The sequence below is a fragment of the Neofelis nebulosa genome, chromosome 3, assembly GCF_028018385.1.
Source record: "Neofelis nebulosa isolate mNeoNeb1 chromosome 3, mNeoNeb1.pri, whole genome shotgun sequence".
NCBI lineage: Eukaryota > Metazoa > Chordata > Mammalia > Carnivora > Felidae > Neofelis > Neofelis nebulosa.
This window is the reverse complement of record NC_080784.1, coordinates 58496887-58641065: the sequence shown is the minus strand read 5'-3', so window position 1 is coordinate 58641065 and position 144179 is coordinate 58496887. Positions and strand designations below refer to the sequence as shown.

General features: G+C 35.5%; 1 long non-coding RNA gene and 1 pseudogene across 1 annotated transcript; both read right to left on the bottom strand.

Annotated features, from left to right (window-relative positions):
* Positions 1-42881: 42881 nt before the first annotated feature.
* LOC131506103 (uncharacterized) lies at positions 42882-100550 on the bottom strand. The gene is made up of 3 exons (XR_009258732.1): positions 100445-100550; positions 55976-56087; positions 42882-43019 (listed from the first exon to the last, which is right to left on the bottom strand). It is a non-coding gene; the product is annotated as an uncharacterized LOC131506103 (long non-coding RNA).
* A 128-nt stretch (positions 100551-100678) lies between these two features.
* LOC131506102 (glucose-6-phosphate 1-dehydrogenase-like) lies at positions 100679-101314 on the bottom strand (annotated as a pseudogene).
* Positions 101315-144179: the final 42865 nt, after the last annotated feature.

Sequence of the window (144179 nt, the reverse complement as noted above, 5' to 3'; positions counted from 1 at the left end):
GGGAAATTATATGGGAAATAATAACCAGATTGACTTGGTTGAATAGTAGAAGTGCCTTTTAAATTTTTTTTAATGTTTATTTTTGAGAGACAGAGAGAGATGGAGCACAAGTAGGGGAAGGACAGAGTGGGAGACACAGAATTGGAAGTGGGCCCCAGGCTCTGAGCTGTCAGCACAGAGCCCGACACGGGGCTTGAACCCATGAACTGTGAGATCATGACCTGAGCTGAAGGTGGAGGCTTAACTGGCTGAGCCACCCAGGCACCCCTGTAGAAGTGCCTTTTAAAGAAAGGGATAAAAAATGGAGAATTGGTGGGATATTCATTAAGTAATTGCTACTGCATTATCAATATTTGGAAATTGGGAAACAATTCCAACCCCATCCATACTAAGCTGTTAAAGTAGCAGGTCAAATATTTTATATCTACCCTAGTTTTGGGGAATTCAAATCCAAGTATTAGGACTTGATTTAAGAACTCTTGAAGAGGGGGCTGAATTTATACCCTCAGTTAAAGCCACAGACTGTAAAGTATTGGGTTTGATGTTGAGATCTGCTCACTTAACTCTGGTGGTGATCCGAGGCTAAATGAAAAATTTGGTTGAAACGTCTTTGATGAGGGTATATAAAATTCCTTTACTGTTACATATGGTAATTCAATATACAGTAATCTTTAGAAGGGATAGGAAATGCACTTTAAAGGATAAAATTAGAATTAATATAGATACGCTACTGTGTAAAAACACTCATATAGGGATGAAGTTATTCACAAAGTTTAACTGGAGACACCATTTGATGGTTAAGTCACCTTCACCTGCATGCTGATGCATACATGGGCTAGATAGGTCAATAGGGATGCTGCCTTTACCCTTCTTATAGGGCATATTATTAAGATCACACTTCACACCTCATTTTTAATTGATCATGTTAAATGGAAATCTATAGAACTGCCTGAATTTTTCTCAGTAGTAAACATAAAGTCATATAGAATTCTAGGGATAACAAGATCTTTGCTCTGATTAGGGAAAAAATTGGGTGAGAGTTTTGATACTTACTAACTCATATTTTAATATTTTTACTTAGCCAGTGTATATACAGAAGATGTTTCTGTAAAAGTAAACTGTAAGTTATGAAACATTAGCCAAAGTATTTCCTCCTAATAGTCCATTGTAGCTATGTAGATAGACTATATAGGAAGTTCACTAGGTGAAGGAGAGCTTGTTTTACATTACAGACCTGGCTACTACTTCTTTGTCATCACAGTTTTGAAAGCCAGTCAGGCAAAATTTGTACTCTCATAAAATGGAAATCTCAGTATACATTTGCTAAATGACAAAGGCATATGTAAATGCCACAATATGTTGGCACAATTTAGTGTGGCAGGATTTGACTTGAGTTGGAGATGAACACTTTGAGGGCAAGTCAGTATACAACATATATTACATCATGGTAAATGACTGCTCAGGAAGAGTTTTAGGAGGAGGAAAGAACTATAGTCATCCTTGTGACAAACGGTGTCTAGCTTATAAACCCTCCTGAAATTCAAGTGAATCTGTAAAATTCTGGGGAATTAGAAGGGCCAGATCAACTAAATATAACAATCAAATTATGATAAGTTAATTATTATTTCTCAAGATCCTGCTAATAAAGAAATTAAGAGAGTGGCTAATCTAGTTGCTTTTGGCAAAATTATCCCCATCACCTAGGAATCTTATTGTCCTCTCTTTCTAAAATCAACATAAAGACATCTGAATTTATACATCATCCTGAGCAGAAACAATATTTTACAGAGGAAAAAGGTACAGGCAGTCCAACTAGGTACTTATGCTCTAACTGCTAAGATGATAAGAGACAATATATGCATATGGGAGCCTTTGGCTTAAATTGAAAAACGCTACCAAGTAGAGACTCTAAGCTACATCAGAAAGCTATTCAATATACCTCATTTGAAAGGAAATTGTTGGCATATCACTTGGCCTTAGTCAAGATTCTTTTCATTCTGAAAGGGCATCAGATAATTCTGGCTTGGAAAATGCCATCATGTCTTAGATGATGCCAGAAAATCATTAAAATATGGAAGGGGCATTGTGACAGAGTTTAATTGTGAATTGGAAGTAGTATGTTAAAGAAAGCTGTACGGCATAAGCTGTGGGGAGCATTTTCATCTTATCTATAAAGGTGGTTGCTTCATTGCACATTGGACCAACACTAGAGCACTCTGAAGACTTTCTTCTCCACTCACATTGATGTATAGGCCATCAGAACCCTATAAATCTCTTCCAGCTGTGCCAAAATAAGTTGCCTGTTCACAGATAGAATCCAAGGATTGAGGTCTATGTCATTTAGAAATCAGCAACAGATGATGCAAGTGCTAAAATCTTGACTTACAAGACAAGGGAAAATATGAAGAGTGAGTGGAGTATGGGTTGCTTGAATTGATGATGAGTTAGGTATCAACCCTCAGGAAAGTGTTCAGACATTCAGAGGTCCCTGGAGCTGAAGCCAATGATTTTGCTGTGTGGTCATGCACATGGGCCTCAGATAAACTAGATAATTAAAAACACTCCTGTTTGATGTTGGAGAGGATGCAATTACACAGTTTCTATTTTTCCTAACAGAGGTAACAATTAAATGAGTACATTGCAAGTGCTCTTACCACACACACACACACACACAAAAGGTACCTAAGAAATGGAAATGTTAGTTAACTGAACTGCATTAATTATTTTACTATGTACGTATCAAAACATCATATTGTACACTTTAAATATGTGCAATTATATAATTTTTGTAAATATAGGAAATTTTTAAAAATCAGATTGCCAAATCAGACTCACAAAAATTAGCAATTTGCCTAATATAACATGTTACAATGTTACAAGTGTTACTAATAATTTCAAGGATATAGGCAGTCAAGTAAATGAAACCAAGCAAAGTGGTCTAAGACATCTTGTAGTTGTTTTCCTTGTCACATCAGACCTGTGTGTAGATAAGATCTCTTTGACCTGAGACTACCACTAGTCTACATACCTGGAAGACCAGGTGATCTTCCAGGTCAGTGATCAGCTGCAACACTTTTTCTCTTTTCTTTTTACCAGAGGCATATCCTTTAATAAACTAAGTTAATAGATCACAGGCCAGTGGCTTTAAATCCTTCCTTCATCATCTCATACAATTCTTCTGTCTGTTGTACTAGACCAAGGTTCAAATTTACATGTATGCAAGAGATGTGATACAAATGCTCAATAAACGACATTTAAACAATTGAAATAGTGTATTTGTAAGGGTTCCTCAGGGGCAATTCTAATTTCTTCCTTTCTAGCTAAATTTAGTTAGCTCAGGATGTGGCTCCATTACTCAGTGCAAAGGAAAACCCTAATTCCTTTCATGTCAAAACTTATGATACTGCCTTTAAGTTGGTCTGGGAAAAAGTATGAGCTGGTCTGCTGTTATTGTAATTTTTGTGCATAAATAGTATTTCTGCTGAGCTAGAAAGCCCAACTATCATAAGGGTGAAGGTTAAAAGAGGTAATAAATGGAAAAAGTACGAGATCATAGCATAGGGAAAAGAGGCTGTTACAAGTCTATTACAATCACAGGGGGAGGCAATCATTCCATTTTCACCAAGTGCATGAAGCACTATAATAATACTCCTACCTGTCTCAGATCTGGTACTGACTAATGACCAATGGTGGGTAAAACTTCTGGAACTGTCCTTTCTGGAGTGGGGAAAATAGACTACTGCTGAATTTCAAGTTCTGCCTAAAGGAGTTCATCCTAAGAAGTTTTAGTAAAGGAATGACAAAGCACCCTCGAATGATGCAACTTCCAGGAGTCAAAAATAGCCATCAACTGATTCATTCAGCTTATAAGCCATACTCATTAGTCTGGTTAATTATCAGATGATTTGAAGGAATATTGCCAATAAATTGAACAGAGAATAAGAGACAGAATAACAGAGATTCTGCACTCTGGGTGGCCATAAATAAAGATGAAACATTACTGAGACAGTAATATCAATAGGATGGAAAGTAGAATGAAGCTACCTGACCAATGTGTCACCACTATTCTGCTAAAGAAGTGAAAAAAATGTATTTAAAGACAGTGGAAATGAAATGTAGACAGTTTTAAAAGAGATCTCTTTGGGTATGATTTGGTGGCTCAAAGTTACAGATAACTACACTCCATAAGGATGCAAAAAGCATTTATGGAAAGATTTATGACCCTCCCCACCAGAGCTGTTATAGGAGTTAAAGTACACCCAAACGATATTCATATGGGACATAAAATATTTTTACATGTACACTATTATTTCAAGTAGTTTGAAATCCATTAGTGTGCAATATGTGCATGTGTGATGGCTTTGTCACCACTGGTCCCACTTTGACACAAGTGTAATAGAAGCTGGTCTTAGGATACTAATCAGTTATTTCAGGCTTTTCATCATGATGAAAAGTATTTTCAAATTCTCATAATGACACAAGAGGGAAGTCTCTTTTAGGAGACAGACCACAGCTAGAAATTGATCTGGAAGTACAACACAGATCTAATTGAATGGATAAATAGGATAGTGATTCTAATGAAACATCCCATCCCTCAACCATGCTGAAAGCAGGCTTGTAATCTCACCTTGGAAAGACTACTGGGTATTCTTATCACCATGGCATGGAATGTATTTAAAGTGGCTGGGAGTTTTAGAAAGTCAAGCTAAGGAAGACCAACCATAGGAAGTTAGTGGTAAACCAACATTATGGCAGATTGTCACTAAGACAGTGCATTTATTTTTTGTCCTCTGGATGAAAATATAATTTGCCTTATCTATGTCATAACTGGTTGTGATTGGATAAAAGAAAAAAAACACATCCCTTAGAGATACTAAAGAAGGTAAATGGTTGGTGTTACTACATAATGACAACTGAAGGTTGCTGGTTGTAAAAACTTATTTTATAAAGTATGGTTGTTATATCCACAAACCAGATGGAATATAGAACTGACAAAATAATAACATCTTGTCACCAGTGTAGTCACTAGGAATGTGTGGTATGTGGGAAAAGGTTGCTTCTATTGGAAAGGATTGGAAAATGACACAAATTATACTGATGTATGGTGTAGCAAATGTTATTTTAATATCTCTGATACAGTTATATAGTGTAACAAAAGATTTTCACATTTATCAATAGAAGTAAATAAAAGTAGGATTTATCTTAGCCTTAAGCCAATAAACTACTGCCTTTAGGTCATATTTGATGTGTGGCATATCACACAGACCCATTAGCTAAACACTGTTGTTGTTTTTTTATTATACGAAATTTATTGTCAAATTAGTTTCCATACAACACCCAGTGCTCATCCCAAAAGATGCCCTCTTCAATGCCCATCACCTACACCCCCCTCCCTCCCACCCCCATTAACCCTCAGTTTGTTCTCAGTTTTTAAGAGTCTCTTATGCTTTGGCTCTCTCTCCCACTCTAACCTCTTTTTTTTTTCTTTTTTTTCCTTCCCCTCCCCCATGGTCTTCTGTTAAGTTTCTCAGGATCCAGTGAAAACATATGGTATCTGTCTTTCTCTGTATGGCTTATTTCACTTAGCATCACACTCTCCAGTTCCATCCACGTTGCTACAAAGGACCATATTTCATTTTCTCATTGCCATGTAGTACTCCATTGTGTATATAAACCACAAAAACAAATAATCCAGTTTAGCTAAACACTGTTTTAACATTTTTATTTTTTTTTTAATTTTTAACGTTTATTTTTGAAGGAAAGAGATACAAAGCATGAGCAATAACGTTTATTTATTTTTAAAGGAAAGAAATACAGGGAGGGGCAGAGAGAGAGGGAGACACAGAATCTGAAACGGGCTCCAGGCTCTGAGTTGTCAGCACAGAGCTGATCGAACTCACAAACCGGGAGATCATGACCTGAGCTGAGTCGGTTGCTTAACCGACTGAGTTACCCAGGCGCCCCTGTTTTAACATTTTTAGAGGGTTTTAAACTGTTGGAGTTGGCCATTCAGATGACGTGACCATTGGTTGAATTGCAAGCTGGACCCAGGCCATCATAGGCTCCTCCCTTCCTTGTCCTTGGAATGTACATTCAACACATAATCCCCACACTAGGAGATGCTTCAAGGAAATCGCCTTGAGAGAGTAAGGTGTTGTGACCATTGAGACTGAACCCAGTTAAGGTCTCGATCTAAACTTTTAAGAGTCTGGTGCTACGTGAAATAAGTCAGTCAGAGAAAGGCAAATACCATATGATTTCACTCATATGTGGAATTTAAGAAACAGAACAAATGAGCAAAGGGCAAAAAAAAAAAAAAAAGAGGCAGGCAAAAGAAATAGACTTTTAACTATAGAGAGTAAATTGATGGTTATCGGAGGGGAGGTGAGTGGGGGTATGGGTGAAATAGGTGATGGGAATTAAGGAGTGCACTTGTGGTGAGCATTGGGTGATGTATGGAAGTGTTGAATTACTGTATTTTACACCTGGAACTAATATTAACACTATATGTTAAGTAACTAGAATTTAAATATAAACTTAAAAAAAGGTTCTGGTACTAAACTCTACTAATCTTGCAGCACCTAAGACAAACCCATATGTAGTTCCCTGGTTTATTAAACCTGTCACCTACCAATCTGCAGTGGCCTGCCCCCTTCTTCTCTGCCTGCCCTCTGTGTATCGGAACCAGTTTCATATTTCTTCTGAGAAGCTCCTGGTGTTTTGAACTAATATAAACATATAAATGAAACAAAGAATATGTGATAAAGGCTGTTTGTGGTCTGCAAAACTTCAGTACAAAGCAGAAATAAGACCAATTTTATGGTAAAATCAGTTTTATTTCTGCCAGTAGCATCAGTCCTAATGGTAATATAAGGGTTAACAAATCAATTTAACCTTTCTAAATTAATTTGTTATATTACCTTTCATTGATCTATTCTAATGCAAATGTATAGCTAGCAAAATACATTGGAGATTTGTTTGACCTCTTTATTGTTGTAGGATATGGCAATTAATTTTTTTATTGAAATTCCAATTAGCTTTCTGCTCTTACAATGTTTTACCTAAATCTTCCTTTAAAGTTCCCCTAAGGTTACTAGAAAAAGATCATCTAAGCATGACTGTATTAAAAGGTAGAAGTAAATAAAACATTACTTATGTTGTGTACAAAATTGAGGTTACTCTAGGTTAACTGAATCAGATTCTTTGAAGAGATAAAGATGCTCTAAATCATGAAGAATTAATCAGAAAATTCTAATTGAAAAACAGGACCACAGTAGTCTGTTATGAAAGGGGAAAAAGTGCCAAATTAGCACTACAGAGCAGGGAAATCTGAAAGAAATTTTACAGACCATTGCCATCATGACCCTTGTAAAAATGTTCTTACACAGGAAAAACAAAGAAGAAAGCCCTGAGGAGCAAGACTTCATGATTAGGACCACCCAAGGAGAGTCTCTAACAAAAGAAAATTGAGTTCTGTATTGGAGATGGTCTGCATGTAAAATTTTCACATGTCCCTGCAGACACCAATACAGGGGGTAAAGTTTCAGTAATTACTGAAGGGCAACTTTGAGCAAGGTTATGGGGCAATATTACAGACACAACAATGGAAAGAGAAGAGCTTTAATGTAGGGCTCTGTAACAATCCCAGCTAGAGCCAACCATTCAGGTTAAGAATTTAAAAGTACATTATAATCTATCCTCTTTCCACTGTTGATCTGCCTGGCATTTACTGACCTTGAATAAAAAGATGAAAAAATGGATGAAAAATAAGAAGAAAAAGGTAGGACAGTCTGGAACTGTCCCTGCCATGCACAAATAAAACCACAGGATATTCATTGTGAAAGGAAGCACTACTAAACTCACCTAGGAACTTTAGCTCTATATAGGGACACTCAGTTTTTCAAATATCCAAATCTCTCAGCTCAGGGGGTTTGAAAGAGAGAAAGGAAAGAAGAAGGGGAGGAGTGTGAAAGCCCTACAGTATACCATTCTCGTACCTAAATCTCTACCCCGGGGTCATTTATACTTATACTATACTGAAATTGGATTACATTGTAACTCCAAATCAAGTTTTCATTAACTTGATTTTTTTTTTTTTTAATGTTTATTTATTTTTGAGAGAGAGCAAGCATGGGAGGGGCAGAGAGAGGGGGAAAGAGGATCTGAACCAGGCTCTGCACTGACAGGTTGACAGCAGGGAACCTGAGCCTGGAGCCCTATGTGGGGCTCCAACTAAGGAACTGTGAGATCTTGACCTGAGCCCAAATGGGAAGTTCAACCAACTAAGCCACCCAGGTGCCCCCTGATACTTCTAAATATACAAGTGCTAGACAAATTTTGTTTCTAGTAAACGGCATTAACAGTCTATTATTTAAACATTTATTTTTGAAAAGGAACAAAAATATGATATAATTTAGTATTCATATTGCCAAAATGTCTTTGACTATCTATTTATATCTGTTTTTCTTATACCAGGCATATTGAGGTTATTGGAATATAAAAAGTTGTGTGCTTTGGACCAGACTACATATTAATCTTAGATATGATTGAAACATCAAAATTTATCGTACAAAAGCAGTGATAATTTCACAGCAGTTAGGCATTTGCCATTGTCACTGAGGCATTAAGGTAGCGCTGAATTATTACATTCTATCACTACATTGAGCTGCCTTTTGGAATATTTCTAATTCATGCCAGGTTTTTTTTTTTTTAATCTAATTAGCTATATCCTTGAGAAAATTCTGAAGTCCTCAGATTCTTCCATTTCTAAGTACAAGTCAAAGTTAATTTAGCATAAGACTACCATAATTCATGATAATATTTTTATTTCTTGAACATTGTCAAGCCAATATGAAATATAAAAATATTTACTTTTTTGGGAAAAAGGAATTCAAAGCAATATGATTAGCTTATGTCTCCCTGGGGAAAGAGAGGTTTTAATTTACATATTTTTATTAGACAATATATGAAGAGGGTTTTAAATGGAAAGGGCATGGGGCGCCTGGGTGGCTTGGTCGGTTAAGCGTCCGACTTCGGCTCAGGTCATGATCTCACGGTCCGTGAGTTCGAGCCCCGCGTCGGGCTCTGTGCTGACCGCTCAGAGCCTGGAGCCTGCTTCCGATTCTGTGTCTCCCTCTCTCTCTGACCCTCCCCCATTCATGCTCTGTCTCTCTCTGTCTCAAAAATAAATAAACGTTAAAAAAAAAAAAAAAAAAAAAAAAAAATTTAAATGGAAAGGGCCATGATCTAGCAAATTAACCTAACCCCTCTTTCTTTTCTTCACTCCATTCTAATAATACTTATTTTACTTAGACCAGATAGACTACAGTTTAGTAAAAAAGTTGTCTTACAACTGTTAGTGGTGGATTTACCACTAAATCTTAAGTTTCTTATATTTAGGTTTGTAGCAAGATATCTTTATAAACTCCAGCATGTCAGACAAAAAATGATTTAAAATTTAAGCTCTTTATTTTATTTTTCGAATATGCTGTATAATATTACTGGAACTAGACCTCCAAGATCATCTTCTAGTGCTCACATGGAAATCTTTAGTTTGCTCCAAAGAGAGAAGTAACAAAACTCATCATGGAGTATGAAAAGATGTAAACTTTAACTGAGTAGACAGAAGCATTTTAAGAAAAAAAATAATTGTATGTGGAAAGATAAAAATGTAAATAAAAAGAGATGATCACTCTCTGGTGGGTTAGAATTCAAAAGCTGCCTTAGTATAATTCCAAATATTTAATGAGTAAATTATTTAAGTTGTTAACTATTCTCTAATAAGAAATTAATGTTTGATAAAAAAAAATATTTCTTTCACTGTTCATTCTTACAGAAACTTCTTTATAATGAGATGATACATCTCTCCACTTGAGAACCTTGCTATCTAGAAATAAGCCTACATGCAAACACCAAGTACAGACAAATGAAAGCAAACTTAAATTAGTCTGTAGATTTAAATGTAATACAATTTAGAAGAAAATAATAATTGGGCAGAAATATTTCTGTATCAATCAAAGAAACTATTTTCTGCTGTAACTTATCTGAAATGGTTACATGGCAATATACAGCCATTTCAAAAAGGCAGGGAAATTATTTGAAACCAAATTGTCCACTTGGGAAAAATAATGAAATCATTTATAGTAGAGGACAAAGAGAATTTTTTCAGCTTAAAAGTCAAAAGTAAATTGAACTATTAGGGCAATAAATGTCTTTAAAAAAAGGAAGTTGATTAAGAAGAAATATTGAAGTTATGGATTCAGAATTTTCAGGGGGGCAACTGGTAATCACTCTAGAATTCAAAAAAGAATGACTAGTTGATATAAAAACACTTATGCATGATAATTCTTATCACTCTATGTTGATGCTTTAGGCAAAACTAACAAATATGCCCTTTATGGGTGCATCTATAATTAAAAGTTTTGAGTGAAAAGAGGTATATTGTATCTAAGACTGTGTGAAAAGAGAATAAATACAAAGTCGGCTAACTGATGGCTCAAACTTATGAGGGATAGATTACCACATATATCTCACATGCATATATACCTTATATTTTATATGTATATCTTATATGAAGTTCATAATTAAATATAAAAGAAAAGAAAAACTGGGGCGCCTGGGTGGCTCAGTCGGTTAAGCGTCCGACTTCAGCTCAGGTCACTATCTCGCGGTCTGTGAGTTCGAGCCCTGCGTTGGGCTCTGGGCTGATGGCTCAGAGCCTGGAGCCTGCTTCCAATTCTGTGTCCCTCTCTCTCTGCCCTCCCCCTGTTCATACTCTGTCTCTCTCTGTCTCAAAAATAAATAAACGTTAAAAAAAATTTAAATAAAAAAAAAGAAAAGAAAAACTACATTAAAAGAAAAGAAATTTATAATATTGATTGAGAATTAAAATGTGATTACAATACAAAGAAAACATAAAAATCTGAGGAAGCATTCAGAATATTCTTGGATGATTATTATAAATAATTGCTATGAATGTCAATATCTCAACACACTTTTTGGAGGGAATAGGAAAAACCAAAGGAATGGGATAGCTACTATAGAACAGATGTTGTGGGAATTTCCAAGAGCACTGAATAGTTTTACTCCCTTTTGTATTTAGTTACAAGAATTTTTCTTAAAGATTAAAAATCTCTAATTAGAATACAATATGAAAAGAACTATAACCCAAGAGAAAATCTTTATAGCAGATGGTTGTTGAGAAATTTCACTGTAACAAACATGATAAGACTGTAAAAGAGAAATATTGGAACAAAAAGTAGTTGAATCTGTCTTTATATTTAAATTTGAAAGTTTGCAATCCTTCTGCATTTATCTTAAAGGTATATAATATTGTTTTATAATATTATGAATTAAAGTTAGGGGAAACTAGACACTTTTATATAATGTAACATACTAAATAATGTTTCCTTTTAAATTTAATAATTTGTGTTGTGGGGGGAGCCTGGGTGGCTCAGTTGCTTAATCATAAGACTTTTGATTTTGGCTCAGGTCATGATCTCAGGGTTCATGAGATGAAGCCCTGGGTCAGGCTCTGTGCTTACAGTGTGGAGACTGCTTAGGATTCTCTCTCCCTCTCTCTCTCTGCCCCTCCAGCTTTCTCTCTTTCTCTCACTCAAAATAAGTAAATAAACTTTAAAAAATAAACAAATAAATTTAATAATTTTTTATTACCCAATGCATGTATAAGTAGGCTTGGAGTTTTAACTATATAATAATATACTACTTTCCTCTATAATTTTTAATGAGTTTTAAAATATGTAACTGAATAATATATTAAATAAGATAGTACCAATTATAAACAGAAAATGCACTCTAAGAATGTCATCTGTAATTAAAAGGTATACCAAAGTCTCTCAAATGCATGGTTTTAATATTTATAATGGAAATTAATTTAGATTAGATATTTTTAACTTTAAAATATTTGAGTTACTTTTAAATAACAGTACTTATCTTCTAGAGAAGTTGTATATAAATCACATAACTCACTTTCTTCAATGTATATCCTATTCTTTTCTGGTACTTCTCTGAGTGACTTACCATGGGATTATAATAAAGAAATAAATATATGTTAGTATTAGATGTTTTAAAATTTTGGCTTAGTGATTCAAATAATGCCATTAGCATATTAATTTCATATGCCTTAAATTTGGATAGGCATGTCTGAGGTAAAAAAACTTTATGACATTTATTAAATATTAAAGGGGATAAGAATATGTTGCCCCAAAATATTTGACTTTGGCATAAGGATTGTTTTGAACTGAAAGTAATTATCTCTCTCCCCTCTCCCTTTCTGTCTAAAAGCAGGGCATAAATTTCCCTTTGTAAAGGTAACATAAATTTCCATTTATAAAGTTGTCTCCCTCTACAATACCAGAGAGAGGAGAATGAATCTTGAACACAAGAAACAATGCTCATCAATGGAGAAGGCATAATGTTGAGTGTACATAACAAAGTTTCCTAAATTATCCCTATCTTTAATTCATTTCTCTTCATATATTTACTTTTCACAATTTACTACTAGAAGAACAACCTTCACTTTCTTTATCTACTTACTTCTCCACAATTTACTGCCCTTTGTTAAAATGATATACAAACTCCAGATTTAACCACTACTTTGGAGTTTTCAGTTCTTTTCAGTGAGGCTTCCTGTATTCATGTAATATAAAATTTTCTTTCATTAATCTGTTTTTTATCAGTTTTATTTGCAGGACCCAGTTATGAAATATGTGTGTAGAGGAAAGGTTGTTTTCGTTATTCACTTCCTCTACAAAATTAAAACATGGTGAGATTATTATTATATGAATGGAAAATAAAGTTGGAGAGCCCAAGACAAACCTGATTCATGCTTCCCTCTCTTTTCATATCTTGACATGTATATTGAATCTCTTATTTGAAAAAACACAAATCCTCACTTTTTTTCCATTAACACATAATGGGAGATAACCGTCCCCGGACTATAATGATTCATAGAGAGTCACCTGAGATCTAAAGAATAAGCAGACAACACAAGTCAGGCCAGATAATTCAGATTCAAGCAGAAGTTAATACAAGGAGGCAACAAAATGCAAGTATGATATATAGTACAGAAGAGAAAGAACATACAGTTAAAGTTGCTGACCTAACCAATTAAAATCTATGTGACCTCAGTTCCAGTTCAAGATGGTGAATACGAAGAGTCTGAACTCACCTCCTCTGTGGAACACACAAAATTACACATAATAATAGAACAATTCCTCTTGAAGAAGAACTGAGGGCTGACTGAATGACTACTGAACAACCAAAGACAAAGAAAACATCAAAAGAAATGGAGACATGCCACGGTTTTAAAAGAGTAAACAGCATATACAGGCATATCTCCAGACAGCCAGCAAAAATCACCAAGCACACATAGCCTGCATAGGGGTCACTAAACACAAGACCACTCCTTCAACTTTAAAAGTAGCTATATCACCTAATCCATAGAAACAAACACAAAAATTCAAACAAAATAGGGAGGCAGGGGAATATGCTCCAAAAGAAAGAACAAAACAAAAACAAAAAACAAAACAAGAACAAACAAACAAAAACATCAAAAGAATGAAAAGAAACAGAGGTATGTTATCTGCCTAATAAAGATCTGAAAGTAATGGTTGTAAAGATACTCAGCTGGAGAAAAAATAAAATAACTCGGTGAGATCTGCAATAAAGAGAAGGAAAATATTAAAGAGAACCAATCAGATCTGAAGAATATAATAACTGAAATAAAAAACACAATAGAGGGAATCAACAGTAGATTAGAGGATGCAAAAGAACATATCAGAAATCTGGAAGACAGCAATGGAAAGCACACAAGCTGAACAACAAAAAGATAAAAGAATTTTTAAAAAATGAAAATAGATTAAAAGATCTCTTGGACAACATCAAGTCAACAAATGTTTGTCTTATAGGGGTCCCAGAAGAGAGAGAAAGAGTGTAAAAAAACTTATTTGAAGAAATAATAACTGAAAACTTCCCTAACCTAAGTCCAAGGAATACAAAGAGTTCTAAACAAGATGAAACCAAGGAGGTCCACACTATGCACATAACAATAAAAATGTCAATAGTTAGAGAGAATCCTAAAAACAGCAAGTGAGAAACAAAAAGTTACCTATAAGGGAAAACATGTAAGGTTGATTTGTGAGCAGAAACTTTACAAGTGAGAAAAGAGTGGTATGGTATATTGAGTGTGCTGAAAGGAGACAACCTGCAACTAAGAATGCTCTACCTAGTAAGGTTACCATTCAAATTTGAAGGAGAGATAAGAGTTTCCCAGACAACAAAGGATAAAGGAGTTTATCACCACTAGACCAGCCTTACAAGAAATATTAAAGGGATTTCTTTAAATGAAAAAGAAACAACCAAAATTAGACATAAGAAAAATAGGAATAGAAAGATGTAAAATATGACACATATAAATAAAATATGAAGAAGGGAGTAAAAAGAGAAGGGTAAAAGAGAAATTGAAAAATTATTTTTTATTTTTCTGTTTTTTAAGGATGTGTTTGAATGCAAATGACCATTAAATTAATATGTACTACTATTCACTTAAGATGTTATATATAAACCTTAAGGTAAACACAAACTAAAGAAGTAAAACAAAACCTAAAGATACTCATCGATCACAAAGAAAGAAAGCAAAAAAAGAAATAAAAAAAAACAATAAGAACAATCAGAAAACAAATTTTTAAAATGGAAATAAGTACATACCTATAAACAATTACTTTAAATACAAATGGCTTAAGTGTTCCAATCAAAAGACATAGAGTGATGAAAATAAAAAGACATAGAATGGATAAAAAAAAATAGGACTCATCTATACGCTACCTTCAAAAGATCTCATAGCTAAAGATGCATACAGGCTGAAAGAGAAGTAATGAAAAACATTCACCATTCACATGGAAGAAAAAAAAAGCCAAGGTAACAATACTTAATTCAGGCAAAATAGACTTTAAAAGAAAGACTGTAACAAGAGACAAAGAAAGGCATTACATAATGATAAAGGGATCAATCCAACAAGAGGATATAATAATTACAAGTATCTATGCACCCAACACTGAAGCACCTAAATACATAAAGCAAATATTAGCAGACATAAGGAGAGAAATTGATGGTAATACAATACTAGGAGGGGACTTTAATACTCCACTTACATGAATGGATCATCCAGAGAGAAAATCATTAAGGAAACAATGTCTGAATGACACATTGGACCAGATGGACATAACAGATATATACAGAACATTCCATACAAAAACAATAGAATACACATTCTTTTCAAGTGCACATGGAACATTCTCCAGAATAGATCACACATTAGGTCATAAAACAAGCCTCAGTATATTTAAAGAAAATTAAAATCATACCATGCATCTTTTCTGACCACAATGGTATGAAAATAGAAATAAATTACAAGAAAAAATAACTGGAAAAATCTCAAACTTTGTAGACTAAACAATATAATACTAAACAACCAGTGGGTCAATGAAGCTATCAATGAAGAAATTAAAAAAATACATGGAGACAAGTGAAAATGAAAACACAATAGTCAAACATCTCTGGGATACAGCAAAAGCAGTTGTAAGAGAGAAGTATATAGCAATACAGGACTACCTCAGGAAGTAAGAAAATACTCAAATAAATGATCTAAGCCCATGCCTAAAGGTACTAAAAAAAAAAAAAAAAAAAAAGAACAAAGCCCAAAGTAAGTAGAATAAAGGGAATAATAAAGTTCAGAACAGAAATAAATAATGTAGAGATTAAAATAACAATAGAAAAATGTCATGAAACCCAGATCTGGTTCTTTGAAAAGATAAGGCAAGTTGACAAACCCTTAGCCAGACTCATCAAGAAAAAAGGAGAAAGGACCCAAATAAGTAAAATGAGAAATGAAAGAAGTAACAACTGATACCACAGATACAAAGGATTTCATAAGAGAATACTATGAAAAATTACATGCCAACAAGATGAACAACTTAGAAGAAATGGATACATTCCTAGAAACATATAATCTCCCAAAACTGAACTAGGGGGAAAAAAATCTGAATAGACTGACGACAAGTAATGAAACTAAATCAGTAATCAAAAAAATACCAAAAATACCAGATGGATTCACAACTGAATTCCACCAGACATTTAAAGAAGAGTTAATACCTATTCTACTCAAACTATTCTAAAAAAAAAAAAAGAAGATGAAAGAAAGGCTCCAAATGCATTCTCTGAGGCCAGGATTCCACTGATACCCAAACCAGACAAAGATATCACAAAAAGAAAAAAAAAAAAAAAAGAAAGAAAGAAAGAAAGAAAGAAAGAAAGAAAGAAAGAAAGAAACTACAGACCACAATCCCTGATAAACAGAGTTGCAAAAATCCTCAACAAAATATTAGCAAACAGCATGTAGCAATACACTAAAATGTTCATTCACCACAATTATGTGGGATTTATTCCTGGGATGCAAGGATGCTTCAATAGGCACAAATCAATCAGTGTCATACACCACATAAACAAAACAAAGTATAAAAATTATATGATCATTTAAATAGATGCAGAAAAAGCATTTGACAAGATTGAACATGCATTCATAATAAAAACTTTCAACAAAATGGGGTTAGAGGGAACATACCTCAACATAACAAAATCCATATATGAAAAACCTACATCTAATATCATCCTCAATGGTGCAAAACTGAGAGCTTTCCCTCTAAGGTCAGAAACAAGACAAGAATGTCCACTGTCACTTTTATTCAACAGAGTGTGAATAAAAGTGTCACTGTCACTTTTATTCAACAGAGTACTAGAAGTCCTAGCCAAAGCAGTCAGAATTTAACAAGAAGTTAAATTCTCACTATTCACAGATGACATGATACTATATATAGAAAATCATAAACAAATTCAGTAAAGTGGCATGATAAAAAATCAATACCCAGAAATTGGTAGTGTTTCTATACACTAACGACAAAGGTGCAGAAAGAGAAATTTAAAAACACAGCACCACTTGCAATTGCACCAAAAAGAATAAAATACCTACTAATAAACTTAACCAAAGAGGTGAAAGACCTGTACCCTGAAAACTATAAAACATTGATGAAAGAAATTTAAGATGACACAAACAAAAGGAAAGATATTCTATGCCCATGGATTAGAACAATTAATATTGTCAAAATGCCCATATTACCCAAAGCAGTCATAGATTCAATCCGATCCCTATCAAAATACCAAAAGCATTTTTTTTTTGGCAAAACTAGAGCAAATAATACTAAAATTTGTATAGAACCACACAAGACCCTGAATAGCTAAAGCAACCCTGAGAAAGAAGAACAAAGCTGGAGGTATCACAATTCCAAATTTCAGGATACTATGAAGCTGTAGTAATCAAAATAGTATGGTACTGGCACAAAAAAAGACACATGGATCAACAGAACAAGATAGACTCCAGGAATAAACCCACATATATATGGTCAATTAATTTATGACAAAGGAAGGAAGAATATACAATGGGTAAAAGACAGTCTTTTTCAATAAATGGTTCTAGGAAAACTGGGCAGCTAAATGTAAAAGAATGAGACTAGACTACTTTCTAAACCATACACAAAAAATAAACCCAAAATGAATAAAGACGTGAAACCATAAAAATCCTAGAAGAGAACACAGGCAGTAATTTCTTTGATATCAGCCATAGCAACATTTTTTTGGATGTATCTCTTAAAGCAAGGAAAACAAAAACAAAAATAAACTATTGAGATTCCATCAAAATAAAAAGCTTTTGCACAGCAAAGGAAACCACCAACAAAACAAAAATACAACCTACTAAATATGAGAAGATAATTGCAAATGATATATCCAATAAGGGGTTAATATACATAAAGAACTCATTCAACTCAACACCAAAACAAAAGCAAAAACAAAACAAAACAAATAGAAAAAAAAACTGATATAAACTGGGCAGAGGACCTCAACAGACATTTTTCCAATGAGAACATATGAATGTCCAATAGACAAATGAAAAGATGCTCAATAATAGGGAAATGCAAATCAAAACCACAATGAGCTATCACTTCACACCTGTCAGAATGGCTAAAATTAACAACACAAGGAACAACAGGTGTTGGCAAGGATGTGGAGATACAGGAACTCTCATACACTGCTGGTGGGAATGGAAACTCGTGACGTCACTGTGGAAAACAGCATGGAGTTTCCTCAAAACTTTAAAAATATAAACACCATATGATCCAATAATTTCACAACTGGATATTTACATAGGAGAAACAAAAACACTAATTTTAAAGATACGGGCACCCCTATGTTTACTGCAGCATTATTTACAGTAGCCAAGACATGGAAGTCCGTCAATAGATGAATGAATAAGGAAATGTGGCATATATACACAATGGAATATTACAAAGCAATAGAAAAAGGATGAGATTGTGCCATTTGAGACAACATGGATGAACCTGGAGGGAGTGTTCTGCTAAGTGAAATATGTCAGACTATAGAAGACAAACACCATATGATTCTACTCATAAATGGAATCTGAAAAAATAAACGAAAAGAATCAGAATTATAAATTCAGAGAACAAACTAATGGTTGCCAGAGGGGAAGGGATTGGGAGTTAGGTAAAATGAGCGAAGGGGAGAAGGATATACAGGTCTCCAGTTCTGTAATGAGTAAGTCAAGAGAATAAAATGCAGAGCTGAAGAAATATAGTCAGTGATATTATAATAGCAATGTAATCAGACAGATGGTAGCTATACTTGTGGTCAACATAACATAATGTATAAACTTGTCAAATCACCAAAACTGAAACTAATGTAAAATTGTGGGTCAACTATACTCAACAACTAATCATAATAATAATAACTGAATTACATCTATGTGACCTCATTTCCTTTCCTTGACAAATTTTGCAATTGGTAGACATCTACATGGATATTACATATATATTTGTAACCAATTTCTGTATATCTTAGTGAAGCAAGTGAACTTCCATAAGTTCATGTACGTGATTTCTATATATGTTATAATAGTAAGGAGTTCTTGAGGTTGTTGTGAGGATCAAGAGATCTTGAATGTAAATGTAAAATCTATATGTGAGGCCCACAATAAATAATAAATATTAATATTTTATTATTACCATAAAAAATTGTTAGGATAAAGGTCTATAGTGTTCATAGTATTGGACTGTGCAATTTGAAAGGAAATGGCATATAGTGACCAATACTGAGATAGTGACCTTGTTGCTAGAACTGATTTCTCGAGATTTAAACACAAAGAATAAAACAGTGGGTAACTTACAAATCATTAAGGCCAGACTCTTGAACCTCTAATTTAAACTTCATTGCAGTGATAAAAACATAAATTTGGGAAGTTCCGGAAGATGGCGGCGTAGGAGGACGCTGGGCTCACCGCGCGTCCTGCTGATCACTTAGATTCCACCTACACCTGCCTAAAGAACCCAGAAAACCGCCAGAGGATTAGCAGAACGGAGTCTCCGGAGCCAAGCGCAGACGAGAGGCCCACGGAAGAGGGTAGGAAGGGCGGCGAGGCGGTGCGCGCTCCACGGACTGGCGGGAGGGAGCCGGGGCGGAGGGGCGGCTCGCCGGCCAAGCAGAGCCCCCCAGTTGGGCTGGCAAAAGCGGAGGGGCCGGACGGACTGTGTTCCGACAGCAAGCGCGACTTAGCGTCTGGGAGGTCATAAGTTAACAGCTCTGCTCAGAAAGCGGGAAGGCTGGAGGACAAAGGGAGGGAGAGCTGCTGAGCCCCCGGACGGCAGAGCTCAGCTTGGCGGGGAACAAAGGCGCTCGCCAGTGCCATCTCCCCCGCCCATCCCCCAGCCAAAATCCCAAAGAGAACCAGTTCCTGCCAGGGAACTTGCTCGCTCCGCGCAAACACCCAACTCTGTGCTTCTGCGGAGCCAAACCTCCGGCAGTGGATCTGACTCCCTCCCGCTGCCACAGGGCCCCTCCTGAAGTGGATCACCTAAGGAGAAGCGAGCTAAGCCTGCCCCTCCCGCCCCGTGCACCTTGCCTACCCACCCCAGCTAATACGCCAGCTCCCCAGCACCACAAGCCTGGCAGTGTGCAAGTAGACCAGACGGGCCACACCACCCCACAGTGAATCCCGCCCCTAGGAGAGGGGAAGAGAAGGCACACACCAGTCTGACTGTGGCCCCAGCGGTGGGCTGGGGGCAGACATCAGGTCGGACTGCGGCCCCGCCCACCAACTCCAGTTATACACCACAGCACGGGGGAAGTGCCCTGCAGGTCCTCACCGCTCCAGGGACTATCCAAAATGACCAAACGGAAGAATTCCCCTCAGAAGAATCTCCAGGAAATAACAACAGCTAATGAACTGATCAAAAAGGATTTAAATAATATAACAGAAAGTGAATTTAGAATAATAGTCATAAAATTAATCGCTGGGCTTGAAAACAGTATACAGGACAGCAGAGAATCTCTTGCTACAGAGATCAAGGGACTAAGGAACAGTCACGAGGAGCTGAAAAACGCTTTAAACGAAATGCAAAACAAAATGGAAACCACGACGGCTCGGATTGAAGAGGCAGAGGAGAGAATAGGTGAACTAGAAGATAAAGTTATGGAGAAAGAGGAAGCTGAAAGAAAGAGAGATAAAAAAATCCAGGAGTATGAGGGGAAAATTAGAGAACTAAGTGATACACTAAAAAGAAATAATATACGCATAATTGGTATCCCAGAGGAGGAAGAGAGAGGGAAAGGTGCTGAAGGGGTACTTGAAGAAATTATAGCTGAGAACTTCCCTGAACTGGGGAAGGAAAAAGGCATTGAAATCCAAGAGGCACAGAGAACTCCCTTCAGACGTAACTTGAATCGATCTTCTGCACGACATATCATAGTGAAACTGGCAAAATACAAGGATAAAGAGAAAATTCTGAAAGCAGCAAGGGATAAACGTGCCCTCACATATAAAGGGAGACCTATAAGACTCGTGACTGATCTCTCCTTTGAAACTTGGCAGGCCAGAAAGGCTTGGCACGATATCTTCAGTGTGCTAAACAGAAAAAATATGCAGCCGAGAATCCTTTATCCAGCAAGTCTGTCATTTAGAATAGAAGGAGAGATAAAGGTCTTCCCAAACAAACAAAAACTGAAGGAATTTGTCACCACGAAACCAGCCCTACAAGAGATCCTAAGGGGGATCCTGTGAGACAAAGTACCAGAGTCATCACTACAAGCATAAAACATACAGACATCACAATGACTCTAAACCTGTATCTTTCTATAATAACACTGAATGTAAATGGATTGAATGTGCCAACCAAAAGACATAGGGTATCAGAATGGATAAAAAAACAAGACCCATCTATTTGCTGTCTACAAGAGACTCATTTTAGATCTGAGGACACCTTTAGATTGAGAGTGAGGGGATGGAGAACTATTTATCATGCTACTGGAAGCCAAAAGAAAGCTGGAGTAGCCATACTTATATCAGACAAACTAGACTTTAAATTAAAGGCTGTAACAAGAGATGAAGAAGGGCATTATATAATAATTACAGGGTCTATCCATCAGGAAGAGCTAACAATTATAAATGTCTATGCACCAAATACCGGAGCCCCCAGATATATAAAACAGTTACTCATAAACATAAGCAACCTTATTGATAAGAATGTGGTCATTGCAGGGGACTTTAACACACCACTTACAGAAATGGATAGATCATCTAGACACACAGTCAATAAAGAAACAAGGGCCCTGAATGATACATTGGATCAGATGGACTTGACAGATATATTTAGAACTCTGCATCCCAAAGCAACAGAATATACTTTCTTCTCGAGTGCACATGGAACATTCTCCAAGATAGATCATATACTGGGTCACAAAACAGCCCTTCATAAGTTTACAAGAATTGAAATTATACCATGCATACTTTCAGACCACAATGCTATGAAGCTTGAAATCAACCACAGGAAAAAGTCTGGAAAACCTCCAAAAGCATGGAGGTTAAAGAACACCCTACTAAAGAATGAATGGGTCAACCAGGCAATTAGAGAAGAAATTAAAAAATATATGGAAACAAACGAAAATGAAAATACAACAATCCAAACGCTTTGGGACGCAGCGAAGGCAGTCCTGAGAGGAAAATACATTGCAATCCAGGCCTATCTCAAGAAACAAGAAAAATCCCAAATACAAAATCTAACAGCACACCTAAAGGAAATAGAAGCAGAACAGCAAAGGCAGCCTAAACCCAGCAGAAGAAGAGAAATCATAAAGATCAGAGCAGAAATAAACAATATAGAATCTAAAAAAACTGTAGAGCAGATCAACGAAACCAAGAGTTGGTTTTTTGAAAAAATAAACAAAATTGACAAACCTCTAGCCAGGCTTCTCAAAAAGAAAAGGGAGATGACCCAAATAGATAAAATCATGAATGAAAATGGAATGATTACAACCAATCCCTCAGAGATACAAACAATTATCAGGGAATACTATGAAAAATTATATGCCAACAAATTGGACAACCTTGAAGAAATGGACAAATTCCTAAACACCCACACTCTTCCAAAACTCAATCAGGAGGAAATAGAAAGCTTGAACAGACCCATAACCAGCGAAGAAATTGAATCGGTTATCAAAAATCTCCCAACAAATAAGAGTCCAGGACCAGATGGCTTCCCAGGGGAGTTCTACCAGACGTTTAAAGCAGAGATAATACCTATCCTTCTCAAGCTATTCCAAGAAATAGAAAGGGAAGGAAAACTTCCAGACTCATTCTATGAAGCCAGTATTACTTTGATTCCTAAACCAGACAGAGACCCAGTAAAAAAAGAGAACTACAGACCAATATCTCTGATGAATATGGATGCAAAAATTCTCAATAAGATACTAGCAAATCGAATTCAACAGCATATAAAAAGAATTATTCACCATGATCAAGTGGGATTCATTCCTGGGATGCAGGGCTGGTTCAACATTCGCAAATCGATCAACGTGATACATCACATTAACAAAAAAAAAGAGAAGAACCATATGATCCTGTCAATCGATGCAGAAAAGGCCTTTGACAAAATCCAGCACCCTTTCTTAATAAAAACCCTGGAGAAAGTCGGGATAGAAGGAACATACTTAAAGATCATAAAAGCCATTTATGAAAAGCCCACAGCTAACATCATCCTCAATGGGGAAAAACTGAGAGCTTTTTCCCTGAGATCAGGAACACGACAGGGATGCCCACTCTCACCGCTGTTGTTTAATATAGTGCTGGAAGTTCTAGCATCAGCAATCAGACAACAAAAGGAAATCAAAGGCATCAAAATTGGCAAAGATGAAGTCAAGCTTTCGCTTTTTGCAGATGACATGATATTATACATGGAAAATCCGATAGACTCCACCAAAAGTCTGCTAGAACTGATACATGAATTCAGCAAAGTTGCAGGATACAAAATCAATGTACAGAAATCAGTTGCATTCTTATACACTAACAATGAAGCAACAGAAAGACAAATAAAGAAACTGATCCCATTCACAATTGCACCAAGAAGCATAAAATACCTAGGAATAAATCTAACCAAAGATGTAAAAGATCTGTATGCTGAAAACTATAGAAAGCTTATGCAGGTAATTGAAGAAGATATAAAGAAATGGAAAGACATTCCCTGCTCATGGATTGGAAGAATAAATATTGTCAAAATGTCAATACTACCCAAAGCTATCTACACATTCAATGCAATCCCAATCAAAATTGCACCAGCATTCTTCTCGAAACTAGAACAAGCAATCCTAAAATTCATATGGAACCACAAAAGGCCCCGAATAGCCAAAGTAATTTTGAAGAAGAAGACCAAAGCAGGAGGCATCACAATCCCAGACTTTAGCCTCTACTACAAAGCTGTCATCATCAAGACAGCATGGTATTGGCATAAAAACAGACACATAGACCAATGGAATCGAATAGAAACCCCAGAACTAGACCCACAAACGTATGGCCAACTCATTTTTGACAAAGCAGGAAAGAACATCCAATGGAAAAAAGACAGTCTCTTTAACAAATGGTGCTGGGAGAACTGGACAGCAACATGCAGAAGGTTGAAACTAGACCACTTTCTCACACCATTCACAAAAATAAACTCAAAATGGATAAAGGACCTGAATGTGAGACAGGAAACCATCAAAACCTTAGAGGAGAAAGCAGGAAAAGACCTCTCTGACCTCAGCCGTAGCAATCTCTTACTCGGCACATCCCCAAAGGCAAGGGAATTAAAAGCAAAAGTGAATTACTGGGACCTTATGAAGATAAAAAGCTTCTGCACAGCAAAGGAAACAACCAACAAAACTAAAAGGCAACCAACGGAATGGGAAAAGATATTTGCAAATGACACATCGGACAAAGGGCTAGTATCCAAAATCTATAAAGAGCTCATCAAACTCCACACCCGAAAAACAAATAACCCAGTGAAGAAATGGGCAGAAAACATGAATAGACACTTCTCTAAAGAAGACATCCGGATGGCCAACAGGCACATGAAAAGATGTTCAACGTCGCTCCTCATCAGGGAAATACAAATCAAAACCACACTCAGATACCACCTCACGCCAGTCAGAGTGGCCAAAATGAAGAAATCAGGAGACTATAGATGCTGGAGAGGATGTGGAGAGACGGGAACCCTCTTGCACTGTTGGTGGGAATGCAAATTGGTGCAGCCGCTCTGGAAAGCAGTGTGGAGGTTCCTCAGAAAATTAAAAATAGACATACCCTATGACCCAGCAATAGCACTGCTAGGAATTTATCCAAGGGATACAGGAGTACTGATGCATAGGGGCACTTGTACCCCAATGTTTATAGCAGCACTCTCAACAATAGCCAAATTATGGAAAGAGCCTAAATGTCCATCAACTGATGAATGGATAAAGAAATTGTGGTTTATATACACAATGGAATACTACGTGGCAATGAGAAAAAATGAAATATGGCGTTTTGTAGCAGCATGGATGGAACTGGAGAGTGTGATGCTAAGTGAAATAAGCCATACAGAGAAAGACAGATAGCATATGGTTTCACTCTTATGTGGATCCTGAGAAACGTAACAGAAACCCATGGGGGAGGGGAAGGGAAAAAAAAAAAAAAAGAGGTTAGAGTGGGAGAGAGCCAAAGCATAAGAGACTGTTAAAAACTGAGAACAAACTGAGGGTTGATGGGGGGTGGGAGGGAGGGCAGGGTGGGTGATGGGTATTGAGGAGGGCACCTTTTGGGATGAGCACTGGGTGTTGTATGGAAACCAATTTGACAGTAAATTTCATATATTAAAAAATAAAAAATAAAAAAAAAAAAAAAAAAAAAAAAAAAAAAAAACATAAATTTGGAACCAAACCACCTGAATTAAAAAAAAAAAAACAACTCTGATTCTCATTAGCATTTTAAAGTTTCAGAAAATTTTTAATGTTGTGAGCCTCATATTTCTTATCTATAAAATGAGAATAATAATAGTTCACTTAAGGCATACAAAGCATTTAAAATAGTTCCTTGCACTTAGAGCTCAACAAATGTTTGTGATTATCTTTAGTTCATCACCTTTGAAATTATATGCCATAATTTCCATTTTAGAGTCAATAGTTATAGGGATAATGAAAATCCATGGAATTTGTGAAACAGCAATATTGAGAGAGCATTAGGTGACTCCTAACTTTAATGTGGACAATAGCATCCATAGTTCAAGTTCAGATAATTCCAGGTCACTTCATTAACCATAAACTATCAAACTGGGCTTTTAAAACAATCTCTGAACGAAGACTGACCCCAAAATATGGATGGTACAAAGATAACCAGAATCCATGTGGCACCAACTGTAGAGATTGTTACAAATTTTGGGAATGAATTCATTGGTATCAATGTAAAAATGGAAAATTTCCATTGTATTTTAAGGATACAAGTTGCCAAAAATTCTGCTTTGTTTTATATATGTTTTTCTTGTAGTTATAAAAGTATATGTTATTGGGGCGCCTGGGTGGCTCAGTCGGTTGGGCGGCCGACTTCGGCTCAGGTTATGATCTCGCGGTCCGTGAGTTTGAGCCCCGCGTCGGGCTCTGTGCTGACAGCTCAGAGCCTGGAGCCTGTTTCAGATTCTGTGTCTCCCTCTCTCTGACCCTCCCCCATTCATGCTCTGTCTCTCTGTCTCAAAAATAAATAAACGCTAAAAAAAAAAAAAAGTATATGTTATTTAGTAAAGATACATTAGCATTTTCTTTGTTGGCTGCCTTTCTCATTTGTTAGTTTTTATTTTTTAATTTTTAATTTTACTTCTCATTTTTATAACAAAATAAACTTATATTATCCCACTTTATTAAAATTTTATTTTTTTAATGAATGCAAAAGCAAGCAAACGAATAGAGGTACTGGCTAAATTTACACCTTTAAATATTCAATGGGTTCAGTGTAATTTTCATTGTAAAGGAAACTGGAGAATTTTGTTCTATTTCCATCTTGTCATAATTAACCATATGAACTCTATCCTCATAATAAAGTCTCAGTGTTCTCATTGGATAAACAAGCAGGGTGAAATAAAGGATTTTTGCTACTATTTGCTCAGAAAGGAGGATTGTGAGGGCTGTTCCATCTGAAGACAGTGGGTTCCGGTGCTTTGGCCTAGCAACTTCCCCTACCTCTGTCTCTATCTAGGGTCACCTGACACTCTGGGCTAGATGACTTGTCACATTGCTTCCTGTTTACTAAACTTGCAAATCCCCTAAGATAAAGATTGCCTAAATCCCAATTACTACAGGAGAACAAAAACCACTTGTGTAATTGTAATGCTGCTGCTGCTGCTGCTGATAAAGTTCTAATGGATGTTTTAGAGAACATGACAATGAATCAGAATCTTTCATTGAGCAAATCACATCTCAAACATCAACCCAAACAAAACAAACACAAACGTTGAAAACAAGGAAGTATTTTTAAGCAGTAACTTAGGTAACTTATGAAGTCTCAAAACACTAGACACCATTTGCATTAGTAACAGCTTTAAACAAGAAAAGAGACTTATCAGAGAATGTCTTTAAAAGAATAATTTCCATACCTTCTGGGGGATAATAAATCTGTCCTGGAACTTTCCCTCCAACATTTTATTCTGAATATTTTCAAACATAGAGGAAAGTTTTGAAATTTTTTACAATGAAGACTTTATATTCCCATCAACCAGATTCTACCATTACATTTTATTATGCTTGCTCATCAAATACCTACTTATTATCGAATACTCTATCCATCCATTACTCCATCTTATTTTCTGTTGCATTTCAAATCTCAGATATCAGTATATTTCCCCTGAATATTTTGTCCTGCATGTCATTCATAGTTTAATATTTGTTTATAGTTTTCATATAAAATTTACATACAATAAAATGAACAAATACTGGTTATTTACTAAGCTTTGACAAATGCACACACACGTGTGTTAAAACTTAAAATGGACAAACAAGGAGATTGAGTTTTAGATGGTTAATGCTTAGCAAAAACAGTAATACTAATAATAGAGTTTAAGAAGCAAGATTTCAAGGTTGAAATTTTATCAGGAAAATACCTCTGAGAGATTTTTCTGCATCTCTGAAGTTACGAAAATAACTAAATGTGACCTGAAAGGGAGGCAGCTGGGAAAGTAGAATGACGTACATATTTATATTGACAAGATAACCAAAATGGCAGCAGTACTGAGGATGGCCACTGAAATCTGTAAATTTTACAAATAAAAGAATAATATTTTTCAACTTGCAAAATAACTCTGGGAGAGAAATTCTCCAAATAATAGAACAATAATTCCTGAACCTCAGAAATACAATTCAAAGTAGTTCAACATTTTCAGAAATAGTAACTAACAATGATATGTATCTTAGGAGGGGGAAAAAAAACTCTGGATTCCCTAAACATTATTATATGGCTTGAAGCAACTTAGAGAAATTCTCCCCGGAAATAAAGGTCCATGTGTTTATTAGGTATGTTTTATATCCCCCAGTTATTGCAGGCCACTTTTGAGAATGCTTTTTAAGACTTTAATTTTTAGAGCAGTTTTAGGTTTGGAACAAAATTGAGGGGATGGTAAAGAGATTTCCCATATACTCCCTGCTTGCCCCATTCATAGACCCTCCCATTATTAATATTCCCCATCAGTGTGGTACACTAGTTAACAGTTGAATGACTTACACTGACAAATCATAATTGCCCAGAGTTCATAATTTACCTTAGGGTTAACTCTTGGTGTTATACATTCTATAGATTTAACAAATGTATAATGACATGTATCCATGATTATAGTATCATACAGTGCATTTTCCTTTCACTACTCAAAAATCCTCTGTGCTCTCCCTATCTGCTCCTTCCCCTTGGCAATCACTGAACTTTTTATTGTCCCCATTGGTTTGCCTTTTCCAGAATACCATATAGTTGAAATCATATAACATGTAGCCTTTTCATATTGGCTTCTTTCACTTGGCAAGATGTTTTTAAGATTCCTCCATGTCTTTTCAGGACCTGATAGCTCTTTATTTTTAATGTTGAATAATATTCCATTGTCTGGGTATACCACAGATTTTGTATCCATTCAACTACTCAGGGACATCTTGATTGCTTCCAAGTTTTGGCAATTATGAATAAAGCTGCTATAACCACCTGTGTGCAGGTTTTTGTGTGGACATAAATTTTGAACTCCTTTGGTTAAACACCCTGGAGTGCAATTGCTGATTATATGAGGAAAGTATGTTTAATTTTATAAGAAACCATCAAACTGTACCATTAGCATTCCTACCGTCATGTATGAGAGAGAGTTCCTGATGCCAACATCTGATATTGTGAATGTTCAGATTTTGGCCATTTGAATAGGTATTTAGTGGTATACCATTGTTTCAGTTTACATTTCCCTGATCTTTATGACATATGATGTGAAATTTTTCATCTGGTTATTTGTCATTTGTATGTCTTTATTGATCTGTTAAGGGATTTGGACTATATTTTAACTGGATTGTCTTTCTAACTGTTGAGTTTTAAAAGTTCTTTGCATATTTCAATAAGGGTCCTTTATTTGTCCTCTACAAATTTTTCTTCCCAGTCTATGAATTGTTTTCTCATTCTCTTTTCATTATCTTTTGCAGAGCAGAATTTTTTAATTTAAATGAAGTCTAGTTTATCTATCATTTCCTTAATTGACTGTGTTTGGTGTTGTAACTAAAAGATCATTGCTGTACTCAAGGTCATCAATGTTTTATCTTATGTTTGTCTTCTAGGAATTTTATAGTTTTGCATTTTTATTTAGGTCTATGATATACTTTGAGTAAACTTTTGCAAAGAGTATAAGATTTGTGTCTACAGTCATTTTCGAGCATGTGGATGTCTACTTGTTCTAGCATAATTTGCTGTAAAAACTCTCTTTGGAGGTTCCTGGGTGGCTCAGTTAGTTAAGTGTCTTCGTTTTGGGCTCACGTCATGATCTCATGGTTCGTGGGTTCAAGTCCTGCATAGAGCTCCATGCTGACAATGAGGGGTCTGCCTGAGATTCTCTCTGCTTCTCTTTCTGCCCTTCCCCAACTATCCGTCTGTCTGTCTCTCTCAAAATAAAAAAATAAACTTAAAAAGAAAAAGAAAAAAAAACTCTCTATGCTGTATTGGTTCCATTATGTTGTCAAAGGTCAGTTGACTATATTTATGTGGATTGACAATTATTTTCGAACGACGAGTCATCATTTTCCAGTCTCCAAAAATTGTTTCCCCGCTGTTTATTCAACATAGACTCTTTATTTGACATTTTTTCTGCCTTCATCAACTATTTCCTTGTTCTTCTCCAGCCTCTACCTACCACCCAGTTCCACAGACTCTGCCATATGTTTTGGATGTTTGCTATATTCCTTATTCTAGCCACCAAGTTTTTATTAGTTATATATTTCTCCTTAATAAATTACACTAAACTCAGCGGCCTTAAACAATCTTTTACTTAATTAGAATTCTGAAGGTTTAAACTTTGGACCACGTGCAGCCAAGATGCTTCCTCTTTTCCACATGGTGTTAGCTGGGCTCTTCATGTGTTTGGGCTTCCACTGGAATAGTGAGTCGGTTAGAAGTACTAGTACTTTTATCCATATGCTCTCATTTCTCCCAGGAGCCTGACCTCACTTTCTTACCCGGTCAGAAGATTTTCCAGAAATAAGTGAGCAAGACCTACAGCACAAAGGATGTTCAGGTCTCTGCTTGTCATATATGTAAATATCCCAATGCCCCAAAAAAGAGTCATGATCAGACCCAGAGTCACTGTGGAAAGGAACAACACAAAGGTTTGGATACCGGAGGTGTTATTTACTGGTGGCTATTACCATAACAACACACCACAAAAAGCATTCAGAAATGGCAGAGGCCAAAGACAGCACTTAAAAGAGCCAAGACCATTATGATTACTTTAATAGGCTATAGATGTAAATTTTCACTGGAGTTTCTAGGGTAAGTCAAAATTCGTAATTCTTTATAATTTACTTCCAAAGAAACTTTGCCATCCCACAATCATCATGAGGTTTCACAGTGTTGATGACAGTTTGCTCAGAAGCTTTAGTGACCCAAGAAGTAGCAGGTATTCTACCTTCCTTGGTAAGAAATACGAATACCAGAAAGTGGGAAATTAAGGTCAGAAACATCGAAGAGGTTGCCATCTCAGTGAATTTTCTGGAGGTCCAAGGTCAGGCTATTACTTCAGAAGTGAAAGGTGAGGTTCTGCATCTTGCACTGACTACCACTAAGAAATAGTCACATAAACTGCTGAGCATTTTTAGATTTTGATGCAACGTTTACCATTTTGGTTGTGTTGCTCCTCTTTATCTAATGAAGAACCTGTCAGGCTGTCCGCTCAGGTGTTTCCCAGGAGAAAAGAATGCTGGCTTTCTCATACTGCAGGGGAAGCTGAACTGCCACTTGAACTTCAGTTTCATGTCTCAGTAGATACGATGGAGTTCAGACTATCAGTGGAACATTTGTAAGTATAATAGTGCCTGTGATATGCCCCCATGGAAGAAACATCATTCAGTGTTTTGTTGCAAAGCAATGTTCCTTTCGGCAAAAAATTATTCAAGCTTTGAGAAACAGTCCTTGTTGAGTCCCATAAGCAAGCAAGAAAGACCTGACCATGGGACATCAAGTGATGATTGAGCCGACTATCCCCAAACCATCTCAAGATATTATCTTATGTCTCAAGTCACACAGCTATGTGCATGAAGCAGAATTCTATCATTAAGTGAAAGTGATATATTTAAGAACAGGCTCCACAGCATGTCCTAACAGCAGTGTAACAGTACAAGACAGATTCGTTGGCCACTCATATCTGTTACTGCTTATAGTCTCAAATGGTGTTTTACATGGTTGTTGTCCAAAAAGAAAATGATCATGTCTGATTTATAGATAGTTATGCAGTATATCCTACTACTTGTCAGAAGTGGACTATCATAACATAACATTTCCACCTAGGAGAAGCCCTGAAGAACAGTAGGGAAGGAAAATCACCCTGGCAGGGAGAACCTCAGCTAACCCAGCAAGTTATTTACTTTGCCTAGAATGGTGTATAGACGAGGTATATTTATAGTTTCTCATGAACACTTATAAGTCCGGTTGCAAAATGGTGAGGAGCTTGAAGAAACAAGATTTGCAGTGTGGTCACAAAAGCCCTTAAATGGAGTTAAGAAAAAAGCCTTCTCAGAATGCATCCAGACTCTGGCAATATTTCTAAGTCTTCTGGGTGCACAAAAGGGCTCTCCCTTTAGAGAAAACTCCCCCCAAAATTATAGAATAGGCAACTTATGCCATGGATTTACATCAGCCAGTTTTTTTTTTTAATTTTTTTTTTTAACGTTTATTCATTTTTTGAGACAGAGAGAGACAGCATGAACGGGGGAGAGTCAGAGAGAGGGAGACACAGAATCTGAAACAGGCTCCAGGCTCTGAGCTGTCAGCACAGAGCCCGACGCGGGGCTCGAGCTCACGGACCGCGAGATCATGACCTGGGCCGAAGTCGGCCGCTTAACCGACTGAGCCACCCAGGCGCCCCAACATCAGCCAGTTTTTGAAACCATAGCAGCGTCGGCTCAAAGAGCTCATGAATAGAATGGCCATGGTGGCAGAGATGGAGGTTATGTATGAACTCAACAACATGGATTCCTCTTCATCAAACCTATTCCTGCTTGGTGCTTAATTTTCCACCAAAGCAGACAAATGCTGGGTCCCTTATATGGCACCACACCCTGGAATGTACCAACCTGGCATATCTAGTTGGCATGTTGAACAAATGAATTATTTTAATTACTAAAACAAACATTTTTTCTTGATATAGACACTCTGATATTTTTGACTTGGCATCCTAGCTAAAGAGTTTACTTGTTAACTCAGTAGTGCTAGCAGATACTCCATCATTCTTCTCCAGTTCTTCCAAACATTTCATAATTATGAACTGTCTCACATAAAATCCTTTCCGTTTAAAATACCTAGGGTGGATTGTTCCCATCATTATAGCATAATTGAGATATCTAAATTTTTAATTAAAGAACTTTTACAATATAAATGCACCATTTTCTCATTTTAATTACTCCTTCAAATAAATACTGAATTTTTAGTCGCTTTTTATTCTCTTCACTAAACAGATCCTAAGCGTACTTAAGTTGGGTTAGTCTGTGAAAGTTGTTACCACCAAAACCAATGAAACTACAACCTACTTTGGAAAAGTTGTTTCCAGTCAATGATGACATCTCTTTCCTCAAAATTCTACTACTTTTGGCTTATTAGTTGTCTCGACATGTTATCAAATACATCTTTCCATTTTATATAATATTTAATGGATTTTCCACATTGCTCTAGCACAACAAAATTCAAGGAAATTACAAATTCTTTTTTTTGTTGTTGTTTTGATTTTTTTTCAGACACAAATGGAAGCACAGCAATAAGTCCTTAATATTCAGTGAATACTTATGGAATGTTTTAATTAATTAATTTTGAAAGTGCATTTTGAGCCATCAAACTCATGTTATATATCTTAGGTTATAGCATGAAATCTATCCTACTAGATACGATTAGAGTAAAAATTGTATACGTACAAACACAAACACATATACCCACATATTTTTCATTTAATAAAAGTTAAAACTCCAGGGCACCTGGGTGGCTGAGTCAGTTAAGCATCCGATTTTGCTCAGGTCATGATCTCTCGTTTCGTGGGTTTGAGCCCCGCTTCAGGCTCTGTGCTGACATCTCAGAGCCTGGAGACTGTTTCAGATCTGTGTCTCCCTCTCTCTTTACCCCTCCCTTGCTCACACTCTCTCTCTCTCAAAAATAAGTAAACATTAAAAAAATTCAAAAAATTTAAAATTCCAATATATATGAGTTAAATAATGTAGTTTTCAAACACTTGGGCAAATTATTTGTGGTAGAAATATATAGATTTATGTACATTCACATATGTATATCTATAATTTACATTAACTATAGTAAGAAAGATAAAGATTAAAAATGCATAATAATTCAGATACCCAACAGTAAAAATTACATTTTCGATTCTTGAAAAAATCAGCACATGTACTGGATATTAGTTCATACTAAGTAATTTATTTTTTTAATTTTGAAGTGATAAAAATACACTTTCTTTGGTATGGTTATATTAAAGAAGAATCACATCTTGGTGAGAGACACATATTATATTATTTAAGTGTAAAATAAGTTGTTTTCTTGAACTTGCTTTAACATCCTCAAGCAATAAGGAATCAATACAGTATTAGTTCAATTGCAGCAATTATTGTGGCTCAAGATGGATTCAAAGAAGTACATTACCTGTTTTCTGTAGTTGTGTATATGCTTGAATATTTATGTCATACAAAGTTTTAAAAGTCACTCCTACACAAATTATAACAGTTTAGCATGAGAACATAAGAAACAGTCATAAAACAACAACAAACCTGAGTGTTTTTGATTTTACAAATGCTTATTTGATTTACAATTCAATAATATAGCTTTATTATATAAAAGTTATAAAAATAACAAGTCTATCTGTTTTTAATATATGTTAAGGAGAAGAAAACAAGTGAACACAGGCTGAGAAGACAGGCATTATTCAGTTAACAAGGTCTTCTTTTTTATGTTGGAACAATAAGATATTTGTGCCGAATTGCAATGTTTTTCTTTTTTTTAATTTTTTTAAATGTTTTATTTATTGTTGAGAGAAAGAGAGAGAGAGACAGTGTGAGCAGGGGAGGGGCAGAAAGAGAGGGAGACACAGAATCCAAAGACAGGCTCCAGGCTCTGAGCTGTCAGCACAGAGCCTGACAAGGGGCTTGAACTCACAAACTGTGAGATCATGACCTGAGCCTAAGTTGGATGTTTAACCAGCTGAGCCACCCAGGTGCCCCTGAATTGCAATGTTTTTCTATTTGCTCACTGAAGTTAAACCTTAAAAGCCCAATTCGGTTATTTCCCTTGAACTTGAATTTTCATGTACCAGCATATTAATAAGCACATTTATAAACTGTTACATTTCAATCATTTATTACTAAAAAATGACCTTGTGGCCTTTCAATATCCTTTTATTTCACCAGTTAAAGTAATATTTACATATATAAACACCATATATATGTTGTATATATATATTAAGAATGTGTATTTTTTCTCACATTTATGTTTCCTTCATATTTACCCTGCAAAACAGGTATAAGCGCAATTTGATTATTATGTTTACCTCAGTTTATATGCAAGTCTTATCCTGAAACTTTTGCTTTGTCCTCAAAGATTTAGGTATAATATTTGGCAGATATGCATAAGTTTTCTAGATATGATAAAAGGAACTTAACAGTTTTTCTTGGATTTTTCTAACATTATCTCTAATATATTATGTGTGTGTGTGCTGTATTTTAAAAAAGCTTACAATTGAAGATAGAAAATTTGAAAAATAAAATCAAGCCTTTTGAAATTAAAAACAAAATGCCACACTGGTAGTTCTTTTTGTTAAAATTCCATGTGTGTTACCATAGTTTGGGAATGGGACAAGGTTAGCAATAACTTGCTTTTTCCTAGCAACAAACTTTTAATAAGAACAAATTTTGGTTTTCTTACTTCTTCCTTACATAAACTGTAAATAACTAGGATCATTTCCGTAACAGAGAAAGGAAATAAACATGAATTATATATCACATCAAAAAGATTTACATGCCTTTCAACATTCTGTTAATTTTATAGTCAAGATGCAATCTTTCAATAATTCAGATGTCATTAGAGAAAAAGGAAAACTTTTCCTGGAAAAACATCAAAGTAGTGTAAATTTCAGCCATTGAAAATGTAATACTAGAGGAAAAGTAACAAAGTTTTATTAAGTACTTAAAATTAAACTTGTAAAAATATTAAGACAGAGAATTATGACATATATTGTCATATGTGAATATCTTGTCATATAATGTCTTATGTTTATAGAATGTCTTTAAAACTCAATTCTGCCTTAAGAAAAAATAAAATTGGGGTGCCTGGGTGGCTCAACTGATTGAGCATCCAACTTTGACTCAGGTCATGATCCTCTGGTCTGTGATTTTGAGTGCCATCGGACTCGTTGCTATCAGCACAACGCTCACTTTGGATCCTCTGTCCCCCTCTCTGCCCCTCTCCTGCTCTCTCTCTCTCTCTCTCTCTCTCTCTCTCAAAAATAAATAAACATTAAAAAAAAAAGAAAAAAGAAAATTAATCCAGTTCTGAGAAAATTTTCTTATATTTGGAGAACTTGTATTAATTGGTCAGTTTATTAAGCTTAAAATGATTTAACAGTCATATGCTGATTCATTTTAAAATTCAACCTACTTTTTATTTTTCCTTTGATTGGTTCCATGATGTTCTTTTAAATGAGCTCCTTTTCCATCCTCCTTATTTCTGTTATAGGTAACATCACTGTAATGCCACCCAGGTGGAAAACTAAATCACTGTAATCCCTCCAGCTTCCTTCACTCCCAGCCAGCATTCACTCAGCCACCAGGCTTGTTCTTTCGTCCTTCAACATAATTCTTAAATATTCCTGTTCTTTTAACTTCCATGGCTAGTAATTTTGTTTATTCTCTTAACAAGAGAGGAGCTGGCTGAATATACTCAAATCTAGATTGTTAAAGTCTTTAACAATTCCATTTATATTTTATCCTCCCCTACCAACTCTCAAACCGTTTTGCCTATTGTCTTTGTCAGAATTTTTTTTCAGTGCCTATGCCGGTTTCCAAAGTCTTTCACACCATGACTACTTGACTTGCTCCTCTTTCCAGCCATCTTTGTATACATACGTTTGAATGAACATCCAAACAGCACTGCATACCTGATCTCGAATATCACTCAATAATCAGTGTAGCTGCAGCAACTGAATAATTCCTTTCTCACCAACCGGCAGCAATTTTGTTTTGTTTTTATGTTCTATCTCAAGGGTTGTTGTTATCTGGTTCAAATGCACTCTGTACTTTACTGTGCAACTGGGCATGTCTTTTTTTTTTCTCTTCTACCAATGACTCCTTAAATACATCTAAGACTTCTTCATTCTCTTTCTAGTATAAGTAGCTTTTCTTTAAAGTATGTTATGAAGCCAAACTATATTCAATCAATTTTTGTTTCTGAATATTTAGACAGTCCTTAATCTGAAAAGTTAAGTGAATTAAATAGTCTTTTAATAGTCATTTATAGTCATTTATCTTATTATAAATAGTCATTTAATAGTCATTTATCTTATTATAAAAGGACTATATTATCTTATTATATATTATCTATATCTTATTATATATATCTTATTATAAAAGGACTATATTTTAATAGTCATTTAATAGTCATTTATCTTATTATAAAAGGAAAAACTTGGGTTTACTCCCTGACTAGCATTCAATAGAGTAAAATGTACATGTACACCTGCATAATGCTGGATTTTCATTATCATAGCATATTCCGGGAAATTAATATTTATTTTTCTGGTATCACTGTGATATTTGAGTCAATGCAATTATCATTTCCATAGAAATAGTACATTATCCTGAATTCAGTTTTATATATATTTTTCCTTTAGTACCCTCTAATACACTAACATTCATCAATCATGCTCTCCATAATCTATTTCATTGTATAATGCTCTCACTAGTATAAAATACTTGAAATTAGAAAAAATTATTTTGCTTTTTTTGTTTGTTTTACATTTTAATTCTCATGTAGAATACTGAGCATATGAAAGATGCCTCATATATATTTGTCAGATGAATGAATGCATGTGTGAATAAATACTAATCTAGTAAAATTCTCCTCTGAGAAGAGTAGATATTATTTATGGACCATGTGACTGCATTTTGAGATTGCAAAAACCAGAAAGCCAAGCTATATTACATATTAGTATAAGCAGTGTTTAATAATATCTCTCATCATGCATAATTTTGTTTGCTCATTTTTATTTTCTAGATCAAGGAAATATACATACATAACTTAGAAAATTCTAGATTGAGAAACATTTTATTCCCCAAATCTTTCCACCTTTAATGTATTTTTCCAGAGCCAACTACTTTATGGTTTACTTAGTGTAGTTATTCTATTCTTTATCCCCATATCTGTGAATAACGTACCTTCACTTCTATATGTTAATTTTTGCACTTTTGATCTAATCTATTATCTATTATTTTCTACTTTGATAGGTGAGATTTACCTCATTTACACAACTCTGTATCTCTCTTCTTTTTTCCCCAAATAATTACATTACTCTCAGTTGTTTCATCAACCACCACTAAAATTTCAAGCCACATATTTATATTTCTGTTTCTTATTCCATCTGTTATTGACTAAGATAAAGCATATTCCTATGGTTTTCTAAATCATCAATCTTACTGTTTATTCTCGCAAATCCCCTATCTAACCTTAAAGACTTTTTTTTTTTTTTTTTTTTTTTAATTTACTTTTGGGACAGAGAGAGACAGAGCATGAACGGGGGAGGGGCAGAGAGAGGGAGACACAGAATCGGAAACAGGCTCCAGGCTCCGAGCCATCAGCCCAGAGCCTGACGCGGGGCTCGAACTCACAGACCGCGAGATCGTGACCTGGCTGAAGTCGGACGCTTAACCGACTGCGCCACCCAGGCGCCCCTAACCTTAAAGACTTTTGAAGTTTTGTCCTTATGTTTCAAACTGTGAAGGTTGTTCTTTAGTCCTTTCATCTAGGTGGCATTGAATACTTCTATCTATCCCCTTGTGGATCCACAGTTCTGGACTCTCATGTGTAATCCTTGGTTTACACAATTTTTTTTAAATGCTCTTAAATTACCCCCCAAAAAGTAGTATATAGAAGATAAACTTTGTCTTGTTACACTTCTGAAGATGTTTTTATTCTGTTTTTACACTTGACTATTGAAATGTAATACTAGTCTCGAAATAAATTTCTATATGAACTGTGAATACCTTGCTCTATTTTCTAGTATTAGAGGTTACTGATGAGATATTGATGTCTGTCTTATTCTCATTATTCTGCAGTGTATCCATTTTTTCCTCTGAATACTTTGAGAATGTTCTTTAACTTAGTATGACATTTTACAATAATTTTTACTACAGTTGGAGTTGTTGGAGCCTAAATATAATAATTTAACATAATTAAGGGCTACAAGTATGCTTGGTTTCAAAATACCAAGGTTTGATATACAGTGGATATATTAATTTTAGTGCAAATTGAGACATTTCAGAGAGTACAAAGAACTCTTAATAATTATGCAAGATAACTAGGTCAACCAGGACAGTCCTAAGCAAAGCAAAATATATGTTTACCCTAATTACAAGAACTATGAATGTTATCTATTCATATTTGAAGATGTCTTGTTAAAAAAAATGAATAAATAAGCATAATTTAAGATTAAAGATGCTTTTTATGTGAAAAAAAATTCTCTCTTTTCTCTTTATGCCTGTTCTAGGGTCCTTTAGTTAGGTGCTTGATACCTCAGATTGTTTCTTATCATCTATTTCATTATTTTTTTAAATCTTTGTGGGGTTTTTTGGGGGGTCATAATTTAGTGGGAAACAAGGAACAATTGATAGGTTTGACCAGGGTAGTGATATTATTAGTGGTATATTTAGGAAATATTACTTTTTGTAATAACGATGTAAGATAGATTGGAGGAGGTAACCAGTAGGCAGGGATACCATTATATAATTTAAGCAAACATGGTAAGATTTGAATTCAGGTGGTAGTCATGCGGATGAAGAGAAAATTAGAATGGGAGGTCTTGGGATGCATCAAGAAACAAGTTTCAAGAGGCTGTTTAACATTGTTATGGAAAGTATATTCACCTTGCAATCAGAGTTTAAATGTTTGTAATTTCAAGATCTAGCTTCATATTTTCATAGAAATGGAATGAAAATATTCAGAGAAATTTGCAGTTCTCTGTGTGTTCCTCTCCAGGTTAGTTTCCTTCTTTTTTTCCCCAATGAAAAGTGCTGCCAATCATTTTATTTTGATCATTTTAGTGAATTTATTATTTTCATGACCACTTGACTATATATGAAAAGCACACATAACTAGTCTGTGCATTTTTTATTTAGGTAAATAATACATACATTCATTATTCTGTATGTTATTTTTAGTATTCAATTTTATCTTTTTGGAGAACCATCCATATTAAGATCTGAAGATTTACTTTCACTGTTTTTTTAACCGTTGCATATCATTGTCTATTGCTCTATAATGTTTATATAGTTCCTTATTAATGTGCATTTATGTTGTTTCCAGATATCCAATTTATAAACAATGCTTCACCAAATTTTCCTTTACTCAGAACAGAGGCACTCAGTCCCTGATCTCCCAGGAGTGCAGGTGGTTAACCATTTTCACCCAGAGTCCTTCTCTGAGACTTCCCATGTTGTGAAGAAAGCTTTCTCATTCAAGGATATCTCCCATTCCAATGACTGGTGAATGTGGGACTAAACTCATTTGCAGACAACATTAGAGAGCTACCTCAATTCAAGATTATAGTTCAATTTATCCCTCTGCAGAATCGCATTCATTTTTTCCCTACTGATATTGATCCTGAGATCACTCCCCAATAAGTGTTGCACACAAATCTCCCTCTCAGAGTGCTTCTCAGGAGACATACACTGCAACATTTAGCACCAGAAGTGTTTTAAGAAAGCAGACTATTAAATAGGATTTGGGAGCTGTATTATCCACCAGCTGCCTGGTAATAAAAACCCTATCATTCTTGGTCATTAGAGAAAACATAGTCTGTACCATGTGCATTCAGTGCAGCAATTGTTAAAAAAATTTTTTTGGAAGTGAACCACTGGTAGAAGAGAATGTCCTGATGCAGGCAGTATATCAGACATTTGAGAAATACTGCAGAAACAATAATTATAAAGACTATAGAGTCCAGTGAACTTTACTGGGGTATTAATGATTAACTAGGGAGGAAAAGACCATGACAGGCCATGAAAGGAAGAGAATGATCAATCATTGATTTATTGCAAAAAGTGAAAACCATCCTTGATAGCAAGAAGAGAATAGTATCTCCTGCTCTCAGAGGTCAGAAAAAAGCTTCAGATCAGGGCCAGCACTTTATTGTAAGTGTAATGTTGCTCCAGAGAAAGTTGAACTCTCGAGACTAACAGTTATGCTATACCAAAGTGAGGATCATGAATGGGAAAGGTTGGAATTATTTGGCATGAGATAGGGAAATCTGGGTCATTGCATTAAAAAAAAAAATCTAGGCTTCTTCCCTTTTAAAAGGGATTCCAGCTTCCTTGAAGATAATGCAGATACCTCTGCCTTTCAAGGGAAGAATATTTCCCTACAATCTTTTTATAGCCTTCCTCTTATCTACCAGACCAACAACAAGGGCCAATTTACAACATAAAACAGCCAGGTAAACTCTGGGTTTGCTAAGAGAAAAAAGGATATACACTGACAGATCTGTGTGATGTTGCCAAAATGTCCCAGTAGGAGCCAAGAGAAAACATATGGGACTAAAGAGGCAGAACATAAAATTTGGCAAAGATTTTATCAATATGAAAACCTTCTCCCATGATAGAGAAAGCAACATCCTAGCAAGAAACTCAAGGAAACTGTAACAAACTATAACAAACTGTTAGGGTGGCTCTTAGCAGCTTGGGGAAAAGTTACAGCCCACAGTATATAGGGTAGTAAAGCCAAATCTACCATGAGAGATGTTGAAAGAAGAAATAGAAAGACTCAAAGAAGTAGTTGTGATGAAGTAGGTATACTATATAAGGCCAGAAAATCCACCAGATGAATATAATGATAAGTGGTCTTAGAAGACACTTCACTTTATTAAAGAAATAAAGAATATACTGATGATATGGACACTGAAAAGATCAGAGGTAGATGCTCTCTATAGGCTGCCATTAATAGTATGATATGCTGTTACAGAACTGAGCTTTTGCGGCACCTGGGTAGCTTAGTCAGATGAGTGTCTGACTTTGCCCTAGGTCATGATCTCATTGTTTCTGGGTTTGAGCACCACACTGAGTTCTCTGCTGTCAGCACAAGGCCTGCTTGGGATCCTCTGTACCCCTCATTCTGCTCCTCCCTTGCTGTCTCTCTCTCATTCTCTTTCTCAAAAATAAAAAAAAAAAAACATTAAAAAAATAAAAAAAAAATAACTGAGCTCCCTGGTAACAGTAGGATTGACAAAATCTTGAAAAATAAAGGGAAGGTGCTTCACCATCAGAAATAAAAGGTGGGCAGGATTTTTATAATGAGCGAGGAAGGCTTAGTTTCAATCACAGTATCATTACCTATAAAGACAAAAGGAGATAATAAAACAGCATTCCCAAGGGCAAAATAGATAAATAGTTGGCTAGAATATGATTCAAAATAAATTTTTAAAATGAATAATCAGGATCCCATGGACAACCATTCCAAATAAAAACTTATCTTTTGTCAATTTCTGGATCTGAGCTAGTTTTCAGACCTGGAACCTATTGAGCATAGGAAAATCCTGGTACCAAGATGCAAGGATCATGCAACACCAAGGCAAGAACATTTGATAGTGAGTTCTGAATCCTTTCCAAAGAGATATATTGCCTTTGAAAATTTTTTTAACGTTTATTTATTTTTAAAAGACAGAGAGAGACAGAGTGTGAGCGGGGGAGGGGCAGAGAGAGAGGGAGACGTAGGCTCCAGGGTCTGAGCTGTTAGCACAGAGCTGGACGCAAGGCTCAAACTCACAAACTGCAAGATCATGACTTGAGCCAAAGTCTGACACTTAGCACTTAACCAACTGAGCCACCCAGACACCCTGCCTTTTAATTTAGCACTCATATCCTAGGAAAGAGGAATACCCAGAATCCACATTAACATTGATGCTGGAGGATCCACAGTATCTTATGGATTTCTGTTGAGTGGGTGTACATGAGAACTAGATAATAAATGGAGTCTGTGATCAAGTTTGTTTCACAGTATATTCAATAGGTCTAAAGAGTCCCTGGTGATATTTTCTGATTGTCAAATGCACAATTGAAATGGATATACTCAATAAAAGGGCCAAAACCCTAACTTTTTTTTTTTTTGTCTCTGGGATAGGAGCTATCAGAGGTGAAGTTCAGTGGGAAGTCTCTGAAACTACTTCCCCTCCTATGCACAAAGAAGATAAAACCATGCCATATTCTGAAGGAGTAGCAGAGACTAGTGTCAACCTTAAATACTGATAAACAACATTAAATCTACCAGTGTGGCCCATCAAAAGACAGATTCTGGAGGATAGTTGACAATTGCAAATACAAACCACCAGTGGTCTCTATTATGGGTGGCATGCCAAAAGGTGCTATCTTTGCTTGAACATATCAAAGTTTTAGACACATGATATATGGCCACTAATGTGGTAAATCTATTTATTTTCATTACTACTTGAAAGCAGGATCATAAACAGTTTGCATTTTCTTGAGACAGTCTGTCCTTACACGGTTCCATGGTCTTGCCCCAAGGCTATGTTATCTCCTCTGTCCTCTGTCATAATGCAATCCAAAGGGACCTGGAACATCTGGACATATGCAAGAACAACACAATGACATACTCTAAAAATAAAATCATGTTAAGAGGATTGATAAACAAGAAGTGACAAATCTATTGGAGTCCTTGGTAAGACACATAGACTTCAGAGAGTGCAAGGTAGATCAAGATCAGGATATTAACACATCATTGTAGATTTTAGAGCTCCCAAGGTTTGAGGTATTCCAGACCATCTTCTGAAAATAAGGATCATATTATTGCATCTTGTATTTCCCACCACTAAGAAGGAAGAGGACTCTCCAGATTTTGGAAATTACATAGTCCACATTTAAGAATATTATTCTGACCTATATGCCAAATGGCACAAAATACTACTAGCTTTAAGTGGAACCTAGAGCAGAAAAGGGCTCTAAGGAGGTCTACGTTAAGATAGAAGTGGCTCTGCCACATGGACCACATGACCTAGCAGATTAAGTGGTATTATAGGTACGTGTGAAGTGAAAAGATACCATGTGGAGTTTATGGAAAGCCCCAATAGAAGAATTATAAGATAGACTTGTAAGTTAATAGGTCAAGATCTTGTCATATACAATCAATATTTATACACTAAAAGAAAATTTTTTAACGTTTATTTATTTTTGAGAGACAGAGAGAGACAGAGCACAAGCAGGATTGGGGTAGAGAGAGACAGAGACACAGAATCCAAAACAGGCTCCAGGCTCTAAGCTGTCAGCACAGAGCCTGATGTGGGACTCGAACTCACGAACTGTGAGATTATGACCTGAGCCAAAGTCAGACACTTAATTGACTGAGCCACCCAGGCGCCCCTACACTTTTTGAGAAACATGTCCTGTTTTATAACGGGACCCAGGAACATGAAGTGAACTTGTAGTCAGAATTACCTTTCATAAGCCAAGTTCTATCATATCAACCAAATCATAAGGTCAGATTTGACCAGTAGCAATCCATTATAAAATGGAAGTACTATATTTTGAATCAGATGTGAACAAGGCCAAAAAATAGAAGCTGTATAAGCAGGTGGTCTGGACTCCTATCCTTTCAACTACTATTTTACTGGCGTCTCACCCTCAACTAAGCTCTGTATATGACTGCAAATGTTAGCTCCATTCAGCAGTGGCCCTGAGAAATAGTGCAAAGGAAACTCTCAGAATGGGCACACAGGATATCCATGTCTGGACAAAAAATGGTCATAGGTTATAATATATAGTACTCATGAGGAGTGGCAAATAACTTGACTGGTTGACTACTAACTTACCAGCATCCTGGATAAGAAAAGATTGGAATATTGGAGCAAGGAGATTAAGGAAAATGGCATGTGAATGGATCTTTGGGGAAGGATTTTAAGTATGAAAATCTTCATGTATCTGACTAATGCTCCCCAGAAAGCACTCACTACAGAAAAAGCACTAAACACTTATGTAGATGGAATGATTGAGCCATGATGTCAGAAACTGAAGCTAAGCAGGGGTTTAATGGTCCAGTCTCTCATTCACTAAGGCTGACCTTGTTACTACCATTACTGAGAGCCCAACCTGCCAGCAACAGAGACCAGTGTTCATTTTCCAATAAAAAGCAGCCAGTTCAAAGACCAACCAGCTACTTGATAGAAAACTATTTTACACTCCATCAACCCTGGAAAGGGTGGTGATTAACAGTGGCTGGAAGCTACATGTATTGTAGGAACGAGTTTGCTTTTATGCCTCCAGCATCTTGACCACTGTACTACTATCCAAGAGGTTAAGAGTTCCATTTTGTTGTTTTCTACAAGTATGGGAATCCACATAAGTTACACTAAAGTATGGAACCTACTTTTCAGAAGAGGAGGTATAACAGTGGGCACCTGGTATGTGATCTTCTGGTCTTATATCACATGATCCAGATGTTGCTGACCTCCTACAATAACAGAATGGACCTTTTGCCAAAAGGTAGAAGGATAAGAACAGGAGTAAATCCTTGACCATCAATTCCAGTGAGTCTCTTAGAGAATTTGTCCTCTTCATCACTATAACTCTGAGCCCTGTGGGTTTACAGTTGGTGTTCCTTATAGTTAAGATGTTTCTAACAAGGAGCAGAGCAAGAGTCCCATTAAACCATTAGATAAGCCACCATCTGGTCATGTCAGATTCCTGATGCTAAAAGACAAACAGACGTAAGTCAGAATCCCAGCAAGGATAATCAAAGCTAATAATCAGAAACAGGTAGAGTTCCTTTATACAATGAAGACAGGGAAGAATGCTTTTAGTAACAAGTGCATTTTTTGGTGTGTCCCCTGATATTCACCTGTTCTTTGACCATAAATGCACAAGCCTAACAGGTACAGCTTGAGAAGAGCATGGTGTAAAGGTACCCCCAGCTTCTCAGGGATTAGATTTGTATCACGCAAACAGGTAAGCAACCTAGACCAGCAAAGGTGTTACCAAGGATGATGGGAAGAAAAAAATCAATGAAGGAGGAAGGGGATAATGAACTCAGATTTACACAAAGATAACAAAATTTTTGTTTCGTTTTGACACAAAACATTATTTAATTTATGGAGTCCAAACTGCTCTAAATATCATTTTTGGTAACATCTGGCAGCAAAATGTGACCTGACCTGATCTCATTTGTTATAAACCCTGACCAAAAGAAGTATGAAATTATTTATAGTCTGTATTTATGCTAGTTGGTTAGAATGTTCACATATTTTCCTACGGAAATGTTTTGCTATGGGCTGTTGCCCCTAACCCTCATGATCACCTTAGAAAGTATACTGCATATGCACCATATTCTCTTACTATACTCTTATATTTCTAGATTCCAAAACCTGTTTTATGAGATTTTGTTCCTGTGCCAGTTATATTAAAAATGTAATAAAATTCATACATATATTATTTTAAAAATAGAAGCAAAACCTGAGTTATAATTTTAGAGGCATTATCTGATATAAATAATTTATTAATCTCATTTTGAAAACAAAGACATTATCTTAGAAATTCTTTGAACCAATGATAGAAATAATTTAGCCATTACATACTTTATTTTAATACATATGAATTATGTAACATAGATGATGGTTTAGAAAGGCAGAAGGAAGAAAAGGCACAAAGAATAAAATTGTAAAGGAATATGATGCCAAAATTCTATTGCCTATAATTAAAGCTTTCTTAAATAGCTTCATATGTATAATCAAACATGAGTGGTGAAAATCATTGGTAAAAATCATTGGCTTTTAGGATGTCACCTTATTGTTTTTAACCCAGGCACTGGCTTGATCTTTATTATTAATCCATGCTTGTCATTTTTCTGTTCTCCCTCTAAGTCTTTCATCTCACACAATCAATAGTTTTGAAATTTCAGCTTAATTATTCATTTGTCAAATAATTGCAGCCCTATAGTTGTGTGTTTGCATCACAAGTTTAGTGAGAGGGTTAAGCATTACTTCCCAACTCTTTTAGAGCACAGAGTGAAACACTGAAGAGTATATGGATAGAGACACTACTGAATGAAGAAATAATGGGATGAATATACAGAAATGTCATGATAAACAATTTCTCAATTTCTCAGCATGTACCAAATTCTGCAAATTAAGCTCTCTTTATAACCTCCAATTATGCTTTGAAAGTGAATATAATCTTAATATTAAACTCCCTCTGATCAACTTCCCCCCTTTGTCACATAGACCACCCTGTATTTAGTGCTCATTTGCCATCATTATCCTCTAAGTTTTTAATCAATTTTAGGTTACTTTCATTTATTGGAGAACAATTATGCCATTTTATCAAGGGCATGGTTTACATTTATAAATGCAACCTATCTATAATATGCAATCTTTCAATGACCACTTATAAACTAGCACCCTAATAAAGATAACAAACGATTAATTAAAATACTACAATTAAAGTATTTAAAGAAGATTTTTCTGCTATATCTGGGTCATGGTACATGAATGTCTACATTATTATTTTCTGTAATTTTCTGTGTATTTTAATAATTTATAATGAAAATCCTTGAAGATTTCTAAATACATGAATACATTCAAATTAATTTGATGAATATTTTCATATAGAAATTATTATCAAAAGCATAATTTTATATTTAAAATTTTTTTATTAACATTTATTCATTTTTTGAGAGTCAGAGAGAGACAGAGCATAAGCAGGGGAGGTGCAGAGAGAGGGAGACATAGAATTGGAAGCAGGCTCCAGGCTCTGAGCTGTCAGCACAGAGCCCGATGCGGTGCTTGAACCCACGAACCGTAAGATCATGACCCAAGCCGAGGTCAGTCACCCAACTGACTAAGCCACCCAGGAGCTCCTCAAAAGCTAATTTTATATTTTAAAGTATTTATGTTCATTTTTTCACTTGTGATTTCCTTTGTGGTCACTTGTGGTTTCCTTCAAAAGACCATAGCATTGCATTTTGTGGTGAATATTACAAGCACACTATTTTTTGTTAAATTAACTTTACAGTACTTTAATAAAAATACTAAGAACTACCATACAAAAACATGTAATTTAGCATTTATATACTGTTGTATTCCATGTGGTGTAAAGATTCTTCTTCTGTTTTATTAGCTGAAGCGAACATAATCTTAATATTAAACCTCTCTGATGTTACATGCCTCCTGCTTAGTGGTAGTTTTGAAACTGTATTCTCAAATACATTTTTTAAAGTGCTCATTATGCATTTTTATTCTTTATATCTTTCTTAGTCTTCCTCTCTAACCAGAAATATGTTGCAATCTCATAAATCATAAAATCCTCTTATTGTCTCTGAATTTCCTGATCCATGAACTATTTTCTATAAATCTACTTGTTGAAAAATAGCCCATAAACATATTCAACTCTCTCATATCCTAGACAACTTAATCAAAATATTACATCTTTAGGGGCTCCTGGGTGGCTCAGTCAGTTAAGCTTCCAAATCTTGATTTCTGCTCAGATCATGATCTCCCGGTTCATGAGTTTGAGCCTCGTGACAGGCTCTGTTCTGACAGTGAGGAGCCTGCTTAAGATTCTCTTTCTCTTTCTCTGTCTCTTCCCTCTTTGCGTGCACATACACATGCTCTCTCTCTCTCAAAAACAAATAAATAAACATTAAAAAAAATACTAAATCTTCAGTGCTGCCCTGTGATTGTTCACTACAGTCAAATATATTGGTAAAGATGTGATAATTATGCTACATTCTATAGAGATCTAGTGTTTTACAAAACAAACTGGAGCTATTAGGACTTTCTTCCAGTTTTATGAAGCATGCTTATAAACTCTTGATCTGCAGTGCCACTTTGTCATAAAATCAAGTGTTCATATGTATGTCTGTGTTGTCTGTACCTAAGTTCTCTATTCTGTTTCAATCATCTATTGTCTATCTTTATGCCAGGACAGTGTTGTCTTCAATGGTATTGCTTTATAATAAGACTTTATATTTCATAATATAAGAACAAGAAAATTTTCATTTTCAAGAGTATCTTGGCTATTTTTTTTTTTTTTTGCTTTGTATTTCCACATAAAAATTAAAATCAGTGTATCCAGGGCCACCTGGGTGGCTCGGTTGGTTAAGCATCCAACTCATTGTTTTGGCTCAGGTAATGATCTCGCAGTTTGTGAGTTCGAGCCCCGCACTGGGCTTCTCACTGATAGTGTTGAGCCTGCCTAGGATTCTCTGTCTCTGTCTCTGTCTCTCTCTCTCTCTCTCTCCCTCCCTCTCTCTCTCTCTCTCCCCCCTTTCTCTCTGCCCCTCACCTAATCATGCTCTGTCTCTCTCAAAATAAATAAATAAATGTTAAAAAATAATATAAAATAAAGTTGTCTATTTCAACAATAACAATATTAACAATGATTTCAATTTTACTTTATCTTGTCAAAAAATGGTGCCAGTCAATAAAAACCCATAATGAAAAACTAAGTTTTATTCTGAAAATTGTGCTATACATAAAAATCAACCCCAGGTAGGGAGTAAATTGAAATATTAAAGATACAATAAATCTTGTATAAGAAAAACATTGCATATAAGTAAATATTTCTTAATAAGTCCTCGATATTGATAGTCCTTTCAACAAATGGTGCTGAAACAAATGGACATCCACACCCCCAAAAATGAATCTAGAGTTTAAACTCTTCACAAAAATTAACTTCAAATGGGTTGTAGACCTAAATAAAAATGTGAAACCATAAAACTCTTAGAAAACAACATAAGAAAAAACCTAGATGACCATGAGCAAGGTGGTGATTTTCCAGATAAAATACCAAGAGCACGATACATGCAACAAATAATGTATAAACTGACTTCATTAAAATTAAGAACTTCCACTCTGCAAAAGGTAATACCAAGAGAATGAGAAGACAAATCATAGACTGACAGAAAATATTTACAAAAGACATATCTGATAAAGGACCATTACCCAAAATAATTTTTAAAAAGCTTTCATAGAGCTCAACAACAAAAAATATAAACAACCCAATTTAAATATGAACCAAGGTTCTTAAAAGACATCTCACAAAAAAGAAAAAAAAGAAGACAAAAAAGCATATGAAAAGATGTTCCACATCATATGTCATCAGATCAGGGAAATGCAAATGAAAACTATAAACACCACTACGCATCTATCAGAAGAGCCAAAATTTGAAACATGGACAACACCAAATGCTAGCAAGAATGTACAACTGGAACTCTCATTTATTTATGATAGGAATACAAAATGTTATAGCAAGTTTGAAAGGCAGTTTTGCAGTTTCTTACAAAACAAAACTTACTTTTACCATATGGCTTGGCAATCACACTTTTTGGTATTTACCTGAAACAATTGAAAACTTCTGCTCACACAAAACCTCATATAGATATGTATAGCAGCTTTATTCATAACTGCCAAATTTGGTAGCAACCAAGATGTCCTTTCAGTAGGTGAACTGGTATATAAATGTGGTACATCCAAACAATGGAATATTACTCAGCACTAAAAAGAAGTGAGTTATCAAATTATGGAAAGACATGGAGGAATCTTAAATGCATGTTACTAACTGAAAGAAGCCAATTTTAAGAGTATATACACTGTATGATTCCAACTAAATGACATTCTAGAAAAGGCAAAACAATGGAGGTAATAAAAAGGATCATAGTTGTCAAGGATTGGGAGTTGGGACAGAGAAGTTAGTAGGTGGAGAGCAGAGGAATTTTAGGACAATGAAACTACTCTAATACCATGATGATAAATACATGTCATTATACGTTTCTCCAAACCCATATAATATAAAACACCAAGAGTGAACCATAATGTAAACTATGGACATTGGGTGATTATGATGTGTTAATGTACATTCATCAACTGCAACAGACGTAGCACTCTGATGCGGGTATTGATAATGGGGGAGGCTCTGCCTGTGTGGAGGTAGCAGGTATTTGGGAATACCTTCCCCTCAATTTTACTGTGAACATAAAACTGCTATAAAAGTAAAATATTAATTAAAGTGTATTCCCATATTAATATACTAAATAATAAAAATATTATCATCCAGTCCATGCAGAAAAATAATTGTAAAAAATCTAACATCAGTTCCTGCTAAAAGTTTAGCAAAGTTAAAACAGTAGAGACATTTTCAAGAATAATGACACATCTTATGAATATCATACAAATAATACCTTTTTTTTTAACATTTACTCAGTTTTGAGAGATGGAGAGGGTGAGCGGGGCAGAGAGAGAGGAAGACACATAATCTGAAGCAGGCTCCAGGCTTTGAGGGGTCAACACAGAGCATGATGCGGGGCTCAAACTCACAAACTGAGATCATGGCCTAAGCTGAAGTTGGTCGCTTAACCGACTGAGCCATCCAGGTGCCCCGATATCTTTTTTTAATGTTTATTCATTTATTTTTAGAGAGAGAGAGAGAGAGAGAGAGAGAGAGAGAGAGAGAGAGAGAGAAGGAGAGGGAGAGAGAGAGACAGAGAGAGAGAGAGAGAGAGCGTACAGGCAGAAGAGGGTTAGAGAGACAGGGAGAGAAGAAATTCAAGCAGGCTCTGCACTGTCAGCACAGAGCCCAATGCGAGGTTTGATTTCATTAACCGTGAGATCAGGACCTGAGCCCAGACCAAGAGTTGAACATTTAACCGACTGAGCCACCCAGGTGCCCTCAAATGTTATCATTTTAAATGGCAACAACATAATTCCTTTTCCTCTATAATTGTCTTTCTTTCAACAGTTTTATTGGTGTATAATGTACATATGCAAAACTGTACTTATTTATTTTTTATATTTATTTATTTTTGAAAGATAGAGACAAAGCATGAGTGGGGCAGGGGCAGAGAGAGAGGGAGACACAGAATCTGAAGCAGGCTCCAGGCTCTGAGCTGTCAGCACAGAGCCCAATGCGGTGCTCAAACTCACAAACCGTGATGGTGACCTGAGCCCAAGTCGCTTAACCGACTGAACTACCTAGGCGCCCCAAAACTATCCTTATTTAAAGTAGAAAGTTTAATGAGTTTTGACATATGTAGATATCTGTGAAACTTCATCATAACCAAGAAACTGATTATGTGTGTGTGACCTCTCCCACCAATTTCCTCATTCCTTATAAATCAATTTCCATTTTGTAGAATTTTATACAATCAAATAATAGAATAGATTTCTTTCTTGTCATTGTTTGACTTTTATCTTTCACGCAGCATAATTATTTTGAAATGTTTTCCATGGAAGGCTTCCTATACCCCTTTGCCTCATTTATTGATACTTCTCCAATTGCATAATGGAATGCAGTTATACCTAAGCATATTGCAAGTTGTTAAAACTTTTTCTACTATTCTTCTTTTGCAGTTTCCCTCATCTTCAAAGTTCTTCCTTAGCTACCCAGAAATACTGAATTTCTTAGAAACCTAGTGAATATTAATTACATGTGATGCATTCCTATAAAAGCTTGTTCTTAAAATAATAAACCCTTATCAAAATGTCTCTACCTCTTATGATCTTCTATTTTAAAATTAATATGATTTGGGGGCACCTGGGTGGCTCAGTCAGTTAAGCGTCCGACTTCGGCTCCAGTCATGATCTCACCATTCGTGGGTTCGATCCCTGAGTTCTGTGCTGACAGCTCAGAGCCTGGAGCCTGCTTCGGATTCTGTGTCTGCCACTCTCTCTCTGCCCCTCCACCACTCATGCTCTGTCTCTTTTTCTCTCAAAAATAAATATACATTAACAAAATTAAGCAATTAAATTAAATTAAATTAATATGACTTAGTAATCCACAAACCTATTTTTCTTGCTACAAAGTAATCCTATTGAAGGCAGATTCCAAATGATTTTTCACTTTTCCAATCTCAGAGTTTAGTTATTTTCATACAAGTAAACCCAGATCCTTTCAAATTAAATAGGCTATCCTCAAAGGAAATAAAGCTTTTTGTAAAAAGAATGTAACGGACTGAATTGTGTTTCTCAAAATTAATATGTTGAAGTTCTTATCCCCAATACCTCAGAATGTGACTATTTGTAAATATCAAGTTTTTAAAGAGGTAATTAAGTTAAAATGAGGTCTTAGAGTGGACTCCAATCTAATATGACAGGTGTCCTTGAAAGAAGAAAACATTTGTACACAGACAAACATAAGAGGAAAGACCATGTGAAGACCTAGGGAGAAGACATTCACTGACAAACCAATGAAAAAGTTCACAGACCCTACTGATAGGCTGATTTCAAATTTTGAGCCTCTAGAATTGTGCACAAATAAGTTTCTGTTGTTAAGTGTGTGATACTTTGTTAAGACAGCCCTAGAAAATTAATGCATTAAAGTTCTATGATAGGACACCAATAAAATGATAGATTTTGTCCATTTTGTCAATAGTTAGCAGTGAAAAATTATCCATAAACTTAAAGGTGTGTACTTCCCTTTATCAGTTTTGCTTTAGCCATTTAAACCATATAGATTTTTGCATACGAATTCTCCCACCCAATCCTGCATGGAAACCTAACATTTCATTACGTTTAATTGGAATAATTAAACAAATATGTTTTGTAAAACACGCTGCCCATTACAATTATCTGTAAAATTTGTGTGACATACTTTTGTTGTGACTTTAAAATTTAGACAACCTCATTTATATTGAGTAACAATGTTTGAATGAACATACATGGTTGAGTTTAGTCTTAGTGCTCCAAATACCTTCATGTTTCTTTTTAGAAATAAAACCTTAGTGTTTTGGGAGTTTGCTTTGATCATATTTACTTCCTTTACCTCATAAAAACGAATCTTCAGCTAATCAAGGACAGTTATTAAACACATGAATTACAGGAGCTCCATCTTGCAGATCATCACACAAATCAAATGTTACTGTGAGACCACATATCCATGATTTATAATAACCATAAATTAATCAGTATGTACAATGAATAATTCATTCCTGGTAGAGCCCTTGGATTAGAATCCTTTCATTTCTCTCAGCTCGGTGCTCTGGGAGAATAAATGCAAAGAGATTTTATCTGACACCAATACACTTTTGTCTGTGTGAGGGATTCAGGGTGGTTGTCTCATCAGCAGCATATGGCTTTACGTTGACTCTGTCCTCATTTGCTTTCCTGAATATTAATGGACACAGAAGCATTTGCAGTGCTCCCTGTCTATGGTCTACTGGCTTTTTTGATTAACTATATGTTTAATTCATTTTTAATATATCAAAGATATCAAACTTATATTAAATATCATCATCAGTAAAGAGGTGTAATAGGATATACAAGGGAATAAAACCTTTTTTCTTCCAACCCAAGAATATATTAATTAAAATTTGCAAGTTAGTTTTCTTTTGATAGACTTCCATATTGGCCATAATTGATACAGATAATGGAGTAACTAAGAACACGAATCATGGCCAAAAGCAGAAATTAGGAAGTGACCAAAGATTACACCAAATCCTGCAAGTGCATCAGGAATGACTGCCTGTGAATTGGGAATAGGATAAAAGTCACATTCAAGTGTCTTAAACTAGAACAGAAAAAGAACAAGGAAGCATATAGAGATGATGTGTCCAGATTGCACAGCTAAGGAATGTGTTCAAGGACCTGAGTATCAATTCCTGCATACATGATAAGAAGATCAGAAGAACAGGAGAGAAGCAGGAGATGGGCTTTAAGGCTAGTTTAAATATGACAGTCCCTCTTTCCCCAACAGATTGCCTGACCATTAACAGAACACTTGAATCAATTCCAGGTGACTCCAACAACTAGAAAGTAGTAAAGCTTGCACTTAATGTCTGCTCTTTTAGTTTTTAGTTTCTGACGTTTTTACTATACTATATTATCACACTCTGATCATATTTTGAAATATGTATTTTTCTCCTGGCATGGAGAATGACCAGAAAACATGTATTTCCTAGGTCTTGCAAATAAAAGATAGGTGATAAAATGTTAGTTTGGGGTGGGAAATACTGGCAGATTTTCACAGTCTTTTTATAATATGTTTAATGATAATGTTTCTTGAGAATATATCCATTAGAAGAAAAATGCCTGTGAAAATTTGAAGATTTAAAAAAAAAGAAAATTTGAAGATCTTACTGTCTCTCAGAGCAGAAGCAGATGTGATAATATGACTGTGATATCACTGCAAACTCACAATTATATCTATTTAAATTTTTATTTTGTGATTGATGGATTTTTTTATTCCATACCTTTTAGAGTTAAAGATGTATGTTAGGGTTAGAAAAAGGAGCAGATTCCAAGTCACAACTGACAACCTACATTTATCAAGGAAGGAGAGAAAGCAAAGGCTCAAACAACAATCAAATGCCAAGATTTCATTCTTCTTAATGGCTGAGTAATATTCCATTGTACATATATACCACATCTTCATTCCATTCAACAGTTGATGGACATTTGGCCTTTTTCCATAGTTTGTCTATTGTTGGTAATGCTGCTATAAACATTGAGGTGCATGTATCCTTTCAAATTAGCATTTTTGTATCTTTTGGGTAAATACCTAGTAGTGCAATCACTGAATTAGAGAGTAGTTCTATTTTTAACTTTCTGAGGAAACTCCATAGTGTTTTTCAGAGTGGCTGCACCAGTTTTCATTCCCACCAACAGTGAAAGTTTATAACATTTATCTTTTCTAGTTTAGTTGCAATGGGAATATTGAGAAATAATCCAGTTGAGAACAATGAATCCTGCCAAACTTGCTATCTCTTCACTTTTCTGTCATTGTGACCGTTCTCTGCATATCTATGAACGGTTGATTGGGGTGATATTCACCAAATGTTGTCAAAGGCTAGTTGCAGAAGGTGGAATATTGAATGTTGTTGCTAGTTTATTTTCAGTATCTTTGACTCTTTTAAAGATGTATCTATTATTTACATTTCTTCTTAAAAACAAAACAAAAATTTACCTTAGAAAAGACATCTTTAATATAAAGACATGAAGAAAATATGTAAACATATGTGTTTTGTTTTTCTTCCTGGTTACAAATTTTAGCTTTAGACACTTAGGGTATTCACTTCCTACAATGAAATATGAAGTTATATGCACTTTGTCCAGCTCACCTAAACTATAAATACTGGAGGTTTATTAGAAACTCTTTTCAGTGTTAGCAAGATTTTGTCAATTTTTTGTAACTATAAGTCTTTTTTAAATCTTTATTCTGCATTTTAACATGCGATATTCACAATCCATGCTTTTACCATAGTTTTCCTATTTCCTAGTTCGCCATTTCTTGATTGGCTACTATTTATTATCAGGAAAGGTTTTGTTTGTTTTCAAGAAGGACTTAAATGTGTTGTATTCCTTGGATTTTTAAAGGCCTAAATACTTGTTTGCTATTTTCTACTTGAAAGAAATTTTTGGACCATATTCTCTTTGATCCAGAATGTTGAAGATGTGTTTTATATAATCTTCTTTCATAAATTCTCATTAAGGAGAAATCCGAGGCCAGTCTCAGTTTTTCTCATTTATAGATTACTTTAGTGGTTTTTCAACTTGGATTTCTTTAGGATTTCTTATTTATTATATTTCAGCAAATTTACCTGTATGTACTTAGATGACAATCTTGCTGTCATTTTTTGTCTTCATACAGAGAGTCTTCTTTTGATCCACATTTTCAAATATTTCCGTTTCAGGACATATTCTTTTATATTCCTATGGAAGAATAATAATTCTTATTTTTCTGAATAATTTTGTTTTGTTCTATTCCTGTGAACATTTATGTGTATAAAGATATTTGTTATCTATCTTTCACATTTATCATCTCCTAATTACTTATTTTTTTTGTTATTTTCTGTTTTGCTTATGTGTACATTTTTAGTCTTCCATATACCTGAGTGTTTCTGGGTTCAATATTTTCAATACACCCTTTTTTATCTTTTTTCTATAGAAATTCTAATCATATACAAAGTAGAAAGGATAGTATAATGTCCCCATGTTTTCATTGAGCTTTAACAATTATCAATTTGTAATATATATAATGTATTTATTCAATTACTAACCCAAATTATATTATTTGGGAGCAAATTTATCAGGGCTTCATGAGTGTACAACTAGTCATACAAGTTCTCAGGCTTTGAAGGGACACATGCTTGGTTTGATGGTTTGATATCATTGTCTTAAAAATTGTAATAGTTTTCAAAGGAGCAGGCCTGCAGCCGGTCTTGACCCCTATTAACTCTGATCTGAAATTTCTTGGCCATTTTAGAGCATAAAACTGGTCCTAAAGTAATACTTAGTCCTGTAAGATGTACTGATGATTTTATTGCTAATAATAACAGTGAATTAGAAAAGGGGTTATAGGATTTCCCTTTGTTATATATTTATATGCACACTCTTTAATTTTGACTTGTGCCTTGTTAAGGGGAAGCAAAATTAAATATGTTTGCAAAATTTAAAAGAAAACGGTTACATAGATTAAATTACAATGAAGTAGGGTCAGAAAACTCTAGTTTACATTCTGGCATTGTCATATATCTGTGAGTCTCAGCAAATCATCCCTGTTTCATATTCTCACTTGTGAAATGGATAACATAATTTCTATCTCACAAAGTTATTAGAAGACATCATATATAAAGTATCTTTAATGGTACTCTCTTAGGTAGTAGCTATCTGACTTTTCTTGTTTCATTTTTTGGTCTTTTTATAATAGAAAATGTTTTGTGGTTTGGATGTTCTGGGTAATTAAAAGAACATGAACTAGTTAGTAGGAGCTGAACATGAAATAGAGTGTTGGGATATTGCTAACTATGTGCTGTGTTAGTGATAGCAAATAAAATTAGAAAAATGCAATATGTGTGAGAAAAAAGAGTTCTTAAGTATTTACCTGTTCTTTCCATGTTTTCCCATTCTAACAAACTGAGAAGCCAGAATAGAACAGAAGCAAACTTAGAAAGTATAAGCAAAGTAAATAATTATAAATAAGTTGTATTGGTTACAAGAAAAACTTGCTGTGATTAGTTTAAATAGAAAAATACATAATTATTAGAAAGAGATTTAAGGCTCATAGAATCCTCTGGGAGACTAAAAAGTTAGTGCCATAAAACAGAATCAAGAAAGTCTTGTCAATGGACAATCAAAGCAAATGGTAAGAAGAATTTGCTGAGGATACCATTTTTGGCACATATTGTCAATGCTAATTTTGACTGCTTCATGACCTCAGACTATGTCACAATCATTACTAAAATGTCTTACCTTCTCATAAAACAGATAAACAAAAATAGTTGTTTATTCATCTACTTGCATGTATATATACATATATATGTGTACAAAACTGTACATATTTGAAAATAAGCATATAATAGATGTTTCAAAATGTTAATAGATTTTATCTGTAAGTGGTAGAATTTCATCTTTCTTCAGTGTATTTGTCTATAGTGCTAAATCATTTATAAGAAATAGGTAGTACTTAAATAACCAGAATTTGAAGGAAATTCTTTTCACTGTAAAGAGAAACAATTTATGGCTCTACAATAGGCCATTTTTGACAAGGACAAAACATACTAATTACATTTTAAAGTTGGCAATGACAATAATCTATTTCATAAGTAGTTTAAAATTATTTATAGATCAAGAACAAAGACGAAAATGACTTATTCCACTCTTCTCATGTGTAGGAAAATATAACTACTCTGATGGGAGAGGTCAAGGAAATTTGGGACTCCAAAGGTGGGTAAAACTTGTAAGACGATACTTTAATTGATTTTTGAGCTGACTCCAAAGCATCTCTTCTAACACTTGTCATGTGTTCTATATTAAGCAAATAGCCATTATATGATGGGCTATGGGAAGCTGATAAAGAGAGGCAATAAATGGGAAGATTAAGGGTTCGCAGGGGCCAGTTATTCTCTAAAGAACTCACTAGAACTTATTAAAAATTGTGGGCTGAACATTTCACTGCTCCCACTTGAAGAGCAGTTTTGAGAGCAAAATGGGACTTTTAGCTCTACGGGAAGTTAAAGAACTTTCGAAAAAAAACAGCCTAAAGGTTTGACCCAGTGTGAACCTGTGCCCAGTGCATTGAATGAAATAGGGCAGATTCCTGCAAAAGAATTCAGAGTCATAGCTTTATGGAATATTCTGTGTTAGCTTCCTGCCTTTAGAAATTTATGCCCAAAATCTACAGAAAATATTAGTCATGTCTAATAACTTCACTGGTAAGGAACAGGTTTATACAATATGGGATCATAAGACACACACCATTTCTCAGGTACTTTGGAAGTGATCATTTTACTACACATCCAGAATTCAGAGAATTTGGAAATATGAGTTTCAGCCCTCTGAGGTGAAGAACTTCAATAACATATCAGCCATCTCCAAAGAAGACATCCAAAAGGACCTGGGAATTTAAGTGAATGCTACTTAATAAGCTAGAGAAACTTTTTTCCCAGAGGAGGAAGGACAATGGAGCTAATATGCAGAATTCCCACTGCATACCTGTGATGATATTATGAATGCAATTATTGATTTTCATTCTTGTTTCTTAATGTTAGGCAGGAATTAGGGCATATATTGATCATTGCTTTGAGGTGACTGAGAGAAGGCACTGAGAAATGTTACTCAGTATGTAGCTAATCAGAGGGGAAAGGTGCAGGAGTAATTCTCATCGATGACTGAAATTATCCAGAGCAATATCAAAATGAAAAAAAAGAAATGGTATGAGAAAATGGAATGGTATGAGAAAAATGGAATGGTATAAGACTGATATAAAATCAATAAAAGAAATCTGATTGGTTAGGATTACTCTAGATTATGTTGTGGTAAGCAATAAACTCAAAACCTTAGAGCTTAAAGCAATAATATTTCTGACTCTATATGTACATCATGCCACCTGTTCACTTTCTCCTTCTGTTACAGAGACTAATGAAATGGTCACTATGGGGAATACTGCCTATCACCATGGTAAAGGGAAAGAGAACACTATAGCTAAAAACATTTCATATTACTTCAGCTCACATTTCATTGGCCAAAGAAAGTTACACAGCTGTGACCAACTTCAACACAGCATGCAAGTACATTTCTGCCTCATGCCTAGAAGGAGAACTGGAATACTTTAAACAGCCCTCATGATTACCATAGAAAAGGACTACTTTCAGTTATAATAGTGTAGACTTCCAGATAAAAGAAAGAAAAAGTATCTGAAAATTTATTCTCTTTATTGTATTACTTGTATACAAAATGATAAAGACTGAGACAAGCTAGTTTGTTACCTACAGAAAAATCTAACTCTCACAGGTAAATTCAAAGGGTAATGTTCTCTCCATACTCATTTATTTCATTCTGTGCAGAGAAGATGTATCCAAGGGAGGGGTCAGTTTCTCAAAGAGAAAATATATGTTTTATATGCTAGTGCTTCAGGAATGAAGGGGAAGATTGAACAATAAGTTACTTTGGTAAAAATGAAGGTGATGTTTTGCTAAATTGGAGAGGAAGCTCAGTTCAGGCTCACAGCTAGATCTAAATAGTTTGAGGCAAGATATACACCTAATGATAAGCAAGAGGTTTATGGGGTCCCAAAAGAATTAAGATTTTAGAAACCCATGAAGAGGCCTCGCCACAGATAGAGGAGTCAAGAAAGAGCCAGTATGTAGGTTCAGTTCCAGTACATTTGAAGAGCTTGTAAATTACTGACAGTCACAGGCTGTATGGTACATGGAAGCTACTGCTCTGACAAATTGTTTCTAGGTAAGAGAGCACCTTTATTTTCAGCATGGTGGGGAGAAAATGGGGAGTATTGTAGGAAGCCCAGTGAGAATAATAAGGCTTTAAAAGTTAATGAGATAGACTGTAACAAAAATAACCACTTAAATATTGCAGAAAGAAAGAAGAGGCATAATCATCAGTAAAAGCATTTGACACATTCCAAAACAAAACAAAACAAAACAAAACAAAACAACATTGATGTATCAGAAATCCAAAGATAAAAAAGATCCCTTTTAACTGGTCTAGTTAACATAAAAAAAATGTACAGCTGTCAAGTGATGAGTTCAATGAGTTTTGAAATTGTATATATCCAAGTAGCCATTATCTAAAATAAGATAAAGAATATTTCCATCACTCCAAAAAATTCCCACACCCTTCTTTCTAGTAAACACTCTCCAACCTATCCAAAGGAACAACTTGCTGTTAGCCCATTGATTAGTTTTACATGTTCTTATACCATTTATATGTCTATATCTCTCTATCTTTCACTGGGTTAGAAATTCATAATCTTCCTAACCTCCAAAACAGAAAGAATGGGTGTACCCTCTAAGGAGTAGCAGTGGTTGGAAAAGGAAAGGCCTCATCACGTGTACTTGACTGCAAATCCCCCGGGGTAAATACTTCACTCCATTATACAGAGCTTAATATTTAGTTGGTTATTTTTGGATCCTAGAGATAAATGTACAAGCTTTTGCATAACTCTCATAACTTAGCCTTACTTACACTTTATTTTCTCAATTACAGTGCAGAACTGAATTGTTTGTTCTGTGTAATAAAGCCACTACCACTTTCTGTATTTTTTTAAGGTTATTTATTTACTTTGAGAGAGAGGTGGTGGAGGGGCAGAGAGAGAGGGAAAGAAAGAATCCCAAGCAGGCTCCGCACTGTCAGTGCAGAGCCCGATGCTGGACTTGAACTCATGAAACATGAGATCATGACCTGAGCTGAATCCAAGAGTCACATACTTAACCGAGTAAGCCACTCAGGCCTCCCATCTTTCTGTCTTTCTGATTACGCAGAGATAGCTAACCAAAAGTATATGTTGGCTGGAATGGAACATTTTTTTGGTAGCCAATTAAAATGATCTTACTTTTAAAAATCCAATCAATAACTGGTTTCTCAGTATGAATTTGAGAATGCAATATGCTAAATTTTTAATTCTGGTCAGCAATCTAGTCAACAGCTGCTTTTTTTTTCCTTTGGAAGATTCTATTTAAGCTAAAAATATTTGGTCTATGTCATACAAAGTTCTGATGTTGTAGAAATAACTTCAAAGCAAGTTAAGGCAACATTTCTTAGGCATACCTAAATTAGGTATATCTAATACCACTACTTGGTTTTTGCCAAAACAATAAAATTCAATGAGGCATTGTTATTCACTTAAAAGTTAAGAACATTTAACACTAAAGGGATCATTTAACAGGAAGGCACACTAACAATTTAATCCTGTATATGAATGGAGCTAATTTAAAACAAAAAAGTATGTACTGGGGGCACCTGGGTGGCTCAGTTGGTTAAGCATCTGACTTTAGCTCAGGTCATGATCTCACGGTTTGTGGGTTCGAGCCCCGCATCAGGCTCTGTGCTGACAGCTCGGAGCCTGGAGCCTGCTTCAGATTCTGTGTCTCCCTCTCTCTCTGACCCTCCCCCGTGCTCCCTCTCTCTCTCTCTCTCAAAAAAAAAATAAATAAACATAAAAAAAATTTTTTAAAGTATGTACTGAAGGCTATAGTGATAGTCGGTTTTATTTTACAGCCACAAATGATTATAATCTTCCTGAATTGAATTGACTAAGATCATAAATGACTTTCACATTGACAAATCTAATGTTACATCTTATCTTTATACAAAGTCTTAATAGGCATATTTGACTTAGTTGACCAATATGGGGAATAAACTTAGGAATTCCCTGAGCTTGCACCAATGGGTTAACAAGGCATAAAGAAATAGAAAGCCACAAGATGTACCCATCCAAGATTAGGTAAACAAGATTAGGTAACCAGGGCAAAGGCCCCCAGTATAGGACAAAAGTATAGGAATAGGAAATCTCAGGATGGAAGCATACAAAATGAGGTAAACAAGAGTAGGTATTCAGGGCAGAAATGCGCCCAATTTAGTACAATAGGAGAAAGCTGCTTTCACAGGAAGGAAGGAGCAAAACAGGTAAATAGGTAAACAGGGCTATAGATCACAGCAGGTTGAAGTTGCCCAGAGTGGAGCTAATTGGCAAAAGAAAGGTGCCTTGTTGACTGTACCCTAGCATGCTCTGTCTTGTCCCTTAGGCCAGTTTAGGTAAACAGAGGTGGCAGAGGTGGCACCTCAGGTCTGCTGTAGACAACCATCTGCCCAGCGCTAGGATTTTGTTTTGTGTTGACCCAAACCCCTAACACCGCATATCTTCAAAACCCCCTTTTCCCCATGCCCATGAGTTAACGTTCATGATTTCATTGTCTCTTTGTGCACGTCCATCACACTTGTAAGCCTTCTGATTCTAATAAAAACGGAGCAAGGACCCTTAGTGGGGCTCTTGTCCCCTCCCAGACATTAGCCTCTCTTGCATTTCAATCCTGTGTCCCTTCTCCTGCTAGACAAGAGAGAATTCCAGACCCAGAGTCTATGACAGACCACTCCGTAAAATCACTTCCTTCCCTTGAACTTTTTAACCTCATGCTTTCATTCTTTCCCTATTACTCTATTAGGTTCTATGTCTCGGCCCAATTTCCCTAGAAAACAGAACCTGAAGCAAAGATTCTGTGCTAATGTTTTATTAGAAGATACATTCCAAGAAAGCAAAAATAAAGGAAATTGAAAATGAGACAGAGAAAAAGAGAAAAGCAAATACAAAAAGATGAATTACTAAGCTGAACAGTTTTTAAGAAACACAGCTTGTTTTTTCCCCCAAAGAAGAACGTTACAGAGGATTTTATCTGAGGTCAGTGCACTGCCAAGGAAAAAGAGCAATTTATCTATCAGTTTATCCACTATCCTGTCTCTTATTGTTTGAAGCTTGTCCCAAGGGAAATCACCCCCCACCTCTATACTTATATATGTGTTATTCTCTGGGCATTTCTAGGAAAAGACAGAGCTTCTATGAGTATAATCAAGTCTTACAGGGACTCTGGAGTTGCTGAAGTCCCAAGCTTATCAAGTACAATGGAAGCCCTGCTGAAACATTTGCCTCTAGGAAAAGATGGAACAATGTGAGGTAAGGCATGGGAGCAGTAGACAGTGTTTACATTCTTAGTACCAGAATAGTGCCAGAAACATGGTGAGCAGCCTAGGCCAAGGAGATAGACTGAGGCAGAATGGATGAAATTATTATTATTTTTTTTACTATTCTATTGTAATCTCTCTATTGGCTTTCTAGCTATCACTCTTACTTATTTTTCCCCAGTAGTAGTTGATCTAGGGATTGAAATATGCATCTTTAATTTATTAGTCTACCTTAGTGATGCAGGTACAAAGGACGTGGCAAGATTCAAGGGTAGAGAATTTTATTTGTACTGAGCTCTGGATGAATAAAAGGCAGTGATTGGTGGCTGCTAGAAGGCAGACCTGAAACCTACTCATACCTCAAACTTCATCTGATTTACAGAAGGAAGTGTCTGTCACTGCAGGAAGGGCAGGAAACTTGCTCACTCCTAGGAAATGGACTTGCTTTTGATAGGCAAGCTATCTGCCCCAAGAAAAAGTGTAGGAAATTTTCCCTTTTCTGGTTTTAGTCTTGACTGCTGGTTACAATGGCACTGGCAGAAGTCATTTTTAAAAAAAAGTATGCCACTGGAAGATGGGCAGGAAACCTACTCCTGATCAGGATCCTTTACCAATACACAGGAAAGATCAGCTACCATTGCAGGAAGGGCTGGATAACTGCCTGTGCTCTATACTCTGAGTAGGAACAAAGTGCAGAAAAACAGAAATTCTCATCTCTGAGGGTCAGCATTCAGGGACTGCTTAAAATCGAGTCTGGAACAGGTTAAAGAGTATAATAATGAGAATTCTCCTTCCCCATAAGCCATGGATGGAGAAACAACAGCAGCAGGCTAATGTTGAGGGAGACACAAGAGTGTGGACAAACTCCATGTCACAGGAATACAGGCTGTGCTGAAAGCTAGGGGTGGAGTGGGAAAATTGAATAATAAGTCACCAACATTCCAAGACTAACATTAAGAACAAGATAATAACAACCAACAACTGGAGGGATTTTTATTTTATTTCTTTTTTTTTTGTTTTTTTTGTTTTTTTGTTTTTTGGCTTAAACAACATAAATTAATTTTCTCACAGTTCTGGAAGCTCAGAGTCCAAGATCAAGGTATTGGAAGGTTTGGTTTCTTCTGAGGTTCTCTCTCCATGGCTGGCAGATAACTGCATTCTCACTGTTTCTTTGCATAATCACCCCTTGATCTTTTGTGCCTATGTCCAGAACTCCCCTTATAAGGGCTCTAGACGTTGAATTAGGGCCCATGCATTTGACTACATTTTATTTAATTTACTTTTTTAAAGGCCCTATCTCCAAATACAGTTACATTCTAAGGTACTAGGGATTAGGACTTCGACATATGAATTTTGGTGGGGCATAATTCAGTACCTAATAGAGGGAGATTCCAAAACGATTCAATCGAATTGTGAAATATGCTGGGTATGCTTTACTTTTCTTACAGTAGCCTGTCTGGCTTTGCTACAAGAGGAAGTCTGGACTCATAATGTGAGTTTGAGAGTCTCTTCAATTTTTTTGGAGTCTGAGAAAGATTGGTATTAATTCTTCTGTAGATGTATGTTAGAATTCACCTGTGAAGCATTCTGGCCCTGAATTTTTCTTCACTCGGAGATTTTTGAAAACTGATTTAGTCTGCTAATTTGTTATTGGCTTGTTGAGATTTTCTATTTCTTCATAATTCAGTCTTAGTATGTCGTATGTTTTAGGAATTTATCAGTTTTTTCCAGGTTGTCCAATTTGTTGGAAAATTATTGCTCATAGTGGTTTTTAATGATTATGATCATATTTTTGTGGCAATTGTAATGTCTCCTCCTTCACTTTTAATTTTATTTGAGTCTTCTCTCTTTCTTGAAACTTCTTCTTAAGAGTTTGTCAATTTTGTTTTTCTTTCCAAAAAGCCAACTCTTAGTTTCATTGATCTTTTTTTCATGTTTTTCTAGTCACCATTTTATTTTTTTTATTTCTGCTCTGATCTTTGTTAGTTCCTTTCTTCTGCTAATTTTGGGATTAATTTGAAATTCTTTACCTAGTTCCTTGATATATAAAGTTAGACTGCTTGTTTAAGATCTTTCTCCTTTTCTTTTTTTATGTAGAAACTTATCACTACTAATTCCTCTCTTAGAACTGCTTTTGCTGCATACTGTATATTTTGTTGTGTTCTATTTTCATGTGTAAGACTTTTTTTTTCATATGGAGTATGTTGTTTAAATTTCCACATTTATGAATTTTCTAGTTTTTCTCCTGTTATTGATTTCTAGTTTTTACCATAGTGGTCAGGAAAGATATTTGGTATGATTTTAATCTTTTAAATTTGCTAAAACTTGTTTTGTGATCTAACATATGACCCTATTCTGAAGAATGTTCTTGTGTGTACTTTAGAAACGTGTATTATGCTGCTGTTGGATGGAATGTTTTGTATATGTCTGTTTAGTCCATTGGTCTAAGGTGTAGTTCAAGTTCAATGTTTCTTTATTGATTTTCTGTCTGAACGAACTATCCATTGTGAAAATGGAAAGTTGGAGTCCTTACTATTATTGTACTGTTCTCTAGTTCTCCCTTTAGATCTTTTAGAATTCGCTTAATATATTTAGGTTCTCTGACTTAAGTGAATATATATTTACAATTGTTATATCCTCATAATGAATCAATTCCTTTATCCCTACATAATTATCTTCTTTATCTCTTGTTACAGTTTTTGACTAAGTATTTTGTGTGATATTAGTTACTCCTGCTCTCATTTGGTTTCCATTTGCATAGAATATCTTTTTCCATCCCTTCACTTTGAAATTTTGTGTGCCTTTAAACCTAGAGTGAGTCTATGTGATACATATAGTTGGGCCTTTTTTTCTTATCTACATACCACTCTATGCCTTTCAATTGAGATATTTAATCCATTTAAATTTAAAGTAATTATTGATAGGCAAGGACTGACTAATGTCATCTTGTTAATTATTTTCTGGATGTTTTGTAATTCTTTTCCTTCTTTCTTCCTCTCTTGCTGTCTTTGTTTGTGAATTGATAATTTTATGTTGTGGTATACTTTGATTCCCTTCTCCTTTTCTTGTGTGTGTCTCTTAAGGTGTTTGCTTTGTGGTTACCATGAGGCTTACATGAAATATATTATGGATACTAGTCTATTTTAAGCTGACAATAACTTAATTTTCTTGCATACAAAAAGTCTATATTTTTACTTCCCCTGCCTTTTTATGTTTTTGACGTCACAATGAACATCTTTTTATGTAAAAAAAAAAACTTGTTTATTCATTTTTGAAAGACAGAGACAGAGCACAAGCAAGAGTGGGGCGGAAAGAGAGGGGGACATAGAATCCGAAGCAGGTTCTAGGCTCTGAGCTGTAAGCACAAAGCCAGATGCGGGGCTCAAACTCACGAACCATGAGATAGTGACCTGAGCCGAAGTCAGACACTCAACTGACTGAGCCATCCAGGTGCCCCAATGAACATCTTTTTATATTGTGTATTCCTTACAAATTAGCACAACTATAGCTATTTTTATTACTTCAGTCTTTTAAGCTGTATACTAGAGTTAATTATTGTTAATTATTATTAATTATGGTGTTAATAATTATTATCACCATATTATAGTAGGAGTATTCTGAATTTGCTATATACTTTCCTCTACCAGGCATTTTCACATGTTTTCATGTTACTAAATAGTTACTAAATATTACTTTCATTTTAGCTTAAACAACTCCTTTCATCATTTCTTATAAAGCATGTCTAGTGGTGATAAACTCTCTCAGCCTCTGTTTGGGAAAGTATGTATGTCTCCATTTCTGAAAGACAGCTTTGCTGGATAAAGTATCCTTTGTTGGCTTTTTTTTTCTCTCTTTCAGCACTTTGAATATACATCCAACTCTCCACTGGCCTATAAATTTATGCTGAGAAATCTGCTGATAGCCTTGTGGGAGTCTCCTTATAAGAGACAAGCTTCTTTTCTCTTTCTGTTTTCATAATTTACTCTTTGTCTTTGATTTTTTGACAGTTTTGTTATTATGTGTATTGAAGAATATCTCTTTGAGTTGAACTTTTTTGGGGACTTACGAGATTCATGAACTTAGACGTCCAAATCTTTCCCCAGTTTTTGCAAATTCTCAGTTATTATTTCATTAAATAAGCTTTATACTCCCTTTTTCTTCTTATTCTGGGACTACAATAATGCATTAATTACTTTTCTTAATGATACCCATAAGCCCCATTGCTTTTCTTCATTATTTTTCTTTTTGCTTCTCTGATTGTATAATCTCAGCTAATGTGTATTTCAGTCATTGATGGTTTCTTTTGCTTGGCCCAATCTTCTACTGAAGCTCTCTAATGAATTCTTCAATTCAGTCATTGTATTCTTCAACTCCAAGATTTGTTTGGTTTCTCTTTATGTTTTCTACCTTTAGTTGAACGTCTTATTTTGTTGTTTTCCTGATTTAAAAAAAAAAATGTTTATCTATATTCCCAGAGCTCTCTGAGCAACTTTATAACAGTTATTTTGAATTCTTTGTCAGGTAATTCATGTATCTCTATTTCTTTGAAGTAAGTTACTGGAATTTCACTGTGTTCCTTTGGTGGTGTCATGCTTCCCTGGTTCTCCATGATCCCTGTAGCCTTTTGGTGTCTGCACTTTGAAGAAGCAGTCACCTCTTCCAGATTTTATAGACTATTTTGGTAAGAAAAGTCCTTCACCTGTAGTTGGAGGCACACTGGAGTGCAGTGCTCCCAGGTCTAGTGATTGATGCAGGGTGACAAGTAAGGAGACATGTGGCATCTGTGATCCAGGTAGGTATATTGTATTGTTGGATCAAGCCACTGAGGTCCACAACACCTACAACTGAGTAATTCCTCATGAGTGTTGCAGGTGGGGCACAGTGGTTGCAAGTGCTTTAGGAGTTCTAAGTGGTGATTCCTGGTCCAGCAGTTAGGGACCAAGGCAGGAAATGTTGGTGGCCAGATACATACATATGTAAGGACCATTTCCACATGCCTATGTATTGGCAAAGGTTGGTTGCATATACACATAGTAGCAAGGGTCATGGCCGGCAGCAGAGGCTAGGACCAATTGCAGTTGTTTTAGCAGTTGTGAGGCCCTTGGTTGTAGGTGTGTACTCTTATGGCCTCAGGGTATTGCCATGGTTGTACAAATAGCAGTGGAGTCTGGTGACAGGAGACAGGGCCAGGCCCAGGCCCACCAGCAGCTGTAGGGACCTTGGCTGTCAGTGTGCATTCCTGTGACTACAGAATCTAAACATAGGCATACATGGGAGGCACACAGCTGGAGGAGCTAGCCCTGAAAGCTCACATAGCTGTGGGAGTCAGCCACAAGGGTCTAGGCTAACATTTTGCATATATGCAGCTGCAGAGACAGGGGCTGGCTGCCAGTGTGGATCCAGACTAGAGAGAGGAACAGAGCAGGATATGACTCAGGCAGCTGACATCTGCAAACACAAAAACTGTAAGCCAAAAATTTCACTGATGAAATGTGAAGAGGTTCATGGCAACTGTGTTGGCTGCTGGTTTGTTCAGTGGTGGAAGCTATTGGGGTCCTTTGCAGAGCAGGCCAATAAGAACCACAGTCACTCCTACATTGTTGATATTGATATCCTCTGCCCTCTTATTTCTGTTTCCTACACTTCTCTAGACATGTTGGCTTGGCAGTCTGAGTGGGCTAAAGCCTAAGTGGGTCCTTTGTTCAATGCCCCAAAAGACTGGGGAAGCTGGTTGTCTACCCCATTCTTCCTTTCTTGATGACGGGAATTCTGTCAAGCTGGGATTTTCTTCTTGGCAGTGCTGGCCTGGGGATGGGATGTTGCAGGCTAAATTAAACTGTTTCTCAATCTCTTTTTTTATGAGGTTATTCTTAGGTTTTTCATTCCACTGATTTGCTGAAGCTTCTTAAGCGGACTCCTGAGCTCTCCCAGTGCCAATTTTATTCATGGATAGCTGTCTAAATGTTGATTGTTATTGGGAGATAGAGGGTGGGGTCTCCTACTCTACCATGTTGGTAACATCACTCTCCTGGACTGATCTGAACATTTTAATACTGAAGGAAACCATGACAACAAATACCCAAATCCAGCTCAACTTAATTCCCCATACTAAGAGCCTGGCAGAAAAAGAAGCATACCTGTATCCAATTAAAAAGTGATTTACCTCAATATCTATTTTTGTTTTACATACAATCTCTAAAATTCAAACAAAACCTATAAGACACAGAAAAAAAAGCCTATTGTTAAATGATAAAGAAGTCAAGAGAAGTAGACATGGTCTGGGTGTTGAAATTAACAAACTGAGATGCTGAAATAACTACGCATAATATATAAAAAGATCTAATGAAAAATGTGGACAACGTGTGAATGGAAGAATTTGTGCCTGCAAAGTTTTACCCTCTATTAAGCCTTCCTTTATCCATGGCTCTTTGATAACACCATAGGAAACTCTGACTTTTATTTTATCGGGTTTTATACTATTGAGAACATAAAAAAGTCCTTTGCATCATTTTTATCATAACCAATCTTGAAGTCTTGGACTAGTTGAATCTAGAGCAATGCGTACAAGGAATTTGCTATTTTCTCCTTCTCAGTCATCTTTGGGAACTACTTTAACATAATCTGGCTGGGTAATCTCATACAGTCATGGGACTTTTAATTTCATCTACATGTTTATGACTTCCAAGTTCTTATCTCTAGTCCTGGCATTGCTTTTGTACTCCAGTCTTATATATCTAATTGCTTATTCAGAATCCCCACTTAATCTAGGAGACCTCAGTATTATCAAATCTAAAATAGTTTTCACTTTAATAGCTCTTTAATTTGCTATTTCCCTCATTTTTTTTTTACCTCAGTAAATAGCATTACTTTCTATCTAGCCATAAAAGTCAAAGCCACAGGATTTAACCCTAACTCTTACCACTGTACTATTCTTATTTCATCCATCAGAATATCTTGTAGACTTCAACTCTAACCATAGTGCAATTCACTTCTCTCTGTTTCACTATCACGTTCACCTGGAGAGATGAAGTAATAAAACTTGTCTCACTACTTCTATTTGTTTAAGCATCTGACTGACTCTGGATTTCAGCTCAGGTGATGTTTGAGCCCCACATCAAGCCCTGCACTGACAATGTGGAGCCTGCTTGGGATTTTCTTCTCCCCCCGCTCTCTACCTCTACCTGGCTCAAGCTTGCACTCTCTCTCAAAATAAATGAACTTAAAAAAATTATATATATTAGTGCAAACATACTGCTCTCTTGCTTAAAATCCAAATTCAGTATCTAGGCTTCGTAGCACATATGATATGATCTGGGAGTATGGCCAGGTCTCCAACCTTATGCATTTACTTGCTCCCTTTGATCAAGCCACACATGTCTCTGTGATTCCCAAAACTACCGAGGCATATCCAGGTTAGAGACTGTTCAATATTTCTTTATTTTATCCCAGACTGTTTTCTTTTTTTATCTTTGTTCTTGTTTGTCTATTTTTGAGACTGACTCCTTGCCTTTGGTTAAATTTAGTAAAAGGTCGTTATTAACCACCAAAGTAAAGATGCTCTTTAATCACTGCATCACTATTATAATAGCACTTAACCCTATTTTACATGTTTTTAAATTTATTTATATAATTGTTTATTGTGTGCTATTCTGCTTTGTGGGTAACAAATTAATAAATATCAAGGCCTTCCATGGCATTTTCAAGTCTGTATCACCAGGAGTAAGAATAGTCCCTGATACAGTATTATTCAATAAATGTTTTGGCACTAAATTTCAATTATTTGAGAATCACACCATGTAATGGAATCTTTGACCTAATTGACATTTCATTAAACTGTTCCTACACTGCTTTATTTGATTTTTAAATATTCCTCCAAAGCATCTTTGGTTTTTAAAAATAGTACAAATATTCAAGTCTTCAGAGGAGACCCTAGGGGGCAATTTATTCTCCCAGGTTGAGAATAACTGCCTTCAACAAACAAACTATGAATCTGTGGGATAAGCAAAATGACACAAATTAAAATATAAGCCATTAGTATTTTAGGAACTAATTTAATAAGCATTGTGGAACATTTATTGACATTAGTAAACATTTTTGCTGCTGTTATCTGAGCTCACATCAAAGTGACTTTGATTCAGTATATTTTTATCCTAACAGTTTCAAGTTGAATACCAAGACATAAGCTAACATTAATGGCAAACATTAAATCATACTAACAACAAGATTTTCTCCATAAAGACTGGGAATTAACTTCATGTATTTACAATATTAAATCAAATTAATTTCCCTTAATAAGATATATTCCTCAATTTAGGCAACTCTGTTCTTATTTCAGTTGAAGGAGACATAATTACTGTATTACAATTACATTAGGATTCTTAACTTATTACTAGAACTTAAATACCTGTTTAAATATGTACTTATTTATGTGTGTTAATGAATTAATGGCTCATTCCAAACATTTCAGATAACTCTATAAGCATCCAAATCAACAAAAGTAGTATTTTTAGGCTATAGATTTCATATTTAAATGGGTTATAAACACTTCATATTAAACAGGAGAGCCTTTAGTTTTTCATAATGTTTTACTTTTTAAAAAGAGAAATAAGAAATGATACTAAAAGAAGGGAACATATCTTTGATCTCTGGAATTATCAGAAGACATATCCTAATCTTACATATTGTCAATGTTTAAATGTCATTAATATTGCTATAGTATCTCATATAATTTTTCTTTGATCTATGATTCATTTAGAATCCTGAAAAATACTTGCATATGTTTAAAATATACTTAATCTAATGTATTTATATTATTAAGAGACCAGCTCAACTATATAGACAATTGTAGCTCAGAATTCACTAAGCGTAATTGTAGACTTGAAATACTACTAAATCTAGAAAGTTATTTTATTTTTCAAAAAAATTCTCAAATTGTAAATATCTGAGAGGGTCCTATTTTCTGGGTATAACTACTGGCTTGTTTATGCTCTCTGCCATGATTGCAAATATCAAACACTTGGCAAATAAAGAATGAAATAGATAATATAAGAATTGTGATAGTCTTTTTAGGCTAAAATTTCAGGTGTTCCCTTCAAATCTTGATTGTTTTCTATTTTTAAACCCTTTTAACATTATCTTATTATAATATTTAATTCATTGTTACACTATTTAACGCCAACGCCATTCTTCTTAGCCATGAAGATCATGGCTATTCAGTGTTTATTTAGTTCAAGAAACGAAGAGCAATTTTAATATTATAAACATTTATAGTACTGGAAAAGAAAAAAAATTGTTGAAAAGGCTCTTAAAAGGCAAATATATTCATGTAATTAATATCCTTTTTTTTTTTTAAGTAAAGCAGTCCTTCCCAATAGGGTTTAGAGTCTTAGAAAAATAAGAATACCTATCATGTTTTTCACATTTCCTGTATTTGCTGTAAACATTTTGTAAATATTTGAGTCAAAAAAATTTTGAAGAGAAAGGGAGGAAAAAAAAAACAAAAACAAATCACACCACAGCAGTACTGTGGTAATGAGAAAGTAAACGGATACTTTGCTAATAATTTTGCTATTTTTAAATGTGTAGAAGTGTTATATGTTGTAACTTTAGGTTACTTTATTCTAACCATAGCTTATGAAGCTTGGGCCCTAAATTTTTCATTGGTTATTTCTATAAATTATTTCCTACCCCCGTATCATACTGTTTGGTACATAATGGAACTCTGAGTCCTTTCTCTGTTTTAGTACATGAGAAATTACTCAGGTATAATCATAGGCACAGCTCTTCCTCTCTTCATACAGAAACACACTTGATTTAGTTACTGATGTACATGAATGTGCTTCTCCATTTTAGCAGAGTATCCTAGTGAGGAAAACTTTATACTGTGGATAAATGTGCCTGTGTTTTAATGGCAAAATTTGGAAGAGATGGTAAGCAAAAGGATAAAACGGTTAGGGAAAAGAAATTAGGTAGGCAACAGTTGGATTTCTTTCTCATTTGAAGTTTAAAAGGTCTTCAAAAAATAGGTTTGAAATATTACACCAAAATAATTTTTGATAAAAGATTGTAAGAGAATTGTAGAGTTGTTACAATGCATAATATTGATAATATCAATAGCTGTTTCCAAAGTTTATTTTTCCTAAGTAAACTTCATGGTCAGCTGTAAGGATTTTATGCTTTTGACAAATTGGTTCTGTTTAAAAACCCAGCAAGGCTTAAAGTGGTATTAACATACCACTGTTACTGGAGTGATGAGAGTTCATTTAACATAAATTAAATTGTCTTTGTCAAGGAAATTATAAATCCAAGACATGAAACTGGTGCATATAAAAAGGTTTCAGTGCAGTGTAAAACAGAAGTCCCTCTGGGCACTCACATCTGCAGGATGGAAGTATGTTGATCATAGAAAACATTCTCTATCATTTTGAAACAGTCCTGTTTCTAGAAATTGCATTGTTTCCTTATGTTCTATTCTTCACACATAGTTTTAGCATAACATTCACACCCTTCTCTTAATGCACACAGCAGAGTTCCAAATGTTCTTTGGAATAGAACCAAAATCAATACGCCCCTTTTAAGACCCTACACCTGGCTATGTATTCTCAGTTTTATTTTGTTTTGTTTTTTTCAAGCCCACTAGTCCTTTTTCTCAGGTAGATTTATTCTTTACATTCTTATTCTCTCCCTACTCCCACCTTAGACGCTGAAGTGTTCTCACTAACGTCATGTTATACTTATCACTGATCTACCTTTTGAGATTAAGCTGAAAAATTTTCCTCCCATTAACCAAAAGTGATCATGGCATTTTACTTGGTGAAAAAATAAATGAGGTTATTGATTACTCATTTATCCAGGTAATTATGTACATTTATACAAAAATTAATATATCCTTGTCATTTACTTGTATATACAGATACACATTTATTTATGCTTCACTAGATTGTAGTTTAAATGTATACACAGGAATATATTACAAATAAGAAAAAAATACAAACAATTTATAAACACAGATCAGAATTTGTAAAATGATAGAAAAAGGGAAAACTTTGAAATATCTGTAAGAATTATCTATTAGAATTATTTCTAAACATTTAAAAATGGGAAATTTCCAGCAAAATTTTTGTGTATTTGTTTCCTTTAAAAGTTACAAGTGCTGACCATATTTTTTTTTAATTTTTTTTAACGTTTTATTTATTTTTGAGACAGAGAGAGACAGAACATGAATGGGGGAGGGGCAGAGAGAGAGGGAGACACAGAATCGGAAGCAGGCTTCAGGCTCTGAGCCATCAGCCCAGAGCCTGACGGGGGGCTCAAACTCAGGGACTGTGACATCGTGACCTGAGCTGAAGTCGGACGCTTAACCGACTGAGCCACCCAGGTGCCCGTGCTGACCATATTTTTATGCATGTATGTGTATATATGTGTTTTTGCCTCTAATATTCAAAGAATATTTTAAGTATATTACATTCATTTCAGTTGCTTTTTTTGTGATTTAAATTTGTGACCCTTCATTTAAACAAGGATGGTGGAAATGTTTCTGCATAGATTAGTTAGGAAAAGTGCTCTGCAGAATATATGGACGATTTCTCAGTACATAAATATCAGATAAGAAAAAGTGGAATGAGTTTTCAGCACTCTTCCCATGATTTCTTTTTAACTGTAAATTTCCCTAGTTTTGTACAGGAACTGAAATGAATTGTCTTATTATGAGGGCATGCTTGAGTTTACTTAATAGGAAATTAATAATTCTCTGCAGCTCTTTTCAACTGTTCAAATGAATATAAATAATTAGTGTTTCACTAATTCCATTTCATTATAAAATTTCCTACACAATATCAGAGAGTCAGGTATTTTTCTAGTGAGAATATCTGCTAATTTTTTAGAAGGGGATTCGACTCTACATAACTTCATTAAGTGCAACAACCTCTTTTCCTCCAATGTGGCCCCAGTCTATAGAATTTAATATATGCCTCAGGATTTTTCAATTGAATTTTTAAAAAAATTTTTAAAGTTTATTTATTTATTTTGAGAGAAAGAGACAGAGACAGCGAGCAGGGGAGGGGCAGAGAGAGAGAGTGGGAGAGAGAGAATCCCAAGCAGGTTCTACACTGTCAGCGTGGAACCCAATGCAGAGCTCAAACTCACGAACCAGGAGATCATGACCTGAGCCAAAACCAAGAGTTTGACACTTAACTGACTGAGTCACCAAGGTGCCCCACGAATTAAAATTCTTAATCTTTTGGCTATCTTGACTATTTCAAGTGCATCTGAACTGAGTTAGACAAATGTTCTTTATCCCAATCCTTTTTATCTTGTCCTATTAAGAAGGGTTCTTTCACTCTTTTCTTCGTTTGCTAACTATAATGCTGATATTAGCTGAAAAGTTCTGGTTACCATTTTCTTGAAAATAAAACTCTACTTCTATGGGCCTTGTTGCAACTGAGCATGATTCAACTAAAATCTGGATCTCTATGTATATGGGTTGTATTAGTTTCTTAGTGCTGCCATAACAAATGGACATAAACTGGGTTTCTTAAAAGAGATATTTATTGTCTCACAGTTTTGGAGGCTAGAAATCTTAAATCAAGGTGTCAAAAGAAATAATTTATCCCATGCCTCTCCCATAGCTTATGGGGGTGGCTGGCAATCCTTGGTGTTGTCTTCTAGATACATCATGCTAATCTGTGCCTCCGTTTACACATGGCATTTTCCCTGTGTATGTCTCTATGTCTGCTCCTCTCATCTTCTTCTAGAAATGCCAGTCATATTGAATTTGGGGCCCATCCTAATGCAGTATAACCTCATTTTTTTTTAATGTTTATTTATTTTTGAGATAGGGAGAAACAGAGCATGAACGGGGGAGGGTCAGAGAGAGAGGGAAACACAGAATCTGAAACAGGCTCCAGGCTCTGAGCAGTCAGCACAGAGCCCAATGCGGGGCTCGAACTCCAGGACCGCGAGATCGTGACCTGAGCCGAAGTCAGACGCTTAACCGACTGAACCACCCAGGCGCCCCCAGTGTAACCTCATTTTAACTAATCACATTGCTAAAGAGTATTTCCAAGTAAGTTTACATTCACAGGTTCCAGGTACACATGAATTTTTGAGGGGAACTAGTCAACCCAGTCCATAGGCTATTGCATTTCATTCCACTATTTTTTTTTTTTGATGTGGTTTATTTTGACTTTGTAAAATTTAAACAGAAAGTATATTAACCTACATTCACAAACCATCTCTCGTATTTTAAGAAACAGCCATATTACATATTGTCTCTCATATCTCTCTATACATTATCTATAAACTTAATATCATTTTTGGTCATTTTTTGAAGTTTCCTGGCTCACATATTTTATTGATTCATATTTATTACAAATCATTAAAATATTATTATACATCTCACAGATTATATTTATGAAATAATTAATTTATAATCCATATTAGATTCAGTTGAAGCTATGAATTTATCACAAATAAAATGTAATTCTTTATGTGATCTTCTAGTTAATATTGAGATACAATATTAAAACAAAACAAAACAAAATTCATGTTATTCCTATAAAATAACATTTATTGTGAAGTTGGAGAATATCATTCTTCCTTAGTATCCCTCATGTTTGTATTTATCTAAGATGCCCCAAATAAAATATTTTAAATGTTTGAGATAAGTTTGTAGTGAGCCTCATGTTTTCCACAGTGCTCTTAGATCTTAATTAGTTGATCCTGAGGCGATTTCCAGTTTTACTTTGTATTTGAATCAAGAAAATTAAGTAACAACGGCAAGTTTGAAAGTTTTGACTTTAGCTCTAAAATCTGTATTTTGATTCATGATGAACATGAATCAAGATAAGGAATTATTTTTTTTTTTTTTAATTTTTTTTCCAACGTGTTTTATTTATTTTTGGGACAGAGAGAGACAGAGCATGAACGGGGGAGGGGCAGAGAGAGAGGGAGACAGAATCGGAAACAGGCTCCAGGCTCCGAGCCATCAGCCCAGAGCCTGACGCGGGGCTCGAACTCACTGACCGCGAGATCGTGACCTGGCTGAAGTCGGACGCTTAACCGACTGCGCCACCCAGGCGCCCCAAGATAAGGAATTATTAATAATCACTATAACTGGATGTGAAGATATATGATTCTGCTTTCCCTTCCTACCTCATATAATATAAATATATTACTAACATATTGAAAATATAAGTTACTAAAGAGTCAAAATCAGCTGTATTCAAGAACATTAATTGATTAATGATAGTGGGAGTTCAATTATTGATGAAATGTATTTCTTTTTTATTTTAAAAAAAAATTTTTTTTTTCAACGTTTTTATTTATTTTTGGGACAGAGAGAGACAGAGCATGAACGGGGGAGGGGCAGAGAGAGAGGGAGACACAGAATCGGAAGCAGGCTCCAGGCTCCGAGCCATCAGCCCAGAGCCTGACGCGGGGCTCGAACTCACGGACCGCGAGATCGTGACCTGGCTGAAGTCGGACGCTTAACCGACTGCGCCACCCAGGCGCCCCTGAAATGTATTTCTTTTACTTAATATCTCTGCCATATAATAAAATCTTACTTTTAATCATGCTTAGAAATTTTGTTTCTGTGTCCTGTTATAAAGAAGTATTCACTACAAGGGAGCAAGCATCAGGCTTTATTTTATTTTCTCAACAAGATTAGACATGAAACAGAAATTACAGCATCTAAATGTAAGATATTTGTTTTTTTTAAATAGAAACAAAGCATTGGGATAAAATTCAAATAATATACATTTTTGCTAAAGGAAATATTAAAAATACATTTGATGATGTCTGTAATGTGCAGAGTTATGAAAATAAATGACTTTTGAGGGGAGGGAGGTCTGGCATTTATCCTTGCCATAGAAAGACATGACATGAAATGATATCAAGGACTGAACACTTACATTAGACCAACAGCAGTTGGGCATGGTTTAATCGTTCCTAGGCATTGAAAATTACCTATTTACTTTACATTTAAATTTTTCTTTTTTGGTAACTTCCTCATGATACTATCGTATTATCATCATCTGACATTCCTGAAATACTTTTTGTGTGTGCTTTGCATGGTATGTACAGTAAATATAGGTTCTTTGGTATTTAAGAATAGACATTATTAACAGTAAGTTTCTTGGGCCAAATGAGAAAATTAATTCCAAATTAATGGAAATACAATTAATGCACTTCACTCCTACTATGAAATGAACTATTTCTTTCAGTTGGGTAACAAGTAGATTTGTATTTTGTTAGGGAAAAAAAAAACCTCTTATGTACACTGAAAGCTACAGCCAAAAGTTTCTGTTCTATATGAATTTACAGAATTCTATTTATAGAGGTTTTAATATTTTAGTACAGTGATAACAAATGGAGAATTTTCAGAGTGTAATATACTATTTCAGACATATTAAGTGGAGAAAAACTTTTCAAAGAAAAAATAGGTATTTATCCTTATCATATATATCATCATTGATTAATTCACACCTAAGGTTTGCTTCTAGCCATATTATGCTTTGGAGCAACAAACAGTCTTTTAGTCATGTCTCATTAATCATTTAATTAGTTTGTAAAACACTTCACTTTCTTGTCATATTAAGTATGAGATTAAAGAGGATTTTAATTGATTACAGAAGTATTTTTTTAAAGTTTAAGTTAAAAAGAAGGGAAGTGGGAACAAGAATAAAAGAAATTTAAAAAAAGCCTCAAAAGAAATGAAAATGAGAAAAAGCGGAATTAGGCATTTATAAGACTAATATTTCAGTAGTTTTTATTTTTTCTAAGTAAAGTTCCTCAAATTTCATTATTGGTACTGAAAGTAGCATGTGATAAAAAAAATCAAAAGGTAATTCTATTGCTAAGATAAAGAATAAATTTTAAGCTTATAATTTGAAAGTCACATATATAAGATGTGAATTTCAATACATTTTTTTCTTATTGCTGGGCTTTGAAAATTATTGTTGAAATTAGAAAAACCTCTATAGAATAAGTTAGTACTCAGCATAGTATATTGATTTTATGTCATAATTCATTGGATCTTTAAGTTTTAGTTCAACATGAGGCTTTTTATAGTAGGGAAGTCTGCACTAAATTTGTTGTCTAATAATATGCAACTTTAAGAAAATTACTTAATTTTTTACGCAGTCTTATCAACTGCAATATGAGAGTAATAACTGTTCCACCAAATAGAGTTGTGGCAAATATTGTTAAAAGTGAAATAATGACATAATACATGGGGAGGAAAACAAAGTAATTCCTGGCAGATGTTGTGTGATAATCTAACGTGATTACACTGCATCAAATTGCAGTTCACTCCCACCATGCTCCTTATCACACTTCTGAGTGAAAAGGAATCCAATGCTTAGAGAACTTTTTAGGAAAGAGATAAAGATAAGAGAAGCTAAGAAATATGAGCCTGACATTTGCTAAATTTTGCCCTTGAGTCAAAATTTGTTAAAGCAAAAGACGCAATTAGGAGAATGAGCGACTAAGCTGAAGGGACAAAAACGAGCTTTTAGAAACTGTAAAAAGTTAGGAAGCTTTGTAAACAGCCCAGGATTTTGATTGGAACACAACAGCATCCTTTACTATGAACTGAATTATGTCCCCTGAAATTCATGTCAAAGCCTTAACTCCTAATGTGATGGTATTTGGAGATGGGCCTTTCAGGGAATAATTAGGTTTAAATGAAGTAATGACTATGGGGCCCTCATGATGGAATCAGTGCCATATAATAAGAGAAAGAGACACCAGGGCTTTCTCTCTGTATGCACGTAAGAGGTCATGTAAGCACACAGTGAAATGGCAATTGTCTTCAAGCCAGGAAGAGAGCCCTTACAAAAAAACCAAATTTGCTGGCACTTTATTGCAGACTTCTCAGCCTCCATAACAGAGAAATAAATGTCTGTTGTTGAAACCACCCAGTCTGTGTTACTTTGGTAGAGCAGCCTATGTAGAATAAGTCTTCCGAGGAATCATATGGCCTCAAATAACACAAATTTAAATAATTCCATTTCTTGATCAATTAAGAACATTTGTTTCTGCCAAATGCAAAAGAAAACCACATCCAAGACCTCAAATTATTCCCATTTCTTTAAATGCAATGCTAGCACTCAATTAAATGTAACCAAACATATAAAAAGATAATAATTTAGTGAAAACCAAGAGAAAAATAGAAAATAAAAATAAATACAGGATATTTGGATATTGGTTTTATCACACATGAAATTTTGTGAAAGTATAATTAAAATATTGAAGGAATTAAATAACAAGATTCAAAATTCCAACAGAAAACAGATATAATAAAAAAAGAGCAAATAAAAATTCTGAAGTGAAAATTAAAACTAAATTAATAATCAATAGATACAGTTAACAGCAGATTAGGCATATCTGAAAAAAAACAAAACAGTGAACTTAATGATAGGTCAGATGCTGTCTCCATACTGCAGTATAGGAGAGATTAACAAGATGCAAACAAACAAACAAACAAGAGAAAACCAGAAAAAGAGTGTAAAAGATACATAAAGGCTAAGAATCTTCATAAACTGATAAAGAATTTACAAATCTGATGCTCCTGAGCTAACAAAAGATATGTCTTAGATAGCTCCAGGCGCCATAACAAAATACCACAGAGTGAGTGTTTTAAACAACAGAAATTTATTTTCTCACAGTTCTGAAGACTAGGAAGTCCAATATCAAGATGCCAGCAGATTTGTTTTCTGGTGAGAGCTCTCTTTCATACTTGCAGAAAGCCCCTTTCCTGCTGCTATACTCTCAGATGGCAGGAAAAGAGAAAATACACTCTATGGTCTATTTTCATATAAAAGCACTAATCGCATTAAGGGACCCTTACCCTCAAGACCTCATCTAACCCTTATTACTTCTCAAAGACCCCATCTCCAAATACTATCACATAGTGGGGTAGGGTTTAAATATATGAATTTGGAGAGGAGACACAATTCAATCCATAGCAATATGATTGTCAAGTTAGATTCATGTGATGAGAGATCTTCATTATTCCAATTTTACAACTAATTTCCAGGATACAGGCAATGGAATAGCCCACATAAAGTAAAAAGTGATCTTAGATATTACACATGGGTTTCAAATTCTTCATTCCCACAGCAGAAAGGCCTTTCTTTTCCAAAATACACAATACTTCTAATAACATACATGACCTATAACTTCACCTCACCTAGTGTAGAATGACTATCTTATAGCTATCTTCAATTTATACAGCTGTGTATATGACATTTTTCAAGCTAAGCCTAACAAAACTATAGATTCTGATGGGGCACCTGAGTGGCTCAGTCGGTTGAGCGTCTGACTTTGGCTCAGGTCATGATCTTGCGGTCTGTGAGCTCAAGCGCTGCATCGGGCTCTGTGCTGACAGCTCAGAGCCTGGAGCCTGTTTCAGATTCTGTGTCTCTCTCTCTGTCCCTTCCCTGATCATGCTCTGTCTCTCTCTCTGTCAAAAGTAAATAAAAAACTAAAAAAATTATAAAAAAACACAAAACTATAGATTCTGGATTTATTTACTTTCCATAATCTTTAATCAGAAATACTCCATTAAAAGCTTTCCATAAATAAGGATATCATAAAATCCTTAGATTCATTTACAATGTCAATAAGATCAGAATGGATGATTTTCCTCCTTTTGCTCCTTTGGGAGCACTGTTGTTCCTATAGTGGCAGTAAATAATAGCATAAGACCATTAATACCCTGGTAGGTGGCTACCAATATTTGTTTTCCAATGGAGTACAGGAATTTCCTCTACAAAAAAATGTGAATTGTTACTTATATCTCTTCATAGGTGTACTGATGTTCTTTAATCAGGGAATTAATGTTTATTCTCTTTTATCCATAATTATTTTTTCAGCCTCACTTAGTATACCATGACCAGTTCCTAATATCTCTACCAAACATTTGGTTTGGATCAAATGGTGATCAAGCTATCACATATTTTGTGCAATTATACATTTACGAAATTGTAAATGTTGGGAAAATGAACAATCAAATATTGAGTACCCAACAAAACTGTCAATTGGGTATCTTCTGCCTCTAAATATAGCTTCATCTGGGTATGCTAAAAGTCTTCCTAGGTGGGGTGCCTGGCTGGCTTTGTCAATACAGCATGTGACTCTTGATCTTGGGGTTGTTAAGTTTGAGCCCTATGTTGAGTGTAGATATTACTTAAAAAAACAAAATCTTGAAAAAAAAAAAAGGCTTCCCATCAAAGTCTTTTGTGTACTTCTGAGAGGAGATAGCTATTCTGTCAGACTATATAATCACATCCATACCTAACATCTTTGAGTATGTCTAACTTTCATTTGCATTGTCTTTAGATAAATTCTATGCAAATTCACATTTGACTTAGTTAAAGGATCCTAGTAAACTGAGACATACTGAGCAGTTTTAATCTGATTTCTACCATACCCAGAAAACTATATAGCAGTTTTCTAAAACCAGGAAATACAGGAAATAAAGAGTACAAAAGACTATGTTCAACCCATCAATGGACAGGAAAATATAAATTTAGAAACATACACATATATACATGTATATATATGTACATATACATATACATAAATACATACATATATATACATATATATATACATATGTATATATGTAAAAATTAAAGTGTGTGTGCATGTGCGTGTATGTGTGTGTGTGGTCATGGCATATAATCATTTTTTTAATCGAAAAATCCAAATACTTTACCTCCCTTTGGCATCTTTATTATAAGAAGAACACACAAAGCTACAATAAAGCAGTGCAAGGTAGATTTTATTATGTTAGCTATTTCACCTACTCTCCCCCTATTATGATTATGTGTTTCCCTGCCAATTGTCATGTGACTTTCTTATCTCCTGTGGGAAGAAAGTAATTTCCTGCCTTACTGATCTTTGGCTAGGATGCATGATATGCATTGGTCAATTGAATTTGAGTTGATTCTATGAATACCACACTTGAGCAGAAGCACTAAAAGTAGCATCTTAATTTTCTGCCAGCTCTCTTGCTTTTCATATTGGCCATGGGGGATGGGCATTCCCATTTATAGACCTGCATTTTGCCTGCTTTCATGAATAAGAAGACACAGAGCTGCAACCTGGTGTAGAGCCATAGCTCACCAACATTCTACATTTAAGATGAACAGCACCTATAACTTTCTATTGAAAACTACCTGAGATATTGGGATCATTTATTACTATAGTAGTACTGACTAACATACCATCCCGATGTAAATTTCAAAGGATATAAATAACAAAAGATTAAATTTCTTAGGGACTAAAAGTTTTCTTGAATTATACTGATGTATCAGCTGCATTGATGGACCATGTGTCTTACCTTCCTTGGTTATGGTGATGCTAAATGTTCTATTTCTGCTGTAACAAATAATCATAAACTTGGTGACTTAATAAAGCACAAATTTATTATCTTACAGTGCTGTAGATCAGAAGTGCAAAAGAGATTTCCTTGGGCTTAGCTCCAGATATCAGCAGATTGCATTCCTCTCCAGAAACTTAAAGAAAAAATCGATGTCCTTGCATTTTCTTACCTTCCTTGGTTCATGGTCTCATTCCTCCCTATTCAAAGTCAACAATATCATGTTGAGCACTTCTCATGCTGCCACATCTCTGATTTTCTCTTCTCTTCTACCTCCCTCTTCTACTTTTAAGGGCCCTTGTGATTAAATTGCACCTTCCAGAGTAACTCATGATAATCACCCCATCTAAATGTCATTAACTTAATCATATCCACAAATTCCCTTTGCCATGTAAGGTAACATAATCACAGGTTCCAGTGATTAGAATGTGGACATATTTAAAGGATCATTATTCTGCTTACCACAGGACCATTTTCTTACTTTTTTGTGGTGTCTCTTCTGATAGGATAGGGGCCCCCAAATGTGGGGTGACTGTTCGGTGGAAGCCAGTGTCAGGAACGGTGAAAGTATTCACCAGAGGCAGAACAAAGGAGATAGAAGTTTACTGAATACACCCAAGGGAGCAGAAGGGAGGGCAGCAAAGGAGATACTGTGCACAAGGAGGCAGTGGGTGGGGGCTAATTTTAAAGGGGGAAAGATGAAGAGGTATGGTGACTTATGAAATTTTCCCTTTTTTAGTAACTGTGCCTGGTTGTAAGTAGCCTATTGCTTAGTTAGGGCTTATGGAATATTTGAGGTGGCTTGCCTGATGGGTCTGTCTGTATTCAGCCAGGTAGTCACAGTGGGCCCTTTTGCCTTGATCAAGTCTCCATTGCTCAAGCCTGTTGTCTAAAAGCGGCCTCTGCATTTTTGTCTTTCTTTTTTTATTATTAATGCAAAGTGGTTATCAATATACAGCTCCAAATCTTTCAGAGGATCAGGAGAGTGTGTAAACAAAAAGATTTAAAAAATTTATCTTCTATCCACAAGTTTCTGCTTCTTTGTCATACTTCTAAAAGATTCAATAAGCTAATCTAGTCCATTCTCTAGTTGGCAGACTCACTCTGACTCACCCATGTTTGATTTTTGATTTTACATCTTAAATAATTTTTAATCATGAGTTTGCTTTAACTGTCCCAACACAAATTTAAAAATTTCTTGAGTTATAAAACTCTGTATTTCTCAAGGAAATTCCATTCTTTTCATGAGTCTACAATAAAATATATTAATATTTGACTAATCAATGAAATTTTAATGTTTTATATAACATTTATATGACATCTGTGAATCTCCACCACTTTCTGCTACTGATTGTCTTTGTGTTGCTTCTCTATTTTGAGCCTTTAATAATAATAAACCCTCATGGATTTATTGTTCAGCTTACTCAGCCGGTGACTTTGGCACTAAAGGCTTACCAATCACCACAGGGAAACAACTGAAAGCCTTGTACACTTGTGGAATGTGATTAATACAGCACACTCCATGAAAGCCAAACTGCTAATAAAGTTGGCATTATGCAGTAATGTACAAATCTATTTATTGCAACATAGCCTTTCACATTTTAGATTGAGACAGAGGCTGCTGATGCCAGTGGAATTGGCTTGAGAAACTCATTGAAGTTATTAGAAGGATTAAACACTAATTATTGGAAGGGAATGGAAAAGATTCATCATAATCACTTGCTGATATCCCTGCTTTAACAATACTTTTTTTCTCTTAATTCAAATATCTATCTATCTATCTATCTATCTATCTATCTATCTATCTATCTATATCTATCTACCTATCTATCTATATGTAACATAAAGTTACGCTTTTATGTATGAAGAATTTTCTAGTGGCTTACAAATAAGTGTGTCCTTTCCTCAAGGACCTGTTTGAAAACTAGTTAATGTGTATTACATTAGCTGACCTTTCACACATTTAGTTCTAAAGAAATTACAGTTATAATTTACTATCTCATCCTCTCCCAATTCTCCTATGATATCACTGTACCAATTACATTATGCACTCTCATGTTAGGGCTATGATCAACCAAACCCTTTTTCCTCTCCCTATCAATGTCCACTTGCTTCTCAAATGACAATGAGAAGAAAGTAAGAGAAAGAGACAGAATGGCAGAGAGAGTGAGAGAATGACTTCTACTTCTGCCCATTAATGATTTACTTCTATAAAATCTGCCATTTGGCTACAAGGAAATGGAGAAAATAAAACAAACCAAAGAAAACTTAAGCAAAGGTTTTTAGACATTGGACAGTAGGCAGTGAGGGGCTGGAATCCCTGACACAAAGGAGACAATGAAGTATGCCCTGTTATTTCATCAGTATCAGTCTCCAAATTAGAACTCAGGGATAGAAAATTACGACAGCCTGGGCGGGGGTGGGGGTGGGGGTGAGGGGGCTTGTTGAATGAAACAGATAGAAATTAATTTGGAGAGGCTGGACCTGTCAGAATTCCCAACATGAGGACTAGAGAGAAGAAAGCTACACAGAGAGGGAGGAAGAGAAAGAAAGCACACTGGAGATTTGTAGAGGCCTTCCTGAGTCTTTGGGTGCTGACCGGTGCATATGTGAAATCACAGGATAGAACCACTGAAAAGTTGTAGGCCAAAGGGGCTGGAAGTTAGGTTCCCCAAACTGGAGACCTGTGTCACACAGGGATTCGGTAGAGTCCTCATAAAGGTCATACCTTTGTAGAGAGAACAAAATGGCCCTAGACTAAAGACTATTCTGGATCTGCCATAGAAAAAGTCTTTCAAAAGCCTCTAAGGGGACAAAATGATCCTCAAACTGCATAACGATATACCAATCAAAATCTAAAAGTATTTTATACAATTCAACAAAATGCAGCACTCAACAATATAAAATATCCAATGTGAGACATCTATCAAAGGTAAAATTGAAAAATATTTTGAACTGAATAAAAATGAAAACACCGAATATAAAATTTGTGGCATGTAGCTAAGGCAGGGCTTAGAGAAAACTGTAGAGAAATTAACACTCATATTAAAAGGTAAGAACATTCTTACAAAGAGAGGGTGGGAGAAGGGAAGGGAAGTATTTCTTCCCTTCTTAAGAATAATAATAAAAAAAATTATCCTACCCTCTTTTCTAAAAATTTACAGTATAAAATTTAATGAAATTCTTGCCATTTGCTATGAAGACTCTTGAATGTTACCAGTATTCTTAACTGTCAATTCTAGTATTTTTATCTAAGCCACATGCATTTGGTAATCGCTACTTTACTAGATACAATTGACCACTCTTTTTCAAAAATTTTTTCTCGGTTTTGAAACATAGCACTATTCTGGTTTCTCTTCAACTTCTTTTTTAAAGGCTGATTTCTGCTATGTTGACTATGGATGTTACTTTCTACCATCAAATTTTTCTCCTCTATCATTAACTCTTTTAAAATATTGTGTTATCACATTTACATCCAGCTTTATATTTCCTCTCATTTTGAATATGTGAGGTCTCTCAAACAATTCTCCCAAATGTAGATTCTTTCCTATCCAACTAAAAAAATATATACTCCCAATAATTTTAAATTCAGATCATAGATCTACTGTTGGAAAGTACATTAACTGCTCTCAATATTGTGCTCTTCCTTTTCTACTTAGTAATAAAACCCTTACTTGATATTTAGCTTGGCACATGGCCACCTAGAAAAATGAATACATTTCCAAGCCTCCTTTGCATGCACATGTGGCTCACTGACTACATTCTGGCTAATGGAACATAAGTGAAAGTGGTATGCATAAATCTAGTGAGATGACATATCCTACTTCCTACTCCCTTCTGACTGGACTACAGACTGGCAGAAGACCTATAAGATCATGAGGTCAACTTGGAAATGGAATCCAAGCATGACAGTGCAAGAAGATAGAAAAGGTCTGGGACCTTTACATCACTTAACACCAAATCTTCCCTGAATTGACCACCTCAAGAATCCTTTACTGAGAGAGAATTAACCTGCTATCAAAACTCTTATTTTAGAATTGTCTGTGAATCACAGATAAATTCAATCCTAAGAGTATTATTGTTCTCAGGTACCTTCAATGGCTGCCTATTATCCAATAAATAAAATATAAATGCTTAGTCTGTTGTAGGTCCATCACAATATTATCTACATTTATTTTTCAAACTTTATCTTTCATGCTCCCTCTTTTGAAATTAAGCTGTTCTGATTTTGTGTGTGCACACATGTATATATTTGTATATATATATTTGGATCCTCTAAATGTGCCCTGTTAACTCACTGTTCAGTAACTGCTATTCTGTACTCTTCACAGATGTTCAAATATCAAAGACTGACTTTATCAACCTCGAAGCACCCTTCATTTACCTTTGCACAGCTCCAGTAATCTCTTTTAATTCACTGTGCATTTCTATATGTACCTCCATTAAGATACTAATATTTACTGCCTTATTTATAATTATTTGGAGATTTCTCTTTTCACAATCATCTGGCCTATGTATGTGTGGGAGTGTGTATAAATCACACATTAGAGTGGATAAAAATCATTGTACAAAAAAAGTATTTTTAAAAATTAATTAACATGTAGTGAACAACTGAATTCTCAGAACAGTTCAGTTTTTCAGGCACTATTGATTATTTGCTTTTTCCTCACTGTTTCTAGTCAATAAAATAAACTTTTCTGTATTTGTCTTACATTTTGACAGGATGATATTCACTGAATTAACTTTTGACTAAAACTCGTCTGAATTTTCTATTATTTCTATTGATACAGTGTCATGAACTGACTCAATTTCTTGCTGCATGATTGTCCATTATTCAAGTGAAAATATGTCACATTTTTAAAGTTTATTTATTTATTTTGGGAGAGACAGAGACAGCACAAGTGGGGGAGGGACAGAGAAACAGAGAGAGTGGGAGAGAGAGAGAATCTCAAGCAGGCTTTGAGCTGCCAGCATGGAGCCTGAAGCAGGGCTCAAACTCATGAAACTGCAAGGTCATGACCTGAGCTGAAACCAAGAATCCAAGCTTAAGTGACTGAGCCACCCAGGCCCCCCTAAAATGTGCTACTTCTAATTAATTGGTAAACTTCATTTTAGTACTAAAGTTTTCCATTTGTAAAACTAATAAATAAGCAACAGGGTGAATACTAAGTAGTAGATATTAGGGTAGACTCAGAAGAAAGACTTTATTAGTAAAAATCCTCACTCTACAATTTCTAGTTATAGAGAAATACTACTTCATAGGGTTGTTTTTATTTTTTTCAATATATGAAGTTTATTGTCAAATTGGTTTCCATAGAACACCCAGTGCTCATCCCAAAAGGTGCCCTCCTCAATACCCATCACCCACCCTGCCCTCCCTCCCACCCCCCATCAACCCTCAGTTTGTTCTCAGTTTTTAACAGTCTCTTATGCTTTGGCTCTCTCCCACTGTAACGTATTTTTTTTTTCCTTCCCCTCCCCCATGGGTTTCTGTTAAGTTTCTCAGGATCCACATAAGAGTGAAACCATATGGTATCTGTCGTTCTGTGTATGGCTTATTTCACTTAGCATCACACTCTCCAGTTCCATCCGTGTTGCTACAAAGGGCCATATTTCATTCTTTCTCATTGCCACCTAGTACTCCATTGTGTATATAAACCACAAATTTTTTATCCATTCATCAGTTGATGGACATTTAGGCTCTTTCCATAATTTAGCTATTGTTGAGAGTGCTGCTATAAACATTGGGGTACAAGTGCCTATAGGGTTGTTTTTAAACAATAGATTATTCATAGGATGCTATGTAATTTAATATTTTAAGCAGTTATATGATTAAATTTAAATTATATATTGTCTCTAAAATTCACGGAAAGTATCTAGCCCAGATTTAGGATTCAAGAAGTAGTTACTATTGGTTTTGGTGACACTAAATAGTTTGAAAAGTATAAAAACATCTTTAGTAGAATATTAAAACTTTTTGCATCCCCATTATCCTTTGATATTTTTTCTTCATAGCTTAATGCATTTAAATTCAGTGCTTATTTTGAGGAAATCATAAAATTAACTACGGATTTAAAAAAATATGTAATAACAAAATTATTTTATGTATCCTATTAATTTTATGTATAGGTAACCTTCTGCATGTATAAGTAATCTCCAAACTTCAAATCTGCAAACTTCATTTATTGTGATTATTATACTTCTCAAAAAAATTTACATTTCATAGATTTTGTTAAAAATATGAGAATATCTTGGAGCTCCTGGGTAGCTCAGTCAGTTAAGCATCCGATTCTTGATTTCAGCTCAGGTCATGGTCTCATGGTTTGTGAGTTTGAGTTCCATGTGGGGCTCTGCCCTGACAGTGCAGAACTTGCTTGGGATTCTCTGTCTCTCCCTATCTCTGTCTCCCCCCCCCCCGACTCTCAAAATAAATAAACATTTTTTAATATTAAAATATCTCTAAACTCTAAGCTATTTTCTAAATTAAAAATTATTTAATCCTTCTTATTCTATTGTTGGAAGGAAAAATATTGGTGTGGTCAAATGCTATGAAATAGAATCCACTAAAAACTTACAGTTGGACAATAAACTTTAGTTATAGCCATTATAATTGTGGCGATACAATGTTTTAACTGACAGTTATTCTAGGTAACAAGAAATGGAAAATTATTATATTTAGTGGCATTATATTTATTGACTTCAAGCCATCTTTAAAAATCAGTTTGTAGAGGATGACTGTTCATTGTAAAACGTGAATGCACTAAAATGGAAAAATTTGATGTGCAGAAAAATTATATAATCAGCATCAGGAAAAAGTTTAAAATTTCTGAAAAATTACATTTAGTATTAAATTAATACATATTACTATTTAATATAATATAGTAGTTAATGTATTTCCAAACCTGATACATAGAGGAAACAGGGACGTCTTCCTAGCACCTGGAAGTGCAATTCCTTTCTGACTTTCTGCCTAGAAACTGCAGAATCAAAGCCAGCACATAATACATCTTGTCACAAGTTTATCAAGTGACAAAGAATGAAATAGCAGCTTCTAACTAGGCAATAGTAGGCTGTAAAATAAATGATGGTATATTTTAAGAAACTATCTGAATCAAATTGACAGTGTCTTAACCGAACAGTGTTCACCTAAGCACCCTCCAACAGAGAGAATTCCAATGCTTACAGACTTCCAGATTCAAAATCCTGGACAGCCTTGTTTCCCTTTTATGCAAACTGCATTTATAAGCATTATAATGTATAATGTATTACTAAATTTTGAGACAGCCAATTTACAGTCTGTTCAGTAGAATACAATCTGTGAGTGCAATATTTTTGCCTGTTTTGTTAACTGCCATATTCTGTGTCCAGACTAGAGTCTGACCTCCATTATGCTCTCAGTGGATATGCGTTGACTGTTGACTGAAGAAAGAGTTCCATACATATGTCAAGGGTGGTTGATTGTTTTTACAAGGATACCCTGATATACTTTCATTAATATTTCAGTTTGGTTAATAACACTGCTCAATAGCCATGGCATCTGACAAAGGTGACATAGAAATGTGCCCTTATGCTAAATAGCTAAATAAGCATTTTTTTCAAACTCTCAGAACCAAGAGTTAAAAGGATCCCTAAATAATGCCAAAACTATAAAAAATGAAAGCTTCTGAGGTCCGGGCTTATCATAAGTAAAGAAATGAAAACTACAATAATGGCTAATACTTCTCAAATTTTAGTTTGGCAAATACTTAAAATATTAATAATAATAATGGTGAGGATGTGAGTAAACCGGTTTTCTCTTTGCCTGTAGTTATGAATTTAATGAGTACAACTTTCTGAATATGTTTCATAGTAACTATATATATATATATATGTGTGTGTGTGTGTATATATGTATATACGTGTGTGTGTGTGTATACACGTATATACAGTAAGATATTGATTACAACACATATGTTACATTAAAATTTGTAACAAAACCAGTAATTTCAACTTCATTCATTACATACCTATAACAAAGTATTAAACGTCTAGGAGAAAACAGTGTGGGAAATATGTGTGTGGTTACCTGGAAAGTAAAAATAAAGTTTCAGAAAAATATATGTATTATAATCCTTTTTGGGAAAATATATATGTGCATGCATAAAAAGTACATGCACATGTATATGTATATATTCATATTTTATATATATGTGTGTGGATACAGATGAATGTGTAAGATATGTGTGCATATATGAACATATATATATTTGCGTGTTTTTATTTACACAGGTGCTCTTAGAAAGCTGTTACCTGGAAATTGAATGAGGAAAGATATGCATATAGGTTATTTTTACAAAAAAAAACCCCGATTATAAAGGAAATACTTTAAATTAAAAAAAAACTGACTTGAATATGAAGTCTGTTTAGGAAAATCAGAGCAAAGAAAAGACAGCATCAATTTATCAACTACTTGACTATTTTATGTTGGTTGGCCTGACCTGATCAAAATAGAAAAAGATTGAAAAAATATGTATAAATAAAATTGTACTTTTGTACATATTCCATTTGTACATTTTGTTCATACTTACATTTGAATCTCCACAAAGTCAATTGTAAAAATAATAGTTTTACTTAAGAAGTAAAGGGAACTTGTTTGGTGTCCATATTCTTTCCATTTTTCTTATTTTAAACAATCTCAAACTTACAGAAAAATTCAAAGTCCAGTAAAATAAGTCTCTTTTGAAGTACTTAAAAGTATTTGCTGATCTGATGTCTTATCTTTTTCCTTACTTCAGTATGTATTTCTTACAAACAGGACATTTTCCTGTGTAACTAAATACACTGTCAAAATCAGCTAATTAACATAAATACCATCTGATCCTAGAATGAACTTATGTCTCAGTAATGCCTTTGAGAGGAAAAGGTTCCAACTGAGGATTATAGCACACATTGCTGGCTTGTCTCTTCACTTTAATTCAGTCTGGGTGGATTCTTCAGGCTTTTCTCAGTTTTTATGACCTCGGTATTTTGAAGATTATAGGCTATTTTTTACAATGCTCTTCAAATCACATTTGCCTGATGTTTCATCATGACTAAGTCAAAGTTATGTAGTTTAAATAGGAATATGAGAGGAACAGTATTCCAAATGTTGCTGTATCCTCATTGCATCCTATGGGTTTGCACAATATTTCAATTTGCCTGTTACTGATGAACTTCATCTTGCTAACATTATTAAGGTACTTATTGTCTGTTAGACTTCTCCAGTATACAGTTATGCCACCCCATCACAATAACCATTTTTCTGGGAGATGCTTTGAAATTATGTAATTCTCCACACTTAATTAAAAATTTCAATTCTTTCAACAATTTATATCTATATGTGGTTATGATTTCCCAATTTATTTAATGCATTATTTTGTGTTACAATCTTAATTTATTTTGATGCTCAAACCGTTTCACATTTTTGGACAGGGAAATTCTATTATTTTGTGTTCTTTTATACTATTCTCCTTTGTTAAGCATTACCATTCTTTCTGGCAGAAGATATTCTATGTTCTTTTTTACTTTCTTTGCCTCAGTCCATGTACCAACAATTTCACTGAGTAGCTGTTTTGTTTCTGTTTTGAGGAAAAATGTTAAGTAGAAACCAAGGTACAAGTACTAGATGTGTTGATTTTTATTCCATGGCCTAAGCCATCTCAGTGAACATAACTAGGCTGTACATGTATGCATTCATACACACCTATATACATCTGTGTTAACATCTATATTTATTTCTACATCTATCTCTGTATATTAAAAGCCATGAATTTACACTGAAATACTCCATTTAGATACAAAGTACAAGGTTCATTCTAGTTTTTCCTCTTTCTGAGTTTCTCCTCCCAAAGCAGTTTTCCTCACTGCATATGGTTTTCAGCTCTCCATGCTAGGATGTCCTCAGCCCTTTAGAGCTCTGTCATCCCACAACGGAGTGCCTCTCTCTGTGAAAAGCACCCTGAAATTTGCTTGGTCTCCAACACCCCATACAGAGATGCCCCCATGCATGGATGACCACATTTATGCCCTGGTAGCCCATGTTCACAGTTACTTTCCTCATTGCAATTGGCTCTGTTTGCCTCCTATGTGAATGCCCTCCTCACTCTACTTACTGTCTCTTATTGAGCATCCCTTACTGATTCAGCCTATTGCATGGTTGCCCAGCTTACCTTTTTTGGCTCTGATTCTAAATGTCATGACCTCCACTGATCAGACTCTGGCATCCAATGCCAGCCTACTCCTCTGTATCTATATGCTCTGCTGTTCCTTGCTTTCATTGTAACTTCCCTAGCCTGGCCTCCTCTGCTCTCCTGGATGTCAGAGCCCATCTAGGCTCTGAAATTGAACTCTTATTTATTGAATGGGTTTAATTTTTGGAAGGACACAATTTCTAAACGCATACAATAGAATGGTCATTCTATAAGAATTCATATTAGCAATCAGAAGAAAATGTTTGCTCCGAAATAAATATTATTGATATAGTTTAGATTATGATTAGCTACAAAGAGTGAATGTCCTGTTCCCTTTCATCTTAGCATTTTGACACACATATTCTGTCTGAGGACCTTAGTTCCTCTTTTTGGACTACCAGATTAGAGAGTGAAATCAAGCCTGTGGGTAAATCAGTTTTTGTGCCCTGTTGAATACAAAATAGTCCATGGTATGTGATAAATTGTAATGTAAGTTGAATTATTAATGCACACAAAAATGACATCCTGCTGCATTAAATCTGTGTTCACTCCAGAACAATTAACTTGCCCTTTGCTTGTCAGATTCAAGAAGAGAGTACCAGCTTGCAGTCAGTAAAAAATATTCCAAAATAACAATGGACTACATTGGTGATCTGTATGGATGGCCAGATGGCCTCAAATATTTTCTCAAGTAACTACACTTCCTTCATGATCAAGAAAGGAATTTTGCCACTTTTTTAACTTATATCTCAAAGGAATTATTTTTTTTTCACAACCTAGATTATAAATTGTTCTAATAGGCTCTGTTGTAACAGCAGGATATCTGTTTCCATGCAATTTTTCAAATATGCGCAGAGAACATAATATTTATAGTAAGGTAGTATACAGTAATTTGTATTCTATATAGATAGGCTATCCATAAATAGAAGTTTATATAAATATTTGATATTTCACTTTCTACATATCACCGGATTCTCAATTTGAACACCACCTTTACTTCTGCTTCTCAAGTATATTGTTTTGAATTTACTTTTCCTTTCTGAAGTAATAAATGCTGTTCGTGGAAGTTTTGCTTCAAAATGGCAATGAAATATTAATGAAAATGAAGCTCTGTATGTAGATTTATATACCATGTAGGTATCTTATTTATATTGTTCTCATAGATACACAATTTTTAAATGTTGGAAATTAATTTTAGTATCATGGTGATCATTTTGTTTTTGCATTCTCACATAAACAAGTTTTAGCTACAACTGGCCTAGAAGTAGATCTAGACAACCTATTCCTGTGTATACAACCTATTCCTAAGAATAAGACATAAGAAATATAGAAATCTCTTATGCTAGATTATATAATATAAAAGAGCTTAACTGAAGTAGATGAGATGTTTTGGATTAAAAGTTCAAATTGTGGTATTTGAGCCAGCAGTATTGGCATAGCCCATGAGCTTATTAGAAATGCAAACCCATGGTTCACATCCCAAAGGACTGAATTAGAATCTCTGGGAATGGGAGTCTAGAAAATTGTTTTAATATGCTTTCCATTTTATACTGTTTAACATTAAAGTTTGAGAAACAGTAAAAATCAATCTATCTCATATCACTTAATAATGATTAAATACCTAATGTAGATGAATATTTTAATATCTAAATGATATTTATTCATATATAAATTTTTAATGCTATAGCAAATATAAACCTCAATAGGGCTCTAACTTCTGGGTCTTTTGTGTGCTCTAGGTTACATAGGCATGGGGGTCATCTCTTGGGAAGATAAAAGATAATTGTCAATGATAGCATTCAGTCGTGTTGGGGGAAGTTTGGAACACATATGCTTCTCATGACCAGCAGTCTCAAAGTGTCTGGAAAGAATGTCAGTGACAGGGTGTAAAAAAATTTGGTACATCATAGTATTAGAGATGACAGTCAAATAATTACACATAAGAATGACCCTGCTATTCTATTTTTTTTCTCAGGAGACACAAATATAACCTCTCGATTAAAAAAAAAAAGCTTGTAAAATTGTGGCATAAAGTTTTTAAGGATAATCTGTATATCATTTAGAAATGTTTAAAGCATTCACTAAATTTTTACATTTATCTTTTTAATGTTTTTAAAGACTTCATGTTTTTAGAGCAATTTCAGGTTCATACCAAAATTGAGAAGGTATAGAGATTTCTCAAATACCCCCTTCTCCACACATGCATAACCTCCCACGTTAATAACATCCCCTAAGAGTGATACCTTTATTACAATTGTGAATATACACTGACACATTGTAATCATTCAAAGTCTATAGTTTGCCTTAGGTTTCACTCTTGGAACCTTAAAGTTCACTTTCTATGGGTCTGGACAAATATATAATGATATGTATCCATCATTATAGTATCATAAGATAATCTGATCAAAACACTGTTTTCCAAAGTTACTTAGTTCTACTCTTTTCCTCTTCATGTCTTTAAGTGAGGTATGTAACAATTAATTGTAATACAGTTAAATTAGTTTGTTGAGGACTGCAAGATTTCATCCTGGGTTTTCCTAATATCTTGGTATCTGATGTTTTTACAGTTATTATGGCTGTTTGCTTGTTTTTAAAGTTTATTGAGATGTACAATCTTACGGGTTTTAGCATATACATATGCTATTTGTACCACTAAACAGTTCCATTGGCCTAAATATCCGTTGGGCTACCCCTTTTTAGTCACATTATTTCTCCTTCTCTAATCCCTGATAGGTATTTTGTCTCAATGGTTTTGTTTTCCATAATCACATATTGATGGAATCATACAATATGCATGCTTTTAGATCTTTGAAAATGCTTTTAAAATTCATCGATGTTGATGCATGAAACAACAGTTCACTTCTTTCTATTCCTGTGCAGTATTATATTGTATGAATAGACAAAGACTGTTTCCCTGCTGAAGGGGAAATGAGTTGTTTCCAGTTTCTAGCAATTTTGAATAAATCTACAAACTTCAATATACAGGCTTTTGTTTGAATATAAGTATTCAATTTGCTTGGGTAAATAGCTAGAAGTAACATAATTGGTTCCAATGGTAAACGACTTTTCAACTTTTAAAAAACTGTCCAACTGTTTTTCAAAGTCACCATAACATTTTGCATTCTAAGCAGCAGTGAATAAGAGTTCCACTTGCCCTGCATCTTCTGTAATATTTGGTATTCTCAGATTTTTCCCCATTTGCATTTTTATTTTTATTTTAGCTATATTAATAGATTTAGAGTAGTATTTTGTGCTTTTAACTCTATTTCCTTAATGATTGATGTTGGACATCTTTTCATATGTTTGTCACCCATATTTTATTAAAGATTGTGTTATGATCTTTGACCACTCATTTTTGGAGTTGTTTTATGATTTTAAGAGTTCTTTAAATGTTACAAATACAGATCTTTATATTTTTCCTGACTAAAAAATTCTCTTTAGTTTTTATTTTAGAGCTTATTTGCTGACAGTGAATTCCTGTTTTCCTACTTCGTTTTGAAGGATATTTTTGCTAGATACAGAATTCTGGGGTGAACAGATTTTTTTTCTTACCCTGGCAATCTAAACATGTCACTCCATTGTATTCTTGTGTGGTTTGTGATAAGTTTACCGTATTATGATCTTTATTCTTCTGTACATAATGAATCATTTTTGTCTCCTTTTATGTCTTCATTTTTAAAAGTCTGAATATGTTATGCCTATATGGTACCTTTGTTTCCCCCCATTTCTGTGTCTTCAGTCTTCTTATATCAGTAGTTTGTGATCTTGATTTTGGAAAAATCTGACCATTATTTCCTCAAAAATATCTTCTACCCCATCTCTTCTCATTTCTCTTTTTAGGATTCTGATCACACCCATGCTAATTTGTTAATTGTCTTAGAACTGTAGATAATTTGTTCTGTCTTATTGACTTATTTTTCTTTGATTTGTTTGGATAATTTCCAGTGGTGTGTCTTCAATTCTATTGTTTTCTCATCTATATCATGTCTTCTGATGAACCCATCAGAAATCTCTTCTTCATCCCCACATCATTGTTTTTGATTTCTAGCATTTCCATTTGCTTCTTTCATATAGTTTCCTTCCAGTAGATGAAACTATCTCCCCATGGAGGTGCTTACCTTTGAAATTGGAGCCCTAAATATATTAACCATAGTTATTTTAAATTCCTTAAGTGTTTAAACATCAGTGTTGTAATTGGTTCTTGTTTACATTGTGTTTTTGCTTTTTGTATGCCTTATAATGTTGTTCTTGTTGAAATTCAACATGTTTTGCAAAATGGTAAATGTTGACATAAATACTTTTCTACTTCTAGATGAGCTCATTCTTTCTTCAGCTGTCTTTAATGTGGGGATTTGTGTTAATCTAGTCAGGAATTGACTGAGCTTTAAATATTTGTTTCTGTGGTCACTCTCAGTGCCCCACAGTGATACCTTACATTTCTATAGTGGCATCTTGTATCTATGATGTGGGATAATATATCAGAGGATTTATCTCAGTTAATGCTCTCTGCATTCCTTTGGGTCTCTCCCCTACATGTTAGGTCTGCCCTTTGTATTTCTTTGCAAAAGAAGCTCTTGCAGAAATTTTTAGTTGTTTTCATTCTTTTACTTGATTCTTATTAGTGTGGCAGTGAGGACACTCTCATATGAAAAACCTCAGTCTTGGGTAGGCACTGTGAAAATAGGTAAAAGTCTAGGAGCACCCCTCTCCCCCCCGGTCTTTTTGTCCCTACTCCAAACTAATGCAAGGCTGGGTCTAATATCCCTGCTCTTCCCCAGGAATAGATATTTTTTCCCCTTGTTTGTCTCTCCCAGCAGCAATGGGTTTCCATGAGTACTCTACGTTTACAGTTTTTATGTACTTTGTTTTGTTTGTTTACTCCCTGCAGATTAAGGTTTGTGTTCTATAAAGGTGTTCTTTGTGAAGTTTCTGCAGGGCCTTCTGTCCTCCTCTCCCAGCCAGCACCATAGGGAACTGTCTCTGATTCTTTCCATCTTCCCCATGAGTGAGTGGTAGGGGTCCTGGAGAAAAAGCAAGAGGGTGTTTACTGCCCTGTATCTTCATGCCCTTAAGGGTTTTATACCTTTATGCTACTCCACATTCATCCTTAGAAATTTGTTAAAAATTTTCTAACCAAAACTTCTTATGGATGAATATGGTATCTGGTGACACACACCCAAGGTAAGCAAACGCTCAGGTTCTATTCTTTCCTGCAGACTGTTGGGGAAGGTCATTGAAAAAATGCGACCTCCAGTTGACTCATGAGCTGGACCCAGGCACTCCAAGCCTCCTCACTTTCTCTCCTGTCCTTGGGATGTGAGTTCTCCTTGCCGTTCCCACTCCCAGAGGTTGCTCCAAGGACATAGCCTTGAGAGAGAGATGTAGTGTGAATAGCTGCATGACATACATAACTGAATCCAGTTAAGGCCTTTATATAAACTAAGATTTGGTGAACGGTGCAAGGATCTGCTTGCTGCCACCCAAGACAAGTCTCCTATGTAACTTCCCTTTGCTTATTAAAACTGCCATCTACTAACTAGGAACTGACCTGCCTGTTTCTTAGGTCTCTCCCTGCCCTCTGAGTACAGGGGCTGGTTTCAGATTACACCTGGGGAGGTCCTGTTACAACCAACACAGATTTCCATCTAAAAGTTATATTTTACAGTTGCATAGGTCTTATTTGAAACTATGTTTAAGAAAAAAAAAGTGCTTTTTTTTTTTTTGTTTTGTTTTTGCTCTTGTTTTTGTTTTGCTTTTTTTTCAGTGTGTGGATTTAACGTCAAGGATTGAAACGCGGCATCCCAGCGACTGCTTCTGTTTTTCCAGCGCAAGGGGGCCACCTATATCTGGGATGAGGTGGGGGTGGCGACTGAGTGGAAGGCTGGAGTGGTGGCAGGGAGCTGCTGGGTCAGAGAGATATCCAGGTAGCCCCAGACACAGGGATTGCTGGACAGCATGAAGATCTTTTCCAACTAGTCATCAGGAATACCGTGTGGTACTGAGGCTGCGGTGGCTCCAGGAGTCCTCTCAGGACCTTTGGTCAGCGCCTTCACGTGGATGCTCTCCCCTCTTCCCTAGTCTTCTGAGGAGCTTGCCCACAGCCAACAGGGATGTGAGCTGGCCACTGCCCCACTGAGCCCCACCCACTATCCCTGCCTGTTGCTTCTTTCATCCTGTTCTAGGCCGAGAAGCCTGGGATAGACGGAAGGGCTTCTCTTCTTTTTCCTTCCATTGGGGCTTAGTCCCGTGGGCAAAGACTGGCTCAGGCTGAGCCGGCAGGGGCAGTCTTGGCACCAATCTCAGTGCTCAGTAGTTGAATGTAATTGGACTTGGGCAGCAGCTGCAAGGGGCAGGCAGGGTTGGCCAGGGGCTGCGAATATGAGGCTGAGACCCATGGTCCTGAAGTCTTCTCAAAGTGGGGTTTGGAGGTAGGAAAGTAAGAAGGACACAGACAGACAAATACAACGAGGGGACAGGGAAACTTGTGCACATGAACTTACCTGGAGGTGTCCGAGTACTGAAAGCCCAGCCGTCCACCAGCCTCTGTTTGCAGGCCTCAGCTGCCAAAAATGTAGGCGATGGGCCGGGGCTGCTTTTGCGACCTTGTGCGGCAGTGGCGTGAAGACTCGCCGGCCTCCGGAGCGATTCACTGCACGTAAAGTACATCACGGTTGGGGGGGGGGGGCAGGAGGGGGCCCACAGACGCTGTTCAGGAGGAGGGCTCAGGCGCGTTCGGGCTCTTCCAGTTCCTGCCGAAAGTCTGGTCCAGCGCCTACTCCTCGGGGTTGAAAGAACCTGCTCGGCTTTTTTCTTCATCGTTTTGATGTGTGTGGCCTCCCTCGGCTTGTAGTGCTGCTAGAAGCTGTTGTAGGCTACCTTTCGGAACTGCTGCCGCCCTTCAGCCTTGTGCTCACTGGGGAATCTGCCACAGGGTGGGAAAACGACACCCCGTCCTACCTCTTTGTTCTCTACATGGCGAAGGTGGAAATGGTGAACCCACGGTGCACTGTGGAGTCGTCCAAGTACCCTTTGATGGCCTCATCTCTCCGTGGGGTTCCCCACACACGTGTACAGGACCGCATTGTTCTCCAGTACTTCTGAGATATGTTTCCACTTTGACTTTCTCATTGCGGAGGTCCTCTGAGTTGGTGGAGTCAGGCTTCTTCGTGGCTGCCACATACAGCATCCGTAGGAGGTGGTTCTGCGTCACGGGCAGGATGATGCCAAGGGCATCGAAGTAGCCCCCTGTGGCCTTCAATGCTGAAAGACACCTTGCAGGTAAGAGTTATGTTACTCTAGTTCCAAATGGGGCCAAAGATCCTGGTGGCAAACATCAGCACCATGAAGTTCTGGACTATCTCTTTGCCCATGTAGGGATTGATAAGCTAGATCTGTTCCCTGAAATAGGAAAGAGATGTGCTTGGATAGCTGACAGGTCCCTTGGGAAGGGCTAGCTCCATGCTAACACAGTTCCAACCTGCCTGGATCGTGCAGGTCTCACAGATGTACTTGAAGACAGCCTCATCGATGGCATGGAGTAAGGCCAGGGAGAAGTGGCAGGTTGGCCTATGGCCTTTGGTGGAGGGTGTTCATGTGGCTGCAGGTAGACTCCTAGGAGGCCACATGATTGTACTCACCAGTCATTGAGTTTTGGGCAAGAAGCCCCTCCAGTTTGGATTTGTTCTCTGGAGTGGCTCTGAAGAAGGGCTCACTTTCAGGTTGATTCCTTATGCAAACGGACTTAATACTTGGAAATCACCAGTCATCATGGCTGTACATGTTGGATTGTTTATTATTTTCCCTGTAACTCCAGTTCCTTGACTGGTTAAATGAAAATCCTTAATTTTTGTTTCTCTAGCTTTTTCCTTCTGTCGAGATGGAAACAATGCTCATTCCTACTTAATTAATACCGTATAAGCTGAAACAAGTAGCCTTTTCATTTGTTTTTAATAAGCTTTAAAGTATTGTTAGGTACCAAATATTGTATAATCAGATTAGTGAAATTCTGAAATACTAAAAACGTTATAATTATGGTGGTTGGCATGGTTATATTTTTATAGTCTTTAGTTAGTATTTGTAATGGAGGAGAATTTATGCCATTTTTATTCTTTTCATGGCATGAATGTTTTGAGTTTAAAATTATTTCTGATACCACAAATGTATGAAATTTAGTGTTAGATGGGGCAAATGGACGGCTGTCTTGATTGAGTGTCTGACTCTTGATTTCAGCTCAGGTCATGATCTCATGGTGGTGAGATCGAATCCTGAATTGGGCTCCATGCTGGATGTTGCGCCTGCTTACGATTCTTTCTCTTTCTCTTTCTTTTTCTCCTTCTCTCTCTCAAAAAAAAAAAAAATGTTAGACTGTATTTGACTTATGAGAGAAAACTTGGCCTTAAGTGTCTTGTGGTATCAGTTACAAAAATGAGAAGAAATTTGAGAGGCAATAGAGAAGTTACAGAAGTAGAAAATATAACCAGGCAAAAAGTGACTGAAATTGTGAAAATAGGGGTGGGTATGTTTGTTGTTGTGGAAGACATGTTTTAAATCTGACTTGGACGAGGTCAAGTGTTGGCACTTGGGAGGCCTGAATACTGTATCTTAGGAGAAGGAAATGAGTAAAAAGAATACAGGAGAGTGTTGAATGTTAATACCATCTAAAATCACATGCAATTACCCTCTTACAGGGAGGAGAAATTGTTGGCAGATACTGAATATATACTGAATGAGAGTTTAAAATGAGCTTGTGGAAATAGCAAGATTTTGTGGAAAACTTAGGCAGTTTTTTGGACGGTGTCACATAAAGTCTTTAGACATATGTAAGTCTCTGAATAAAATTACTTTTTAGATATACTATGAGTTTTGTCCAGTATTAATTTGTTTTCTTATACCAGTTTTTGCTTATGCCAGATTAAGTGATGGTTTGTCATATTATTCCAAAGTACATTTGATAGCTTTCTAATTTTGGTTTAGCAACAATTTGACTCATTTCACAATCATGAGCTGGTATATTACTCAAACTCAGGAAGTAATTTTTTTTTTTTTTTGTATAGAAAGCACATAAGCTCTAACCTAAAACATACCAAGAAAATTCATGCAACTAGTATTTAATTGTCATTCTAAAGTTATCGGTTGGTTTATTCACAGTTAACATTTTAAACATTCTATGTGACTAGAAGTTACTTTGTCTAAACTTTTTAATTTGTTTTCAAAAAGTACTAGATACAGTAAATGTATCAGTCATAAAATATTGTCTTACTAATTAAATTTTAGAAAAAAAAAGAAAATCCTATTAGAATTAAAGTTTTCAAAAAAACCCCCACTTTTGTAAAACAAAAAGATACTCTTTAGTTCTAATAGCCTAGAGGTTATCCTTTGTCTGTAATAGTTCAAAAGTCCATTTCACTCTTTTAATAAATCTTAAAAGACAAAGATACTGATGAAGAAAAGATATTTTTGGTAGAACAAGTATTAGTGATCATTTGCCACTTAGAGGGTGGTATATTAATTCCAGAGCCTGTCTTGAGTCACAGAGTCATTTTTCTTTGAGGTTTTATACTGATTATTGCTAATTATTAGGAAAAATTACTCTTTCCACCTTCATTTAAACATCTGCTTGTCTTTGACCTAAGGGTCAACTAGCACAGAAACATGGTTGATGGTTACCGATTTTGCCATTTTCCAATGTTGCTGATGTTAGTTGGCAACAGACAACATGCTGGGGTTTTGTGAATGGGAGACAATGATTATGAGAGTGAGGAAAATTATGTAGGATTATTTGGGAATGTACTAATAGTCACGTATTTCATCTAAAGTATAAATGGATCTGTAAAGTGTTGTTGGGGAGTGGATTAATTTGCTAGGTTTGCCATAATAAAGTCACAAAATAGGTGGTTTAAGCAACAGAAATTTATTTCTCATAGTTCTGGAGGCTAGAGGTCCTAGATCAAGGCTTCAGCAGGGTTGGTTTCTTCTGATGCTTCTCTCCTCCAATAGACAGCCATCTTCTTTCTGTCTCCTTACAGGGGCTTTCCTCTGTGTCTCTATGTCCCAGCCTCCTCTTACCATGACATAAGTTGAATTGGATCAGGGCCCACCCTAATGACCTCAGTATAAGTTAATTACCTCTTTAATGGCCTATCTCCAAATGCAGTCATAATCTGAGGTACTAGGGATTAAAGACTGTACCATATGAAATTTGGGGAGACAGTTCAGCTCATTACAAGAATATATATGGAATATCTAGAAAATATGTATAGACATGTTACTAATTTTAGAGTGATCATTACAAAACGATTATCATTAATTTGTAGGACACATGAGAATGATATAAAGTTTAGTTTCCAAGGATAAAATTGTGTCACAAAATACATTCATTTACTTATGCAGGGTATTTCTACACTGAACCAGATAATTCTGTTCAGAAAAATAGGTCTGAAAGTGAAAATTATTCTGTATCACTGGCAAGAAAGCATTTTTATGGGCAAGACTACATGTAGTTTTCAAAGGTTGCAGCACAAGTTGTCTCTTATCCTTTGCACTTTAAATATAGTGTGAAGTCTGGCATTTCTAAAATTTTCTCACTTAGCAGCTGGTAAAAACAACCTTCCTTAATAGTAGGTTTAGATGTAATCCATGTAGTGAAAAGAACAAAAGTCTGATTATTTTACTTAGTAGTATAACTGTAGATCATAAGTTATCTTCACTGAACCTTAGTTTAATTATCCCTAAATTAGGAATAATTATATCATCCTTGTAAGAATCTAGGTTATGATTTCTCAACCTAAGTACTATGGACATTTTGGACAGGAGAATGCTTTGTCTTGGGGCTGTCCTTTGCACTGTATGATGTTTAACAGCATCTGTGTCCTCTGCCTACTATATGCCAGTAGCACAACCCTTTTACCCTTAATTCTGACAATTAAAACTATCTCTAGACATTGCTAAATTTTTCTCTGGAGGGCAAAATTACCCCTAGTTGCAAACTGTATCTATCTAGCTATATGGCAAAAACAAATTTTGTGTCTGGTGAAAAAAACAATGATTACAAAAGAAGTCATACAGTTGAATATAGCCCCACTGAAGCTTTTTTTTTTTTTATTAAAGTTCTTCTAAATCTTCTGTAATTAAGAGAAATGCCTAAAATTTTCAATAAAATTAGAGAATTATTTAGAAAACATTTGAGGTCTTGACCAAAATTCTTTAGAAGACTATGGATACTGATGGCTTACAGAGAGGACCAGCTATGTCACCTTCCTTTCACATTCTCCTCATTTGGCAGAGATGCCTCCAATGCAGAAAGTTTAAGAAAAGTACAGAAGGGCACCTGGGTGGTCAGATGGTTAAGCATCGGACTCTTGATTTCAGCTCAGGTCATGATCTTGCAGTTTGTGAGATCAAACTCTGAGTCAGGCTCTGTACTGACAGTGAGGAGCCTGCTTGGGATTCTCTCTCCTTCTCTCTCTCTCTCTGTTCCTCCCCCTCCTTGCGCACATGTGCTGTCTCTAAATAAATAAATAAATAACTACTATATAAAAAAGAAAAGTACAGGAAAAGGACACATAAGAGGAAAAAAATCAAAGGCAGGGCTATTTATTTTAGGTATAAGGACTTTAATACAGGAAAGGAGAGGTTTACACAACACTTTGCAAGTGACCAATGAAGTCAGTCAGAAGCATTAAAGAAGGTGGTTCTCAAGAGCAATCTGGAAACCCCCTAAAACTACAGAAGATGGTTAGTCCACTGAGGATAAACATTCCTTCTTCTGTTATGAAGAATTTCAATTTAATAAACTTGCCACTTTTGACTGCTGTTTGCCTATGCTGCTGTCTTCGGGCTCATCTTGTTTATAAGATTATCAACACCTACCTCTGCAGGGTTGCCAGTTTGAGTGTATTTATATGGGTGTAAATACCTTGCTACTCATTCTTAAAAATCTATCAAAATATCTCTTCCTCAGACCTACTTGTTACCAAATTTTCAGTTACATCACTTACATGTCTCTTATTGTAAGAGTTAATTTTTGTGCATCTATTTGGCTAGGTCATAGTACCCAGATATTTGGAAAAACATTATTTTGGATATTTCTGTGAGGGAGTTTTTTTGGATAAGATTAACATTAAATAGATTAAATGTGATTTTGAGGGAAGTAGTTCCCTTTGTAACATGGGTGGGCCTTATCCAATGAATTGAAGGCCTTTAAAGAACAAAAACTGACCTTCTCTCAATTTTGAAAAATTAACTCTTTCTGGGAATCCAACCTGTCCACTCTCCCTACATATGTTGGACTTGCCAACTTTCATAATCTAGTGAGCCAATTCCTTAAATAAATCTCTCTCTTTCTCTCCATATATGTATCTGTGTGTTTCACATACACACACACCCATTTTATTAGTTCTGTTTTTCTAGAGAACCCTGAATAATATAGTTACCACCTAGAAAATGAACCAGTATAAATCTGTACTTCTAGTCATTTTGTCTTAAAGGCAAATTTAACGTAAACACCAGATTATTTGTCAGATATCTGCACACAGAAGAGATTTCTCTTCTCCATTATCCTTCAGGGACATCATGAGTGGGGCTGTAATGTTACAACTATTCTCTTTCTTGTGGTCCCACCATATTAGGCAGAACTACATTTGAGTAAGTCCTTGGTTGGATATGTTGCACATATCTTCTCTTTATTCTCTTATTGTTATCTATTAATGAACACAATTCTTTGATTTAAAAATAGTGGAAGTGTGAGGAAGTGGAGCAAATCCCTCAAAAGAAGTGTAAAACTGGACACAATTAAAAAAAAAAATCAGTGCACTAGAAATCAACCAAAGGTGACAAGAAGTTGAGAAGCAATTACATATGAAAACTGCTGGTGAGATGTTTGTGGCTTTCTTGTCTTGATGATTTCTCAGTTTGCTACCTTACTCCCAGCTCGGGTTCAGAAACATGCCCTCTTTCTGGCTGGAGGGGATAGACTCATTTCAGTGTGTCTGATAGAGCAGCTAAAACATTATTTTGGAAGGGCCATAGAAAGTGAGTTAATAAATTCTCTATATATCTCTGGCTAACTAGTAACTGGATATAGGGTGGAGACCCCAGATAACACAGAGAAAATTGGAAGCTTGAGGAAATTTGCAAACTTGTTGAACTATTGAATGTGACCCTTAACCCACAATCAACTCAGAGGATGTATGTTGGAAGCCTTATTGGCATTAATGTTTTGTATAATCACTGCCGAAATTACTGACTGGTAAACAATATAGACACAGGAGAGACAGCTAGGAGGGCTAGTCTTAAACAAATAAACAAAAAACAGAGTAAGGATCTGTAGTTTTACATTATTGGGGAAGATATTTCATATTTGAAATCCAGGCAAGATAATTATTTACTAAAACCAGTAATATTTAAAAGAACAAAACACAATCCAGAGATTTCATAAAACAAGTGTTTGCACCTGTACCAATTCTGTGCCATGATTTACTAGAAATCTTAGGTGGTATGGTAAGGCAAAAAAGGAAAAGACAGGTTGGAAAGGAGAAATAAAACTTTATTTGCAGGTAATATAATTATGAAAGTAGATACTACTAAGGCATCTACAAAATAGCTACTAGAATTTTAGATGATTTTAAGATCATGTATATTTATAAAAATACAGATTGATATACAAAATATCAATTGTCTTTATTATAAACAAAAAAATCTAAAGACAAATTTTTAAATGTTCTATTTATAATAGCATAAAAGAACTTAGAAATAAAAATTTGACACACGAAACACAAAATATATACACTGAAAACTACAAAGTAGTATGAGTGATATTGTTCAGAAGAATGCAAGAAAAATATCAGAAACTTTAAATATTAATTACCTACAGAGAGTTGTCAGGGATGGATGGAAATAGTGGAGAAACAAGAATGAGATAACAGACGTGAGAAGGTGGAGACACTTCTTGGAGTTTCTTCTTTATATCTCTGGTTGTTACAACCATGGTATTGTGTCATATATCCCAAAGTAAATAATGAAAATTAACCAGTTTATGGAGGAAGCCCAAATGGAATGAACTCTGTAACACACAATTCAATCTTGTAACTGAATAACATCATTATATTCAAAGGGTTGGGGAGGAAAAAGTGATGTTGGAAAATATTTTTACTGTATATTGTAAAGTCAGAGGAAAATGAACCCAAAACAATATGTACTGTAGTTAGTAAATATGATCCTCACAGGGATATGAGCATATCTGAAACCAGTTTATGTGTATACTATGATTAAATTATTTTTAAAAATTTTTTAATGTGTTTATTTATTTTTGAGACAGAGAGAGACAGAGCATGAGCAGGGGAGGGGCAGAGAGAGAGGGAGACACAGAATCTGAAGCAGGCTTCAGGCTCCGAGCTGTCAGCACAGGGGCTCGAACTCACGGACCATGAGATCATGACCTGAGCCGAAGTCAGACGCTCAACCGACTGAGCCACCCAGGCGCCCCAACTATGATTAAATTATTAAGAAAATGTATTATGGCTAATGAGAGCCAGTTTTCCCATTTCCAGGGAACAAGTGGAAAGATGGAAGAGTAGAATAAACCTTGTGGAGTTACATTGGTATTGTCAGTACTGGTATGAATACAGGTTTGTCTATTTTTTAATATATAAATATTAATTACCAAGATAAAATAGATGTATAAATATGTGTTAGCATACATACATATATGCCCTAGTTTTACCTGCTGAGACTAAATGCAGTGATACCTCAGAAGCAATAAATAAATGTTGGACCCTGGTTGTATTTGTTAACACCATAATCCTGTTAAGTGCCATGATTCTTCGAAGAAATACTTAGTTTCAGTCCTAGGGCAGGGCAAGTCCACCATGAACCTGAAACATCTTATGGGGCCAGCAAGTAAGAAAGTGCTCAGAAATGATGGGGGCATGTTGAAAAGATACAGGAATCAACCTGGAAGTTTCCAATGGTCGAAGCTGGAATAATAGGATCAAAAAATTAATAATTATAATATTAGATTCTTATAAGATAAACACCACTTAGTTATCCTTATATAAATAAAAAAATGGGGAAGAATCTCTTTTCCCTAAAGTAAACTCTAATTATTAAATATGGAAGTAATGAGGTTAATAAGAAAATCACCATAAAGAAAACCCTGCAGTAATATGTTACAGGCAAGATGGATGGATGTTAAAATTAATTGGAAGAAGTGTGATGAGAAATGGAATATTCACATAGCCTTAAAGTATCTCCCTGAAAGGTACTTGTTAAAGGCAAACATGTACAACTTTATAGTGAATAAATTCAGGCAGACACTATTCACACCAATTGGTCAAGGTGGGAAGATGTCCTGACACTATACTCATAGGATGCCATGAGAAGAGCACAGCTCCATTTCTGTGGCATTGCTGCCAATATGCATAACCCTATCCAAACTGTGAGAAAAACTGCAGGCCATCGTAAACTGAACACCCAGACACTCCAAAACTCTTCATTGAAAAGAATATTTTTTCTGTATTGATTACCTTTATTCTGTTGAAAATCAGTTGACCACAGATGTGTGTGGATATATTTCTGGACCCTCTTCTACTCCTTTGGTGTAAATGTCTGTCCATATCCATACCATATTGTTTTGCCTATTGTAGATTTTAAAGTCTTGAAATTAGTTTAAGTACTCAATATTTGGTCTTTATTTTCAAAATTTTATTAGCTGCTCTCAGTCCTTTGGATTTCCATGTAAATTGTAGAATCAGCTGGCCAGTCTCCACAGAATATTCAGATAAAAATATGATTGTATTGAAAATATAGAGCAATTTAAAGAGTAAATGTCTATTTTTTAAATTAATTTTTTAAAAAAAATTTACAGAGACATAGCATGAGTGGAGGATAGGCAGAGAGATAGAGAGGGACAGAAGATATGAAGCAGGCTCTGTGCTGACAGCAGAGAGCCTGATGGGGGGACTGGAACTCACAAACCCTGAGATCCTGACCTAAGCCTAAGAAGTCAGAGGCTTAACCATCTGAGGCACCCAGGTGCCCCAAGAGTAAATGTCTTTAAAGTATTGTCTTTCAATACAGGAAAGATAGCTCATGTATTTTTTTCTTTTCTTTAGGTTTTCAATTCCTCGTCACAATAATTTGCTATTTTCAGCGTGCAGGTCTTAAAAATATTGTGTTAATGTATTGACAAGTATATCATGGTTGAGGTTGCTATAAATTGCATTTTTAAATTTAAGATTGTTTGCAACTAGTATATAGGAATTAAATTGATTAGTATATTGGCTGTAATTTTGGCATCTATGGTATGATTACTTAATAATTTAGTAGCTTTTCTGAATGACACTGGGATGATGATTGAATCTTTTTCTGAGATTTATAGCTACAGTGGTGGCTAAAATGCAGCAGAAAACCCCTAAGTCCAGTAGACTTTTGTCTTATGTAATACAGCGTTGCGCTTTTTTTTTTTTTTTAATTTTTTTTTTCAACGTTATTTATTTATTTTTGGGACAGAGAGAGACAGAGCATGAACGGGGGAGGGGCAGAGAGAGAGGGAGACACAGAATCGGAAACCGGCTCCAGGCTCCGAGCCATCAGCCCAGAGCCTGACGCGGGGCTCGAACTCACGGACCGCGAGATCGTGACCTGGCTGAAGTCGGACGCTTAACCGACTGCGCCACCCAGGCGCCCCCAGCGTTGCGCTTTTATTCTAGTAGACGAAGGTATAAGGCTTCTTCGCCAACAGCCTCGTTCTCCATCACTTTTAACTAATGAAGTGTCTTCAAAATTAAAACTCCTAGCATGCTTTGCCAACAGATTTCTTCTTGTTTCTGCCAAAAAGAGTGGTGTTTATTAGAAATAATATGCCTTTATAATGTGTAACTCAGTGTGTTACCATGATGAAAATGAGGGTTGAAGCAGCAGTGCATCTGTCTACCTTAAACAGTGGCATCATCCTGAAAGGGAGATGGCTGTTACTTTTCTATTTCATGCAGACCAAGCATGGAGCCTTCATTTTGACCTAAAAATTGGGCATGCCATAAGGAAGGTATTGATATATTTCTTAGTTTCCAACTCAGCCCCACGGTGTTGATAATTATAATTACTGGAAACTCCTTCCAAATTCTGAAAGGATATTTTATTAGAAATTTAGTTTTCCATTGTGTTGTGAGTTTTGTTTATTTATTTATTTATTTATTTGTTGTTAACTGTCAGGTGGTAGAGCTTCATCAAGAAAGTTAATTTCTAGTTTAGATATGTATGTGGTGCCTGTTATAATGCAAGTTACTCAGCCTCAACTAGAACCTGAAGGTAAAAGTAAAAGTAAGGCAAAGAGTTTACCAGGGTGAGGGAAACATATGTACAAAGTCAAAATTTTAAGTAAAATTTTCTGTCTACTGATTAGTTCTCTTGCTGTATTCTATGTATCTTTGTTGTATCTCTTAAAAGAACTTTTATAAGAAAAAGATAAATAAGCAAATAGAATGAAATTATAGTGTGTGTATATATATATATATATATATATATATATATATATATTATCCTTTAGAATAAAATACTAATCATTTTTATTTTATTAGAATTTTGGCTCATAAATTTTCATATAAAATATTAAATAATGGCTTACTGGTCAATGTGTATAAAATATAAGGTACTTAAAAAAAGCTATAAAATAGAAACACGTAATATTATTGCTGGTATATAATAGTTCCATTTTTTATGGATTAAACATGTTCTTATATACTCATCTGGAAACTTGAGCAGTATAATATGTTTTTAGGAAGAAAGTATTAATTGTTTTTAACCTACCAACAGAGCATGCAAGTAGCACTTTTCCCTGTGATAGATCCACTGGTATTAAGAAAATATAAATGTCTTTGCTCTTGTTATGTTGGTTCTGAGATGAGGAGAGAGTCTTGTCTTAGTAATTCTTAACCTGCAAAGATACACTGATAAGGTCAGTATGCATTTCTTAGAGACCTCTCCAGAGGTTGTATAAAAGTTTGTCATTTTGTCATTAAAACCAAAACATCAGAATATGCGAAGCATCTTGATCACTGTTTCCTCTGAAATGATTAACTGTCTGAATAAACAGCTTAAATGTTGGGTTTAAACCGTCCTGCTGAGGTCCACAGTTCACCTGATGGCCTCTATTCCAAAGCATGGCCATGTACTAAAAGGGTCATTGCTACCATCTGAACTGTGTCTCCTACCCGTCTAACCCTGCAAAAAGTCCCGTGAGGTAGTGGTATTCTTATTTTATAGGATATAGAGGATGTGATACAGGGCGGTTCATGACTAACCCTGGTGTCTATCAATCTCAGATAAGAACCTTCTTAGTGGGGATCTAGTGTCTACACCTGTAACCTCTGCCCTTCATTGTCTCTATTAGCATGATATGAAGTTTCTCAAGGGTCTTCTCATGTTTTCAATCCTGTATCAGTAAAAGAAAATACATTTTTCCAAGAAGCTTATTATTTTCAACTCACATTCTAGGCTACTTTCAAGGATAATCAACTTATATTGAAGTGTTACAAGTTTCCACTGATAGTTTTAGGTGTGACAGGCCTTAGAGAACTCACAGAGATACATTATCGGCATGTTGATAAAGAGTTTTTTGTTTGTTTTTTAGTAAAAACATTGTAAGTTTTAAAGAGAGTCTTAACATTTTTCAACAAGAGAAGTTCAGTGTTAGAACATAAAATCTGAATCAAATTATAATTCATCTATTTTTCTTCTTTTTCCTAATAGTTAAGAAATAACTAGTGTTTTTTAAAATGGGGAGAATTTGTTCTTTTTTTTTTCTTGTTCTCACTTATTAAGAAACACTCTGGCAGAGTGCTCTAGAAGTCTTATATCTCATAATCTTTTGATAATTAAATCCCAGATGGAATATTCTTTGCTAGATGTCTTATTTAACAAAATTGCTGTACTCCTCTGTTCTTGCTTTTTATGGCATCTGTTTTTCCAAAATGGATAATAAGCTTCTGTGCTTATCTTTGTAGTTTGATGAGAAATTATCTGAAGAAAATTTTAAATGAAATATATTTAACAGACATATTTGCTAATATTGGCTTTCATTGAGTTTCACACACCTGACTTATTAATGTCCTATATATGTGTAGACAACTGCAGAGTGCCACTGCTACTCAAAAGCTTTTTACATCGATCTACACCAATTTCCCCAAGTGAATGGTGAAATTTGGTAGCAAAAATGAGGGAATATCTTATTTACTCCTTTCTATTAATTTTTAAAGATCAACTCAATGTGTCACTCATAGGTGCAAGATTTTATGCTAAAAAATTCATGTTTGATAATTAGTTAATTATGTGTACTCAATAGTAAGTTTGGTACAAGGCAAGATATGATACATGTATATTTATCTCAAATAGTTGTAAGTTGTGAGTGTGCATTTAATAAGAAAGTGATAAAAATTTAAGGAAATGATACCATGCCAGGCTGGGGGTGGAGGTGGCTGTTGGAAAAAAGGTATGAATCCATTTAATTAAAAGAAAATGTTTTACAAAAGAAAAAATATTTTCACATCCAGGCATTTCTTGGAACTTGGAAGAAAATGACAAATGAGTCACAGTCTTTATCTAAAGAAATTGTTAACTTACTGGGGAAAAAACAGACATAAACAGAAAAATACAATTCAGTGTGCTAATTTCTAGTTTAGAGATGTATGCGGTAAGCTATCACAAGGTTGAGGTACCAAATATTGATTACAACCTGAAGGGTGAATAGAACTTAAAGGTAAGAGTGAATCAGAAAGTATTGTAGGATGAGGGATTACATATACAAAAACCAAAATGTGAAAGAAAACATATATTCAGCTAGCTGAAATAAGATAGATAGTATTTCAGGGCATGAAGTATAAGATTTGAGTGGGAAGAAATGAGGCTGGTGAGGTAGTATATAAATAATTATGTCAGAAATGCCAAGGAGTGTATGCTTTCTTCTAAGAACAGATGATTCTGACAACTAGAGAGTGACATGATTAAATTTGTACTTTAGCAAAATCACTGATTGAAAAGTCCAAAGTAAAAGAAGGAAGGATAAAGTCTATTTTGATAATTCAGGCTCATGAAGAAAGGGATCAGAAATCAAATGGCATTAGGTTTCATAACAAAACTATTAAAATATAGAAGAAAATAAGGGAATTCCATTAAATTTCTGGGAAAATTACATACCAAGCTAAAATTTCACTTATGGTTTTTGGGTAGGAACATGGTATTTCAAAAGTGGAATACTTGAAAAATTACCCTTCATGTATAGGGAAGCTACCATAGAATGTGATCCAAAAATGAGAGATAATAATAGTAAGACAGGAAGGAAGAGGGGAAGAGAAGGGAAGAGAGAGGAGTGGAAGAAAGAAGACAGACATAATATCTAGGAAAAGGAGAGATGATAAAGAGAGAAGTAAAGAGATTCCTACTCTTAACGGTGAAGAGAAGGTACAAAATGAGAGAAAGGCAAGTCATACAATTGGAGTAGGAAGGTAAAGTGTTCCTCAAGATTGCTCTAAGGAGAAAAAAAGCAATGGATCAATTACCTTCTGTGCCTGACCATGTTAGGTGAGTCCTGTGATTATTGATTGGTATTTGAGTAAAACAAAGAAAACAAAACAAAACAAAACAAAAAACTAAGTTAAAGTTGAAGCAGTTGGTAACTTCAGAGAAAAGATGATGGACAAGAAGGAAAATGAAATTGTGTTATACGATATAAGTTGTTATTGAATAACATGTACTGGTAAAATAATTAAAATATTAAAATTTGATTTAACCATAAATTTTAACCTAACATGAGGAGGAGAACAGAGGGTCATGTGTTTTGGGGAAAAGAAGACAATGATATAAAAGAACCAAATTTCCTTCTTTTATATTTAGAAGATATTAGATACTGTATAATATTAGAAATCCAAGTAGTATTTATTATGTAGCGTTAAGAACTAAATAACAGGAGAAACATCCAGACAATGCAAAGTGGTTGACTATAGATAGTGTACTTCGCAGGTTGAAGGAGTGGGGTAAGGTATCGATGATTTTTAAATTTTAGGACTTTTTGAACTATGTATTTCAATGATAAAAATGAAAAATCAACAAATTTTAAAGTAAAGAACAGACGGGCTTACATTGTAACTGTCATTCTGAAAGATGTAGCAGTGAAGGATCAGAAATGGAGAAAAATAGCTTGAAATGATTACAAGTTACTTTTAAATATATTTAGGATTTGAATATCAGGGCATAAGTGGAGACAGAGGGAAAGGAAACAATTGTGTTGGAAATAATAAGATAGAAGAGAGAATCCTATTTGATTGAACACCTCCCCTAGAAAGCATTTAAGACTGTAATATGCATACTCTTAATCAGTTCTCTTTGTTTTCTTCAACTATTGTTTAATAGCAGTAAAGAAAAATCTGCCACCCTCTTTTTTCTTTTTTTCCATTCCACTTTGTAAATAATAACCTAAAGCATGCCATTGAGTTTAAATGTAGTACTAGTCTATATCTGCAAAAGATAAGTTACTTGTTGAAGTGAAAATAGTTATAAGATCCCGGAGTATCATTTGATGTGTGTAAAAGATTTAGAAGACAAATCTAAATGCAGTGTGTAGGGTGAATATGAAAGAGAAAAGTAGTTCAAAGAGATTGTTCTGACTCCTGGGGAGAAGGCTCTCACTGAAATCATTTGAGGAGGAAACACTTGGGAGAAACTAAGGAGGACAGATAATGCCTGCATATTATAGGAGAAAGATAAAAGATTGTAGGTGAAGAGAGAACTTTTCCAAGGGAAAGTTTATGCTCTCTTTTACCCTAAATTCTTGGATCTTTAGTGTTCCTGAAAAGGCTTCATATTTTGGTTATAAGAAAGAGGGTTCCCGGGGCGCCTGGGTGGCGCAGTCGGTTAAGCGTCCGACTTCAGCCAGGTCACGATCTCGCCGTCCGTGAGTTCGAGCCCCGCGTCAGGCTCTGGGCTGATGGCTCGGAGCCTGGAGCCTGTTTCCGATTCTGTGTCTCCCTCTCTCTCTGCCCCTCCCCCGTTCATGCTCTGTCTCTCTCTGTCCCAAAATAAATAAAAAACGTTGAAAAAAAAAAAAAAAAAAAAAAAAAAAAGAAAGAGGGTTCCCTTGAAGTTCAGCTTTTCAATTTTCCTGCAGAATCTCTTCATTTTGTGATACTCAGAAAGACTGGATATTTTGTATATCCTTTCTCTTATCACTTACCTTGAGGAAACCATCTTTTACCCTCTTTTTTTTTTTTATCCAGAAGTACTAAAAGAATCTGCCATTGTGTGTCTTGTGATTTCCTTCTTTCAGAGTAAAACTCACTGTCCCCAATATCATTGTCAGACAAAGAAAATTGCTGTACTTTTAAGTCTAAATAAACCTCACGTATTTTCTTCAGAATCTTCACTGCTAATTAATCTATTAGCTATTTTTCAGAAGCCCACACTGCATATTTGAACAAACCTTTCACTACTTCCTATTACCTACGTGTTAAGTTAAACTTTGTCTTGTTTTCTCTCAGGAGATTCCTATTGGATTAACCAGAGCGGGTCATGTTTGCATGTTTCCCTAGGGTGCAGGAAAATGACTTGCAAAACAGAGGATTGTTGACACCAACAGATGTGGGTTTCCATCATGACCTTTCTGGCTTCAGTTGTCATTTATTTTCTGTGAGGATATAATATTACCTGTCCCAAATGAGTATTGTGAAGACTGTGTTCTTCCTAAAGGCTCATATGTAGTCTCTTTTTATTTTTATTATTTTTGTTCCTGCACCTATCATGAGACCTCACTCCTACTAGGTAACTCAACAAATGACTTTTCCCTTTAACTGAGTGATCATGCTTGTGATATATACATGTGTTGTCTGGCACAAGTTGGAGGTTCTATAAAAAATATGCTCTCCTTTCATTCGAGAATTATCTATGAAAAGGCTAATGGCTAGTTTACTCTGGTTTACTTCTAAAAATTATATTACCCTTTGTGGCCAAGCCTGAGAAACCCTTTAGATTTTATTCTTTGTATGAAGGAGTAAAAATAAGGATTTACAAGCATTGTCCTAGGTTGTTTAAAAACGCTATGATGCTGTTTGTAAACTGGAGATTATCTCAATTATGAACAAGTAACAAGGGATATATTCTTTTCTCTTGACTTTTTATGTTGTATACATATAAAATGATATTGCACTGAGAGGATATTCAAAGTCATGGTTTTGAAGATCTGTGAAAGGAAACCAGTCTCCCTTCCAGTGTCCAAACTCATGCCAATGCAGAATTAGATAATAGGAATGAAGGAAAAGGTTTGTGCAAACTTGAGAAATCTCAAATATTAGCCTTTGAAGGCTATGTTGTTGTAACCCTGAAGTATGATATGCTAAGCTAGAAGCAAGCAAAGGCCAAGAGACACGGTGGAGAATATGGCATATTTGTAAGGTTCAGTAGGGTTGTCTCTGAGGACAAATGAAAAGCATAACATAAAGATGAGAAATATGGATACAACTTATTTTAAGCATTTTGAATGCTTGCAGTGTGCCAGGTGCTATGCTGATTATTAGACAAAAAGGCAATCATTAATTCAATGAGCTTACATTTAATTGGGGGACAATGCATTATAATCAGTGCTTCTGTAAATAATATGTTTTAAAATAAGTTGTATTTGAGGAACTTAGTCCTAAAGAATGAAATACAATTTCACTGGGTAACAAGAATCCCTGGAAGGAAGAGCAATTGCAACTATGTGGAGGCTACAAAAGACAAAGCAAGAAATATAAGCAGTGCTCAGGTGACAAGTAGCCCCAGATGCCATTCAGAGGAGTTTGGATTTCAATTTATTGAAAATAGGATCATGGAAAAATTATTATGTTCTTTTTCCTTTTGGAACTAACACTGGCAGAAAGGTTGTGTGTGGATTTGAGTGTGGTAATTCTGGAGTCATGAAGATAAACTACTCTGCTTTAGTGTTATTAATCAATTCCTTTGTCAAACACTTATTGAATGTCACAGACTTTGAGTCTGGAGTTCTCTCTTGTCCAGCAAGAGAGAGGACACAGAATTGAATGCGAGAGAGGCTAGTGTCTGGGAGGAGAGCAGAGTCCCAAGTAAGGGTCCTTGCTCCGTATTTATTAAGATCAGAAGGCTTACAAACATGATGGACATGCAGAAAGGGACAATGTAACAGTGACCATTAATTCAAGTGTATGAGAGAAAGGGGGTTTTGAAGATATTCAGTGTTAGGTGTTTGGGTCAATACAAAATCCTGGCACCGAACTGATGGCTGTTTATGGCAGGTGTGAGGCACTATGTCTGTTTATCTTAACTTGCCTAGGGGCTAAGACAGACAAAGCATGCTACCACAAGGTCAACAAGGCACTTCTGTTTTGCTAATTAGCTCTGGGCAATTTCACCCTGCTGCACCTGTCTTTAGCCCTGTTTACCTGTTTACCTATTCTCGCTCTGTTCAGCTGTTTACCTATTCTTGGATGCTTTGTCCTGTGGCCACTTTCTGCTCAAAGCCTTGTTAACCCATTGGTGCAAGCACAGGGAATTCCTACACTTATTCCCCACATTTGATTGCTTACATTATGCCAGCCATCAGATAAGCTGAATTTCTTTTTTAAAAAGGCCTTTAGTAAAGGAAGTTACAGTGGGTCACAGAGCTGCTGAATATTTAGAAGGTTGAATTAATAAGACTCCATCATCACTTGTGTATGAGGTTTTGTAGGAGGAAGATCAAATTTTCAGAGGTCTGATATTGACTAGTTAGGATGGTGGTAGTGGTCATTGTGAGATCTAGAAGGTGTCACCTGAAATCTTAGGTTAGTTCAGAGAAAGAGGACACTGGTACATTCTGAGTAGATAAGCAGAGATATACAGGTAAAGAACACAACCAGGAAATTCAGTCAGAAAAATATAGGTCTCAGTTTTCAGTCTGGGATCAGTCCTAATCGAGCCAGAAGTCCTACTATGTGATAAAAGAAGTACTTTAACATTCAGTCTAGGATAAAGGGCCATTTAGAGATCAGAGCAGAGAGTAGGTTAAGAAAGAGCATGTTTGAATCCAGGTGCCACAGGACCACCATATGGTAGAACACAGCTTTCTCTTTAAGCATCCTTTCTTAACAAAATGGATAAGAGCTGATGTGTTTAGGGTGTGTGTGTGTGTGTGTGTGTGTGTGTGTGTGTGTGTGTGTGTGTGATGATTACAGCACAGACAAAAGGCTAAACCATCTAAAGTGTTCTTGTCATTTTTATACCAGATGTCCACAGTGGTGTAGTGCTCAGAGCAATGCTCAGAAGATTAAAAGAAAAAATTCTGGCCAGGGCATTCCTTCACTGTGCACAATGAGCCTTAGTTCCCAGCTGTCTGCTGTTCCATTAATCCCTGTCATGGGATGTAGGTTACAGTTTCCAGTGCTAACCATCTGTTTGTGTTCATATTGTGTGGAGAATTTGGAAAATGCAGAGGATGACTTTCTTTACCTTTGAGGCCAGAAGAATGTTCTGTATGACCTTCTTGTATGAAAAGATCGAAAGATTTAAAAATGTGTGTGAATGAGGTAGCCACATATATAGATTGCATCTGTGACCAAGGGATATGTATAGGGAAGTTTATGGAGTTTAGTTTTTCATTTTCTCTCTCCTTCCATCTTCCCTCCCTGCCTTCCTTCCTTACCTACTTCCTTCCTCCTTTCCTCACTTTTTAACCAAGAAATATATTTTTCCTATGAGTTAGCATAATATTAAGGATATCAGGAAAAATGTTTCCTGGCCTCAAGAAGTTCTCAGACTTGTGAAAAAATGGCATGTGTATTCCACAGAAGAAACTTATATCATGAGACTTGTGTAATTATATATAATGAGGCTTAGATAATGTAATGCCAGTGGCATGAATGATTGTTCCTAAGGAAATAAGAGAACACTTCACAAAATAACTTTTAACCTAGATTCTTTAGTAGTGTTTTTCACACTTAGAAGGGAGAGAAAAACATTCTAGGCAGTGAACAACAGCAAGAGAAGTGCAAAAATGTATGATGTTTTCAAAAAAAGTGTGCTTGTTTTGTGGTGCTGGAACATAGGGTGTTGGAATATGATTTGACATATGAGGGGATGTTATAGATTATCTCTAGATTGTGGATGAATTTATCATGCAGAGTTGATATTTCATACTGTAAAGAATAAGGAGGATACAGATTATTTTACGGAAGGATGGACGTGATCCAATTCTGTGTATATGATTCTATGTCCTATTTTTGTCCCTGAAACCTGGTATTTAGATTTGGTGGCAAATGCAAACAGCATGGCCAGGAGTGTACAACAAGGTAATAAAAGGGAGAGGATTGACTGGGAAGCCATTTCTTAAGTAGAATGGCCAGGAATGGAAGGACATAGGATATGAGAGAAGGATATTTTAGGTATTTATGAAGATATCATCACTTGTGTGTTCTTTCGAGACTAATTTACTGTCTACTAAGTCCCCAAACTATAAGACACTAAGGGTAAAATGCTGAATAAGAAATAGTACTACTCTATTAACCAAGCAACTTGGAAAGCCTTGATAAATTATAAATGCAACCACAAAAGGCCATTCCTAATTAATTCAATGCTTCTACTACTCATATACACCATTAGACCTTATGTCTAATTTCAGATGTGGCTGCAGGGGATAGTTTTTAAGTATCTCACTTCAAGCATGTGCCACTTGTAACTTCACCTTTTCTGCTGATATTTCTCATATGGTACAGAAACATGCAGAAGTCCTCTTATCAGATATGCATGAGTGAAGGTGAGGAAAATCTAGAATAAGTGGTAGAACACGGAGATGATGAATATTAAAGCCTTAGGGCCAGTTGCAGCTAGATTATTTCACGAATCCTTCATTACTAAGTCTTTTAAAGAGACTGTGACATGCCTTTTTCCTGCACTTTTGTTTTGTACATGTATGCTTGAGTTAACACCTCTGGAGGAAAGTCTTAAGAGAGAAGAAGCTGTGGAGGACAAATACTTGTCAAAGGCAATCCTTAGGTTGATAATTCTATGAAGCATCTTACTCTCTGAAGCTCTCAAACAGAAATTAAGCATCAGTTGGCTTCAGAGTTAACTTCAATAAATCACTCTCATATAGCTTTTCATTCTTTATCTTATTTTTTTTCCTTTATTTATTCTCAGGCTCTGCTTTGATATGGATCCCTAAAAACACCAGATACAGGGGCATCTGGGTGGCTCAGTCAATTAAGCGGCCAACTTCAGCTCAGGTCATGATCTCACACTCCGTGAGTTCGAGCCCCGCGTCGGGCTCTGTGCTGACAGCTCAGAGCCTAGAGCCTGTTTCAGATTCTGTGCCTCCTTCTCTCTCTGACCCTCCCCTATTCATGCTCTGTCTGTCTCTGTCTCAAAAATAAATAAGCATTAAAAAAATTAAAAAAAGAAACAAAACACCAAATAGAAAAAGCAATCTTTATGTTGAACTCCAAAATCCTACAAAGGCTATAGACAATATTGGAGAGAGGGGATTTTATAAGCAATATAAGCTAATACTGAGTATATGCAGTTGCTAATTGTTTTGGTGCCCAGAGCAGACTGCTCAGATGGATTTATCTCTGGACACATTCCAACTTAGAATATTTATGCTTCCAGTTTAACTCTATTCTTAATATCATCAAAAATTTTCTCTGCTACAAATAAAGATTCTACACTTAAACTATTTAAATGACTTCCATTTGTAAGTCATTTTTTTATGACTTTAGACTATATTTCCAACTTGTACTGGAAAAAGCAGTTTTGTGGTCAAAAAGGTGACATTGACAGTAAGTTTTTTCCCACCTTGAATTACATGACCACAACTTTATAGATAATTTTCCAGATATGGACATTCCTTTGGAACTTTTCAAGAAGTATGAGTATCAAAAAGTATTGAGATATATATCTCCACGTATTTAGCGTCCTTGATAAGCCTATAGCATCAAGAGTAAACAAATGAATAAAACAGTATAGTGAAATTCAGAATGCAAATATGAAAGCTACTCAGCAAATTTTAATATATTGGATGGCATTTGTTTGCTTTTTCTTTCTGAGTATTTCAGAGATTAGAAGAAGAAAAGAAAATTGATACTTTCACACATTTTCTGTTATTGAAGAAAATAATAGTATTACAGACCATGAAAAATGATTTTCATATGGATGATTTTTATAGTGATACTTGATAAGATTTGAGAGCTTAATGCTGAATTATAACACAGCAAATTCCATGGAAAATGCATTGAATTATGAGACTATAAATGGACCATATTTAGCAGGCAAGGCAATCATCATATCCACATTATTTTCATACCGTGCATATTCCATCATGCTTTGGAAGCCACACTTAACATGCAGAGCAGAAATGAGATACAATATTTGGAAGCAGTAAAAGAACTTTATACAATTTAGTCATTAGATTTCTGATCCTATTTAAAGGAACATGACTGTATTTTATACCAATAATTATTACTTCCAGTAGAATTTACAGTACTAAAATCTATGCCAATTGTAGGGTCAAAATTCTGTCATTTCAAATAGAATCAAAATCTAAGAAAGCATTGAATATATATATATATATATATGTATATATATATATATACATATATATATATATATATTTGGTATAAAATATTACGGTTTCTTTTATTACATAAAGGAGCATTTTATTTTATTTTTTTTCAATATATGAAGTTTATTGTCAAATTGGTTTCCATACAACACCCATTGCTCATCCCAAAAGGTGCCCTCCTCAATACCCACCACCCATCCTCCCTCCCACCCACCCCACATCAACCCTCAGTTTGTTCTCAGTTTTTAAGAGTCTCTTATGCTTTGGCTCTCTTCCACTCTATTGTCTTTTTTCTTTCCTTCCCCTCCGCCATGGGTTTCTGTTAAGTTTCTCAGGATCCACATAAGAGTGAAAACATATGGTATCTGTCTTTCTCTGTATGGCTTATTTCACTTAGCATCACACTCTCCAGTTCCATCCACGTTGCTACAAAGGGCCATATTTCATTCTTTCTCATTGCCACATAGTGCTCCATTGTGTACATAAACCACAATTTTTTTATCCATTCATCAGTTGATGGACATTTAGGCTCTTTCCATAATTTGGCTATTGTTGAGAGTGCTGCCATAAACATTGGGGTACAAGTGCCCCTATGCATCAGTACTCCTGTATCCCTTGGGTAAATTCCTAGCAGTGCTATTGCTGGGTCATAGGGTAGGTCTATGTTTAATTTTTTGAGGAACCTCCACACTGTTTTCCAGAGTGGCTGCACCAATTTGCATTCCCACCAACAGTGGCAAGAGGGTTCCCGTTTCTCCACATCCTCGCCAGCATCTATAGTCTCCTGATTTGTTCATTTTGGCCACTCTGACTGGCATGAGGTGATATCTGAGTGTGGTTTTGATTTGTATTTCCCTGATGAGGAGCGACATTGAGCATCTTTTCATGTGCCTGTTGGCCATCCAGATGTCTTCTTCAGAGAAGTGTCTATTCATGTTTTCTGCCCATTTCTTCACTGTGTTATTTTTTTTTCGGGTGTGGAGTTTGGTGAGCTCTTTATAGATTTTGGATACTAGCCCTTTGTCCGATATGTCATTTGCAAATATCTTTTCCCATTCCGTTGGTTGCCTTTTAGTTTTGTTGGTTGTTTCCTTTGCTGTGCAGAAACTTTTTACCTTCATAAGGTCCCAGTAGCTCATTTTTGCTTTTAATTCCTTTGCCTTTGGGGATGTGTCGAGTAAGAGATTGCTACGGCTGAGGTCAGAGAGGTCTTTTCCTGCTTTCTCCTCTAGGGTTTTGATGGTTTCCTGTCTCACATTCAGATCCTTTATCCATTTTGAGTTTATTTTTGTGAATGGTGTGAGAAAGTGGTCTAGTTTCATTCTTCTGCATGTTGCTGTCCAGTTCTCCCAGCACCATTTATTAAAGAGACTGTCTTTTTTCCATTGGATATTCTTTCCTGCTTTGTCAAAGATTAGTTGGCCATACTTTTGTGGGTCCAATTCTGGAGTCTCTATTCTATTCCATTGCTCTATGTGTGTGTTTTTGTGCCAATACCATGCTGTCTTGATGATTACAGCTTTGTAGTAGAGGCTAAAGTCTGGGAATGTGATGCCTCCTGCTTTGGTCTTCTTCTTCAAAATTACTTTGGCTATTTGGGGCCTTTTGTGGTTCCATATGAATTTTAGGATTGTTTGTTCTAGTTTCAAGAAGAATGCTGGTGCAATTTTGATTGGGATTGCATTGAATGTGTAGATAGCTTTGGGTAGTATTGACATTTTGACAATATTTATTCTTCCAATCCATGAGCACGGAATGTTTTACCATTTCTTTATATCTTCTTCAATTTCCTTCATAAGCTTTCTATAGTTTCAGCATACAGATCTTTTACATCTTTGTTTAGATTTATTCCTAGGTATTTTATGCTTCTTGGTGTAATTGTGAATGAGATCAGTTTCTTTATTTGTCTTTCTGTTGCTTCATTATTAGTGTATAAGAATGCAACTGATTTCTGTACATTGATTTTGTATCCTGCAACTTTGCTAAATTCATGTATCAGTTCTAGCAGACTTCTGGTGGAGTCTGTCGGATTTTCCATGTATAGTATCGGGTCATCTGCAAAAAGTGAAAGCTTACCATCATCTTTGCCAATGTTGATGCCTTTGATTTCCTTTTGTTGTCTGATTGCTGATGCTAGCACTTCCAATACTATGTTAAACAACAGCGGTGAGAGTGGACATCCCTGTCGTGTTCCTGATCTCAGGGAAAAAGCTCTCAGTTTTTCCCCATTGAGGATGATGTTGGCTGTGGGCTTTTCATAAATGGCTTTCATGATCTTTAAGTATGTTCCTTCTATCCCGACTTTCTCGAGGGTTTTTATTAAGAAAGGTTGCTGAATTCTGTCAAAGGCCTTTTCTGCATCGTTTGACAGGATCATATGGTTCTTTTCTTTTATTAATGTGATGTATCACATTGATTGATTTGCGAACGTTGAACCAGCCCTGCATCCCAGGAATGAATCCCACTTGATCATGGTGAATAATTCTTTTTATATGCTGTTGAATTCGATTTGCTAGTATCTTACTGAGAATTTTTGCATCCATATTCATCAGGGATATTGGCCTGTAGTTCTTTTTTTTTTACTGGGTCTCTGTCTGGTTTAGGAATCAAAGTAATACTGTCTTCATAGAAGGAGTCTAGAAGTTGTCCTTCCCTTTCTATTTTTTGGAATAGCTTGAGAAGGATAGGTATTATCTCTACTTTAAACGTCTGGTAGAACTCCCCTGGGAAGCCATCTGGTCCTGGACTCTTATTTGTTGGGAGATTTTTGATGACTGATTCAATTTATTCGCTGGTTATGTGTCTGTTCAAGCTTTCTATTTCCTCCTGAGTTTTGGAAGCATGTGGTTGTTTAGAAATTTGTCCATTTCTTCCAGGTTGTCCAGTTTGTTGGCATATAATTTTTCATAGTATTCTCTGATAATTGCTTGTATCTCTGAGGGATTGGTTGTAATAATGTCATTTTCATTCATGATTTTATCTATTTGGGTCATTTCCCTTTTCTTTTTGAGAAGCTTGGCTAGAAGTTTATCAATTTTGTTTATTTTTTCAAAAAAGCAACTCTTGGTTTCGTTGATCTGCTCTACAGTTTTTTTTAGATTCTGTAATGTTTATTTCTGCTCTGATCTTTATTATTTCTCTTCTTCTGCTGGGTTTAGGCTGTGTTTGCTGTTCTGCTTCTATTTCCTTTAGGTGTGCTGTTAGATTTTGTATTTGGGATTTTTCTTGTTTCTTGATATAGGCCTGGATTGCAATGTGTTTTCCTCTCAGTACTGCCTTTGCTGCATCCCAAAGCATTTGGATTTTTGTATTTTCATTTTTGTTTGTTTTCATATATTTTTTAATTTCTTCTCTAATTGCCTGGTTGACCCACTCATTCTTTAGTAGGGTGTTCTTTAACCTCCATTCTTTTGGAAGTTTTCCAGACTTTTTCCTGTGGTTGATTTCAAGTTTCATAGCATTGTGGTCTGAAAGTATGCATGGTATGATTTCAGTTCTTGTATACTTATGAAGGGCTGTTTTGTGACCCAGTATGTGATCTATCTTGAAGAATGTTCCATGTGCACTCAAGAAGAAAGTATATTCTGTTGCTTTGGGATGCAGATTTCTAACTATATCTGTCAAGTCCATCTGATCCAATGTATCATTCAAGGCCCTTGTTTCTTTATTGACCGTGTGTCTAGATGATCTATCCATTTCTGTAAGTGGAGTGTTAAAAGTCCCCTGCAATTACCACATTCTTATCAATAAGGTTGCTTATATTTGTAATTGTTTTATATATTTGGGGGCTCCTGTATTCGGTGCATAGACATTTATAATTGTTAGCTCTTCCTGATGGGTAGACCCTGTGATTATTATATAATGCCCTTCTTCATCTCTTGTTACAGCCTTTAATTTGAAGTCTAGTTTGTCTGATATAAGTATGACTACTCCAGATTTCTTTTGACTTCAGTGGCACGATAAATAGTTCTCCATCCCCTCACTCTCAATCTGTAGGTGTCCTCAGGTCTAAAATGAGTCTCTTGTAGACAGCAAATAGATGGGTCTTGTTTTTTTATCCATTCTGATACCCTGTGTCTTTTGGTTGGTGCATTTAATCCATTTACATTCAGTGTTATTATAGAAATATACAGGTTTAGGGGCGCCTGGGTGGCGCAGTCGGTTAAGCCTCCGACTTCAGCCAGGTCACGATCTCGCGGTCCGTGAGTTCGAGCCCCGCGTCAGGCTCTGGGCTGATGGCTCGGAGCCTGGAGCCTGTTTCCGATTCTGTGTCTCCCTCTCTCTCTGCCCCTCCCCCGTTCATGCTTTGTCTCTCTCTGTCCCAAAAATAAATAAAAAACGTTGAAAAAAAAAATTAAAAAAAAAAAAAAAAGAAAGATACAGGTTTAGAGTCATTGTGATGTCTGTAGGTTTCATGCTTGTAGTGATGTCTCTGGTACTTTGTCTCACAGGGTCCCCCTTAGGATCTCTTGTAGGGCTGGTTTAGTGGTGACGAATTCCTTCAGTTTTTGTTTGTTTGGGAAGACCTTTATCTCTCCTTCTATTCTAAATGACAGACTTGCTGGATTCTTGGCTGCATATTTTTTTCTGTTCATCACATTAAAGATTTTCTGCCATTCCTTTCTGGCCTGCCAAGTTTCAGGAGAGAGATCAGTCACGAGTCTTATAGGTCTCCCTTTATATGTTAGAGCACGTTTATCTCTAGCTGCTTTCAGAATTGTCTCTTTATCCTTGTATTTTGCCAGTTTCACTATGATATGTTGTGCAGAAGATCGATTCAAGCTACATCTGAAGGGAGTTCTCTGTGCCTCTTGGATTCCAATGCCTTTTTCCTTCCCCAGATCCGGGAAGTTCTCAGCTATGATTTCTTCAAGTACACCTTCAGCACCTTTCCCTCTCTCTTCCTCCTCTGGAATACCAATTATGTGTAGATTATTTCTCTTTAGTGCATCACTTAGTTCTCTAATTTTCCCCTTATACTCCTGGATTTTTTTTATCTCTCTTTTTCTAAGCTTCTTCTTTTTCTATAATTTTATCTTCTAGTTCACCTGTTCTCTCCTCTGCCTCTTCAATCCGAGCCGTAGTTGTCTCCATTTTATTTTGAAACTCGTTGATAGCATTTTTTAGCTCCTCCTGGCTGTTTCTTCATCCCTTGATCTCTGTAGCAAGAGATTCTCTGCTGTCCTTTATACTGTTTTCAAGCCCAGCGATTAATTTTATGACTATTATTCTAAATTCACTTTCTGTTATATTGTTTAAATCATTTTTGATCAGTTCGTTAGCTGTTGTTATTTCCTGGACGTTTTTCTGAGGCGAGTTCTTCCGTTTCGTCATTTTGTATTTTTAAAAAAAAAAATTTTTTTTTAACGTTTATTTATTTTTCAGACAGAGAGAGACACAGCAAGAACGGGGGAGAGGCAGAGAGAGAGGGAAACACAGGATTGGAAGCAGGCTCCAGGCTCTGAGCCATCAGCCCAGAGCCCGATGCGGGGCTCGAACCCGCGGACCGCGAGATCGTGACCTGAGCCGAAGTCGGACGCTTAACTGACTGAGCCACCCAGGCGCCCCCGTTTTGTCATTTTGGATAGTCCCTGGAGTGGTGTGGGACTGCGGGGCACTTCCCCTGTGCTGTCTTGAATAACTTGCGTTGGTGGGCGGGGCCTCAGTCAGACCTGATGTCTGCCCCCAGCCCACAGCTGAGGCCACAGTCAGACTGGTGTGTGCCTTCTCTTTCCCTCTCCTAGGGGCAGGATTCACTGTGGGGTGGCGTGGCCCCTCTGGGCTACTTGCACACTGCCAGGCTTGTGGTGCTGGGGATCTGGCGTATTAGCTGTGGTGGATCGGCAAGGTGCACAGGGGCGGGAGGGGCAGGCTCAGCTCGCTTTTCCTTGGGAGATCTGCTTCGGGAGGGGCCCTGCGGCACCTGGAGGGAGTCAGACCTGCTGGAGGGATGGATCTGCAGAAGCACAGCGTTGGGTGTTTGCGTGGTGCAAGCAAGTTCCCTGGCAGGAACTGGTTCCCTTTGGGATTTTGGCTGGGGGATGGGCGAGGGAGATGGCGCTGGCGAGCGCCTTTGTTCCTCGCCAAGCTGAGCTCTGTCATCCGGGGCTCAACAACTCTCCCTCCAGTTGTCCTCCAGCCCTCCCGTTCTCCGAGCAGAGCTGTTAGCTTATAACCTTCCAGATGTCAAGTCCTGCTTGGTGTCTGAACACACTCCGTCTGGCCCCTCTGCTTTTGCCAGCCAGACTCGGGGGCTCTGCCTGGCCGGCTGCAGGCCGCCCCTCTGCCCTGGCTCCCTCCTGCCAGTCCGTGTAGTGCGCACCTCCTCGCCGCCCTTCCTACCCTCTTCCATGGGCCTCTCGTCTGCGCTCGGCTCCGGAGACTCCGTTCTGCTAATCCTCTGGCGGTTTTCTGGGTTCTTTAGGCAGGTGTAGGTGGAATCTAAGTGATCAGCAGGACCCGCGGTGAGCCCAGCGTCCTCCTACGCCACCATCTTCCCAGGATCCCCTGAAAATATTAAGGTTTATCTATCCATTGTGTCATTTTTTATGTCCTCACATTGTTACATAAAATAATTTTAATAATAATGTGTGTTATTTAATAGGTAACAAGTGTATTTGGGGAGAAATTTAGAATGTTTTTCTATGTTGAGTTATATTATGCTCAAAGCCACTGAAATGGCCAAAATACAGTTTAAAATAAAAGAAAAAAAAGTGGTTCTCCAGCTAGGTCTTTCAAAAATACATCTGTGTAACATTTTATATTGAAATATATTCAGAAGAAATACCACTGTGGATAATTTCATACCAGCATTAGAGAAGAGATTATTTCCAGTGTGTGTAGTCTATCCTCATTTTTATTAAGAACTCTGAAGAATTTGTCTGTTTTTTGCCATTTCTAATTTGATGTATAATATGCATCTTCAAATTAACATTGCTAAAACAGAACTTAATTACTCCCTAACCTACCAGTCCCATAGTCACTCCACATTTGTAAACAGTGCCACTGGCAAGTCTTCTAAATCAATAACACATTAGTTATCTCTAATTAAATTCTTTTATTAGCCAATATTCAACATATCTTCAACCCTTCATGATTGTAACTCTCAAAAACTGGGCATAGAAGGAATGTATCACAACATAGTAAAGGCCATATATGATAAATCCACAGGTGACCTCATACTCTGTGGTGAAAAGCTGACAGCTTTTCCTCTAAGATCAGGGACAAGACAAGGATGTCCATTCTTGCTACTTTCGTTCCAACATAGTACTGGAAGCCCTAACCAGAGTAATTAGGCAAGAAAAAGATATAAAAGGCATTCAAATCAGAAAGGAAGAAGTTAAATTGTCTCTGTTGGCAGATGACATGGTATTATATATGGAAAACCCTAAAGTCTCCACCAAAAACTGTCAGAACAAATAAATTCAGTAAAGTTGCAGGATACTAAATCAATATACAAAAGTCTGTTGTTTTTCGATGTACTAACAATGATCTATCAGAAAGAGAGCTTAAGAAAACAATCCCATTTACAATAGCATCAAAAATTAAAATAACTAATAATTAAAAATTTAACTGAGGTAGAAGACCTGTACACTGAACATTATGATATTTATGAAAGTACTGAAGAAGACAAAAATAAATGGAAGGGTATTTCATGTTCATAGATGAAAGAATTAATATTTTTAAAATACCCATACTACCCAAAGCTGTCTGCAGATTCAGTGCAATGTTTATCAAAATTCCAGATGGCATTTTTCAGAGAAATAGAACAAACAATCCTAAAACTTGAATGGGTCCATAAAAGTACCCAAATAGCAAAAATGGTCCTGAGAAAGAACAAAGCCAGGAGCATCATGCTCTCTGATTTCCAAATATACTGCAAAGTTGTAGTCATCAAAAAAAATCTAGTGTTATGAAAACAAATACACAGATCAGTGGAACAGAATAAAGAGCCCAGAAATAAACCCACAAATATATGGCGAATTAATTTATGATAAGCCAAAAACCTACAATGGAGAATGGACAATCTCTTCAATAAATGGTGTTGAGAAAACTGAACAACCACATGGGAATAAATGAAACTGGACCCTGTTATACATTAGACACAAAAATAGATCCAAAGTCGATAAAGGCTTGAACGTAAGACCTGAAATCATAAAACTTGTAGAAGAAAACAGTGGGTAATCTGTTAGACATCAATCTTAGAAATGATGTTTTTGGATTTGATACCAAAAGCAAAGGCAACAAAAGCAAAAATAAGCAAGAAGGACTATGGTAAACTGAAAAGCTTCTGGACAGAGAAGGAAGCTATCAACAAAATGAAAAGGAAACCTAAAGAATGGGAGAGAAGATTTGCAAACCATATGTCCAATAAGGGATTAATATCCAAAATGCATAAGGCACTCGTGTTACGTCAGTAGCAAAAAAATCTGATTAAAAAATGCCGAAGAGGAATGAATTTTTTTTAAGAAGATGTACAAATGGCCAACAGTTACAAGGAAAGGTTCTCAGTATCACCAATCATCAGAGAAATGCAAGCCAAAACCACAGTGAGCTACCTCACATCTGTTAGAATGGCTATCAAAAAAGACAGGAGATAACCAGTTAGTGAGGGTGTGTAGAAAAGGGCACTGTTGGTGGGAATATAAATTGGGACAGCTTTTATGGGACAGTATACAGATTCCTCAAAACCTTAAAAGTAGAATAACCATATGATCTAGCAATGCCACTTCTGGATAGAATCCAAAGGAAATGGAAACAAGATTTCAGAGAGATATTTGCACTCTCGTGTTCATTGCAGCATTATTCACAATACCAGGGTACAGAAACAACCTCCATGTCCATCAGTGGATGAATGCATAAAGACGATGTGGAATATGTGTATACACAATGGAATATTATTCAGCCATGAAGTAATTTGAAGTAGTGGAGTTCTGAGCCAACGGCCAAGAAAAAATTCTTGAGTGTTTTTGGTGCCAAAAAGTGTTTTTATTATAGCACAGGGACAAGAACTGTGGGCAGAAAGAACTGTACTGGGGTTCTGAGGTGTGACTGATGATAAAAGTGTTTCTCTCCTATGGACAGGAGAGTGATGTTAGTGATCCAGGAATGAGTCTATAGGTTTCTTGGGGGTCTATTTATTGATAAAACTGCTTTTTTTCTTGTAAATCATTAAGATAGTTGCAAACTCATGTCCTGCTTGAGTGTGATCTGTATCAATAACCACTTGTTTTTCCCTTTCCTTTGTTCTTGGGCAGCCAGGAGTGCCTGAGGAATGTCACACATAGGCCACCTGGGGAGGGGGGTTTCAGGGTGTTAGCCTATGCTTTGCCCTCAGCTTGCCTTTTGCTCCCTCATTAAGAACAAAGGAAATCCAGCCATTTCTGATATGGATAAACCTTGAGGGCATTTTGCTAAATAAAATAAGCCAGACATAGAAAACCAAATACCAAAGTATGATATAACTTCTATGTGAAATCTAAAAAAGCTGAAATGGAGACTAGAATGGTTGTTACCAGGGTTCAGGGAATGAGGGGCATGGGGAGATTTGGTCAAAGAGCACAGACTTCCAGTTTAAGGTACAGTTTAATTAATTCTGGGATCTAATGTAAAACATAATTATAATTAATAAAACTATATTCTGTACTTGAAAGTTGTTAAAGAGAGTAGATCTTAAATGTTCTCACCACAAAAAATAAATTATAATTTTGTGATGTGTTGGAGATGTCAGCTAATGTTATGGTGGTAATTATTTAGCAATATGTAAGTATATCTAATCAACATGTACACCTTTGGCTGACATTTATATATCAATAAATCTAGGAAAAATACTCTATGATTTATCATTCCAATTTTTTGGCCTGATCTGACATACCTATTTTATTCATTAAGGAAGCAGCCTGAGAAGGGACATTTGTTTGTATTATATACCACTGTATACCTAATTTGTAATTTGTGTGTACAAATATTTGTAGATTGAATTTATGAATACATTTTTATATTGCTTTTATCCTCATTAAACTACTTTGTGGAATATAAAGTACTTTTATTATATCTCACAATGTGGAAAACTTTATTAAGAGATAGTAAATTTCTGTGTATTTCTAGTACTCAAAATGATGCTCAGGATATTGAAGGACAGAACAAATTTTTGGGTTTTTAGTTAATTAAATTTAAATCTGTTACTCTAGGTTTGCCTGGGTGGCTCAACAGGTTAAGTGTCTGACTCTTGGTCTTGGCTCAGTTCATGATCTCATGGGTTCATGAGTTGGAGCCCTGCATCGGGCTCTGCGCTGACATCTCAGAGTCTGCTTGGGATCCTCTCTCTCTGTCTCTGTCTGCCCCTACCCCATTTTCTCTCTCTCTCAAAATAAAGGAATAAACTTTAAAATAAAAAATGAATAAAAATCTGTTATTCTAGTTTAATAAAGATGATCAAAACACTACTAGTTAGCACTATTTCCATTCATTTACACCCCTGAGAAATGAAACTAGTTTTTTGAGATGCAGAAGGCACAATTGTCTTACAAGATCCATGAGCCATTTAAGCTGCCACTAATTCAAATACATGTCTCTAGCCATAAAATTCCAATTCATAATTGATACATGAAGGTTAAAATTTTAATTGAAATCTGTATTGATGTAGATTTATAGTAATATTTACCAGATTTTTTTTCTAATTCAGACAAAAATCTGATCTCATATAATATATGACCATAGACAATGAAAGACTGAATTTTCTCTCAGTAGCAACAAAGATATCACTTGCCTGGCCCTGTTTTCATCAGGGTGATGGTAAGTATTCTAAAAATTCATAAAATGAATTAAATTGTTGGGAAGAATAACTTGAAGGAAAATTAATATTGGTTTTAGAGTTGTATATAAGATATTATATATATATAATATACATATATGATGCTTACATAAGGTGTTAATATACATATTTTATCTTATGTATTTTCAACCACATTAAGACTTCAATTGTATTGTTTTTCAGCATAGATTGCTACCTAACCATAGCATCTTACCCTTGAGTGTATAACTTTGTTCACATAAGGGATGGAGTGTTGTTGATTCAACATAAATCCTACCAGGACTGGAAATTTTTTTCAAAATATATAAAATACGAGTGAGGTTAGAAATGAAGAAATAAAGACTGTGATAGGAAAACAGAACCTCTTACATTTTAATATAATTGCTCAAATCCAATTTCTTTAGGAGTGTTTTTATAGGCAAAATACATTTTATGAAGTTGGAATTCTATACAACGCTAAAATTATTTAACATCCAAATCAATGATTTGTTATGAACAAGTCACACAGTATTCATTAACAAGCAAGTCACACATATCATTCATAATGCATGCTTTTGAAATAAAATGCTTAAAACACCAAAAAAAAAAGAAAGATTGAAATTTGGATATGAAGAGAGGTCAAAAGAGAACAAAGCCATCAAGGCATTAAACCTCATTCAGGGATCACACTGGGGAAATAGGTAAAAGCAGAACATAAGGAGGCTGTGGGATGGGAACTGTTAATGTCTTTTGTCAGGTAGCGTGTTTTCTTTCCTCTAAATAACTCAGGATCTTTCAACTTCCAGTAGAAGCGTTTCAATCCTGTGACATCAGAGAGATACATATTATGGCTTTCTTTGACTTTAGAGAGAGCATTAGATAGCATTATGATTCAAATGACAGTGAACATACCATTATCTATGAAAGTATGTTTTCTTGAGTTTTTTTGCCTCTGTATTTTAAATAAGCAAATAAATGGACAGAACCTCTTCAAATACTACCTTATATGTATTATTTATTTATTTTTTATCATTCTTAAACAAGATAGATTTTTCCATCTTTTTACCAGGCTAATATTTGGACTACTTCTTTGGCAATTAAATTTCTTTGCATTTGTATATATAGGTGTAATCCTCTCATCTCACAATTAGATTATAAGTCCCTAAAGGTCTTAGTTTTATGCATTTTTTCTCCCTACTATTATATCCTATGTTTAACAATTGCTCAGTAAATATATTTGCTTAATCATGTTGGTTAAATAAGAATTAAACTGTAAACGTTTTAAAAAATGTAAATTTATTAATATTTTCATTATATAACTTGCTTTGATACTGGTGAACATCAGAAAAGAAAAATTTATTGTGATTATAACTTTTCTAAACAACTATCGTTCTGATTTTAATTAGTATGATAGACTATAATCAGCAGATGTATCCAATTGTTATATAACATTATTATTTACATCTTTTGTAATTAAAGTTGAATGAAAAGAGATATTTATAGAGTCAGATTTATATTTTTATTCATTTAAATATCAAAATTCCCTCAACCTATTATTTAATTTACAGACTATTAGTGGAATTTATGCTTTCTTTCTCTTGCTTGCATATGAGATTAAATCTTAATGTCATGTTGACTTAGTGTTTGCTATTTGAAGAAGAACATGGAAATAGTTAATTTTTGCAAAATATAGATTTATTGTTTGTCAAATAGGCAAAATGTTTTAAAGATGGGCTTTATTTCTAGCTAAATTACTTAAGTTCAAGTAATTTCATGAATTTACTTTGCATCTTGCCTCAGTATTTAACAGGCACAGAGGATACAAGATATATTAAGTAAATTTTATATTTTAACTAACTTTGTATCAAAGAACACTTTTATCATTTTCAGTTGCCCAAGTTTTTGTGTCCTCTTGTACTAACCTGCCATGTAACCAAAGCAATTTTACCTTCACTGAAGACAGTTTAAATCTTTGCCTTGCTCAGCTGCACTTGAAAATATCTAAATTTGAGGGAAGCAGTTAACAATAATTTATGCATATATGTGAGCAGAACAGCTAGAGGCCCAATACTTGATCTCATTGATTTATATAATTTAAAAAATTAGAAAAGCCCAAACAAGTTAGCAGAGTAATTCAGCTTGATTGGAAATTTTTTATCCTGAAATGAAAAGAATATTAGTTGGTTACATATGAAATCATTGTATGGGAATATCTACAGCGTAAGTTTATTTGGTTGCAACTTCATATGTCATGAAGATCTACTACATTTTATTTATCCATTTATCAGTTGATGAGTATTTGGATTGTTTCCACTTTTTAGCCATTGTGAACAGTGTTGCAGCACACATTTATGTACCAATTTTTGTGTGGATATATGTGTTTGTTTAATTTTTTTAATGTTTATTTTTTGAGAGAGAGAGAGTGAGCATGAGCAGGGGAGGGGCAGAGAGAGAGGGAGACAGAGAATCTGAAGCAGGTTCCAGGCTCTGAGCTGTCAGCACAGAGCCCTAGCGGCTCAAATCACTGATTGTGTGATTATGCATGACCTGAGCCGATGTCATATGCTTAACCAACTGAGCCACCCAGGCGCCCCTGTGTGGATATATGTTTTAATTTATTTCACAGAGTGAGTTTGTTGGTTAATATGTAAATTCTGTTTAACATCTTAAGAAACTGTCAAATTGTTTGTAAAGTGGCTACACAATCATATATCCCCACCAACATTGTATGAGGGTCTCAATTTCCACACATCATCATTAATACTTGTTCTTGCCTTTTTGGTTATAGTTGCCCTACTGGGTGGGAAGTGGTGTATCTTTCTTGTCTCACGTGTATTTCCTTGATGACAGATATTAAGTGTATTTCACATGGTTGTTGTCTCTTCATATATCATCTTTAGAGAAATGTCTATTCATATTTTTTGCCTATTTTAAATTAGATTTTCTTTTTATTTTTCAGTTGTAGGGGTATTGTGTTTTTAAATCCTAGATAGAAGTCAGTTTTTATAAAAGTCTTTTATGGTTTACAAATATTTTCTTCTGTTCCATGGCTTGTATTTTCACTTTCTTAAAGAAAAAAAAAACGGTTTTTTCCTAATGTTTTTTTAAATTTTTAAAAAAATGTTTTATTTATTTTTGAGACAGAGAGAGACAGAGCATGAGCAGGGAAGGGGCAGAGAGAGAGGGAGACACAGAATCCTAAGCAGGCTCCAGGCTCTGAGCTGTCAGCATAGAGCCCGAAGTGGGGCTCGAACTCAAAAACTGTGAGATCATGACCTGAGCCGAAGTCAGATGCTTAACTGACTGAGCCACCCAGGCACCCCCCCTTTTTTTAATGTTTATTTATTTTTGAGAAACAGAGACTGAGACAGTGTGAGTAGCGGTGGAAGCGGGGCAGAGAAAGAGACACAGAAGTCAAAGCAGGCAGGCTACAGGCTCCAAGCTCTGCACTGTCCACACAGAACCCTATCTCAATCATGACCAGAGCTGAAGTCGGACGCTTAACTGACTGAGCCACCCAGATGGCCCTTCACTTTCTTGACAGTGTTACTGGCAGAACAAAATTTTGAAAAAATTGATGTAGTCCATTTTATCTATTTTATTGTGTCATTTGTCCTTTCCTTACTTTATTTAAGGTTTTGCCTAACCCAAGATCACAAAGATTTATTTCTATATTTTCTCCTAAAATTTTTCTAGTTCTAACTCTTACATATGGTCTATACTTTATTTTGAATTAGTTTTGTGTATGGTGTAACGAAGGGGGACCCTTTATTTGGCATGTTGGTACACAGTTGTCTCAGCAACATTTCTTGAAAAGACTATCCTTTCTCCTTTAAATTTTCCTGACATTTCTGTCAAAAATCAATCGACCAAAAATGTATAGGTTTATTTCTGAATTTACAAATCAACACTCTTATTATAGAAAATAAAGTTGAAGCATTCAGAATAGCATGTTTGATTAAATATAGTAAGGTACAATAGAAAACACACCATTTAAAAACATATCAGTTAGAGTTAATTATACATAGTTGGGCAAGCTGGCCTAGATTTATTTGTAATGAAAATTCTAAAAATGTCTTCAGTTGATATCTTCAGTCTTTGTGAAAAAACCTAATTATTTAGGCCCTGCCTCATCCTGGCTAATAACAGGTTACTTCTCCAAAGTATTTACTGCATTAAGACCATAGATTGCATATGTTTCTCCCACTGTAAGAACAAAACAAAACAAAACAAAACAAAACAAAACAAAACAAAACAACAAAGAAACATTAAAGAAAGAAAACAGTGCCTACAAATTTGATTATTTTCCTTAATTTACTAGCTAACATCCCTGCTGCTTACTTTCCTTCTCATGCCTTCCTAAATCTGCTGAACTTTGAACTCAATTTGCCCATATTCTGGACACAGAACCTATTAGGAATAATCTTAAAGCCAATTTCCATTCCTTCTTTAATAAAGTAAAGGATGTTCCTGGCCTTATGAAATAAAGTGGACCATATTTAAGCTCTAAGAGAATTCTGTTCAGGAAAATGCCTTCTCCTAGCCTCTGATGGCCCACTCTGCACTGCATTGTTAAGTATTCCAGTGAATTTCTTGATTATCCCATCATTAGCCAAATATTTCATGTTTCCCAAAATCTTGAATTGCTCTAAATCTTCTGTTTCTCACAGCTTCTAGTGTCTCTCACCTTGAATATGCCTAAAATCATCCCCAAAGTCCATCAGCATCTCAGTGTATGTTGAAACCCCTTAAATTTGTATTTACTTATAAGTATACTTACTTATTTAACATTGTCCTTTATGGCATTTTTCAATTTGGCCAAAAAAAAAAATTCCTCTAACGTTCTTTAAAAAGTATGTCCTTTGAAAGTTGTTTTCAGTATTTTTAGTAGATTTATTATATTTAAAGATAACATATTTTTCTCCTACCTTCATGCCTTATTGCCAAAATCAAAATCAAAATAAGACCTCTTAAATACAAAAATTACTAAAGAAAGAAAATAAGAATACATTAACATTTAGTGAAGACTAGCAAAGGAAATTGGACTACAAATTTATTATTTTTTATACATTATGGTGTACGCATTGAGGAGTATATAAAAGTAAAGGAAAAGATGTGAAATGACAGTTTATCCACAAGTTATGCTAGAAGACCTAACCTTTCATCATTCCTTTAAAAAAAAATGAAGGCTAATATTAAGAAATATTGAGAGAGTATCCCTGAGAAATAAGAATCTAAAGTTGATACCAAAAACTGTCAGCCACTAAACTATGATTAAATATATTATGCCAAGCACTGTTTTATTAGCTATATTACAAGGTAGATGACATATTGAAAATCTTTAACACTGGTTTCCTGTCAGTAGTGAAAAATCTTATGTTAACATGAAATCTACCTCTTCATTCCAGGAATTATTTATCACATAAAATAGATTGAAGTTGGTGACCAGATGACCAGTAAAATAGATTGATTTTGACAGAAAACCACCTGGATAAAAAATGAGTCAGTCAAGAGAGTAAATTGTCACCTAGGCTGAAGCCTCGTTCTAGAAACTGAGACTGTTTAGCCAGCTAGAGAAAATGAAGTATGGAGACCATTGAGGATTTTTATTGTGTGGTTTGATCAGTGCACAATGATAGCCAGCTGTTGGGGCAAGGAGGAGACTGAAGTGCTGAAATCCCTGCTACTCATCCAAGGCGCAAGCAGCCAGTTCCTAAGCCTGGGTTCATCCATCTGTCAGTGGAGGGAATAGATCCTCTTGGTATTATTCTGTTTAGAGAAAGGCTCCTTTGTGACCTTTTTATTCAGAGATATTGCCATTATTAATTAGTTTGCCTAGAAGATGCTGACATTTGTGACCAAATGTCCCAGGTCATTTATAAGCAAGAAAGGCATGTTCCAAGTAAAGTTCCATCACTGGAACAGATTATTGTTTTTCTTGATATAAAAATGCCATGTCTTTCCCAAACCTTCAAATTCTCAATTTGAAACCTCAAACCTTCAATTCTACTTCTTAGACCTCATTCTAAGTGTCCTTCCTTCCTTCCTTCCTTCCTTCCTTCCTTCCTTCCTTCCTTCCTTCCTTCCTTCCTTCCTTCCTTCCCTCTCACAGGGAAAGCAGAAGACTCCAGATTTGAACTCACTTGACACTGATTCATAATGATCCTTTTCTCCTCTTCCAGTTACAACAGATGTAGTCTGTTTTTTGCCTAAGACTGACCTTTTTATTTGTGCTTTGTGCAGAACTCTTCCATCTTTAAAGATTTTTCTCCACTCCTCTTTCTTCTTTCTGTGTATTCATCTTCCACCTCTTTATAAGCCATATATATTATCCCCATTAAAAAAAGGTATACAAACCTGTTAAATCTTTAAAATATATTAAACATAGAAAAAAAATCATCTCTTTCCATTACTCCCATTCCTGCTTCCACACTAATTTTACTTATCAAAACTTCTCAAAAGGAATTACCTAGACTTGGAGTCTTGGTTTTCTCATTTTCCATACATTTCTCAACCTAAATCTACCTGCCTTCTATCCCACACCCCTACCTGATACAAGCTGCTCTTCCCAAAGTCACCAAAGTTTTCATTTTCTTAATTTTCAAACAAGTTCAATACCTATTTCTCCTCACCTTTTACAGGCTTTCCCCAACATTTTAAATTATGATTTCACCATGTTTCACAAGTTTCTCATCCTTTAGTATCACTCTTTGGCTTGCTACATTATACTTAACGTGACCACTGTCTTCATCTTTCACTATATTTTTGTTTTACTTGATGTTCTGACCCAAGCTTCCTTCTTTCCCCCCTTACCTTTCATATATTTTATACAAATATTCTTACACTTCTATGACTATAGTTACTATCTGCTTACTGTTGATTTCATAACTCAAACTCTAATTAAGATCCCACTTCAGGAATATAAAGTAGCACATGCAACTGCCTTTAGAACATACCCACTAGGATATCTTAGAGGCATCCCCAATGCATATTTACAAGCAAAATTATAGACAGGTGTTATTAAAATCTGTTCTTCCTGTTGCAGTGAACAGTGTACCACAATAGCTGACAGTTTGTGAACATGTGAACATAAAGGGCTATAAACACATTAGCATATTTAATCCTTTAATTTTTGAAATAGGTGCAGTTATTATACTCCATTTCCAAATGACAGAATTGATGTACAGGTAACATTAGATCAAAGTCACACATCTGGTAAGTAGTCATCCTTGACTCATACACCAAGGCAGTCTGGTTTCAGAATCCATCATTACCACTAATTCTGCAGTGCTCAAGTCAGAAAACCAGTTACATGCTTAATGTTTCACTGTTTTTTAACCAAAATAAATAAATCACAAGTCATATAGAAATACTTATAGATAATTAAAAGTGCTGTGTCTTCCCTTTCTTTTCTTTTGTTCATCTCTTACCTAATTTACTATAACAGCCTCTTAACTCTAGTCTCTTCCCATGCCAATCTGTGATTTTCTATCCTGTAGTTAGAGTGCTCTTGAAAAAAATCTCATTATACTATACATTTGTGTGAGTTCAATTACATTTTGAACAAAATTTGACATCTTAACAATGTACATTATTAGTCATGACATATCCCCTATAAGCAGAGAAAAGCATGAGTCAAAAATCTATCTAGAAAATGAATTTTACAAATAGAGTGATTTTTATTTTTTAAATTATTCATTAGCATCAATTTTAGAGGATTAAGTATAATTTAATTAAATTAATCCGTTGTTTAGGAAAGTATATAATAAAAGTAGATTTTTATTTGTTTAGAGAGTATTTAAATGAACAATAATGTCATAGTGTATTTCTTTGGTAGTTAGGAGTAGAATTCTCTTGGGCCAGTATCTCTAACTGAATTCCTCAATTAGGAATCTACGTTTCTTAGAAATCTAAAGGAATTGATAATATTGGTATTGACAAAAATGTGTTTACAATGTATTCTCTTGCTTTTTCATTTTCTGGGTTCATTCATTCAGTTTGGAAACATATTAATTTTCAAACAATAATAAAACTGATAAGCTTTAAAGTTAGAATAGTGCTTTAATAGAAGCAATTATTAAATGACTGAAAATTTGGAATGGTGACAATAATTAAATTGAGGGTTAAATTTAACCTTAATTGTTAATAATTATTAATATGGTAAATCAGGATTTTTATTTTAAGTACTTAATAAGAGTTAACACATGAAATAATAAGATCCCCATTTCAACTTTGTGTGTGTGTGTGTGTGTGTGTGTGTGTATGTATGTATGTATGTATGTGTTTCTTCAGCTAAATAAACATGGAAGTGAAATGGAAGTACTGACAGAAGAAATATTTTCTGGCTTAAATTCCCTTTCACAATATAGCTGGGGTTGATTTACAAATGTAAATCATGTTCTTTTTCCCACAATTACCTCTGTTATGGACATAATTTATCAAAAATGCAGAAGGGAGTTGTATTGCTGAATGGTTATGTTTTATGAGCCTAGTTAGTTTTAAAATACAGCTTTAAATGACATGTATACTGTAAATTCTGAATACTTTTTATTTAGAATTGTTCTAAACTGCATTTGATTATATTGTATTTGGTGTTTAGAATTAATCATTCAGTATGTGTATGTTTATATTTTGATACTTTTGAATAGAATATGAAAGTTTTTTTAGAGATCAGTTGTAGGATCCTGTCAGTACTCCTTTGCTAAAGAGGTAACTATAAGTCTGAAATTACCAAGATTTTGGAAATTATATACTGTGTGCTTGATTGTGACAATCACCAAACAAAAGTTGATGATTTGGTATAGCTCCAGTTGTTAATTATCATATTAACCTTCTTAGTATACTGAAACAGCTCTATTTAGCCTGGAAGTGTACTTCCTTGATTACACTAGATCATAATGTCTCAAATTTCAGGGTGCTATTTTGAGATAAGTAGGAGGATGTCTTGGTCCACTTACATTGCTATAACAAAATGCCAAGGACTGGGTGGCTTATAAACAACAGAAATTCATTCCACAAAGTTCTGGAGGCTGGGAAGATCAAAGCCCCAGGAGATGCAGTGTCCCATGAGAACTTATTTCCTGCTTCTTCAACATCTGTCTCTTCCCTGTGTCCTCACATCTTGGAGGCATGAGGGAGCACTCTGGGTCTCTTTATAAGGGCACTGATCCTGTTCATGAGGACTTTCCCTTCATGACGTAATCACCTCCCAAAGGCTCCACCTCCCAATATCAGAACATTGGGAATTATATTCTATGATGTAATGATTTGTAAGAAATATATATTTGGACATTCAGATTATTGTATTTATATAAATTATAATTTGGTCCTTGAAATGTATATTTCTCAGATATATCTGTTCTTTATTCATACTTAGGGCTTCAGCATATCATATGTGTCTCTTCATCTGGCTGTTGATTCATATCCTTTATCATATTCTCTAATCAGCTGGTAAATGTGTCTCCCTGAGTTCTGTGAGCTGCTCAGGCAAATTAAAAGAACCTAAGCAAAAGGTGGTTAGAACCTCCAGTTTGTAGCAGGTTGGTCAGAAGCATAGATAACAGCCTGGGCCTTGAGACTGGCATCTGAAGTGGGGGTTAGGAGGTAGGCTTGTCGGAGGAGCCCTGTGGAATCTGATGCTATCTCCAGATACATAGTGTCAGAATTGAGTTAAATTCGCAGACATCCAGCTAGTGCCTGAGAAATGCTTTGTAATGTGTATGGAGAACACCCCCCCCACCACACACACACACACACACATTGTTGGAATTAGTTAGGGAATGCCAAAAAAGGTTTCAATATAGGAATTTCAGGGGAACACAAACATTTAATCCATTTGCAAAAGGGATAGTTTTACACACATGTGTATGTGTGTTAATCTAATCAGGCTGTGTGTGTGTAAAACTATCCCTTTTGCAAATGGACTAAATGTTTGTGTAGCTTAAGCAACAGAAATTGATTTCTCACAGTTCTAGAGGCTGGAAAGTCTAAGATCAGGGTGCCAGGATGGTCAGGTGAGAGCTCTCTGTCTAGCTTGTGGTCAACCGCCTACTTACTGTGTTCTCATATAGCAAAGAGAGAAACAAGCTCTCTAGTCTTTTCAAATGTACTAATCCCATCATGAGGGCCCTACCCCTCATGACCTCACCTAAAGGCCCCATCTCCAAAATCATCACACTAGGGGTTTAGGCTTCAACATTTGAATTTCAGTCCATAGCAGTATATATACGTGTGTGTGTGTGTGTGTGTGTGTGTGTGTGCCTATGCGTGCATGTGTGTGTGTATGCGTGTGTGTGTGTGTGTGTGTGTGTATGAGAGAGAGAGAGAGAGAATAATACACGTTTCTTAAGCGTCTCCTACACTAAATCTTTTCAGTCTTTAATTTTTTCAAGTTTAAGGACAGATTGAAAAGGAAGAAGTAAACCTGTCCTTATTTGTAACCAGCATCATTCTGTGCACAGAAAATCTTACGTAAAAAAAACAAAACAAAAAACTGTTAAAACTAACAGGATACAAGAGCAATGCAAAAAAAATTATTTCTATATTCTAGCAACAAATAATTTGAAATTAAAAATAATACAATTTACAATAATTTTAAAAATGTGAAGTAGGGATGACTTGAATAAAAAATGTGAAACCTCTATGCATCAAACACTACAAATATTGCTAAGAGACATTAAAGAAGACCTAAATAAATGGAGGGTTAGAGGCTCGATATTATTATGATGTTGCTCCCCAGATTTATGTATAGATTCAGTGGAATTCCAGTCACAATTTTGGCAGGCAGCTGCTGCTGCTGCTGCTTCTTCTTCTTCTTCTTCTTTTCTTTTTTTTTTTTGTATAATTGGCAAACTGATTT